Raw genomic sequence first — 114,352 nt, 5'->3', positions numbered from 1 at the left:
CCAATGTCTAGGTATCAAGAAAAGTACTCCAACAGTGTTCATACAAACAAATATCCAAACAGAGATAATACAATTCAGCATTTAGACATTAGCTAGCAGAAGTGAGAGGGTGAGGTAACAGCAGGTTTGTGGCTTCCTTTACTGGTGCTCTCAGCACTCTGCTCCAAGCAGTCATAACTTTATCCAACCTCTCTCAATGACTCTGGGGGCTTTTTTTTTTTTTTGGTCTTCTACGGCAGCTGCTGAACGTGGTCTGGCCAAATCTCACAAGAACTACTGCGTGGTTTCAAAGGAGGTCATTTGTTAGTCTGAAATATATTCATGACTGTGTAAGAACCTCACAGACAAATGCTGTAATGGCTGTAGTGTGTTAATGCCTGAGTTAAATGTTTTAGGAAATTAATCTTAAACAGTAGACACAGTTGTAGCTGGGTGGTCTGATGATGTACTGAGCAAAGTAGAGTTGCCTATTTCATGGCACTCATTACAGGTCCTCCAAGTAGTTGCTAAAATGATTTTTTGTAGGGAAAAAACTTTGCAAAAGCTGGCTTTAGAAAGGAAGGAATTGAGAAGATTTAATTTAAAATTTATATCTGGATCAGCTGAGGCTTAGGGATCAGAGCTGAGATCTTCCAAGCTCATTTCTTTGTATCAGTGCTTTGACATCATAAGCAACTTACACAGTTGCCTTAGGGGTGTGTGTATGTCTGTGCAAATGTTAGGCTTTGTTTGGGTAACAACTGGAAAATGCATGCTTTCCAGCTTGGTCTCCATGGGTTGCTCCACATGGAGCAAACCCAGGCCTCTCTGAAGAGGCAGTTCTGCTGCTGCTGGTGCCAGGGACAGCTACAGCAGGAGAACAGTGGGCTGGTGTGGGGGCAGCCAAGGAAGAAACGCCCTGACTGCAGGCTTAGAAGTCATAGTTATGGCATGCAACAGAAATTTGTTACACAACAGCAAGGGGCAGTTATGGTTGTGCCATTCCTCTTGAAATCCATATTTTCTGTGAAATTGTCCCAGCCTCCAAGAAACTCAAGGCTGCCAACTGCCTGCCTTTGCTGGCTGGCAGATACCCCACAGATGCTCTTCTTCTTTCCCCACTGAGAATTCCGGAGTCAGGGCCACAGCTGCAGCTGTGAGCTGGGTGTGGCCGTCACCCACCCACACATCTTCCACCTTGGGTGGGTTTGGTGTTACCTGTTGGGCCCAGTAAAAGTAAGGTTTTGTACTCATGCTTAACTTACAGATGTGACATACTTTTGATATCAGCATTGCTGCTATTTAAAATTCCTTCCCTTGAGAAGAGACATAGGACTGACATGCATATGTTAGACCACAAGAGTAATGAAATCTATTGATACTGAAGAGATGTCAGTGAATTAAATATAAAGCTGGTGTTACATATTGCCAACCTCCTTCATTCACCCACTGCAGCTGGTTAAGGGGCTGTACAACCTCCTAAATACTTTCTCTTTTATAAACCAAACTTGAAACTGAGAAAAGCAAAGCAGAGAGTCAGTATGAAGGGGCGAGGAAAACACCAACAGCTGAAACAGAAACTGAAGAAAGAATTGAGCTTCCAATCTACTTCTTCTTTTCCACACTCCAGCTCATAGAGCCAACCCTGACATGCATCTGAATTAAAAAAAAACCACCTGGTCTCTATCCCTCCTTTTTTTGGTAATCTGTTATTTCCCTCGCTTCTGTCTCATTTCTTTAGGAAAGCAGACCAAACAAATAAGCCTAACTTGGAAACCGAACCGATCTTAAGCAGCCCTCGAACTGTAGCCACTGGAATGTGTGTTGCTGGTTCTCCAGAACAGTAGTAGCAGTAGTAGTAATAGCAGTAACAGTAGTATTGTTATTCTCACAGTATTGTTACTGTATCATCCAGAAGCACTAAGTTTGGAACAACGCCCAGCTATGCTGGATGTTATTCAAGCATAAAAGAAAATCCCAGCTGCAGTCTCAAAGCCATTCAGTTTGACTGTGGAGAGAAAGCTGAAATGGATGGACACAAGAAGCCCTAGGAGCACAAAGAAGTAATATCAGGCACTCCAAAGCCAGAGGTCCAAGAAAGGAATTTCAGCAGTTGTCTCAAGATGAGGACAGGGGTGAAGTCTGAGGAAGGTCATTGCTGAACATGTTGATGCTGACTGTTGGGAGCAAAACAACTGAGGGGTAGGGACTTTCCTGCTTAGAAACTTTACTCACAGCACTGAGAGTCACACCGAGCTAGGAGTCAGACAGAAGAAAGTTTAAGATGAAAATGGGAGAATCAGCAACATGATAAAATAATTTTTCAGGTGTGGATGGAAGAGAAGGATGTTTGGTAGTTGTATTAGCAAGAAATTGTTTCTATTAGCTTTTTAAAAGATGAGAGCATTCTTGAGTTGGGTGGAGAACAAGACAAGGAGGTCAGAGGTTCCCTTTGTAGCATGTGTGACGTTTACAAAGTATGCAAAGTCCTGGGCAACCTTTCCCATAGACACTTTCCTCAGCAGGAGTAAATACCTGCTTGGCACGTAAGGCATCTCTTTGCCAGCTTGCCAGAATTTTCTCTGCTGATACTGTTCCTTTAGGAGTTACAAAATATAAAAGCTGTCCCCATTAGCTGGCAATGAACAGTATTTTCATCCTTTGGTAGGGGAAGACCCAGTAGCTTGAAAGAAATTAGCAGGCTGTGGACATTTCCTGAATAAGGAGGGAACATCTGTTACTTCTAAAGGGGAAGTGACATCTTAATGGGTTACAGCTTAGTCTTTGCAAATGACTTGAAAGTGACATGAGGACTTTCATAATTATTTTTTTGGGGTTTGGGGCTGGTTTCTGTTGCTTACATAAATGCAAGTGTGTCTGGTACATTTTCCTAGTCGTCAGTTGCCTCTTTCTATCTCCTTCTGACTCAGTCTGAGAAATGCAGATTTTTTATGCAGCGTGAACAGTTGGGGAATGCTGTTTTGTTCTACCCAGCCGCACAAGCTAAGGCTTGTACATGATCTGTCATCATGTCAGCCCTATCCTGGGCTGCACCAGCAGCACCGTGGGCAGTGGGTGAGGGAGGGGATTCAGCCTCTCTGCTCTGCTTTGCTGAGACCTCACCTGCAGGACTGTGGCCAGCACTGGGGGTTCCAGGACACTGACCTTGGAGAGAGCCCAGAGGAGGCCACCAAGATGATCCAGGGGAATGGAGCACCTCTGCCATGAGGAAAGGCTGAGAGAACTGGGATTGTTCAGCCTGGAGAAGAGAAGGCTGTGGGGTGACCTTCCAGTACCTGTAGGAAGCTGACAAGGAAGATGGAGCAAGACTCTTAACAAGAGCCTAGAGTGACAGGACAAGGGGAATGGGTTCAAACTGACAGAGAGTAGGTTTAGATCAGATATAAAGGTGAAACTCTTCACTGTGAGGGTGGTAAGACACTGGGACAAGTTGTCAGAGAAGTTTTGGCTGCCCCATCCCTGGAAGTGTTCAAGGCAAGGCTGGACTGGACTCTGAGCAACCTGGTCCAGTGAAAGTTGTCCCTGACCATGACAGGAGGATTGGAATGAGGTGATCCTCAAGGTCCCCTTCCAACCCAAACCATTCTGTGATAACCTCTCTCAAGATCTCTCCCCAAGTGTAACTGCAAAGATCTCTCTAATCTGTCACTGCTGCTGTACCCTGCTCACTCACTGTTAACCACCCCACCACCATGGGAGCTTTTAGAGCATAAAGCACTTGCAGAGGGCAGCATAAAGGGCTTTAATAGGATATTGTCTTTTTGCAGGCTATAAACAAAGAACAGTGGGAAATGCTGTGGATACACTGATTTGTTGGCTCTGTACTGCAATGCTCAGGCCAACACTCACATCACTCTGGTTACCCAGGAGGAGAGCTTGGGGGGTTCAGGGTGTTTCCCTGGGGTAAAGCTGCTGGAATGGCCCAGGCAGTGGTGTGAGGCTACACACCAAACCCGTAGACCCCAGATGGTCAGTTCATTCGATGTGATGGCTTTTACAGTGGTACCAGCTGATCATCTGGCAGATTAATGCAAATGCAGGCAGTGGGACATTCATTAAATTACCAACAACAATGACTAACTTGATGCAACATTCCCTGGCTAGGTTTGCAACACAGCCTCAGCTGCCACACAGAGGATGTGAAATGGCAGGGAAATGGTTCCCTTCCAGGGGCAGCAGCAACCATGGCAGAGACTATAATCTTCAGAGGTTTCCTGTAAAGTGAATACAAGCTAATGCTGGGACACTGAGCATCAGCTAATCCTCTGTGAGCAGAATTTCACTGCAACTCGTGTTGCTGTCCTTTACACACTGTTTTTATCATCTTTCCTTTGGCTTGTATTGATAGGCTTTACTATCAAGGCCTTAATTTATGCATGTGAGAGGAGCAAGAGTGATGGACAGTGATCCACATATTAACTTAACCATTTGCAGCCCTATTACAGTGAGAGTATTGCATGAATTGCTCACAGTTGCTGAGAGGAACTTTCATAATTTTGAGTCAGAAGATGGCTGTTCACAACCTACAGGGTTCTTTTTCTGTCTCCTCAGGGGAATTTGCTTTAGAAACTGTTTCTCACAGTTGGTTTGCAGTCTTTGCTGATTATTTCCTTTCTGCTGTCTGAGCAACAGTGAAGTTTCAGAGAGCTTGAGTGAATTCACCACCCGAAAAGAGGCTTGAGCTAGCACTGGTTGCCTCAGATGAAAGGGAAGAATGAGAAAAAAGCAGACAGGGTGATAAAACTTCTGTAGCAATTGCCTTCATTATTGGTTTGTGGGAACTAGTACAGCCTTGGGTCCTCCTGCAGGGTATCCACACATTGCCTGGCTCCATGGCATTGCAGGGTAGAAAACTCTTTGGTCTGTAGAGGCAAAGAGTCTGTGATATGAAACTGGACAATTTCTGTGCCAAAATGCCCTGCTATTTACACTGGTACTGACAGCTACATTTTGGCCTGCCAGCTGCAAGGAGGTTACAGCAATTGCCTTGTTCCAGCTCTTCCCTGTGCCATTTCTGCACCCAGGAAAATTCCACCTGAATTTTCTCAGTGCTCTCCATTATTCAAAGAGATCTTACAGAGCTGCAGTGCAGATCCCAGACCTCAGGATGGTTTGGTCTAACTCACAGGAGTATAAAGACACAAATCTAACACAGGAAGCATCCACACTTGACTTCAAAAATGACTTGGCCAAACATGTCTCTGCAATTCCTTTGTTCCAAAGGTCAAAAAAAAAAAATTAAGATGAATGGTATTTACATATTTTCTGGTCTTAGACCCAGTTGACCTGCAAGTATAAAAGAAATTCAACTAAAGAGTTACTTACAGGACACTTTGCTTTGTAGATTGCTTCCACAATAAGAAAACATCACTTCCAAGGGGGACAGATGATCTGATTCTCCTTTCACTGACCTTTCCTCCCTCCATCCCTTCCTCCCTCTATGATGATGGTTTACAATGTGGCTCAGTATTTTGAGGGCAGCGAGGTGGTTTTTTGGCCGTGTCCCTCATTTCTAAACAATCAAAGTGAAACATAGGTCAAATGTAGGGCAGGGCTTTTTTTTTACACGAGAAATGTACAAAAATTGACTCACACGTGCTGAAAATCTAGAACAGAGCAGCTCATAAAATTCTTTCATTTTAGAATTTAACACTAAAATCATTAAGCAGAAGGAGAAAATATTACTGGAGAGGTCCAAGGCAGTCTGGTTTGTCAATCCAGAGGTGGCTGCTGCCCTGGGCTGTTTGTAGTGACAGGGGAGGTTGCAGCAGAACCACGTTTTATGAGATGTTCACTCCAGTGGCTGGAGCTCGGGGTGAAGCCCTGGTGCCTCTCCCTGAACTTGCATTGGGCACAAGCACTTAAAACATTGGCAAAAGCATCGTGGGAGCTGGAGATTTAGAGGAAATTTGCAGGGATTGGGAGAAGGAAGGAAGTGAATGAGCAAGTGAAGCTGAGGCACAGCAGCAATTAGTAGAAGAAATGGACAGAGAGAAATCAGTGGGAGCTCTCCGGGCAGAAAGTCACCAGCTTGCCAGGCAGAGGAGTACCAGAGGAAAGGGAGGGAAAGGGGCAGCAGAGGTGCAGAATGGGACTGGAAAGCATTTGTAATCTTTCAGCAAGTCTTTCAACCATTTTCCACTCCACTGTGATTAATTTTGCTGTTAGTCTGGGCTGGTTTGTGTGTGGTTGTCTTGGGTTTGAAAAGACAGGTGTCTGCTATGGAGAGGCAGGCCTCTCTAGGAAATGAGGAATTTGAATCCTTCCCTCCGTGTTATTATAATTTGGAAGATTAAAAATAAAACTTTTCAGTCAGAGCTATGGGGAAAAGGAATAACAGTCCTTTACTAGTAAATATAACAGGATAGACAAAAAACAACAGCAATTATAACAATAGTAGAACAGAACCAAGAACCCCGAGGGCACACGGTGGAAGCTCCGGCGCTGATGGCTGGAAGCCGGGCGCGGTGGGCTGTCCTCCGCAGGCACGGGGTGTCCTCCGCAGGCAGAGGTGGCAGTGCCGGAGAAGCCGCAGCGGCGGGACCCGGGCTCACCCAAAATCCAGCAGGACAGCGAAGAGACTCCAAATTCCTGGATACTCCAACAGATGGTAGAATTCCCAGGACCAGACTCCTTCGTTAACTGTGGACTCCAACAACCGTGGCCCGATCCGTGCTCCCCCCCGGAAGAAAAGCCGCGAGATCCCCCCACCCTCCGCTCTCTCCGGGAGCTTTTTTCCCTCCCCCAAAACTAAGTTATCAGTTCTTTTGTCCACGTTAAGCACTCAGCACTTAGTCTCCTAGCAACTTGGGAGGGGGGAAAAAATTCTACAGGAGACTTAAACCCCAACAGTGGTGAATGTGAGACCAGTAGATTGTTAAGGTCTGTACCAAATGTAAAACTGAATGTCTGGCTCATGACAAGTAACTGCTCTGGCTTGTGTCTGTGCAGCTGAGGCTGTTTTACAGAGTCAGGCATGGGGGTCTTGATCCTGCCAACGTTTACAACTGTAGCATCTTAATATATGCTCCTAAATTCCTTTGAGCATAGATAACGGTGTTCAGACACTTGGCTCTGAATTCTACCAGGAACACATTGAAACATTAAAAAATATAAGCAGTCAACATTAATTTGCTAAGAGCACTCCAAAATAGAGCAGGATCCTCAGAAAAAGTGCCATAATGAGACCCAAACATTTTGTTGTTGTTGTTCAAAAGGACCTTGTTTCACAGGCAGATCTTTATTAGGGTGTTTTTTGTTTGTTTGTTTGTTTGTTTGTTTTTAAATTTATTTCTAATTTAGTTTAACCCACCGTTTGAGAACTGAAAGGCAGAAAATCCTCACCCATCAGGGAAAGTCTTATAGGACCTCAAAGGGGAAAACATATTTTGCAGCTGGGGTGGTTTCCCACCATGATGGTGAACAGGCACAGTAGCACTTTTTTTGTAGCCTGGAGCTTACGAAAACTTGGATTTCATTTGCTCATATTTACATTTGGTGAGTAGGGAGCAGAGAAGGGATTGGGGCCAGATGAGACCCAGTTATATCAATCTCTTTCTTGAATGCATCATCTGAGTATGGCCCAGCTCCACGTCCTCTCCAAAGCCCCATTCCAGTTTCCAAAGTCAAGGTGAGGCCAGTGGGAGCCAGAGCTGCCCAGTGCCCCAGAGGGTCACAGTGGTTAAATGTAGGGCTAACTACAGTGGATTGGAGAGTGAGGACATTGATTAATTTATTAACTGCTTATTTCAGATAACTACATATGGGAAGACAGAGAAAATGTTATATAAGAAGGGAAGGAACATTTAAGGTTGAGGCCTTAAGTGAACTTTCACTTGAACTCCTAATTGCTTCCATTAGTTGAAACAGTTATTCTAATAACTTTTTATTTTCCTTTTTTGCCATTGCTTGCCCTCAGCAGAACATTTGTCATTTGAGTAGGTAATTTTTTGGCACTGAAGCAGATATCAGACTTCACTACAGTTTGTAATAAACATAAGGAGGAATTTTTCAGTCAAAACCCCAGCTGATAGCAATGGTCGGATTGCAAGAAGTGGTATTTAGCCACAGAAAAGAAGTGTCTTTGAAGCTCACCTGTAGCCCACTGCCCTCAGGACTCAAGCTAGTTTGTTCCTTATATTTGTATTTCAGTGTTATCTATTTCACTCTTGCATCCTAGACTTAAGAAAACATTCATATTCAGACCATGACTGACTGTGCATGATTTGCTATTTTAGCAGGATTTAATATAACTAACTTTTGAAAAAAACCTGAGAAATTCTCACTTATTCTTTCATATGTTTTAAGAAAACAAAGATTTATGAACAAACACAGAATTACTATTTTTTGAGTTCAAGGTGACAAATAAGCCCTGGCACAAGTATGCAGCTGGTCAGCGAACATCACCACAACTGAGTGAGTAAGGAAAGATCCCTGGTGTTTTAAGAATAAACATGGCAATGTATAGAAAATAGTGAATTAAAATACACCCCTCCAAGACTATTCTTATGATAAATATGCTGTCTCCATGTGACCCCTTGCAATTCCTCTTTGCCCACTTTGTAAGATTATAGAAGCCTGATCATATTTTCATTAAAATCAAGGGCAAATATATCAGCCCTCTTTGCACAGGATGAGACCCTTATTGTATATCAGTAGCAATATTCACTCCACAGAAACAGTTTCTTTGGCTATACTGATGTTCTGTTATGATTTAATAGGTTTACTTCAGACAGAATTATTTGGATTTGAATATGGCCCTTCTGAGGGAAGGAACTGTGAAATTCCCCACCAGGAGTTGTTCTTTGCCAGGATTCATTTATAACTGATATTAATAAATAGGAACTGGTAGGCTGTCTCTCTGAAGTAGCATTCAGAGCCTGGATAACATTTTAAAATGCTGCAAAGGGAGAACACATATCCTGTCTGGCAAGCTGAAGAGTAAAATATGCTACATGCACAAAGCTGTCTGAAATTGCAGGAGACCACAGCTTTCTTCTGTGGCTGCAAGAACCTCCCAGGAAGGTCTTGTGCTCTGCAGGAGCTATTGCAGGGCTTGGCTGAGGAGTTCAAAAGTCACTAAACAGGCAACTGGGATGAATGGAAGACATGATATACTAAATTGTGTATTTTTCAAGGGTTTTTGCACTTGCTTTTTTCATTTTCCCCCCCTATGCTGCTGGCTTTAATACCTTTTTTTTTTTTTTTTTTTTTTTTTAAAAAATTTTATTTTATTTTATTTTATTTTTTTCCCCTCTTTTGCCAGTATTAAAAGTTTTGGTTCCCATTTCTCTTTAAGAACCTGCTACCTGTAGTGTCCACACAGAGGCATTGTGCTTTGTATGGTAGTCTTGTGCACATCAGAAACTTTACTCACAGCCATTCCATAACTGTGAATAAAGTGACCATTGCTTTCCCAAAGCCTGTTCCACCATCGAAGAGGAACAGCTGAGCAATAGGGCCGAAGGCACTGTTAGCACCTAAGAGTGCTTCAGAGAGTACCCATTAAATCATTCAGCAACAGCTTTTTTCAGCTTTGAAATCCAGAAATGGCGCTCTTGAAAACACAAAACCTCTTCTTGCATGGATCCCTGCTCCGTGAGGCTGAAGATGTGAAAGTGAGGGTGCCCAAAGCAGCTCACACGCCAGGTGCAGGACTTGGGTTGAGTCCGTCCTTGGCATCCCTCTGCAGCTGGGCTGCTTCTCAGAAGCCCAGCTGGTTCCTTTTCGGTTCTTCACTTTCCTGAGGAGAAGCAGCTTCTTTTCAGCTGCATGTCTACTCTCTTCGAGAGGAGGTTTAAGGCTTATGTTGCAAGCTTGGGAGGTGTTGGTGCGCAAAGGAGTTTTCCTCTCCTAAGGAACTAACTTTCACAGTAACTTTTCCAACTCTCCTTGTTCCAGAGTCTGGCTGCAGCCAGGACAAGCTGCCTCCTAATAACCAGCATTATGCTAGAATGCTTTATGGTTTAATAGCACTAAGCTTTATGAGTGTGAATTGGCTCCCAAAAGCGAATGGCAGCCTTCACTCTTCGGCAGTCATGGCGAATAATAGAAGGATAAAGGCAGTTAATTGAGGGGAAATCCCCTCACACAGACAAAGAAAACAGATTTCTACTAAATAGCCAGCACAGGGAGGGCAGTGAAAACTTCCCTAAGGTAAAACTTGGCTCTTTCACCCTACCAGAGACCCAAAATAATTCCCAAGAAGCAAAGGGACCTGCATGCGTGTAACTGAAATTCAGAAGCTGGGCTGTCATTCCCAGACTCCAAACAGAAAAACAGATTCAGTCTTTAGACTTTGCATTTAATGACTCCCACATGCTTGGGAGTTAGAAATTTTCTTTGTTAAAAATGAAGTGTACTCCTCGTGGATCAGCTTCCGAGTTGCTGATGCTCTGCTTGTTGAGTGTGTCAGCCAGGCCCTCAGGGCCACAGAGGAAAACACCTATTCTGGAGCTGTTAAGAAAATGAAAATATGGTCAGAAACTAGGTATGGAGTAGTTGGATATTCTCCATGTAAATAATTTTTATGTTCTATAGATTTTCCCAATTACAGAGACTGAAGTAGAACTGGACGTCTATCCCCTAAACCTTATAACCCCTTAAAACTTACTGCTGCTTCTAAAACAAATGCTGGGCTAAATCTCAGCTCACCCTTCATCAGTGAAGACAGGTTTATTGACCTCACTGAATCAAAGAAATAGAGGTTCAAAGAACTTACAGCACAAATCCTTGAGAGAACCTATTCTGGTTTTTTCCTGCAAATTTTGGGTGGTTAGCTAAATGTCATCCATATTCACGTTGGGTTTCTAGAGGTAGAGGGTGGTTTTGGAGGTATTTACACACCACCTGATATTCCTATCTATTTCAGCAGGAAGGATAGGATTTGGTTTTTTTCTAGATCTTCTAGTAATTAGACACTCCAAGGAGTATCTTGTGAAAAAGGTATGATATTTTAAAAAATTGTAGGTCAAAATTGATTTGGTCGAGATCATAGATCATGTCCCTGGCTGAATAAAGAAGAGAAGATACCTGGAGATAGATAGGTAGGGAAAAAAAGCCTCTCAAACTTTATCAGCCAAAGGAACAAGATTGTGCTGTATGGTGTGTATGGCCATTAAACAGAGGAAGTCCACAGACACTATAAATTTGCACAGGTTTACCCAGGATGCTTCCCCGCAATCGTTTTGAACTCATTTTCCCAGTTAGGTCTTCCATACAAGGTTTTCTGTTTCAGTCCTGTAATCACATCTTTCTCCTCTTCATGATGCACTGCAAAGTGAGTGGCCTGTGGGAAATGAAAGACAGAGGACAGTTAAATACAGCAGCATCGTGTTCTGGTTAAAAAATAACAACGTCAATACTGACTGCATTATTTCCCTGATGAGATTATGGAATTTTCCGTGCTTTGCAAGGAAAGCTAAGACTGATAAAATCCTGACTATCAGTGTCTACCCCTTCCTTCTCCCCAGAGTTAAAGCTATGAAACATTGAATGCAGCAATCGATTGTAGGTTTTTTTCAAATGAACAGGTTTAGCCTAAGAACTCTAACACAGGACTGCAAATTAAAAAATCCTTTCCCTTCAAATACAGTAACATGACTCTCTTGACCATAATGAAATCTTGCCAGTTTGTTCTCTGGAAGGTTTGATCCATATGAGGAAGCCTTGCCTGTGTAAATTCCAGATAGACAAGATAAGTAAAGCAAGGAAGAGAAGATGTGGTTAAAGGCATAAGTTCAGGCCTTACAGAGTTCTGTAGCCCTTTTACATGAGACAAGAAAAGTTCCAGGTAACTTTATCCCCAAGGAAAAATACGTGGGACTTTTCATCTTTCCTTTCTCATTTTTTGGCATTGCGTATGTGATATCTTCCTTGCTGCTCCCCTCCCTGTCTGTCCAGCGGAGCTAGAGCACTTCAGGCACATGGTGAATTTTGCAATGGTGAGATAAATGTAATATAAAACATAACTAAAAGTGACAGAGTGAGAGCTTTTCCTGACTCAATCCCACATTCTCAAGTGTCTGCTCCTTTGCATCGCCACAAGTCACCTATCAGCACAGGACCTGAGGACTCATGGGTCTGAAATAAATATGCTGCTATTGTTCAAACTTTGTGCATTGGCTTCCCTGGTTCCTAAAGCTCCTAATTTCATGCTTTAGGCAGCATCACCTGTTTTAGAGACTCATACATGGTCAGCTGAGGTTCCTCCTGTGAACAAAGCCTGCTTCCCACAGAGCACAGCCGGAGGAAACCAGAAAGGAAGTGAGTGCACATTAACAGCTGCCCCCATGGAACTTCTGCTGGATAACACCTGCCTGCATTCAAAACCTCCCAGAGCCTGATGAATGCCCAGCGTAAAAGACCATTTGAATAGTGATGAAAACAAATTCTCTAACATCAACCCCTGTTTTATGGCAGTGATATCCTCCACTCTGTGGTTACCTGAGTTTCATCCCAGCCTGTAAGGTAGATGTTATAGCTCAGAAAATCTGCGTTATTCCTCTCCTGCATTTGAGCCTCCAGAGATTGCAAGAGGTCAGCAAACCACTCAAAGGCATGAGTGTCCCTGCAAAGCCAGTAAAAATAAATCTGGAAGAGACAAGAATGAGCTGTCAGGGGACACAGGCACTTATGTTTTCTGGGTTTATTTCTGTTGACAGAGTGAGGATTATAGAGTTCTTGTAAAAAAATGTCCCAAACACTTCAGTAGATGGGTTGGATGGTACTGAAGTATTCAGGAATTTTCATGCTGGGAGGGTTATAAAGCTGAATGACTGACTGCAAGAACAAGGAAATGTCTTCCTATTTCTCTTCCGCATTTTTAGTTTGCAATGTTTCCCCACTTATCTCCTTGTAAAACCATTTGTTAGGACATAAATAAATGATTTAGAGGTGAACTCTCTTTCTGTCTGCTGGCAGGCAAGATAAAGCAGGTAACAAAACCAGTTCTGTTCTCTGAATGTGACCTGCAAAGTGTGACCCCACACCTCTGCACAGGGAGTTTCCAGGCACAGGAGGGGAGAAGAGGATGCTGCCATTGCTCTTGCCCTTATGAAAAGCCTTTCTCTTTGTGCTGAGGGAAGGAATGCAATATCTTCCCAGGCTGTCTTAGTGACTTGAGCTTTGTGTTTCTCAAGTAGATGAACACCATTTCTACTGCAACTGGAAATCTCCAGGGCCACAGTCAGGATTAGCATGTGTGATTAACTTGTAGGCTATTTCTCCTTTCATTATACTTTGCTTTAGATCCTCCTGCTTTCTTCCTGCTAACTTTGAGAGGCAACTGGATGCTTCCTTCTTTAAGGACTCACGAGTGCCTGGAGCCTGATCACCTTTGCGGTGCCTGCTTTGATTTGGGCTCTTGGCCCTTGAACACTTACGGGGGTCTGGGAAAGAGGGCACAATACCTTCTTGAGCTTTAGGTTGGTGGCATCATGGCAGTATTTGTACCAGACAGACTTGAGGACAGATGCAAAGGGAGTGACCCCTATTCCAGCTCCAACCAGCATCACAGTTTCGTAACTGAACACATCCTCACTCGCTGTCCCAAAGGGGCCATCCACAGCTATCCTGGAATTGAAAGTATGCTTATTAAATCAATAATAGATGATTATAAACACCATTTAAAATCTCAGTTAAAAGATATTTGTCTGCTACAGTGCTTATTTGGACTGAATACTAGTCAGCAAAAGGAGAGGTGGAGTTGATAGAAAAAACCTGTAAAGAAGCATCTAAGACCCCACATCTGTGTCACCATTTAAAGTTTTCATCACTGGCGCCATCAAATTGCTCGAGCAAATGTTAAACTGGCATAGGTGTTTGTTGGCTTTACCATGAAGGCTCTTTGTACATACTTGGGCAACTTCCATGCCTCCTGGAATTCCTGTTTATCACACCCACAGGCATTGAACAAGCCCTCTGTCCAGTCTCCTACGATACGGACGTGGATGCTGAAGTAATCCTCTTCTGGAGCAGAAGTCAATGTAAATGGATGCCATTCCAATTTAGAAACTGCTGGACATTTGACAAAAATGTATTGTCCAACCTCCATCTTGAAGCCCTTTTTCATCATCTGGAGCTCAATTGTCTTGAAGGGATGAATGACCACCTACAGTGAGAAGGGGAATGGGAAAAATAAGAAAAAGAAAATGTCTGCCTTCACTGATCACTGACGTATCTCACAGATGTGTTTACAGCCACCATCACTAACATCATCCTCTGCTCTAAGAGCAAGGAAAGCAGGTGAAACTTTCTTCCCAGCAGAACTGAGAGTGAGTAACAGCACCTGACAGGCAGATGAGAGCCTGCAGAGGATGCTGATGTTTTGGTTGAAGTATTTTGCAGTCACTCCAAAAGGGACGGGCTAGGCTGGCACATCTTGTAACACATCACCAGATCTGTGTGTGCACATTGTTAATTCCAGATAGACCTTACCCAGTCGCACAGAGCACAGTGTTAATGGACCCAACTGTAAATGCAAAAACATAGGGCTGTCCTAAAAGTATTGGATAGGTAGTACCACTGGAAATGGATGTTTTCTTGTTTTAGTTGGGAGGGACCTTGGCTATTCTTTAGAAACAATATGCTAGGAACAAAGCCAGTAATTCTGTCACTATAATTTTTAATCATAAAATTGTCTGTCAAAATTGTTTTCATTTTTCAAAAGAGATTTACGAGAGGGAGAATCAAGTCTCTCTGTCTGTTAATTTAGGTATTAACAGTGGTGTTAGGATTGTGAAGGGAATATTCTGCCAACAGGGCACTAAACAGACACCATAGAAATACAGTGTAAAATATCACAGGATATTTTGGTAAAATTACCAAAAGCACATGAATATTTATGAATCTTCTGATGTGTAAGAATCATTATAGAGCATGGTAGAAACACCTAATGTCATCTCCCAAGCCCTGCTACGATTTGGACAGGGTGTGTCCTCAGGATGCAGCACAGTGCCATGTGAGGAAATTACACTGGGAAAGGCCAGGACTGTTTTCATATGTTTGAGCTCAGTGCTGTGCTAATTTGGCTGTCAGGATTTCAGAATCAGTGTTAATATCTCTGCAACCCACCATGGGACTGAAAGCTTGGCATTAGATTTGGATACAGAAAATAAATATGTTCTAACTTCGTTTTCAGGGCTCATTTGGTCTGTGCCTTAAATTAGTCTCAAGTCAGTGGAATTTCTGCACTGTGGAATTTTTCACCCAATGCAAAGAAAAATCTTATTTTTGCCTAAGATTCGGTCCTGTGCCTTAGCTAACCTCCTCCTCTTGCTCACTTGTAGAGGCTACATTTGGGTTTTAGATGTTGGCATCATGACAGCAGTCAGAACATTCCTTCCACTGATAACTTTGGTATGGAGGAGCCTCTGCCTTTGCTGCACCATTTGGAAAAGAAGGTGATGATTTGCCTGGTATTAAATGCAGCGTCAGCACTTACCTTTGTGATGACAACCTTCTGCTGTGACCTCCAAAACCGCACCAGCCGCTCACACAGGTACAGAAACATAGGACCTACCACCCACTTCCATGTCTGTAAGCAGAAGGAAAAAAATGAGATGATGATCACAGAATCATGGAAAGATTTGGGCTGGAATAGATCTTAAAGATCATCTAGTTCCAACCCCCCTGCTTGGACAGGGACACCTTCCACTAGACAAGATGGCAACTTAGATCAAATCAAATCCTGGAAATTCTATAAGCAGAGGTGAAGTTCAAGTAATCTGTGCTCTTTATTAACAAGATTAGGGAATCCTTAAGATATATGTTAGCTTCAAAATTCTGGTTAGAGAGGGAATTTCTTTCTCTGTTGAGTGTTGCAGCTGGCTTTTTAGTTTCTACTAGAATTACAGCAAGGTATTTTCCCATAAGTAATTTTGACTCTGTCTAAAAAAGAATGTAAGGAAGTGAAGTGTGGAGTAAAACTCTTAAAGTATTATTGACTCAGGTCTGTATTACTGCAGGAAAAGATGTGGTTTCTGTTAATAGATCAGTCTGAAATGTGAGAAAAACCCCAGCCTGGTTAGTCAACAAAAGTTGAAGCTTCAAATTCACATTTCCAGGGGTGTTATTTTCTGCTAATGATGAATGTTAATGTTAAACTATTTACTATGAGAATTATAACACTTTCTAAATATCCCCAGGAGCCATTACTCTGCAGTTTACTTTTTGGATAAAAAGTTCTCAGATACCATTTGCTCTTTTGCTTTGTCTGTCAGTTGTGCTTATTTTACAGCACATTGAAAGTGTGTTTTCTGTCTGGAGTCCATTTCTGCTTACAACCCATTGTGTCGAAATCTATCGCTTCATGAAAAGAAAGCTGCCACTGAGGAGTGCTGAGGGTTATATGGCTGGTTTTCTATGCAATTTCAGAAAAAATAGCAAACTGCAAATATTTCCAATTGGATTTGCACACAAGCCAGCTGTTCTTACCATAGGAGGATTCCCTGCAAACTGGGGGATTGGACAAGCCTCACTCTTGCCCCAGTGACTGAAGTTCTTGTGGCAAATCTCTGGGTTATGTTCAGCCAGACTTTCAGCTGTCTGTCCCCGTACAATACGACTGGGAAAAAAGTAAAGAGCATTAAGGCAATGAAATGAAAATTAAAGTATCTGTTCCTTATCGTTGTTCTATTTGTGTACTACTCTATTTATATTGAGTTGTTGACTTCTGCACTGCTACAGCTTTGATACAGCTTTACTGCTCTAATCTATCCACAGTGTTACCATTAAAGAAGTAAAAATGGAGAGGGAATTTTGGGAGATAAAATCCTGATTTCAAGATTAGGTGAGGAACTGGGAGTTATGTTCATTACCACTTCCAGAATGTGGTCACAACTAGAAAGCTTCATTTTTTTCTGAGTTATCCTACTTTTTCCTTCAATTAAAAAAACTACAAAAACCTGATCAAAAGGAAAAAAAAAAAAAAAAAAAAGGCAACCAAAACCCAAGACCTGGAATGGTCTAGTAATCAATTTGCTACTGACTGCTACAGAGATTATTTCTGCTGTTTATTTTAGAAATGTGGAGATCCCTTTCCAACACATGTTCTTCCTTTGGCCCTTCCCCTCCCTTTAATGCTGTGGAGCAGTTGTTCAAGATCTATGAATGAATACAGGTGCTTTTGACACAAGCAGCTATTGCAGCTACAGCAGCTTGCATCAGCCGATTATCTGGCCTCAATTTTCTTGCTTGGTTTGTTTTTTGTTTATTTGTTTGTTGTTGTTGTTTGTTTTAGTATAAAGAATCCTGACTGATCCAGTACTGCTGTATTTCCAGTGGCAGAACTGGTGCAAAGGGGTAATTTCAGTTTTGAGGGGCAAAAGCCTATCCTCTTTCTCTATTTTCTGCGTCTCTCTGGAGTTCTGCCAACCTCAAGATCTTAGTAGAAAAAATTCAGATCAAGATCTGCTGAATTTTCCCTAGAAGCTGTTGGCCTCTGATTAGGCTGTCCGGTTTTATGCCAATGCGATTCTTTGGTATCTTCTCCCCATGACTTATCTTTCTGCTCTTCTAGCTCAGTTTCTGTGGACTAGACTAAATTTCTGATATTTCAAAAAACCCCATGGTGTCTAAGCCATATGCATGCCTAGCTTTATGTACAGGTTTTTCAGAGGATTGTTAGAAAAGCTCTGCACAGTGTTGAGAGATGAGTTAAGTTATTGCTCATAAATATTACTAATGAACCTCTTCTTCATTAAATGTTTGATTAATATCCTGTCTGAAAAAATAAAGGGAAGCAGCGACACTGTCCCAGCAGCATCACGAGTTGCAATTTGCAGGAACATCAGCAGTTACAGTTCACTTCCCCACTAATGACAGTGGGTTCAGCTGAGCCGCCTCTGGGATCAGTTACGGGAAGAGGAGGAGACCATTTCCTCCACTGCCCACCCCATTGCTTAAGGGAAAGAGGGCCTGGGGGTTTTGCCTTGCCCTGTGCTCTGTTCAGGGTTTGACAATGTCAGTACCCTGTAGTACAAGAGGAAGAAAAAGCTTATTTCCTCTTATCAGTCAGTGTAGATGCTCTTTCTAGTATTGTAATTAAGCATTCAGCAGTATAGCCTTATAACTGTTTTTCGGCTGAAGGTTTTCCTTTAACTTCAAAAGAGTGAATTGCACCTCTGTACTCCCTCCTCTTTACATTTACTGTGTTGAGAAATTTGGGATGTTTTTCTGTGACACACAGCTCATGCACAAAAAACCATCAGTGTTTTAGAAGTGCTGTAACAGCTTGCAAGAGACAAGAATTATTGTAGAGTCAAAGCACTAAATCACACAATGGCTTGGGTTGGAAGGGGCCTCAAAGGTCACCCAGTTCCAACCCCTCTGCCATGGGCAGGGACAACTTTCACTGGACCAGGTTGCTCAGAGTCCATTGCGGCCTTGCCTTGAACAATTCCAGGGATGGGACAGCCACAACTTCTCCGGACAACCCGTGCCAGTGCCTCAACACCCTCACAGTAAAGAATTTCTTCCTAATATCTGATCTAAACATACTCTGTCAGTTTGAAGCCATTCCCCCTTGTCTTGTCACTCTGTGCTCTTGTAAACCGTCTCTCTCCATCTTTCTTGAATCCACCCCTTTGACGCAATCAATAACCTTTGGCTGAGCTTTCTGTACCTACAAGGATGTGTGTTTGTGTAGATATACCTGTGACAGCCTTGTCCCCCCTGAGATAAACTGGCATTTATGCCTCTTTCCTAACACGTTGCATTGAGACTGTCAGTTCATACTCGTTCCAGGACATCCATCTTTGCACACTCCAGATGCCTTCCATGAGTGTAACTAGCATGCCTCATATTTCTTAGGGTATTTTCTCTGAACTCAAAATGTCATTATTACCTTGAAGGCCAAATAAGCAAGGTCACTGAGCTCACAGCTGGAAAACATCCTTCCCTCTACAGATGAGAATATTCCTGTGTATATCTGCTTCCAGAGGATAGCTGAACTCCACTGAAAACCACTGCTGCCCAAACTCTTTTGATTCCAGTACAATTAAGATGGTGGGAGTACATTGAATATTGAAGGAAATAAAAATTCAGCTTTTGTAAAATATATGCTCTCCACTGACCTCTAGAAAGGGTAATGCTTGCTTTCTGAGAGCATTGTGTAGTAACTACTGGCAAGTTTGGACATTGTGCCAGTAACTATACAATGTTTGCTGCAGCAAACATGAATCACTTGCTCTTTTCCTTCCACAAGTTTTGCTAAAACGGTTTCCTTGTTATGAAATTTGGAATGGACAAATATGCTGGGGGTGATTCCTACCTGCCTTCTATTTTTGTTCTTCTTGTTTTACTTTCATTTCTGTCTTTTTTTGTGGCACTAATGGACTGTAAGGAAGTGGTTTTGAATAGTCATTTTTGTTGGGCATTTTTAAAGCACACTTTCTATTGCATGTAGGATTTCCTTTAAAATGAACAATGCAGTATAATTAGGTTGATTACCTGAGTATTTTTTTTTATTATTCACCAGTTCTTTTGTTTTATAAAATTGATCTAAAGTTCATTTTTATAAGTGCTAAAATTGTGTTTGTGTAGAGCTAAAACTGTTTCATTAGGCTTTTCAGCTCTTTCAGAAGTAGATATGGAATGAGACAACGGCAGAAAAAAAATGTTTGGCATTTGAAAGTTAGAAAACTTTACAAATGCCTATTTCAAAGTGGAAACAACTAAAAATCTATTCTTAAATGCTGCTGCTATTACAACTTCATCGAAGCCTGAAACATAAATCTATATTACTATCATTTTCATTATCCAAATTAATTCTAGACTCCATGTAATTTTTTATACTGAGATCTCCTTACATGCATGTGTGTGATGCAATTCCTTTCAGGAGAGAAAGGCGAATTAACAACTAGAAACAGAAACCTTGGAAAAGTGCTTTACATTGAAGATATCAGAAGAAGTTGAGTGCCACTGAGCTTAAGTATTCCAAAGTCACTGAAACCTCCTGTGTGTGGATAGCTCGCTGCATATATCAGCGAGAGCCGCTTGACTCTCAGAGCCTCCACTGGCCCATCACTACAATCAAAAACAACTGCTGCTCACTGACAGAAGTCCCCTATAGTCATCTCTGAAGGGGGCTTTAAACAAAGATTCAGTAGTTATCAGATATTCTGTGATAAGTGCAAGTACTCACCCAGCACCGTGGATGACAAGGCCAATAAAGAAGATGACAAAGAGATGGTGGGTGTACCAAAATACTTCGAAATACGACCTCCGGATGGTTTTGGTGGATGAGGTGATGATGAGGATGAGGGCCAGTGTGATGACAACCCCAGTGATGCCAGCCAAGTATGTGAAAGCCACGTAGAGGCCCCCAATGGGATTCTGTGAAGGAATTACACACATTGGTCTAAGGAAGGGGTTGCACCAAGGTAGAGCCAGTCATACCACCACTCACCAAACCCTTGACCTTGTTACAAGTCTTTAAGTCATCTGATGCCAAAATCCCAATTCATTTTTGTTGCACTGCACATTTACCTTTACTAAGGTAATTGGAAGTAGAGAGGAAGGGTTTTCCATGAATTAACACACCAAACATGCTTTCTTACTCTGCCATGGCTCAGCAGGAATGGTTTGGGGAAGGTGAATACATTTACACACTCCTACATCCATATTTCAGGAGATAAATGAAAAACTCTCCTTTCCTCTAGTGTTGCGCAGCCATGGGACTCATAATTCATGCAGAATTTGGATGCTTAATGCTCTTCTGAGGAGGAGAGGAGTCCCTTCTTTTCTTTTTCTCCACTGATGAGAGCTTAAGCCACCCAATTTCAAAACTTTTGCCCTGATTTCTGTGTACCTTTCTGAGTGCCATGTCTAAGTCAGAACACTGTTTTACAGGGTATGTTTTTACATAAAACAGTTTTAAAACTGCTTTGAAATCCTCAGGTGAAAAAGTTTAAAGTACTACTAAAGTTCAGCAACGATATTACTGGCAAATATAGAAGAATGGATTCTACAAGGTTTTTCTGCAAGATGGCCCAAACCCAGACAGTGGAGACCAGAAATAGGCACTCTGCTCAAATGGTCTTACATGATCACCCAAAAAAAGGTGACCATGACCCTTCAGAGCCTGATAGCACTTACCGCAATGGTTTGTCTGAAAAAGTTGACATAGCTTTCACCTGGTTTGTCTCCAAGGCCAGAGAGCGCAGCTGCCAGAGTGCCATTCTCCTCAACACGGGCTTGCACACTCCACTCCACGTTGAATAAGTGTGCAATGGTGTGAATTGCTAGGAGTGACACGAAAGGAATAATCAGCACTGACCACAGTACTCGGTGGTTTTGAGTAACCTTTGAAACTTCCTCACATTTGTCAGCTGCAGCTTAAAAGCTTTGCTGCTCTCGCCCTCTTCATCAAAATTTCAGATCACTGATGTGTTTTACTGTTTAAATTTTACCACCTGAAATTTACATGTTTTGAGTGGGGAGAGGAAAGTAGTAAAGGGGAATTTCCAGTATATTTTTGTTTAACAAGGGTTTTCAACAATTCAAGTAGTAGTACCCAAATATGCGGGAAATGGAAACATGGAATGGTTTAAATTATTTGTCAGGATCATCCTCATCCAGGACTTCTGTAAAACAGCCAAGAGGTGAATCTGGATTTCTTTGAGGTCACATTTGCTGGTGCTGCCTTGTTTTGCAGTTTTGCTAATAATCATTAGTAATATTCTCACTGGTCTGAATGCATCCAAAAGCCTGAACCAGTTGAGGTGTTCACACAAATTCCACTACATGTGAGTAGGGTAAAGTACAAAGGTACAAAGCTTTTCAAAATTTGAAACACCTTCTATAAGCAGATACTTATTTACCTTCAAAACAGGTCCAAGTTTTTTAGATACTTTTAAAAAAATAATTTCTATTATTTGTTCCAGACATGATGAATAAATAAACCTAAACAAGAATTAAATACAACATATCTGGTTCTCAGGGCATTGCTAAACCTCCTTTATTAAACTATCAGAAATGCTGCTGACAGTTCAAAATAAAGGTATTCTTTATTATCTTTTGCTCTCTTGACAGCTGGCACATATCTGGAAACTGATTTAAGTCTTGGGACACACTTGACTCCTTTAATGAAATCAGGTCTCTGGCCATATCCTTAAGAACTTGAATGCCACCTGGATCCCACAAAAAATACACAAGAAAGCAATAACAAAGGAACATTAGAGTACAAACCTGTGTGAAGGGCGATCATCCAGGCCACCATTTTGTGAAAGGTGAGGTTTCTGTCCAGCTGTCGCCTGATACGGGTAGAGCAGCACTTTGGGTTGAAAGAAAAAGGTATTTGAAGACTATTTGTGGTGTCTATCAGTGGCATTGCTAGGAAAAATTTAGAATTCCAAAATATAGACAAAAATATTTCTCCCTGTCTTTCAGAAAAAGGAATTCCAGATTATATTTTAACACATCCCGCTGAAACAAAGTATTTGTTATATAAAGGGATCACAGTCTGCCATGGCAGAGTGGCTGCTTTGGTAGCACCAGGATCCTGTTGTGCTCCACGATCTAGAAACAGGCTGCAAATTTGGGTGTAACTGTCTCAGGGAGCTCCCACCCCACACGTGTTAGTCACCTAACACCTATCATGGCATTCCTTCCCCAAAATACTGCGTTTACTTCCCAGGCATTCATTTACAACTTGGTTTTGGAGTTATCCAAAAAGAAACAGCAAAAATCTCTACAGATACAAACCAAATGAATTATTCTCAAGAAAAACAGAATGATATTTTAATTACTAATGAAAATGGGTTCCTAACAGGCCCATTTGAATGGTGCTACAGTCACTGAGAGTGTTCCTAAAACCTTAAGTCCCTGTAAAGCTGGCATTTGCTGTCTCCACACAGTAGAAGGCATGATTGTCATGTGTTGTATGTTTGCGTTGGGTTTGCTCACTGGAAAAGGGAAGAAAACACTTAGGCGATAAGGGAAGAAAACACTATGTAAACTACCACAAATATTTCCTCACAAGAGGCAAACACTCTGGGGCTGCCACAATGACTTCAGACTATAAAAATGACCTGGAGAAATCGGGACTTTGTGTATCACCTATATTGAGAGACAGTACAAAAAGACCGTAGAGTACAATGCAGCATGGTGAGGCAGTGCTTGACTCCCTTGCAAAAGCCACTTGATCTGTCGGAGAAGTGAAGGCCAAGCAATGGCAGAGGGCTCCAGCTGCCCTCAGTCGTGAGTCTCATTAAGAACAGTGAGTACAGCAATGATGGGAATACAGAACACAACGCAGCTATCATTTCAGTTAAACCAAATAATTTTGTAGCATGTGATTTCTGGGTGGCAGGATGGAGAGGGCAAGATTTTTCAGTACATTCCCATTGAACACTGGGTTTGAACAATCCTTTCCTCTTCTTGACCCCAATGACATCGCTGTTGGGAAGGTCAGTGCTCTTCCAGTAAGTTACTTGACGTTTAAATTATTTTTCTTACAGACCCTCACGGTGGTTACCTGCAGAACATAGCTAATTAGAGACAACAGCACAAGCATAAGCAGCTGTCCCCCTGTGCTAAGGCCACCACAGCACTGCCACTGCCAGAGGCTCACTGGGCCATGTGTTCTGCTCAAGATCTAAAATTACATACTTCCTGAGGCGTAGCTTTACTGCAAAAAAGAAACTGGAGCTAAAAAAGCCACCAGCTGTCTAAGAGCCCTATTCTATGCCCCTCCCTGCCCTCCTTGCTCACCCTCAGAACCCTTTGCTTCCTCATTCCCAGCCATCAGCAGGAGTGTGTGCTGCCAGCAGGCAGCAGGAATGGAACTGTATCTCCCTGCCTGGCACTCACTTCTATGCTGGGTGTAGCCTGAGTGGCTCTGCCACAGTGCCCAAGGCAGAAGGATCAGTCCTTGACTGTGTAGCTTGAATACCAAAGAGGAACCACTTTCCCAAGACCTTGGTTAGAAAAGTTAAGTGATTCATGCTAGGAGAGGAGCAATTCAGGATAAATGGCACACTGTCCCAGCTGGAATATAATTTTCAACACCCAGAATCAGGTTTTGACCTTCCAGTAGTCTCCAGATATATCCCCAGCTCTTTCACAGCTTTGAGCTCAGAAGACCTCTGCCCAGCTCGCTTTCACCTGTGCAATCTCAAAAATGCCTTATATGATCAAGAGCTCGTCATTGTTTTCCAGCTGCATTCATCCATAGCAACATTAATTCTTTCTAAATTTATGTTCATTATTGACTTCTGCAGCCAGAGGATTCAGCTCTGGATTCTGGCTGATATTTGCTGATCTGCCTTAGGGCAGGGCAATAACAACTTTAACCCTACAGCTTTATTTACTATTCTTTTTCCTTTTACAAGAATGGAGGGTGTGGCTGTCTGTTTTGTAGCATCTCAGGATCTGAAGGAATATAGAAAAAGACTGAAAGTCTGACATGTATTTCCAATTTAATATTCCTAAGTGTTATTCCTTAGAAAGGCTAGAGCACTGGCCTTGCTTCTAAATGTAATTTTAGAGTTTAATGTGGCAGGCACATCTCATTTATTCGGCCACACTCATCATGAGAATGTATGTACTAGATGGAAGTACAGCCTGGTTTGACTCTGTTTATTTTCTTATTGCTTCATATCCCACTTTCTTCCCTTGTTAAGGACTCCTGAAACACTGCATCTATTTTATCACTTCCTCTTCTGCTCTGCTTTTTCAGCCCCTGCAAGCTGTCTCATTTGCATTAAAAGATTTGTACTGGGTTTAGAGATGAACAACAGCTTCTGGAAACAGGTTTTGTTGATAGTGTTTATATTAAAAGTGACCAGAAAGCAAGGATCATTATACACTTGGAAGGACAATTCATGAACTTGAGGAGAATATTGCTTTTTCACTGGACCATGGCCTGCATTGTCTGTATTATTTCTGCTGAAATAGCCAGAAATCTAGAGTCAATACTATCATAGGAAGCCTTTCCAGCTGTCACTTAGGATCAGTTGTCCTTTCCTTAGTGTCAGTTCCTCAGTGCTGTGCATAACATTTGCATTTGGGAGCTAGAAAAAAATCAAAAGGCCTATGAATTATTTCTTCTGAGATGGAAATGCAATTCAGACAAGAAAGAATGTAATTTATGAGCCAGCTGAAAAAAACAGTCCCATTCTGAAAGTCTGTAAAAGACTATATATATTTACCTTAAAGACAGAGCATGCAAAGACAGACAGGGGCTAATATTTCCCTCTCCAAGTGGGTGTAGCATCAGGGGCAAACAGTGGACATGTGTCAGCCAACACAAAACCAACAGCTTCTGCCAGCCAAAAGAGGGACTTTGCATCCAGGGCAGGACCATGCCCAGGAGGCAGCTAAAAAGGGAGGGCTCAAAGGAGAGTAATTGAAAGCTCAACTCCCAAGAGATCTCTAGGTACCTCATGGGCATTAGACCTTTTTCTTGCTCACAGCAAAACTCCAAGCTTATTTGCTGCTTATAAGAGGACATCCTCAAAATCTGGTATATTTGGGGAACTTGGATGAAGTTTCTTGGTATATTTGCAAGTCTGTCTAGGTTATTATCTTTCATAAATTTTGAAATTCTTTCTTCATCTTACCGCACTTGATCCTCTGAGGAAGGAGAGCAGGTTTCGACATACTGGAAGCAGAATCAGCATGCAATTGAAATTCAGGCAGGCTGCAGGGGCCCTTGCAAGAGCCAGGGCACGCTGTAATTAGAGAGATTCTGCTATTAAATGCATTACCTAAGACATTATCCAGGGCGTGGATAGGCACAGATTTCATTTCTGTATTGTATCACAACTTGTAAAGAGTGTGAGATCTGGAGTTCACCTTTCCACTGTGAATGTTCAATGGAATCATGTTCTGGTCAAGCCAGAAACACATGTGCAGGCAGAACGCACTCCTACAGACAAACAGACACCTCCTGTTTGCAGTTTTGAATCAATATGGTTGTATAAAAAGCTCCCTGTTACATCTGGCATTTAACAGTCAAAACAGGTGCAAATCTAGGCCATTAGTAGAGTTTTGTGTCCCAAGGTTGCAAAGAATCTGTGGTTTCAGTTGGTGGGGTTATGGTAGGTGAACAGCTTATAAGAGAAGTGGTTTAAGTTCTCTGTCAGTAAAGGAGTCTAAGTAAATTTGTTGCCTCAGCTTTTAGGAATCTGTTTCCTTAACGCTGGTCTTTATCTGAATTATTATGACATTGGTCTGTCACCCTGGTTTTTCTGAGTTTTTTAAAGCCTTTTGATTGTTCATAAGATGGAGTCAGTCTTTTTATCTTCTGTACAATATTAGGAGCATTTTTTGCCTTTTCTCACACATGTAATATAAACAAATCCTTTGTTTTTCATTCCCTGTCCTTTGTTTGCATATTTCTAACCTGAAAACAATTGTAACTGACAGCTGGTCTGGCCATTTGGCTGGGAAACTCCAGAAAAACTCCAGAAGCCAATCCACAGCCAGACCCACAAATGTATAAAAAGTAAGAAATAAACAGGCAGAGGGGCTCTCGGGCTTGGTTCGGCCTCGGGCTCTCTCTGAGAAACATCTCTGCCCTGCAAATCTCTCGTCTCCGTGTGGCTGCTTTGCGATCACAACCGCTCTTATTATATTGGTCTGAGTTATTATTATATGTTGGTCTTTACCTGAATAATTATTATATTATTACCTGTATCTGAATTATTTAAGACTTTTGAACTGTTTGAAGTGAAGGAATAATGACTATATTAATCAAAACGCAATGAAGGGAAGAAAAATAATGTTTTCTCTCCTTGCATGGATTGAGACCTTTTTAGATTTTAGACCACAGCTGTTTGGGGTTACACTGAGCTCTACTTATCCAAACACGAGTCTCTGTGACTTCAAAGGCAACTGCACCATGATTGCAAAGGACAGGATTTGATCCACAAAACAGAAACCGTATGCAGAATGGGTTTTCATGCTTTGTAGAATTAAGCCATGGCTTTGCAAACCTTCAGCAAAATGCTATGCTCTGTAATCTGAAGATTAGTCTGATTTTTATGTCTGTGATCAGGGTTTTAAAGTATGTGAACAAATTAATTTTCCCTGTCAATTGCTCATGACCTGTGGTAGCTTTGGAAGCAAGTTTGTGGTAGGACACATAATGCTGCATTAACCAGTTGGATTAGGTGGAATAGCCCAGGATCCTCATACTCTTGATAAATATATGAATGATGACTGCTTTTCAGAGCCAGCATCTTTATAAATTTTTCATGCTCTCAAAAACTATTGCAAGGAGAAATGACTGCACAACAGTTCAACGGCAATATTTTATTCATCTTTTAAACTAGCCACAATTAATGCCTAATGTAATTACTGGAGCATGATAGTTAACTGAAAAGATCTTTAGAATGGGATCTCTCTACTTTGTGTACCAGCTTTCTGTTCAGAAGCACTGGACATCTGCCTGCATTCAGTTATCTGCTTGCATGTGACTTCTACATGACTCCGCTGCTCCAGCCACTAGATCCAATTTGGATCAACAAAATCTACTCAAAATTGCTGTGTGCTCTGTCTGTGCCAAAGTAAGAATGTCTTGTACTTACGCCAAGGAGCACTCTGGTGTAGAAGAATTTTGGTGGGACATCATACACAAGATAGTACCACCAAAAGAGGAAGACATTTAAGCCCAGCCACACAAGCTGAAAGAGAATTAAACAGGAACTTACAGTTTGTTGTTAGAAATAATCCATCTGGATTTACACAGTGCAGATAACAGTCAGTTATTTCCCTGTGTTCCTGTTTGCACACAGAGCCATACTGCAGAGTATAAAGTTTTCAGTAGGGGTGATAGAAATCTTTCTAGTATAAATAGGCTCTGATGTGTGAACACAGGGTACAGGAGTGGCAATAGACCCAAATACAGCAATGTGCAGCTGAAAGGTTTTCATAGGTGAAGGAGCTTAGGGTTGGCTGTATCAGGACTGTCATATTACAAGTATTTAATTCTGAGTCCAGTTAAATCTCCAAATACCATTGTAGGTTAGGGACTCTTCCAAATGGCAGCTCCACAGACACATTAACCTGTGTGAGAGGAAGACTTGGAAGCTGTGACAAAGAAGCCTGATATTTAAATTTAGATAGCCTATATTACACACAGGGCTGAATTCAAGAAGAGGGTCTGAAATCAGTCTGCAGAGAGTATTCAACACAGGCTCTTTGGTAGCATGTACACTACTCAAAACCAGGCTTCTTTGTAGCTGTACTGCAGAATTTTCTCACTTACACATCCCAAGGTGCAGGTTTTTTAGGGAAAGACATGTTATTAACTCCTAGGCAGCTACAAATCCCTCTGGCAAAAAAGATCATAATGAATCTGGATATTTGCCCTCCGGGAGCTGGTTGGCTGGTTTCCATACCACATCACATATTGAAATAAATCTGTATCACTGCACTCAGTCTAAGTAGTTTTACTATGTGGTGCATGAAAACAAAGAAGAAGTCTGAGAAAGGGGAGAAACCCCAGAAAAAACAACAGTACAGCTCCTCACCACTCCTAACACATACATTTGCTGGTTCTTTGGCTCAAATAACATTGTAAAAACAAACGTGGGATTACTTCAGATCTTGAAAAGATAAATAAATACTGGGAAATGAAGGGATTTCCATCATGATAAGGCAGTAGATAGGAAATCCCCAAGTCCTCATTAAAACACCAAGCACATCTCCAGGTTAAATGCTTAGGATATGTATTAAAAGTGACAGTGGCACACTCTGGCAGCATGTTTCTGTTTTGTTGAGGTAGATCAGTAAGAATTATGTCTGTCCTGTTTCTGCAAAGTACTGGACAACCCTGTGCCTGCTCAGTGTGCAGTAAAGATGCAGAGACCAAAGCAGAACACTTAGGTAAGGTTTCCAGTATTAGTTTCCTTCCCTATTACTCTGACCTTGTTATAACTTTGAGGTTCAAAACCCAATTTCCTTATTTGAGCAAAATAAAGGCCTCTTACTTAATTCTTTTAATATTTCAGTTCTGGTGGGGGATAAAAAAGAAAAGAAAAAGCCAGAATTCACCTCTTGGCAGTTTCAACTTCCTCAAGTCACTGAAGGTGACAGCAAACACAGTCATTCCCTTTCAAAGCACTGAAGTGCCACAGCTATGGGATTATGTTCCTAAATTACAAGGTCATACACAAGTACTGATTGCTCATAAAGAAAAAAGTCTTCTTGGGATAAAGATGCTCACATTTCAGTCAATATGCAAATCCTATGCCTTCTTTTTCTTCCTTTCAATATTTGCATTTTCTAACAACAGGTAGCCCCAATATCTGAACTGCTCTTACATTTTTGTTTTTTATATGGTTTTAATACATGAATGTACATAATATATGTATAGAGTTATACCTTTAGCCCTTGTACCACATGGTGAAATAAAAAAGAAAACAATAGAATATAAACTTAGTTTTCCCCAAGGAGGACTGCCTTGCTTACTCTTCAGCACTTGTAAATGCAACTGGGATTTTCCATACTTTTAAATCTTGCTCAGAATTAATTTAACCTACTTTCGCAGTCCCTCTATGCAAACTGTAAATGATATCAATTCAAATACTAGTTGTCTTAATGAAGGATTCATGAATCTCTGCTCTAAACTCTTGTATCTGACATGAATAAATATTTTATACCATCAAGACGCTGTACTTTCAGTTACATCCACTTCTGCTCATAAAAGTGCAAGAAAGGGCAATTGTTTTAATTGCTTTCTCTGTTGAAGTGCACATAGTTAAGTGAGTTTTAAAGTTATTTGTTTGGCTTAACTAAAGTATTTCAAACAAAGCCAAGTTAATACACGATCATTTATCAGTTGACAATGGAGCCTACAGCAACTGAAATACCAGAGAGCTCCTTAAAAATTATTCCCTTGAAGCATTTCCCTGCATTTGCTGCCCCGGTTTCAGCACAATCAGGTGCATCTTTCACTGGCACAGTGAGAGCTGCTTAGCAGAGCATTCTGTAGAGCTTTTCACTAGACACAAATCACAATAAAAATTGTACTTACAACAACGAAGATGGACAATCCTTCATTCTCCACCCAGTTCCCCATGGCTGCCTGAGATGTGTGTGCACAACAGCCCCTCTCTCTCTGGGACAGCCTCGACGTCTTCTCATGAGGAAGTGAGAGCAAAAGGTTGCAGCACCCTGTTTCCTTTCTCATTCATTTGGGCAATAAGTTAACCATTTAATCATGACCCCAGTTCTGTTTCAAATATGTTTCTACCATCTTTACACACAACGTTTCATAACTCAAATACATATAAACAATTGAAATAGACTTTTACATTGCGATACAAAGGATAAAATAAATTATACAACTGGTCAGGTTTTCTGCTAAAAAATGTATCACCACTTTTATATGACATTTAAAGTTGAGGTGCAACGTAGAAAGCACAGAAGAGTTACCTCTGTCAAGACGTGTCTCTTTTTAATCACCTCAGGACTGAGGTGCAGTTCATGCTGATCTTTGCTGACAAATAATTACTAGTACTATTTCTTTTCCAGTTATTCAATGTCCACGGAAACTTCAAAGTGTAATCTAACATTCTTCTTTGTCTGGTACATTCAAAAACCTGGCTAAATTCCTTCCAAAATTCCTTTCTGTTCTGGCCAAAACTAAGGACATATGTCACTGGATAGTATTTTTTTTTCTTTTTTTTTCATGGTTTTGAATCTTGCAGAATCCCCTTTGATGGCCATCCCAAATGGATCACAGAATTAGAGACTTACAGAATGGTTGGGTTGGAATGAATCAAATTTGGTTCCCAATGAACAGGGAGGCCACCAACTAACTCAGGTGGCTCAGGGCCCTGACTAACCTGACCTTGGATGTTTTCAGGGCTGGGTAACACTTCTAGGGATGCTGGATGTCATCAGAGGGTCTGGTGTCCATATTTTTGTTTATGGAGGTAGCCTCTGGATGTTACACGGCTGGAGTGACTAGGGAAGGAAAGGAGAGGGGCAGTTCTGATTTGTGGGTGTCCATTCTTGCAGAGAAGACAAGGCTTCTCTCCCTGACCAGGAATGGCAGCGTTCTCACTGCCTTTTTCTTCTCCCTAGCTCAGGGTAAGTTACTTGTGCCTTCTCTGGGGTGAGCCAGTGCAGGTATCCAGGATGCCCTGAGCTTCAGCAGCTTTACCTGGCCTGGAAGCTCCTCAGGCACCATAGCCCTGAAACGTGGATTTATTGGCTCAGGAGGTTTCTGGCAGGCTACAAACCCAGAAGGAGTTGATTGTGAATCAGTCACAACAGTTGCAAAGTCTGAGGTCCTTTTGACAGCCTGAACACAGACCATGAAACAGACAATATTTTAGCTGCCTTTAACCTAGAAATTACCAAATGCAGTAGCTGATCTCACTGCCTGAACTCAAGAGAAAGGGCAGAGGTGCTGGGCTTTCCACAGCCGGTGAGTTCTGGTGCTCCCTGATGTTTGTGAGTTTTTTGTGAACTCCAAAAGTGACATGACAAACACAGCAAACTTTGCCTGTTGCTGCAAAAGACGAATTTTAGTGGAAAGGGTACCAAAACCACCCACATATCACCCCTGATTTAATTCTGTTTGTATCATCTTCAAAATGAATGAAACATTTTTGCTGTTTACAAAAATCTGAATGTTTTATACTTTGTACTAATTTTGAAAGTGCATCCTGTACAAGAAAAAACAATGTTGTCAGCTGTGTATTAATTATGTAGGAGTGTAAAACTGAAGTATGGAAAAAATTAAACACTCTCTCACTCTGTTTATAAAATTTGTTTCAAGCCACTTGATTACCCAGAGCATTTTTCACCCTTCTTTGTGCTGAAAAGATCAGTGAACACTGATCCTTTTGCATGACTGTTATTGCAAAAGTATTCATGTCTCAGGGTCCTTCCTTTCCTCCCAGTAATTCTACCTCATTGCTTAGGAATTAATTTAGCTCCTCTCCTGCTCTGCACAATACTGGTCTGTGTATTGCTGCACAAATTTAATGCCAGGTGTTTGCAATAGGCCTAGGGGTTTCACACATCCCTAAAAGGAACAATGAAAAATTCTGCAAGTAAAAACCCCAAAAGAGAGAGTGATGTGAAGAACAGAGTGAGAGATCCAGCTCCTGCTTCTCATGCAGCAGAGGGAAAGCCAAGTAGAGACCTTGATGAACCTGTTTTTTATTTTGTAGCCTGAAGTCTTTATTTTGAATGCTGTGCAACCACTGTTTACCAACCCTCCCTTGATTGGACACCGAAGAGGAAGAAGCAAACAAGGGACTTGTCAAGCTGTCTTCCCTGAAAAGGCTCTTCACACGCAGCCTGAGGCTGTCACGCTGTGTGCTTGCCTTCACTCCAGGGAATGGCATAGTCTGAAACTTCTGCTCTTTCTGTGTCCTCTACAAAATAAATGATTTCAAACTGAGAGAGCAGAAAAGGGGATAGATAGGAGCCAGGGAAAAACATGTTGATGACACTCCAGTAAGGACTGGCAGATCCTTCTAGGTCCTTGCTTTGCAATATAACTCTCAACACAATTCTCTGCTCCAGCATTTCCTCACACTGTCTTTTGCAGTCATCATGAGAGACTCATGTGCTCCATTAAAAAAAAATCCATGTCTGATCCAGATGCTGTTTGCCACACCAGCCTCGGCTTGAAGGCTTGGCTTGAAGTCAAGGCGACAGCACCACCACAAAAGGGGCAACAATGGCTGCACTCTGCTGCTTTATTGGAAGGCAGAGGCACCGTCAGCAACATGTCCTAAGTACAGACAGAAATTTCATTTCATTTCATTTCATTTCATTTCATTTCATTTCATTTCATTTCATTTCATTTCATTAAGCAGTCAGTAGTTTCCAGGAAGAGCTGGACTAAATCTGGGACAGCATAACCTCCCATGTATAAAGGCAGAGGTAAAATTTACCTGCCATTGCACAGGACTGAGGGAGAGGGAGCCCAGATGTCATCCTTTGGGCAGGGCACCAGCTTATGATCTGCTGCCGTGGCTCTGAACACGACCATCATCTCCGCGCGAGACTTCTCTCCCCAGGGCTGCAGATCCGCTTCGTTTACACGCTGCTGGTAGCCCAGGGTAACTTTTCTCTGCCTGGAGAGAGGGACTCCACCTGCGATTTCCCTCTCGAGAAAACATCTGGGCAGATGTGAGCAGAGGGACTGCGGTCTCTCCGGTGCCCGTCCCGCCCGGGTCGGTGGCTCAGCAGCCCCGCGGTGCCACCCGCTGGCAGCTCACGGGGGAAGGAGCTGGAATCCTGCTCAGCCCGTCCCGGACCTTCCCTCCGTGTGCACCTGTCCTCTGCTTTCCTGCTGCATCCCTGTTCAACACCACTCTCCTGCTTTTCCCTCTCTCTTGCAGCGCCGGGCTGTCAAATCGCATTTCTAATAAGCGGCTCCCAGCACAGTCTGGGAAAGGATTTCCAGAGATCATTAGCTCGCTTCCGTTCTTCCTAACAGGATCTGCTGGATCTGTATTACTCCTGACACACTTTTGCATCCCCATTCCACAGCTAGAAATAAAGAAGGTGCCTCCCGGCCTGCTGGAGCTGTGCTGTGGTAGCTCATGCCCATGGTACCAGTGTAACTCCACATCCACAGGAGAATTCCAGCATCCCACTCCATGTTCCAAGGCCAGGAGCAGCCCCCAGGTGTGAACACCTCAGTGCCCAAACCCTGCAACACAGGGTAACATTACAGGTGTTTATAATGCTGCAGTTTGTCCTGTGAAATACAAAGGAGTGCTGTGATAATTCTTTTGCTGATTTTTCTTTCTCAATCCCCAGTGTGGAGGTGTGGGGGTGACCCAGCTCTGTCAGAATGTGACTGTCCACAACCTGATGGACACAGCCTTGGTTTTATGTTCATTTTCAGTAATATCAATAGAGAAAACCCTGAGGACTGATGTCATGTTTAATGGACATGTCTAATCAAGACAACATGATGCAATAAATCATGGCACCAAAGAAGAGGCTTTTGCTTTAGAATTATCCTTCTGCTAGATTACTAAGAGTTCACCCCTGTGTCAAGATTCAGCATGAAGCTTACATGCTGCAAAATCATACCTAAATTGCCTCTTATTATAGAATTACACTGCTCCAGCCACACAATTGCTGGATTTATGTGTTTCCCTTCACTCATTTGTCTTGATAAAGCTTTTTTACTTCTGGATTTTCCCTGATAACTTGGACATGTGCCCGAGACTATCTCACAAACCCCTATCTGGCTTAAGTTACACTCAAGAGAAATTTTGAAGTATCCATCCATCTCTTTGGGAAACTCAGTGAAGACACAAGTGTCACCTAACTTGGTCTTTGAACTGGGATTAATTTCTTCCAGGTTAAATTACCACTGGATGAGTTGTTATTAAAGCCTTTTGTTGCAAGACAATAGTTCATTCTTACACACAAACCCCTCCCTCCTGGCACACATTTTTAGCACTTCCAGAGAAATCACTATGAAAAACAATATTTCAATCAGTGGGTTAGATTAGGGACTACAATTTCCACAACATTATTTATTCATTTGCTTTCTTGTGTTTATGACTTCTTAAGTTTTGATGGCTTAATCATATTCTGCTATTTTCACTGCTCAGGCTTTCATGGGAGCAGCAGTAGTCTGGAGGTATCTCATTTCTTTCTCTGCTGCATTTAGAGATCCTCTCACACAGTTTTCTGCCAAAGCTCGAGAAGCTGTGTCTACCTTGATCAAAATCAGAGCTGTTGACTGCTAATTACAGTGACTTATGACACCTTCTTTCACATTAAGGGACACAATGTCATCTCACTGAGAATTTGCTACCTGGCAGGGAGAGTCTGCCTAATCATACTCCAAACCTGTGTCAGTAATTTTTCACCCCACACAAACACACTCCTACACATGCTAAAATTGCTTTTAGTTTTCTATTACACTAGAACTTCTTTTGAGTGAGTGATGCACTTAAGACTACAAACAGTTTGTTGTTTTCAATTTTAGATCTCTCACTAGTAAATTTTCCCTTTCCCTAGTGATTTTATCCCCCCTTTTCTTGCTTGAAGAGACAACTGCTCACTTGCTGTTGTACCCTGGAAGAACAGTGATGTATGGACTATTAAGACAGCAGCTTAAACATATAAGCCCTTGACTGTAAAAGGACATTACAGGGCAAGAGATTGATAGTAAATGGTTAATGGATTCCTGCTTGGTGCCCTTGGGGGCCTCCATTGCATTTTGGGCCAATGGTAAATTATGGTGAAGAGTCAGCTGTCACTGGCATTTGAGTTGTCTGATGAGTTAATGCTACAGCACTCTGCAGCCTTCCCTGAATTTGCCTTACAATCCATTCTCACGGCACAACACCAACATCCTTGCTGAGGCCCATATTTCATGGCTAGGCAGAAGGAATTTTTCACTTATTACATTCCTTGCCTGTTCCCACCTGTCTCCTGCAAAGTTTTCCCTTTCCCTTTCCTCTGAATCTGAGGAAGCTTGGTTCATTTCTGACCCAGCCAAATCACCATGAACAAGGCCGAGCACAGGCAGTGCCCCAGGTTTCTCCAATCAATTATCTTTTATCTTTCTGTAAAGAACAGACAGTTTTTTTCAGCACATCACATCTTGTCAGCTGATGAAGAAAACGACCAAAGCAGGAACCATCCAGCCACCATGTGGTTCAAAAAAAACCTACCTGGCATTGCATAGTCCATTGTTTTTCTTCCCACATATAAGGAAGGTGGAATTGTGTAAGGAAACTGCACATAAAATGTCGGTGGTAATATTTGTGTTCTGATCATTAGCATTGAAATTGCCTATTTGTGCTCAGATGCAGAATCAGACTAATGTGTATACTACAATACGTATCATACATAAAATATACATAATATTACATATTTCTATATTTCTATGTATTACATATATACAAATACATTTAATATTACATATAATCAAGACTGCTGGTATTAAAGCAGTCAAACAAAAAAGATAGATAATGATGTTTTTTAACATGATGCTACGTCCTGGATCAGGATGACCTTCACAGCTTCTGCCTCACTGTACCTGGATTCCTTTCTGGGGTTTTCACTATGCCTCTCTAAGAGCATCAGTCAAGGCTTACCCTCAATGCAACAGGTTTGTGAGCTGCCAAAAACATTTCCATAGGTTGGCAGTGACTTTTTTTTTTTCTTTTTTTTTTTCCCATAAAATATTTCTCTTTCTCCTCTTAGGTATTTTTTTCTTGTTGTTGCTTCAAAAAATAAGAAGGATGGGAAAGACAACAATAAACACGATGCAGAAAGGTTTAAACACCTAATTATTGTGCTTTTGTAGGGCTCTCTTACTTTCCTTGTAGCTCCAAAGCTGAAGCTACTCCTTTTAGAAAATTCCATTTCCTCTCTAATTTTTTTTTTTTTTTAATGACACCTGGATGCATTTGAGCTGCACTGCCCACCATTATTAAAATATTTTAATATTTAAATACTTTAAATGGCAATGAAATATTGACTCATTCCATGAGTTCAGCTCTTTCCATTGCCAGGAATCTTTGGCTCCAAAAGAGCAGCCTGAGTGAAAAATCTGGCTGAGCATTTCACGGTGCCCTGTTTCTCAATTTCTATTTAAAATGATCCCCATGAAGCAGCAGAGAGGGAGGAGGAGTAGCCAGGACACACATTCTGAAGAATGGAACTGGTGCTGTGAGGGCCAGCTACAGCAGAACTGAAGCAATCACAAGCACCTCTCTTCTGTTTGCAGTCGAGTCCAGCACACAACTCACTCCATTTGCAAGAACTGCAAATCCATGCATAAACACAACAAAATGTAATGCTGGCACCTCATCTGTAAGGTGCTCTGCTATTGTTTTTGACATTTACTTCCCACTCTAGAAGGCAGATGTGAATTAATCTTCACCTTGACTACCTCTGGCATCACTCTCCATTTAAATCTGCTCCTGATCATTTTTCAGAAAGTGCCTGCGGCTGATTAAAGCTCTGTACTGACAGGGCACATTAATCAGATGAAACAAGTAGCTGATGAGAGACATTTCAGAAGTTAAAATATCTAGCATTTGTCTGCTGTCATTTTGTATGCTCTGTCAAAATGGGAATTTCAGCAATTATGAACATGAAGGCACATACCCTATTTAAGACAGGCTGCTCCTAGTTCATTAAATAATCAGGTCTCACCTTCAGGGTCAAAAAGTTACAACTGTGATGTTACTCCAGAAGGATCTCAGTAAGCAGCATCCAACAAATAAGCATCCATCCTCTGCTTAGGTGTGTTTTCTTATTAATGCTAGTCTGTGATTAGAAGTCTAATGTGCATTCACATCTGAATTTCCCACCTGAAAGGCAAAATTTTCATACCTGAATAAAGACATTCATAATTTCCATAAAACTTTATTTCAGTGGCAAGAGCTTGTCCTTGTGAATGCATGTAAAAAAAAAAAAAAAAAAAGGATAAAGCTGTCCTTTTTTTTCCCAGGATATGAAGTTGTTCATTCAGAGCAGAGATTCAGTAAGCATTCATATTGTAATTTTGAAACACTCACCTTTCATTCTTAGTCTAATTTGGGGTGACTCCAAGACTTAACAGTTTTATTATACATTTTTTTTCTTGGTCAGTAGGAAATTCCATAATCCTTAATACATTTTATTTTTCAAGTCTTCTATCTCTGGTAAATCAAACTTACCATGTCTGCCATATGACTTATGTTCATTTTTCTGTGGTGATTACCGAGTGAGTTGAGGCACTCACCACAACTTCATTTTAAAATACAAGATTATAACTACTTTGATGTCTGGCTTGCAAACATCTGAGTTCCAACTCCTGTTTTCCTTGCTACATAAGGCCTTCAAGTAGGTAATAAGTGATAGAAAATTGTTCATTGTTTTAGGCTAGATATTATCAGCTACTATGGAGAAAAAATAAAGGAACTGCTTGTAAATGGAAAGAATTTTTTTAAAAAAATTAAAATTACAGTTTAGCAGTCCCAAGTATTCACCAATTTATGTTGTAAGGAGTGCAGCTCTTAATAGCACACGGTAATATCAATTACCACCAGGACTTCTAAAATCTTTTCTCAATGCTCATGTACGTGATGTACACACATTAGAACTTGTTGCTGTGTATCTATTTACACCCATATTTAAAATATATGTCTATCTTCTCTATTTAAATTCAGAAACACTTACATGTGTTGCTAAGTTTTTGTGCATTCTTATCCCTCCACAAGATTTTGCTGGATACTCCCAGGGTCAAATATAAGTATATGGTAAATCCAGATGAATGTAAAATGAGTGTGCAGAAGTTAGAATATTCTTTATAAGGTAATTATTTCCTCCCAATTCTCAATGTAAACCAGTAAATATTCTCACACTGACAATGAATAACCTATACTAATCTTGTTCCAACATACTGGTGTCTTAAACTGCTCCCCTCTTAGAAAATGTTCTGCTAAACAGCAATGGAAGTGTGGGGGTAAAGAGCTCCTAAATCAAACACAGATTAATTCTTCTTTCAGGTCTTGCTGAATACATTTCTGCCGCTGTGTGGTGACAGATGACAGTGTGCTCTGTTACCTTTAGTTTGGATTTCTTGAAAGCAGCACACTAAGAACTGACACCAACACAACTTGAGGGATAGTTTCAACGTTTTAATTCGTGTTGTTTTACAAGTATAAAAGAAAATCCATGTGTCAGATCTTGCATACTCTTATACACACAGATAACCCTTGCTGAGCCACCCTTTGTGTGACTCAAGATGACTCAAAAGAGTACAATTTTCAGCAGTAGCCCTAAACCCTTCCATGGAACACACAGGCCCCTCTAACATTCATAGAGGAGAGTAAAAGCACAGTGAACTTGCAGCAAGAGATCACTCATTCATACACAGACTTTGTACTCATACTGTCCTCTCCATGCAGCCATTGGGTGTACTGATAACAAAACCCTCCAGACTGTCATTATCTGGAGAAAAACCGCCTCTCCCAGCTTTACAGCACACTTCAGAACAATCAGCTGCTCCCTTAAAAGCCTGGTCTAACATAGTAGCTTTGTGTCTATGACTCCCTCCCGCACCTTTCTCGCAGCAGTGGCAGCACAGCTGGATAAAGCCGGCAGAGCAGCCACGCTGCCGGCTGGGCTCCACCCGGGCCATGGTGACACCAGGCACTGCACAGGCAACAGCCCCTCGTGCTGGTGGAGTGCTTGAACTGTATTTGGTTATTTGCACAACTAAGGCAAAACCACGGGACAGTAATAGAACCCAGATAAAATTACTTTTTCTCCTTCTCGTTACAGTGATTTAAATATTCAGCTCCCTATGCGTGCACTTCAGGAGACTGGTATAAAAATAAGAAGTACTATGGCACACACTCTAAATATGCATATACAGTAGTCTGTGAGGTTTAATGGTACTTACTGTGTATTTATTCTGAGCTCCTGGCTCTATAACTCTCATATATTTGACTTCAACATTTCACTGTAGCATCAGCCTGGATAAGGTTTGTGTTTCACTGTTTCCAAATGGCACAATCAAAACTGCACCACCACTGACAGTGTCCAAAGTCTGCTTCGTGCCCTCTCTTTAGATATGCACTACTTCTACGCATGAAGTTACTTTTTAAATTTTCCCCCAAAGACTAACATTTCAGACCTGGGTACGTGTGTGCATAGGCAGCCACTGTAATTTCCTGATTACTGATATTGATGAGTGTCCAGATATTGAGACATACTCAGTTTTGGCTATGAACATCAGAAAATTTGAGCCTGTGGGCTGAACTCCACAGGTTTGGAAGAAAGAGTCACATTCTCCCTTGCTCCTTTTACTCACTACTGGAAGAGAAAAACCAGTAGTCTTCTCCCTCTAGAAAAGTACAGAAAAATGCTATACTGTACTTTTTCATACAAAAGTACAGAGAAACACAGTCATGTCTTCAAGGAGTCAGCGAAATTAGAATGGAGGTGCTTGGTGTCTTCTCCAGATATGAGGTACATTCCCATGGCAAAATCAGGCCAAAAATCCCATTACCACCCACCAATAATTTAATGACATCTACATATACATACCATACACAGACACATATTATGCAAAATGAAAACATAACTCCATATTAAAACTGAAATATGAAGACATTAATTTACACTTTAGTAAAGAAAAAAAATAAAAGCAGGTTATGTCTGCAGCACTGCAGGTGACATATTTGATTATAAATGACCCCAGACCTGAGTTTGAGACACTTCTATGATGTCATTATGATGATGTCATTCCTATTAAGACTTTTACATCCTGCATGACAACAGAATGGAGGCTAAGCTTTGGACACTGGGAGATACTTTGGGTCATCAATTATTTGTGTCCATGAGCAGCCATATTGTGTAACACTCAAAAGAAATGTTAGGAAGGTGCTAAGCAAACAAAGTGCAAAAAGTTTTCATTTAATTTGTGAAAATACATATGGGTTTGTGTATTTTTGCTAAATTTTTGGGTGTTCATCTGCTAAAGCTTTCTCAGAAACTTGCAAAATACTGAAATACTTTTATTAGTGATGATGTATTGCTGAGAACTAAAAGTCAACTGCTTCAATTTTCTCTTTCAGACTTCAAGGTTGTGATACTTCTGAGGTAAAGAAGTCAGAGGGCTTTGAATTAATGGTATTAAACTAATCATAACAAATCACAGCTCAAAAAGAAGGAATCAGCCTCTTCTATCTCAGTACAAAAAGTCAATGAGCTGTTAATTGATGCACTACCAAACCCCTGAAAATCAGGTTAGTGCTCATCTCTCTAACTTCAGCCATCTAAAAGGAAGAAGGATAGTCAGAACTAATTGTGAAGGCATCTGGTTAACACTGAGTAACAGGTCTCCAGAGAGTGATTCATTTCACCCACATTTTGAGATGGGTTAGTCACTCCCCGGAGATGTGCACTGGAGAGCACCTACAGGACTGGAACACCCTGTCTGCCCAGCCTCCAGATATTTACATAAAGTGAACACCACCCTGACACCAGCACATCACAAAGTATTAAAGAAACGATAATGGAAGAAAAATGAGCTATTCCAGAACGTCACAATTAATGGGTTAAATTTAATTCCCTTACTAACAAGAAGTAATCATAAAGGGTGAAACAGTGCAAAGCCAATAACCCCTCTGTTCATCCTCAGTAACAGTCACATTTCCATGTCAATGCTGGCTAATTGGCTGTTTCATGGCAACCCAGACTACAGTGCATTGTGCAAGTCCAATTCTTCTACCACTGAGAGAAGTATTATCTCATTACACTGATTAGAGTGTAAAACAGTCTACAATTTGATCAAAGCAGACCACAGCTACAGTCCATGCGCAGTCCAGGTCTAAGCTCTGTTTCCGTGCTGGGGTGGCATGCCATTGGACATCCTATCTGAAATAAAATTCATTGCCTTCCATCCTCAGACTTCCTGAGTAGGATGAGCATCAGGACAGTTTCTGAATCATGTCTTCGATAACGACTTAAAATAAGCATGTGACAATAAACTAATGTGCAAAAAAGCTCTGAAATAGAAATAGAAACAACAATTGCTCTCCGTACACAAACACACACAGACACAAATACTCATACACTGTTCTCCACAAAAAACAGGCATGTCAGCCCTCATGCAGTGCTACACCTGCAAGAAAGAAATCCTACCCACGAGACACAATGTCTAAGATACACAATGCTCCCAGCAGGTGATCTTCCACCTTCCAAAGGCACCTTCTTGCTTCCAGTTGTACTAGGCATTGGAAGAAACACTTTGATGAATACTCCTGTTTTGAGAATCTATTGTCTTGCTACTGCCCCGTGCTTCATCAGTATTTTCAGGAGATTTCATTGCCACCTTGCCTTTCAGTAGAGTGGATTTGTGATGTTGGCAAATAAAGTAGAGGATCTTGAAACAGGACAGCAAAGCTTCGGTAATGCTGGAGGAGAAAAGCTTTTTGCACGGGTGACAGAACTGGTAGAACACCAACATGAAGAAGATGCCCATGCAGTAACCTATCAGGAGCTGCAGGAACAACATTGGGGCGCAGACGTACAGGTAGAAGTCTGTTCTATAAATGTACCACAACAGCAGGAGGAAGGCGTTCTCCATCAGCCGCACGATGTAGTACACGGTCATGCGGTACCAGTTCTGGGATTTACTGATCAAGTCAGGGTCGCTGAGCTCCACCTGCGCCGCCGACCAGCAGAACATGTTAATGCCAGCGTACAGGAACGTGAGAAGGCACAGGACGATGGTAGTGCCCACCCTGCTCAATTCCTTCTCTATGTTCTCAGGAAATGGCGACTTGCTAAGCCAGAAGAGGATCCACGGGTAGAAGAAGAAACCTAAGAAATTCAGTAGCACGATGAGGAAAACCCAGATTCGAAGGACTGAACCGAAAAGCACCAACACCGTGACCCGCGTGGCGATCTCAAAGCTCCTCCACATGAATATGCAGAGGTAGGCAGCAGGTTTCACACGGACATCGTAATCGTCGTACTTTATCTTAATAGCCAGGATGTTGCAGCGTAAGGCGCCGTAAACAATCGACAGGAGAGAAAGCACCATAAAAACACCTGCAAAGAGAAAAGACAAATCAGGACCTTCAGCTTCGCAGCAGACGTTGCATCAGGGGAGTGCAGGTGCAGTCATCATCACCGTGCTCCTGGAGATTCCCAGCAGGGTGTACGGCCACAGGACCCATTCCCAGCCTATACCTGTGTGAAGGAAATTAACTCTACCCTTGTCAAAGCCAGCACATTACTCTAATCCTACCTCATAGTTTGGTCCCCCTTTGATACTTACTCAAGTAGCTAGCAAGAAAAAGAAGGCACTCAGCAGTCATACGTGCCTGTCCCTCCTCCCCCTGCCAAGGGCTGTTCATACACTGGCTGTCCTTGGTAATTTCACAGCTCAGTCATAAGAGTATCCACCTTGCTCCCAAACTCCTACAATACTCCACAAGGCACAGGGTGCTAGTCCCTTTCCATACAGATGAGAAACTGCAAAATAAAAAGCCGAAACTTTGGAGTAACTTGGACATGCAGATAATTTGGGGCTTGTGAAGGTCTGTGTTGAAGCAAATCACAAGAAAGGTATGAGATACAGTTCGAAATTGAAAGCTGAAAAAATTTAAACCCAGCACTGTCCACATTGTCTCTGACTGTGTAGAGGGATATATACTGACCTGCCTGCACTGTGTTTTCCTATACATCAATTTTCCTTATACACCCATCTGTATCATGCCCTAAAAAAACCCCACTCCTATTAAAAATCTCTTTAAATTCAGATCAGTTAATTTTCTGTACCTCCCATCTACCCACAGTTCCTGAAAGGAAGGTTTCACATTTCAATTCTGCAGAAAGTGAAAGCAGAGATCTGATGTTACTTGGCACTGCAGGAGGGCATCCTGTCTTGCCATATTAAGGTACAAATGTACCTGAATAGTGGACACAGAGAATAAACAAAGTGCTAACTGTGCTGAATAGCTGATATTGCATCAGATAAAATAATCAGAGTTGGGAATTCTTAATTATATTAATTACATTTGCAATGGTTAGCAACCAGTGTTTTCTGCAGCCTTCAATTAGTTTGTGCGCCTATATCCTACAAATAAACTGGATTCCCTGTTTTGTTATAGCTATATGGCCAAAATTATCAGGATTTGGGCTTTTTTCCTAATTATAAGTCACTAATTTCTAAGCAATCCTTTGGAAAAAACAAGTGTATTTTAAGTTCTCCAGCAACCTTCTAAGACAATTTTCTCTATCATTTCAGCTAATCTCTTTTCCTTTATGATCCACAAACACCTCTGAATTACTTTGGAACATAATTAAGTCATTATATCTAATTTTCCAAGGCACTCAGTAAGGTGAAAAGCATTTATCATTTTATATGGTGATTTTGTACATGCCAGTTTGGTGGTGCATATATCCTCTGAAAATGTTTATGTTGAAATTGATAGTGGGTAGACAGTAGCTTTTAAACAACTTTCTTACAGCACTGAATAATGTCTCCCATAATGACTTAAAATAAGCACGTGGCAATAAACTTCTGTGCAAAAAGGTACATAAGAGCTGGGCATTTTAAATGTTATGTCTTGGAAAAGCATCAGCTGAAAGAAGAAGAGCAGGTGAGTTCAGTCAAGAACATTGCTTGATGCCCCATGGCTTTTTACAAAATCTTTCCTGTAGTTTTGAGCCGTGAAAGAACATAAATTCCAGCAGCTAATGAAGCAAAAGAATATTCTCAGAATTAAAGGAACATAAAGATGTACCCACCAGGGACTGAGTGCTGCTCAGAGTGCTGAGTGCTGAGTGCTGAGTGCTGGAACTCTGCTTGCTTTCTGCTTTGACAAGCTGAAACATTGATCTTATTCCCCAGTTTCACTTCAGGGAACCTATATTAATATCAAACCTATCTTATAAACTCAAGCTTTCAAAAGAAGCATCTCTCTGTTGATAGAAAATAGGTCATGCTGACTCTGGTTTAATTTACTAGTCCAGTTCTACTCCTTTCCTAAAAGCTCATTATTGTCACCAAACCTCCAGTTCAAACACGATTTTTACCTCTGTGAGAAAAATGGTTTGAAGCAACCACAAAGGGAAGTGTGAGAGAGTAACACTGTTGCTTTTACTCATCCTGAGGAGGCAACAAAATGTGAATTTAAAAGGCAAAGTATCTTCCCCTGGAACAGTTCCAAATCTTCTAATAGTCCTTGTAAAGGCGGCATTTCTCTTCTTCCTTCCTCCTCCCAAAAGGCTCTCTTTTTCTTAAAAATCAGAGGTGATCACTCACATAGTCATCCAGGGAGGCACTGATTTACTTTGTTGTGTTTTGTTATTTCATCCAAAGTGCTTTCAAGACCTGGTCCTTTCCACTTCAGAAACTGCTGAGACAGTGAATTCTGCTCTAGATGAGCAACCTCACAATTACCACTGAAATCTATTATAGATACTACAGGTATACATTATAGATACTATAGGTATACATGTACGAAATAGAACTAGGACTCAGGCTAATACATGTGAATTTCCAATGTTGTACTACATCCAACATTTTTACACTTTTCATGATAAACAGTCACCAAAGTTTTATGCCACTCCCCACTAACCTCAAGAGTTGGTCCTGCTTTTGCAGCTCTCTGGTTGACTTGATCTTACATTCTCTGCAGATTGTGAAATGATTGTTTTGAAGAATGTCAGGCACTGGCAATAATCCAGATGAAAACATCCAGAGAAATTAATGAATGCCATGAAATACACAAGAAACATGCAGCACGGCTCTGGCTGACAAAGGGCTAGGCAAGGATGCACACATCTTTTCAGAAGTGTTCAAGCCAGCACTGGAAGCAATAAGGCATTTCAAACAGATTTGAAAGGGACAAGGCATGCCCCCAGCATGACTGCAAATGGCTTCAGGTTCTCAGGTGAGACCAACCCCATTACCCGTGAACAGGCAGAATTTACACAGAATGACAGGGTATATAGGAATTCAGAAAAATAACAGACTGATGAGAAGACAAGACAAAACATGTGGAAATCAAAACACAAGACTGATAATTTTAACAGACGCAAATGAAAGAGAGCCTGAAATTTTGAGGGCTCAAATTTCAAAGAACAGGGAAGTTGAAGACATCTGAAGTGTGCAATAAGAATTGGGCTGGCTGGATAAAAAGATTGCAGAAAGTTTCATTATATTGGGAGCTACAACACACACAACAGGAATATGGGATACGACACTTGTTTTTCTGATGAATGAGCTCTAACAGACATTGACACCATTCCTATCACTTTCTTTTTCTTTGCACTTCTGTATTTTAGAATTACATCTGTATGGAGATGCTTCTGGGAAGCACAAAATAACTGCTGCATTTGCAAGTGAGTTCTTCACCAAACTCTCTGGTGAGCCAGCTTGTCTCTCATGATTTCACCCAAGGAATGTCAGTTATCAGTTTGTGATTATAACTGAACAGTGACTGAAAAAGCTAGAAGCAATAGAGCATTACAAATGATTACTAGATATGCAATTCTCTGATCATCTGGAACACAGGACTTCTCTTTGGAAATCATGACTAGTAAGGTCAAAACCAGCAATAAAAGAAAGACAATAAAAAGGTGACCTTTCTCAAGTAAATGCCATCTACAGCAAAGTGACAGGAGATTTTGCTAGTTGCACCGTTCAGGAAAGGATTCAATCATATTGTTCCAATCCCACATCACAAATGCCATGGTTATTTGAAGGATCTACCTCAGATACGAAGAACTCAGGAACTGAAAGGAGTAATGTCTTCCAAGAAACTACAGCTATCATATGCTGGTTTTGGCTGGGGGAAGAGTTAATTTTTTTCCTAGTAGCTGATACAGCGCTGAGTTTGGATTCAGTATGAGAATAATGTTGATAACACACTGTTTTAGTTGTTGCTCAGCAGTGTTTAAGTCAAGGACTTTTCAGTTTCCCATGCTCTGCCAATGAAGTACGCAGGAAGCCGTGAAGAAGCACAGCCTGAACAGATGATCCAAACTACCCAGAGGGATATTCCATACCATTGGTACCATGCTCAGTGTATGAACTGGAAGGAGTTGTCTGGGAGGAGCCAGTCGGTGCTGGGGGATGGTTTGTGCATCACTTGTCTTTCCTGGGCTTTATTCTTCTCCCTCTCTCTCCCTCTGCCCCTCTCACCCCTCTCTATCCCCTTCACTACTACTACCATTATTATTATATTTTACTTTATTTCAATTAATAACTTGTCACCTTAGCCACAGCCTCCCTAGCTGTGAAGCAGGTAAGGAACCTCTCAGGGTCTTAGAGATACAGTAAGAGCTATTTAGTGTTTCAGTGGAAATGCACCAAGTTCACACAGGTGCCAAAGTCCTTTCTTACATTGAAAAGCTATTTGTCCCATGACCAGCTGGAGATGGTTCTCCATCTAGCAGTGAGCCATAAAATCAGGAGCATATCATGGAAGTAAGAAGCAGAGTCCCACGGTAAGAGAGATATGAACTGGTAAGTCCATGTTGTGCAGCGTTGCTTGGTAAAGCCTTAACAGCGTGGGTGCAGAGATGAGATGACCACAGCGGTATAGCACCTTACTGAGTCCTGCCTTTTCATTCCAGAATCAGTCTGGCACAAGTAAAGACAGTTCATGTCCTCGGTTCACATTTAAAACTGCATTCCTGAAAGTACACCTTCCCTAAAGCAGCATGCAGTACATGCTCTGCAGTGTACCCCAAGGAATCTTCCAGAAAGTTTTGTTCAAGAACCAAAATGGAATGGAGGTAATTTTTTTTTTTCTTCTTCCTGAAGACAGCTCAGTCCCTCCATCTGCCTCCCTCTCATACCATAGTGGCCACTTTATCAAATCTGTTTTTATAGCAACCCAAGTGTGCTACAGAAGGTGTCATAGTCTAAAACACAATATAAACTTGAAAGCCACATCACCATCAAAAACTATCAGGGAGATGAAACCCATTGCTGAATGTTTGGTTCTTGTGCATGGCAGCTATAACTGACTTCCCTCCCACCCAAACACCAAAAAGGTCATAACAACAGCTCTACCTACTTCTGGCAACCGTGACCTCCTGTTGCAGGACACAGATGTAGAGCTGGAGCGTGAGCTGGGGCGCTGAGCCGAGGAACGCCTGGATCACAGAGGCCCTGCTGAACGCAGACCTGTGTGTACACAGCTTGCCTTCAGCCTGTCCCACTTCCTTCTCAATTTCTTCTGAGTACCCATCCTTGGGCATCTGCCTCTTCTTTGTGATGCTGACATAAGGCTCTTCTACTCTTTCAGCACGGAAGTAAATATAAAGGGCTTCCACACACCTACAAGGAAACAAGTAGATAGAGCAACAGGGAAAAATGAAAGAATGAAAAGCCTCCCCAGTTTCTGGTATTTTAAGCAATCATATACTAAGTCCAGAGCCATTTTTTTTCATTGAGCAAAGTCTGTAGGTTTTCTCCTCCTGGTAAACTTGGAATATGACAGATTTCATTCTTAAAAACATGAACTACACGTTTCTAGAGGGCAAGAACCTGGCAGTGCCCTTTGGGCTGCTTGTAGTACTCAGACTTGGGAGAAGGTTTAATTATTCTCTATGAGCTGCCCCTGCTCTCTGGTGTCCCTTTAAAATCCTTAACTGCCCATCCACTAAGAGGATGACAAACCCAGGACCCAAACTGGAAGTGTGTTCCTTCAGATTTTCATGTGTTTTTCTTGTTATCTATACATCTCTGACATGATAATGGGACATGGCAATAAACCCAGTTTTCCTACCTTCACTTTAAAACATCTGAAGAGAGAAGCTCAAGGTACAAGCAGGTGCACACACCTCAAAACTTTACCAAGCAACTGTTCAAAACACCAGTTATGTGCTAGAGCAGTGAAAAGAAGCAGTTTTGAGCCTCACAACCCTTGAAATCAACATTTTTTTAAAAAGGCACAAGAATCAGCTTTTCTTAAGTGTGCTTACATTTATTGTACTGCTAAAGAAATATTAAATATAATCTTGCAAGAAAGATTCTAAGTAAAAAAGATGCAGTGTTTCCTGTTCCTGGAGCTCTTCACACTTTAAACACAGTGGGAGCCAAACCCTCTTGTTTATACAGGTCTAACTTACTGACAACAGACTTTCAAGGAAAAAACTGGTGCCAGCACATATATTTCTCCTCACAAATTACATATTGTTATACTATTTACTGCCTTTTACCCATGCACAGAGACAAATTTTCTACACAAATCCATACATTTGGGAGGGAATAGAAAAGGTTGTCTGCAGAAAATGCTGTAGCAACAAGGACAATCTGGCTCCTGGAGTATTAAAAAAGATAACAGCCCCAGAGAGATATCTTCAAGGAAAGAACAGCTCCTGCAACTTCCTTCCAATGACTGTTTTAAATTGGCCAAAACATTATGAAAACTATTCTAAGAGAATTACTAGGGTGTGAAGGTGTCAAGGGCAGGCTTGGGCATCAAGCAGGACCCAAAACACACAGGGAAATATTTGCCCTTGTCTGGGAAAGTAACAACAAGCAAGGAACAACACAGCAACAGGTGAAATCACAAGATGAGGGGGAGGGGAGAAGAAAGAAAAAAAATTACTTCGCTTTTTTTTAATAAACTTCACTTCATTTTTTCCTCTAACTGGACCACTAGCAAGTTTCAACCACTCTAGATGAAAAGCAGTTTTGGGATTGTGCAGTACTATTCCTGATTCACTAGGCTTCAGCTATCATTATGACTAAAGCTACTCAACCTTCCTGCTGCCCTGGATGCTCCATTCACAGAGGTGACTTTCTGTCTTCCCCTCGTTAATCTTTTCACTCCCTGTCAATCTTGTTCCACATGAAAGAATACACACAGCCAAAAATAAAGTGTGAAAAATTAATAGAGCACTGTGGCTTTATGAAGCCAGCATAGATTCTGGAACCAACAGATTGATTTTACTCCAAAAAGAAAGATCCCAGACCATTTTTGTCTCATTTAGTATTCACAGCCATGCATTCACCCTCAGCTGAGGGCAAGTTTGAGTATATTATGGAAAACTGGATCTCAGCATCAGGCTCTGAACTCTTGTTCAGAGCTGTGTGTGATATTAGAAGCAGATATAGTCTAGGGACCCATCTAAAAAATATGTAGTGATCCCATTAAAGAGATCAGATTTATGAGACTACCGACAATAGCAAACATTATAATCAACCAAACACTGAGTTTTGGAGCAAGCATTTGATTTTTATTTATTAGCTGGGTATTAAGTAGCAGTATGCTGTTTGTGATGGGGATGTTTTGTCCATACAGAAAAGTACACATAACATGAAATGGTCTGATGAGCAAACATTAGAGGCAAATGGGGCTTTTACCACTACAACAGAGTAATAAAAAATGCTATTATGCAAGCATTCAGGTTACACTGATAATGGTCCTGCCAGTCCCATGCAAGAGTGTTTCTGGAAGTCAAGCCTTCTGGGAAAAATAACAAATGCACTCAGTATTTCAGTGGTGCCACTGCCCAAGCAACTGCTTCAAATAGGAGCAGATTGGCAGCTGACACACTGGACAGAACAAGCACCAATCTAAAAGTTTGAGGAGTCGAGTGTGAGAGGGGCACAGGCACTTGAATGACCATCCAGGTGAGAAGGGTCCAGAACTGTGATGAAGAATCAATGCAGATCATGTTGCTGTGTCGGACTTTGCCTAGGAAGTATGTGCTGAGGGGTTGGGCATTTTGTCTTTAAATGAACTACCTGGCATGGGGTTTTTTTTAGTACGAAATATAACTGAGACAATGCAAGAAGGGGATTGCTTCACGGCAGCTTTCCCCCACAGTTACAAGCTCCTGCAGCATGGTGAATTCCGCAGAAGACCTCATTGCTGCTCTGCTCCAGAGGGACAGGTGTGAGACATCCCCAGCTCTGCACAATCCACCCCCTGCAATGATGTTTAGGACCCTTTCAAAAACCCTTCACATGGTATCAAGAGCAGAAGGCAAGCAGCTGGCTGTCTCCTCTGCATGTAAGGCACTGACAACCACAGCACAGGCTCTGAAGGAACTAAAATTGCTCTGAGGAAAAAAATTATCTACTTTCTACAGTGAAACTTAAGAGATGAGGAAAGGATGGTGCTGCTTTCTCCCCTGCTGCCATTTCTTGGCAGAAAGAAGAGCCATACTTTTTCAGGGATCCTGATGGTGCCCACAAAGAGTGATTCAGCCGCAACACATTTGTCTTCTACACAGTAAGTAGGAGGAATAATCCTACCCTTATACACTTGCTGAGAGTGAGCACCTCATTTCCTCTTTTAATCATGGATGCGTGGGATTGGAACACAGGCAAAATAATGGTGGTGTGAAGAGGGAGAAGGCAAGGAAAACAGGGAACTTTCCACACCCAACCAGCACTCCAAGAACAAGCAGATATTTGAGACCTATCCACACCCACCCTCTGCAAATGTACAAGCAGATTTCTCTAATACTTAAATTTTACTAATCCTTCTCTTCAGAGAAGCATGTAAAAGACTTATCAGTCCTGTAGATTTATTTACCCTCATCAGGCAAAGATCTGCTCCTCACTCATTGTTCTACCTTTTATCCACACTGACCTTCTGTTCATCTCACCATGAGCACCTAACAAACACATCTGCTCAAGAATAAAGGAAAGAAAAAAACCTGAAGAGACTCTAGACATATTCTTCCCAACTGGAAAAGAGGGTGGTGCATCAACAGTTGAAAAGTTTAGAGCTAGCAGGATCTCCTACAGTGATGTCTGCCAATGAAGTCCTAGAAGGATGGGAAGTTTTTAGACCTGTTCTATTTTGAACTATTAAGCAGGTCACTAGCAAAGAGAGACTACTCACGAGAGACAGGGCTTCTGCACAATGTCACTGAAGCAGTATCTGCACCATTAGAGCTTATTAGATTTCAAACCGCAGAATTAGATGCCCAAAACACGAATGACTGTAAAAAAAATTGTGGATTTTGTTATTTCTTTTTTTACTTCCTGCAGCTCACAGACTCAAACTTTGGCCATAACAGCAGCTCCTCTGGCAGTTTGATGCAAGCTTCCTCCTGCAGCTGCTGTGCTGCTGTCTACATGGCACATAGAGACATGTAATTGTTCCTCCTTATGCCGTGAAAAACAAAGCCTGATCCCATTAAAAAAAAAACAAAAAAACAACAAAGTCTATTGTTTATATCCTTGTCCTATTATGACCTGAGGAAAACAGTCATTAGTGTTCTATATAGGGGAGCTGTTATATTTACTTGAGATTTTTTTTGCAGGAGTTCATCCTTCTGCTGACCGAGCCCTGAGCCGATTGCATTTCCTCACACAGAACAGGTTGGGCTCACACTGCACTAACAGAGCACCAGGGATCAGAGTTCCAAAGACACCTGTAGTCACTCAAACTTCCTTCTCCATGAAGCTGGTACCAGGAGGAAGCACTGCCAGGTTCACACCAGTTGGTTTTGATGATGCCACTTCAGTAGAGTCTTCAGTAAATCAGGTGGGAGGGCATGCCTGCATCCAGCAGACTCAGGGTCCCAACACCACCAACATCCCCGGTGTGTGACTGTAAGCCCCAGCTGGCCAAGTCAGTCCATTGTAAATCTGCACTTCAGCTCTCCATCTTTTTATTACTTGAAGAATTGAAAAGGGCAAGCATGTTAACAGGGAGTTCTCTGGTGCCTATCATGAAGGATAAGGACAAAAGGAGGCTCAGGGGGAACATTATCGCTCTCTACAACTCCTCAGGAGGTTGTAGTGAGGTGGGCATCAGTTTCTTCTCCCAGGATAACAAGAGACAGGACAAAAAGAAAAGGCCTAAACCTGGTCCAGGGGAGGTTCAGGTGGATATTAGTAAAGATTTTTTCACTGAAAGGGCACTCAGGCATTGGAACAAGCTGCCCAGGGAAGTGGTGTAAGCTCCATGCCTAGAAATATTTAAAAGGCATGTGGAAGTGGTGTTCATGGACTTGGTTTAGTGGTGAACACAGTGGTGCTGGGTTATCAGTTGAACTCAGTGATTTCAGAGGTCTTTTCCAACCTAATCCTGATTCTCTGAGGGTTTATTCACACTTTGAAGAAATCCTTAGGTGTAGAGCAGTACACCAGCAAAGCTACTAAAAAGTAGTTATGTATTGAAATTGTAGCAGCACTTAAAATCTCAAGATGACTTTGGTGCTACAATTGCCATCCAAATGAAGAGAACAAAGAGACAGGCCCTAGCATAGGAGCAGTCTGAGCCAAAAAGCTCTTCATGACTTCCCTAGAGAAAAGACAAAAGTAATAAGCCTGTCATTCACACTGGCTACTACTTTAAGTAATTTTTTCTGTATTAATTTACTTAATGTGGTAAAAGTATCTCCTTTTACAAAAAAACCAAAACCCAAACCAAAGCAAAAAAAAAACCCCACTAAAACAAACAAACAAACAAAAAACCAACCAACCAACCAAACAAAAAAACACCAAAAAACCAAACCTACCCAAATGTATCTTCTAAGCATCCAGACAAATGAGTGCACTCATAAGGAGTGGCACTGACCTGAAATGCTGCAGGAATCCCCCATGATGCCCAGAAACCTGCAGTCGCTTTGTTCCAGCCAAATCTCTGCAGAGCCTCTGGCATGCCTGAGTCCAAAGGATCACAGCCAGGCCACTAAGGAAGATAGGAATTTTGCTCTACAAATACCTCTGAATTTATAGAGAAGCTCCTAGGGAGTGGGAGAAGAAATTAAAAAAGGGTACATTAACAGTACACCAAAAGTCCTCTCCAGGAAGAAGGATGCTACCTAATTTTAGTCCTTCCAGTGGCAGCAGCAGGACAGCGAGTGCCTCCCAAACAGGTGGGGTGTGGGTGTTTGGGGAAGGTGGTGGCATGCAAGAAGGTTCTATGAGAGAAAGTACTTTTTTCACATCTCTCAGATGATTCAAAATGGGCTGAATCATTTGGCTTCCAAGGCTATATACCCTCCTTCCCTGCCAAGACATTTCCAAACCATTCTCCAATTTTTAAATTTAATTTTATTTTTTTTAATTTTTTTTTTTTTAAGGAAAAATGCAAAGGAAAAAAGAATCTAGATTTTAAGATGATGAAGAAATACTACACAACACACATGGGCTGATGATAAAGCAGTGCACTGATATCTGAGTATTTAAATCTGAACAGAGAAGTCCTGACTATTCTGTTTCATACCAAACCAAACAGAGATAGTTAAAAAGCTGGTGTTAAGTTTCTTTTAAAGCCAGCCAAAGGTGCCAGCCCCCTGTTGCAGCACATCATCACACCCAGCCTCAAGGCTCTTAAATGCTTCATTCCCGTGCCACAAGCAGACAGAGCTTGGGGAGGTTCTACTCTCTGTGTCCTATTTGTCCTAATTTGACCAAGCCCTCCCTAAACAGCCCTGGGCTCTGTCCGTGAGGCACAAGAGTCCAGGCAGGGAGGATGGAGCCAGACTTCACACGAGGGAAGCAGATGACTGAGAGCAGCAGGATTCTCTGGAGCCAAGGAGCAGAGGTTTGCCTACAAGGATGGAGTAAAATGCCTCCAAGGACAATGGTCCTTTTCAGCTCACAAAAAGTCAAAGCCACAGCGCAGTGATGATACAACCAAAAGATACTTGGTCTTCTGGCTATCACCTGAGCCTTGTGTGCATGCCAGTCCACACAGGGCAGAAAGCCTCCTATGCAAAGCAGGGAAAGGGACGGTATTTTGTGTGCTGAAAACACAACATTTACAGTGCAGCTATATCTGACAGGAAGCAATCAGTTTTCTCTTCTGACAGATACAGCAATTTTTAGTTGCAGGAAGGCAAGGAAGGAAAAAAACCCCAAAACCTTCTACTGTCTCAGATCACTCTGCCTTCCCAGACTTTTGTGCTGTATCCTACAAACTGACACATTTCCCTACAAGTAATAAGAAGGTGTTTTGTATAAAATTTTAAATTTGTAGAGTCCTTCCAGCCTTTAGCAGAAAATAACTTTTTCAGGTAGCATGAATGTGCTACCTATTTAATTAGTAATTATATTTCCAGTTGTCTTCGGTTTAGAGAGGTCAACATAAATCACTTTGTCATGCCTAAATGATGCCATGGGGACTATGGCACATCCAGAACATCTCCAAACCTCCTGGAAACGCTAAGTTAGTAAATCTTTGAGAAAGTGCAGAGTCAGCAACACACTAGAGGAGAGGAGAAGGCTTCCATACGCTCCCTAGTTTTACAGCAGTGATTGCAGCTGGGAGTTCCCCAGAGAGCAGGAACTGCATTCTGCACAAGATAAGATTTGTGTTGTAAACAGAAAACCTGACGCTGAGAAAGAAACAGAAAGTCAAGTCGTGCTTGGTGCTTGAGATCAAAATATAAATCTATGTTTCTTTCAAATAACTAAAAAGAAAATCCTTCCCTTTCTTCTTGTTGCTCAAATACTTTGTCCGCTTCTTCACATATACTAGCTTGACATTATTCTCTCCTTGTCTGACCTGAAGAAATTGATTTAGAATAACAAAAGTAATGTACTTAATTTTTGATAGTTTCTTTCTCTTTTGTTCCTCTCTTATCTTCCAAAAATGTGGAAGCATTTTGTTCTCAGCTTTTAGAAAATCAGAGCTCTTTAAGAACTGTTAAGCCATAACTTAAATATCTTTAAAATATTAACAAAGCAAGAAAAAAAAAAAAAAAATCCATGAGTAGTTATAGAAGAAGTCAATGTTTTTAAGTGTAAGATATTTTGTAACATCCAAACTGTTCACCTTTCTTAGTGTGAACAAATCTTTTTTTTTATATGCTATCAAGGAATTTCAAAAAGTTGATGGTACTTCTCCTAGCCTCTACTACAAGGCACACTGCATTTAATTCCCTTTCTTTTTCAATAAGAGATTTAACTATAAATTTAAAATTAATGCTCCCAGGAAACATTTTGTCTTGGAGCTGCACACTGCTGTAACTTTTCCTCTAAATATTTTGATTTTTTTTTTTTTTTCCCCCCAAGTGTATTTTCAGTGAGACATTGAACAGAAAAAAAAATCTCCGAAGCAATTTGGGTCAGGAAGCTCGCTTTTGGAAAGAAGAGACAGACTAGAGCGTCACTGATGCTCCAAGACGCACGGATGGGATGGGTACTGTCGTTGTTCTAAACTCGCAACCGAGCGAAGAATCTCCCGTTCTCTCTTGGAAGTGATCTGGGAGCAAAGCGCTGCGGATGAGGCAGCAGCGAACAGACACAACCATCTGCAAGAAGCCACAGGGACGGAAAACCCAGCGCAGAGCGGGACGCGGAGGGGCCGGCGCGGTTCCCCGCGGCCCGGCAGGGCTGAGCCCCTTTCCGCAGGGCTCACCCGCAGGTTCGTGCCCGCGGCATTCCCGCAGGACGCTGTTCCTCCCGCAGCTGCGGCGGGACGCGCCCGCGGCTCCGGGCGGCGCAGAGCGGGAGCGGCCCCGCCCGCGCCGCGCTAAGGCCGGGGGGCTCCGGGCGCCCCCGGCCCCGGCCCGCTGAAGGCGGCTCGGACTCACCGACCTGACGAGCGGCCCCAGCTGCAGCAGGTGCAGCAGCAGCACCAGCGGGCGGTCCCGGCTCACGTCGCGGTGGATGAAGACCAGGCTGAGCTGCACCAGCGCGCAGGGCACGAGGGCGAAGAGCAGCGTCAGCGTCTGCCACATGCGATCCCCCGCGTAGCGGTACCCCGCGCTCAGGCACAGCGCGGCCACAGTCTCGGACATGAAGAGGACGAGGGAGACGAGGACGGAGCCCGGGAATTTCATCGCGGCGGCAGCCTCAGCCCGGCCCGCCCAGCCGCCGCCGCGGCGCACTAGGGCCCAGTCCCCGCCAGAGGGAGCGCGGCGCTCGCCGCCGGCCCGCGGCCTCTGCAGCCTGGGGCTGGATCCGGGCCGGAGGTCGATCCTGACCGGGCTTGGATCCTGCCCGGCGCTGGATCCTGCCCGGGGCTCGACCCTGGCCGGGCTGGAAGCGGAGGAAGGTTCCCCGGCGGTGCGCGGGGAGCTCCCGCTCATGGTGACTCCTTCAGCCGCCAGACACAGAAGTGAACTGAGGGGGTTGGTGGGAAGGGGCGAGCGGGAGCCCCTCAGGGCGCTCCGTCAGGCTGGCGAGATCACACGGCCACGGCATCGCTCCGGCTGCAAAAGAACCACGCCATGGCACTGAGTGCCACGTCCAGGCTTCCCTGAAACACCTCCAGGACAGTGACTCCATCACCTCCCTGGACAGCCCGTTCCAATGTCTAATCATCCTTTCTGTGAAGAAGTTCCTCCTAATGTCCAATCTAAACCTCCCGCTGGTGCAGCTTAAGATCGTGTCCTCTAGTCCTAATCACTGTTTGCCTGTGAGAAGAGACCGACCCCCAGCTGGCTGCACCCTCCTCTCAGGGACTTGTAGTGAGTGATAAAATAGAGATCCGAAAGGAAGAGGCAAGGGCAGAGACTGTACAAGGAAGAAAATAACCCTGTGCAATAATAAAGGCTGAGCGATGATTTGATTTATTTATTTATTTATTTACTAACTAACTAACTAAATAAATAAATAAAGCAGTAAATAAATAATAAATAAACCCCACAACAAAACCAAGCAAACAAAAGGCAGAAAAGGAGTTGTGAGTGCGGGGGAGCCTCCGCTGATGCACCCAGCTCACACTCCCTGGTCAGGGCAGAGTGGCAGTGTCAGAGGTGCCTTTTTAGCACTTGGACAAGGTGGCTCCTCTTGCCTGCCAGACTTTTTCCTTCAAAGGTTCCATGGGCCACAGACCCCTAAGCTGTGACAGCAGCTGTTGACCTGCAGCATTTGCTCGCTGTCCCTGGGCCTTTCCCCCTCACCAGCCAAATTCTGGAGTCCTGGAGGTATGTACGGTCACCCCAGCAGTATCACCAATGCGCGCATGGATGAGCAGCACAAGGTGACAGCCTGAGGCAAAGACAAGCCTTTGTAGTCCCTCCATGAAATCCTGAACCTGAGCACCTGGCAAGAAACAGAACTGAGGTGCCAGGTTGGCAGATGGTGCCTGTCTGGCACAGGAGTCTCCAGTCATGGCTTCTCTCCTCCTCTTGGTGCAGGCGCTCGGCTCATGCTCAGCTGGTTCTGGTGATAGATCTTGTTTCTCCTTGCCCGTTCCCAGGTAATTGCTGATCTGCATGTGGGGCTTAGCTACAGACCTGGGACCTACAGGAGCACAAGAGGAAGGCAAGATAAGGAGTCTGAGATTAATGGGGTAACACTACTGGCTACTTCTGCTTATCTGCTACTGTTCTTTAAGGCAATTGAGGGTGCCACCAGATGTGCACAAAAAATGCCAATAAACACTTGGCCATTTCTTTATTGCACTGGCAAACCTGGAGGCCCATTGCTCAGCTCAAGTTGAGCTCAGCTAATGATGACAAAGATGGAAACCTTGTTGTGGACAGGCCTAGGTGAGTTTAATGCTTGTGTCCTTCACTGGGAATGGAGGGATGTTTCTGGAAAAGGAAGAGGCCATGGTAACTGAGATTTAAGCATATTGACAACAAATACCTGGAGTGGGAAACTTTGATCTACAGGCCAAAAGCAACCTATCTTGTCTTGTGGGAAACTACCGTGAGGGGTTTTACCTAAGCACTGTGTGCAGCCTGGATGATTTATCTCATTCTAAAATGATTCCTTTTACTTTTGATAACCCCTGAAAAGCTTTTGGAGCACTGAGTCATGGCTATTCTGGAAGGAAGAGTTGCCAGCACTATAAAAGATAAGTACAATAAACAATCCAATGCAAAATCATACCGTTCAATGTTGGACTTTTATTTAAGGCAAAATATAATCACAGCTTTAATATTCATAATATGGATATACACAGTTTGTTCTGCCACTATGAAGCTTAGTATTATCACTGCTTTTAAAAAGCTATAAAATCTAGTTTCTGTCATAATCTACAATACAAAACTAATACAATAAACACATTCTGAAAGATCACAGTGTTCAAAATATTAGAAAAGCAGGGGTCCTGCTTTCAAACAATAAGGTGCATCTCTAAAGAATCAAATCAGCCTTGATTCTACAGGCCTGTTACCACATCATGGCTGTGAATAGCTGTAACACCGAGAAACCAATCTAGGCTGTGGCAATACTCAAGGAATGAATATCACACACTGGAATATACTGAATAATCAAGTGGCACCCACACAAACTGTACATGAAATAATGCCATTTAAGTTCCCTGTACTTTTTATTTGTATTGGTATTCACGTATATTGCAGAGATATCGAGATAAAATGTGTATAAATTGCTATCAAATAGGGCCCTGCATATGCAAACACCTGTGCTTTCCTCATCCTACACAAACAAGCCTTACTAATTCCATGGGACTCATGTGTAAAGGAAAGTTTGTAGGCCTGGGGTCTGGAATGATAAAGTTTTTACCCCTGTTTCACACACGTGGAAGGAACTACCTTACATGCCTGGAATAAAGTGGTTTGCCACTGACATCAGCAGGTGGCCTATCAGGCCCTTCAAATGAGTGCAGGAGGCCAATTCAGTGGCAAAGCCAGAGCATTGTTAAAGGAAACCCTTCTCTCTTGCGTGGTCATGGTAATGAAGACAGCAGCAGAGTTAAATTTCTGATCAGACAGCCTTTCTCTTCCAAACAAAGTAAAAATTATGTTGGACCAGAATCTGTTTTCTATTCCTTTTCTATTCCCTATAGGATAGAATTGGCTTAAGGACTTCTACACAGTCAAACAATGCTGTTGCTGAATATTAGTACACTATAAAATATCTTGTATTCAAATATCATTATACCACTGGGCCAAATGAATTTTTAATCAATTTTCTTCCATTCTAGTTGGTACTGCTGTTCTTGACTTAAATTCCTCCATCTTCTCTTTGAGTCATGCAATGAACAAAGTCAAGGGACTCCCTTCTAAGCATTAAAAATAAATATGGCCTTATGTATTTTCAAGCAGACTGCTATTTATAAATTAATTTTTTTTGAGGGCATGATGTAGAACTTCAAATAGATGGGGTATAGGACCAACGGTGGCAGCACAAATTTGTCAAGTTTAGTAACTCAAAGGCAGATTTAAAAGTTGCTGCTATTGGCTTCTTCAATGAATTTTTTTAAACTGCCTCATCATGGATAGTGCACATCACTTCTGTTCCATTAAAAGATGGGAGTAGGCAGTAGGTTCAGCTATAGGCAACTCCTTCACAGGCAAATGTGTTTTAACATTTGATGAATTTGCTATAATGGCAATGGAGTGCTGTCCAAGGCAGCTGAAACCTGCACAGTGCTTGCTGTACCACTACCTGTTCCATGAAACACTGTGCTGTTTCCTTGGAAAATGCCTATTCACATCCCTAAATTGCTGTATTGTTTTGTGGGCCCTGAGCATTTTTGGCTTATGGCTTTGAAGCATGTTGTTCCCCTCACAGTGGGATTTTTGGTCATTTTCTTAATTCTTTTCAATGTAGCTTTCTGCTGCTACTACTTAGTCTAAGACATATTTATATAAAGTGAAATGTCTTCTCAGAGCAGTCCAGGCTGTGCTGCCAGCCAGCAATTGTTAGTGCTTCAGAGCAAGATTACTCTTTGAAAATCTAAAGGGCAATTTTAGTCCTGATATCTAATCTTCCTACAGATTAGAATATGCACTCATGCCAGTGAATATTCAAGGCATGTAGAAGATTACTGCACCTGAGATTTACTTGGCAGACCTCAGAGATCCAAAGAACAAGGATATATTCCCAAAATGCATGCATACACTAAAATAGGTCACTGTTGGCATAAAACATGCAATATGCTGGCAGATGCTGTAACTGTATATGCAGAAAACCATGTGAGTACAAAAACTTGATTGCTTATCAAAGTTTCCATTTGCACATATTGCCCCTCTACATTTCTGAATACAGCAGATACCTACAGTTTGGTTTTTTTCACAGTATTTAAAAAACCAATCAATATTCTTGTCATATTCTTTCCAGGTCCATATATAATCAGTATTAGAACATCAAAGTGGCATTACTTAAAATGACAGAGTAGCAATGAAGGTGATCCCTTTACTCACACTCCCTTATGTTTATTTCCTAGAACTATTTAAAACTGTATTTTGGAAAGCTTAGCCATTTCACTTGGTTTTGATTGTCCTAACAGAACCGGAACACTGGAGAAGTGACCATGCTCCCTAGAAAGTCTCTGTTTTATTTAATGAAGTAAAACACCAGTGAGAGTTGTTATACAGGATAATGATTTTTCCTTAGCAGGTGGGAAATGGCACAGCCAGTGAGAAGAGACCATCCGGAAGCAAAATAATGTAATGCAAATTACAAAATAATGTAATGCAAGTTCGTAGAACACCCTGCTTAAGCAAAATCAATCAATCTTATTTTCAAGAACAAAAGACCTGGGCTGTTTCTTCAGCCTCCTCAAGTTATTCATAGGTTGGGAAACAAAAGCAGGGAAACTGAAGGCAACAATGATGCAAACAAAGCAGATGTTGAAAGCAGTGGCACAAAATGAACATGTTATTATGACAAGAAGTTGTGAGTAGCAGGTAAAAATAAAGATATATTTGCTAGAACTGTACTGTTGATAAAACTTGTTGCATCTGGTTCTATGAACCTTGAAATCAATACATCTGAACACTACAGATCTAGTTTCCCTCAAAATTATTCTGTGACAGTAATCTATGGATGGCAGGCTAAAAGTCATGAACAGTGTATATAGCTCCTTAAACTCGTGTAATCTACAGCTTTACTCACAAACAGCACCACACAAACACAGGTACATCACAAATAAGCACCAATACCCACATAATGCATCCTCTTTGCTTTAACAGCATAATCAGAAATACTATTATATCACTTAAATTCCTATTGCCTACACTTTAGAAACTAAACACAACCAAGAAACTAATGTGCAAACATGACATAGTTACTCCATTTTACACCCTGAAAGAGGCTTCTTGAGTTTCCCACAACACAGTCTTTTGCCACAGCACCAGGGCAGAATCTGTTCAGGAACATATTTTTCAGTCCATAAGGGCCCAATTCGGGAGCAGGAGGAGACAGCATCCCATGGAGAATGTCTAGCAAAGGTTGCAAGATTGATTTCTCAAAGCAGGAAGAAGGGTACACAGAGGACCTTACTTTTTATTACACTGAAAAGTGCTGACAGCTCTACTCAGGTTGCTGCTCTGTCCATACCTTAAAAGCAACAAATAAAGATTGCAACAGCACGTTTGTAACAGCATATGTAGTACAGAGAAAAAAATCAGTAAGACAATAAAGAGGGGAAAGATGAAAAAAAACCTGTTCATTTAATGAGTGGCATTTTCTAAAGAGCTGGGGTGTATTTGCACTGTGTTCAGAATCCATGACTGCAGCACATCTAGAAGCCACCTTAATCCAGCCAGGGCAGGTAAGAAAAGCCACAAATCTCTGAGAGGAAGCTCAAACTGCCATATCTGATGAAAGAGATGAACAAATATGTTCCAAGGTTTTTACCAGATGTATCCCATGAGACTGTGCTGCCCTTGCCGGAGTCAGTGCTGAACTCACATAACCTGCAGAGATGTTTGGGACCTACATTTCATAAACTGGGCCATTCCATGAGTTTTCTCATTGTTGAATGGATTAACTCTTACTCAAATAATTGTTTTCTTTCTCTCTCCAAAACATCTGGCTCCATATACAAAGAATGGTTGTGGGGACCGGAGATCTGTTTTGAGCTTGCTGTTGATCACAACACAGAGAAGATCAGTCTCCTCTGAATGTGAACTGGAAGAAATTTTACGAAGAGAGACAACACAGGAAAAACCACTAGAAAACTGACACTGAGCTCAGTGTTTATTTCCTGGCATTTGTGAAGAATCACATTTAAAAGAAGTGGAGAGGCCAAGTTTTACCTTCCTTAAACTTTTAAGAAGGTTCCAGTTATCAAATATAGGAGCCAAATGCATTACAGGAACCAACTAGATCAAAAATCCTAACGGATTTGGGATCTTCACTACTGACAATTGGCTTTGCTCTGATCTAACCAGGAGCATTTCCACAGGGCTGGGCAGAACACACTCCCATATCCATGGACTTTTTGGTTCAGCCTCATGTGTACACCCTCCCTATGGAATTCATCCCTCTGTGTGCACACATCCCACTGCTCAGAGTAACCAAATAAGTGACATTAGTGGCTTTCTTAAAAGACCATTTAACCTTTCAACTTACGTGTTTTAAGAACTGTGTTATTTCTATGATTAAGTAATTAATTAGAGCCATACAGTGCAAGACAGTAACAGAAATCCTTATCTGAAGCTCATAATAATGCAAGCCATCTCATTAAAAAACCAGTGGCAAGAGCAGGAAGGGATTATTATATTAAAATGTAGAAGGATTGCAAGACCCAGCTCCAACTTATAGCCTGATCAAAGCCCACTGAAATGAAATGGGAACTTTAATCCATTAGGCATTAAAAATAAAGAAATTGTAATCTCCTCCAGCTGAGAATGCAGGAAGAGGGACTGCATTGTTTGGCAGTGCATGTACAGCAGCTTTTTCTCTCTAACCTCAGTTTTTGACATATTGGTTTTCCCAATTTGTCTTTACAGATATTATTTCCATATAAATAAAAATAAATAAATAGTAAATAGGTTTTAAATACAGATATTAATTTTCTATTTTTTAGTACAAATCTATGTTAGTGTTTTCTTCAGCTTTCAAGTACCATGTTAACATATCTATAATATATAGAAAAACAGCATATAATTGCAACTATACATGCTAGTGCAACTAGTATTGAGCAACCCATTTATTTCTATCTAAATGATTTTCTAGCTAAAAATCATTTGGGCATATACATTATTTTGCTAACTAGGAAAAAAAAAAGCAATTTTGAATTTTGTTATCAGTTTTTTTTTCTGAGGATCAGTATGCCATTCCAGGATTGTATTCACTTTGCAGGGTTTGTAGTGAAGAGTTCATCAAGGAAAATAGGTTTTCTATCATCAGAAAAACTTAAGGTACTGCTCAGAAATGTTACTAAAAGTAATTAATTTTTGAAGGAAGCTTTTGTTATCACTGAACAATGCCTATCTAGAAATGCTGTACCATGAAGAAAGCATCTGCCTGCTGTATCTTTGCTACAGAACTTTTCAACCCAAGTCTTCTCCACGGCTCCACCCATCTTCCACGTGACTGGGAAAATTCTGACGTGACACAGGTACAGTAGATCAGAAAGGAGACCAGCTCCTTGCCACTGACTGAGCTCTAAAAGGAAGGGTCCAGTTCAGTGCTCATTTACACACCAGACCCCACTTGCTGAAATGAACTCTGAAACTGCAGCCTGAACACACAGCTATCTACAGAACTGCCATTATACGCATTATATGAGGACCAAAGAACTCAAAGATACAGATTTTCCTAATTCATGTTACTAAAACTAGCAGATGTGATTTAGGTAAAAAAATCCCAGATTTTGCCTTTGTGCAGTGCAGCGACATGTCTACAACAGCCTCCCCAATTAGCACATTGCTCCACAAACGGTTTTTGCAGGACTCTTGAAAACCTGTTGGGTGCATCACTGTTTCCTCTTTGCATGTCCTTGCAATTCTAGCTTGCCTTTTTTTTTTCACCAAATTAAAAGTTTGATAATGCCCCTTTCTCTCTCACTTGAATAACTAGATAAATATCTATGACATCAGATTCAATCAGCTCCCCCATTTTTTTTCCCCACCGACCCATTTATTTTGACCACACACTTTCCCACCCCCCAAGCCTTAGTGTGTGTTGGTTTTGATCTGACTCCCAGCTACATTAAGGCTAGCATTAGTGGTACCCCATCTCGTTTTGGAAATTGCCTGTCTTGACAAGTAAGTGGAACTGCAGGTGCCCTCTCCCACTACCTCCGGGATGTGGCCCTGGAGAACATCAGTCTTTAGACAAAGACACTGAAGAGAGGAAACTCGGCTTGGTTGGGTTGCAGCAAGTCAGTCAGGAAACACACAGTTCCTGAGAAACCTTCATACAGACTATATACACTTTCTAGTGCCCGGGAACCAGACTTAAATTCTTCTGTAAATAAGAACTCCGCAAACCTGAGAGAGGAAAAAAAAAAAAAAGAATTTGTTATTACTTTATGTCCCTCTCTGTCTCCTTGTTGTTTGGAAACATTGTTTTACTAACATTCAGTAATTAAAAAAAAAAATAGAATGATCAGTATTTAACCTTTTCTGCAAATTCTACACTACCCAATTTCCACAAGAAACTGAGTTTCATTAGTTCCGGAGGAGACAAACCTTTGCAATCTGTGCGTGCATTATGCTTGTTTAAGAGCTATAAACTTCTTCTGATTTCTGTAAAATGCATCATAAAACACATTTTGATAACTGTTAGGATGCAAGCAATGTTTCATAAAATGAATGCAATAAATTCTGTAATGCTGAAATAGCTATACAAAGTAAAAAAAAAAATAAGCAAAGGGATGAAAATCAGTCATCTTAATTACTATGCCACTGCCCCTTGTTATTCTGTGCTGTAAGGAAAACAATAACAACCATGGAATACTATGTTTTTAAACACTGTACGGTAAACTGGAGATACACAGTTAAAGACAATTGCAGCACTGTGACAGAATCTTCACTGGACCACATGTGCTTCCACTCAGACAAAATAGAATTAACCCCACTAGCTAAGCTAAAGGTGGGAATGATAAATTAAAAAATATAAAATACCTGCACACCACATCCTATTCTTACTTTCCACTTTTAATAATATGGAATAGTGTTAAATGCTCTGCAAACATCATAACAAGTCATGTTTTTTTCTACTCCTGGACTTGGGTAAACAGCTTGTCTGAGTGCTGCCATCACATCAGGACAAGACCTGGATGCACGTGATTCCTCCACACCCAGCCCAGCTCCCTCTGAAGGAATGCAAGCTCTCGGGCAGGGAGGGGGTCTGGGAGAACCTGGGCAGCTTGGAAAGAGACTGCAGAGCTCCCACAGAGTGCACCCACCCCAGAACTCACGGCTAGAATTGACCCTGCAGCTTAAATACTTGGGTTAAATCCGACGATGGTGATCACAGACTCTGCTTTATAAATGTTCCTGAAACTTTCAGGAATGCAGAAGACAGGGATGCTCACCTTTGTGCCCTGTATATGTACTTGGAGTTCCCAGTGAGCCTGTACAGCAGCAGGAACACATAAGCACTACCAGCAACCCCGTGGCATATTCCAGGGCCCTTCTTCAGCAGCCCTTTCTGCCAGGTGAGCTCTCCACAGCGGATGCAAGTGTCCAGATATTGAGGCTTCTTGGAAACCAGGTAAGCTTTGGCAAACAGGTATGCAATGCCTAGGAAAAGAGCAGTGAGACTGTCTTTTGTAATAAGCACACCAAGGGTTTCACAGAACACATAAGAAAATAAAGATTAATACACTAAAAACTGCGGTCTCGTGCTCTACACATCAGCTTAGCCTCTAAATGCTCCACATGGAGGGGGGAGTATCTGCTACGCTGAAAACACACAGTAAGATGTACTTATCCACCCCTTGTGACAACACCACTTTCATCTTTTCAAGTCATTACTGAATTTCAGAGTTTACTCTAACATTTCAGACTTTCACCATTTTAAAAGAGCAGTCACATTTTTGCCTTTAAACAGTAAACTCTTTGCACTGTCTTCTAAGGGCTCCAAATACACATTCACTTCACCTGCTTATGCTGACAGAAACATGAGGATGGGCGAGATAATTTCTTACACTGCCAACAGACTTTTACTAAATGAGGAAGAGAAACTCACTTATTTTTTTCCAATGAGGAAAAACTGGAAAAACTACACTGAATTGTTCTAGTTATACATAGCTATGCATACTGACTTCTGCCAAAAAAAAAAAAAAAAAAAAGGCAGCTATTTGGCTTATTTTTAGAGGGGATTTAAATAAATTAATCATAATCTCCATCAGAGCACTGCACAGCTCAGTTCATGGTAACCTTATGAGAATGCACATGACACACAACCAACTCAAGTGCCTAAGGAAATGTCCAGCTGACTTGTGGTCTGAATTTAACAAACACTGGAGTAGCTGAAGTGTTCCTTTAAGCTACATCTGTGTTATTACCCAAGAAAAGAACAGTGATGGGATACAGAATTTTTCTGGGGAAGAACAATTGCAATTGATGATTTTCCACATCTCTAAGCGTAACTTCTTTGAGGTTTTTTCACTTTGATCGAATTTAACCCGAGATTATCTTCTACATGGAATCACCTAATGTGGAAAAGCAACGTGATCAGCATCTGGCTATGCATAGCATCAAGGGGAAAAGAACCTGGAGCTCCATGGCACCAGTGCACCAGCTCGTTCTCCCGCTCGATTGTCTCCCCCAGCTCAGGGGGCCAGTTGCTGTTCTGTTCCTGGTCCATCAGGAAATCCACACTCTGCCACACCAGCTCCTGATCTGCTGGCTGCAGGTACTCATAATAGGAGAGCAACATCTGCAGGATTGAGGAAAGCCCATGTGCTGCACCTGCAAAGAAGAGGAACAACTGAATTAGAGGGTGGGTTTAGGTCCTGTCTGCACCTCATTGCAACTTTCCCTTGGGACAGATTTCCTTGTCAAGAGCATGTCTCCATCTTCTTCATGCATGCTGGAAGAGTGCTTGGAATAAAAGACTTCTAGGTGCATAGCACTTTGCAAAAATATGCATAAATTCCTTCTGCTCTCACTCTGATATGACTGAAACTCACTGCAGAAGTTAAACTGAACCTGAACTGAATACTGTTTCAAGGTGTTACTCTCCCTGGCACACTGCTGAATCTGGGCCATGTATTTGCATTTGCTGAATGCAAATTGAAACTGGGCCATAAATGGGTATTTCACAGTTACTGACTGACAGTACCAGTGAGCCAACACCTAAACTTCAGCGCAAGAACTGTCTGTACCCACCAGGGTGTGTGGAACACTCCACTCAGGGACTGCTCTCTCTGCTCCCCTGCCAGGGAGCTGTGAACCAATCTCACATTTTCTGCAGGGATATGGTGCCTTGGGAACCCTGTGAGAGCCCTGCTCACTTTCACCACTGCTTCAGGTGAGCTCCAGCCCATCTCCCCATGAGGAGAGCAGCTGACAACATGTCTGAGTCGCAGTGCTACAGCCAAAACCGCTCTGCCAGTCCCGGCATGGCAACAGCAGCTCCCAGAGAACATCCCTGACAGTGCCCTGAGCAACCTGCTCCACACAGGCATGGACACCACACCCTCATGCCTCTGCTGGCAAGGCAGATTTATCTCCCAGGGCAGAAAGAGGAGGGAATGAAGCTGCTCCCCTGCTGCAGCACAGGCACCTCCTGCACTCCCCAGTGCTCGGCAGCACCAGCCCTTCCCTCCAGCTCCTCAGTGCCACTTGACAGTTTTAGGAGGTTGGATGGTCCCAACGGGTTCAGGAGAAATCCCACACTGTAGATTTTATGTGTTTTATTTCTGAAGTGCCTACTAGCTCAGCATCTCCACACAGCACACTCTCAGAGGTGCTGGTGTGTTCTACTCACCAAGGTACTCTGTTCCATAGTAGGAATACATCAGTGGGACTGGCTTCCTCTTCTTCACTGCATACTGTTTTCCTGATTCCAGTATGGCCAGGCAGATTGATTTAATTTGTGCTGCAGTCAGCACCTAAACAGAAACATCAAACAAACATCAAGTCTATTATAATTATTTCATTTTTAAAGACATTTTTCAGGACTCTGCTTTTTTTTTTTTTTTTTGCCAGTGCACAGGATGCAGTACTGCCTTTAATCTTATAAATATGCTGTAATGCACATCATTATTAGGAGTTCCTTACATAACACAGTTGATTTACATAATGTTTCTCAAAACCAGAGTTTCATCCTGTCTCAGGAAGTGAATGTCAAATCTTTAGCTGCACAGATGAGGTGAAAAGAGGCCCTCTAAGAGTCTTTCCTTCCCAGAGATCCTTCAGTCTGATGGAAGCTGACAACAAGCAGCAGGCAAAATGCAGAAAGCAAGATGCAGACTGGGGGAGGAGGCATTAGGAGAAGACAAAGGAAAAGATGAAACAAGTAAATGTTACAGGCTTTATTGGAACACACTGACCTAGACAGGTTTTTCTACAGAAAAGGTTTTTTTTAAAAAAGGAAGCAAGGAAGCATTACTAAATTACTGAAAATCAGTATTATGTATGAGGGTTCAGAAACCTCTTAGTAAAAGAATCAGCCTTTCTTAATACAAGAAAATGCTAGGAAAAATGAAGTGCAAGACGGGCTTCTATGAAGATAGGCTAGTAATGCCTGTGGGACTTTAGCATCACAAACAGGTTAATGCAGTCTCTAAAAATGACTAATGCCTTACTCTTAGAGGTGTCAGAAGTAAGACTGACAAATCACATATTTCATCAGAACTTTTCCATGCTAATGATCTAAAGCATTCAGCGAGAAATCAGTTTTACAGGTCTTAACTACAACTCTAAATACATGCAATGCACAGCAATCACCAGCAATGTCCTGTGTCAGCCACACCTGCACATTGCTGACCAATACCTAGGCCAATTAAATAATTGATTGTTTTAGCTTTAGGGGAAAGCCCATATGGCAGCAGCACTTTGAAGAAATGTATTTCAGAGAAAGCAAAAAGGAAAAATGACAGAAAAGGAGAAAGCTGTACAAGTAGTCTTGACAAGATAAGCAGCAATCCTAAAATTAACTGGAATATCAGAATAATGTCTTTGAAATGTTTCTGAACACATCTGGGTTTGCCATAATTTTATTATCATAGGATTTACAACAAGTTCTTCAAGTTTAAAAAATACTGATAGCTTTGATATGGAAGCAGCATCTCCTATAAACTTTATTTTCTCATTTGGACTGTAAAAGATGCTACAGATAATTAATGTCACTTCAAACTTGACTGAAAACTAATGGCTGAAAGATCTTGTTTGTGTTCTCACCTTGCTCCATGATAACAAAGGGTTTTATTACAGCTGCTCCAAATGACTCTGGTATTTGTACAACCTGGAGAACAACCTAGTTCTCATCTTGATTAGTGTTCTTTAATATTACTGCAGTAGAATTAAATAAGCCATTAACATCTGGAGACTTCACTCATTTTCAGTCATTTTTAAATTAATTGTTTTAGCTTCACAGAATTTAAAAAGATGGTTTGACTCTTTAACAAATGAGAGCACAGAGAAATGTTTCTCACATGGTGAGAAACACTGAATTCTCTCCATACTTCTCATTTTACTGTCTTGAAATTTGGGACCTTCTCCTCTGAATTCCATACCTTGTAAAAGCATTAATAAGGTCATCCTTTAAAAATAAATGTGAAGGATAAGTTCTACTAATTGTAATTCTGAAAGGCAAAGGCATGTGGGTTAGAAAACTCTTAATCAGTTCATTTTCTATATGTAATGATTCCTTCAGTTAATATTATTAACTAGCTTTCAACACAAACCATGTTTTACTAAGCTTATTTTTAGGTTCAGCACATTTAATTTTTAAATTGAACTAATGACTGTTTTAGAATGCTGATTGTGTATTTTAAATGGGTACAAACTTCTACTCAAATCCAGCCTTCCACAGTGCTGCATAAAGAAGTATCAGCTAAATAAGAATGCACTGTTCACTGTTTTTTAACATAAAGTAAGTGTAAAAAGTCAAAACACTTGAGCACTATGAATACCTAAGTCTATACATAGTATACAGGCTGGCATAATGAAATGTGCTAATTACTGTCACCTCTTTTTTGGAATGCAAAAGCAGCCCATATGCAAAGACGGATGAAAAATGGTATTTGAAAGCATGAATGAATGGTAGAAATCAACCTGCCTGACCCACTCCCACATGACCAAAGAAAGTGGGAAAGAAAATGACCTGTGTACCTTGAAAACAACCTCATTTCTGGCCTCTTGGACTGATCTGTGGGTTTACTCCAGGTAGATGTGTCCTATCTAACAGCTAAATAAATAAATCTTTGTGTTGACTACTAATTCCTCTTATCGAGTCACTCAATCCACAGTCATTGCAGGGTTGCTGCCTGTTTCCCTAAACACTTAAATATGAAGGATTTGCATTTGCTCCTTAATCTGGGAAATGGCTGACTGGAACAGAAACTCTCACTCACCATCACTGCCAAAGGCTGAAAATAATCAGCAATCACATTTAAGATCTCCATTGGTTTGACACATTTTACTTCAACTAATTTTGTGTTAAAACCTCCTTAGTTTTCTGTCACTTTACAACAAAGATAAATAAAAATCTGTGGTATCGTCCCTCACAGTATCTTTAATAAAACAGCTAAATCTTATTACCAAAACAACAATCATAAAATATATTAATCATAACCACAGACAGTGCAACTGTGGTCCTACAAACTTCATTTTCATTTCAGTATAGTCACAAAGCCTCCTTGCTACTGTGAATTACTGAAGTAATGTTTAATTAGAGACAGAAAAGAAACAGACTGATCATCCTCAAGGCTTTGAAACGATAAATTGTATATTGATATCACACCCTCTGGAGCCATCAGATGCTTTGATGCAGAATAAAGCCAATAGAGAATGTGCTACCTAGAAAAAAAATTCATGCTTGAGGTAAGACACATTTTGAGAATATGAGCATAGGTAAAATTGCTCTTTATCATGTCATGTACTTGAATGGAAAACTAATGACACAAAGAGATCTATTGCTAGAGCTTTAAAATTTCACCTTGTTCCTTTTTATATTCTAAAAGACATCACAACCTGTTCTACCACTGAATTACAGAATGCTTTGGGTTGGAAGGAACCATTTAGTTCCAAGTCCCCCTCCATGGGTGGGGACACCTTCTACTACACCAGGCTGCTCAAAGCCCTGCCCAGCCTGGTTCCTTTGAACAGCTTCTCCACAACAACGTGTTCCAGTGTCTCACCACCTTCACAACAAGGAATTTCTTCCTAATATTTAGACCAAACTTGCCTTCTTTCAGTTTAAAGCCATTCCCCCTTGTCCTGTCACTGCATGCCCGTGTAAAAAGCCCCTCTCAAGCTTTCAGCTATTTATCAAACACACACATCATACATGTCCCTTTTCCAGCTTAAGTAGAGGTGACCTGCTCACGTTAGTCAGAAGAGGTGATTTTATCTCAGTCAATGTTAGAAATTATCACTTTAGTCTCTTCACTAGATTGAATTTTGGAATACATGCATTCCACATTCTCCCTGCACTTTTTCAATCAATTGGTCGCTGGAGTTCTTTCACTTTATTTTCTATTCTACATCATTGTCCAGTGATGCTGAGTGCTGCCAAACTGCTCCACTCACACTGGTGACAGCTACATTCCCATGTGTGGGAACTGCTGCATTAAGCACAACACCCAGGCAGCACTGTAATAGCTCCTATGTGTACCACTGCCTGTGTCTAGGAGCCTGACCTGCAGTAAAAAAGCCACTGTGATTGTTCACAAAGTCTCTCCATTTTTCTCTGGTGCCACGCAGACAATATGCCTTTTCCCATAAAGGCACTCCACGATTTTGTGAATTATTTAAGGCGGGTCCTTAATTCAGTAAATCCCGGTTAAAAGCCAGCCAGGAAGTGCTGTGTCTACAGCAATCACAGAGCATCATTCTGGTTTTTGTTAGCAATCTCTCAGCCTGAGAGATTGTTTAGTTGGAAGTCAATAATTCCACAACTCCATTTGATCTACTAAAAGAGATTTTGCAATTATTGGTTGTGCCGGTGCTAAGCCCCATGTATGTATTTTGAAAACTGTAGACAGAAATCTTGACCTTGAGGATTAGGCAGAAAGCAGCAGGATGAGCTCTTCTGATTAGAGTAATGTTTCCAGCACGTTTTCATTCCTCTGAATGCTTGTACAACCCCCTTGGCTCATTTTGAAAACCACTGCTACATCAAACTGCATCCTGTATGGGGTGTATTTGATGGCTGTAAGCTTTTAATTCTTTTAACAGGTCTGTATTTATTTCCTTAGAGCTCTTTCCTGTGACAGAAGGCATAACTGAAGCCAAGTATCATTACCTTTTGATAGATGCATGAGCATTTTCAGGAGGTGACAGCTACAGTTACATTATTGTGGAAAAAACTTTCTATGCACATAAAAAACATTTAATTATGCACCTAGCACATCAAATCTCTCTCTGCTACACTTCTAAAAAGCCATTTACATTATTTTGATCGTACACTTCTTCTGATGCTGTACAAAGTGTCAAAATAAGCTGAGAAGAATGTCCGCAAAAAATGTTAACAGGAGCTTTACCACTGCCCTCCTATGCTGGTAGGCCAGAAGAGGGAGCTTGTGAATTAGTTATAATAAACCCAAATGCTGCAAAAAAAGGTATACATATTTGTGTTCAGCAGGACAGCAGACACTGGAGTCAGCTTGGTAATTTCATGATACTGCAGCACATGGCATTTAAGCTCATTCCTTAAGCTTGATCTTTTCCTGCCAAAGACAGGGACTGGCATGGCTCAGGAACCTTTCCAGGCAATGCCACAGCCAGGTTGTTGCCTATCTGATGATGATAACACCTGAAGCCATGGAAGAGTAGCAGGGAAAATAACAGGGTCTGCTTCCCCTTAGTGTTATTCCAGTTGGATTGATGTACCTCTCCTGTGGCACAGTGGGAAACCCAGCTCCAAGTGCACAGGCATGGAAGCTCACGAGTCTCCTTCCCTTGGGAGCACTGTCAAGTACACCCTTCTTTTAAAGATAAAAAATATATGGTTTTAAATCTCCTGAAAACTTTGGTCAACAAATTAGATTAGTCCCAGAAGTACTGTTACTAATGCAGTCTGTTTGATGCTGCAATAGCACCATGTATTGTCTTAAGAGTGTAATTCCCGGGATTTCTCATACTAACACAACTAGGTGACAGTGTGGTCACACTCAGACCAACTACTGACATGATTCTGCCAGTTCACTGGAAAATGATACTTGACTGCAATCTCGAGTAAGTCAGACTTCCCCATAGATCCCATTGGCATTGCTTGTTTTTAACATGTAAATTTGAGGGGTTCTGAGGCTTGCTCTTTGCCTCAGCACCATGGAAACAGCAAAGCCAGTCCTGTCCTGTTTTGTGGGTCACTAATCGTGACTCCAATCAGAAACTGAAGGCTGCCTTTATTCCTGATGAATCAGATTACTGGTAAATAAGACAATACAGAAGTTCTGTTACATTAACAGAGTACAAAACTTCCACACAGTCCTACCTGCGTGGCACTAAACCCATCAAATTCTGCTGCTAAACCTGTCCTTCAGAAAGGGAACATGAAGTGTTGCAGAAAAGGATGGAGCACAAGTGTCACTGCAGACAGGTGGCTGGCTCAGAGCAGCTGCTGCTGCTACAGATGGTCAAATGCAAAGAGCATCTCAATTCCTTACGTCTCCACTTAAAAATTGAGTTTCAAAGAAAAGACAATTGGCCCTTCGTGGTGGGTGACAACACTCGGGGTCTTCATGTGCACTGTCCACACACACTTCTCTTCCTTGTGATTGTCACTGATGGACATTTTGATTTGTCCTAAGGTAAGAACACCAGGTAGGGATTGGAGGAGTGCCAGTTGGCCCAATATCCAGCAGCATTTTACAGCCTTTTTGCAGGCTGATGTGGACCAAAGTCAGTGGTAATAATCACAGCTTCCCCCATCCCTGGAATGCATTCAGCTCCCTGGCAGGAGGGTGGGCATTGGCCTCTTCTCCCAGGTAACCAGTGACAGGACAAGAGACAAGTGTCAGATGCTGTGCCAGGGGAGATTCAGCTTGGACATCAGGAAGAATTTCTTCACAGAAAGGATGGTTAGACATTGGAATGGACTGCCCAGGGAGTCACTGTCCCTGGAGGTGTTTCAGGAAAGCCTGGATGTAGTGCCATGGTCTGGCTGACATGGTGGTGTTCAGTCACGGGTTGGATTCAATGATCCCAGAGGTCTTTTCCAAACTTGTTTCTGGGATTCTGTGATTATGCAAGCAATCATGCAGCTCCTCCTGCATGGTATTCTTTTCTTAAGACATTTCTCCCTACGTGTTCTTATCTTAGAACAAATCACAATGCCCAGCAGAGACAATGGGAAGGGAGAGGGTGTGTGTGGAGGGGGAGGAAGCACAAGACCTGGGTATCTTTTGTTGCTGCTGTACCTTTCTTCAACCTCCCTCCATTCCTGGGTCAATGAAGAGAGAGGGAAACATGAGTTTCTCCTAGTTACACTCAGGCTCCCAAGACCTCTTACTCTGCTGCACCAGAGTGTGGCTGGATACACCTATCCAGCTGTAATAGAGTGGCTATCCCAGGTCTTGGGAAGGAAAAAACAAGTCTCCATCATTATCATGACTTGAAGAAAGTAGGGAAGCACCACCCCCCTGCTCTCTGCTTCAGGAGAAATGAAGCAGGGAAGATGCCAGGGAACAGATCCCAGGCAAGAGGAATTCAGATAATCACCATGACTGAGGAGGCATCAGTGTGCCCCCTGAGAGCTGAGGTCCTGGTCAGCAGCAAAGCCAGCAGGGCATTTCTCAGGAGGACAAGTCTGATTACAGGACAAGAAATGAGGTATCCCGGGATGCACTCTTGTGTTGAGGCTGTTGAAGAGCAGCTGTCTGCACCCCAGCTGCATGTTCTCTGCTGCCTAGTCGAGGGTTAGAGTTACCAAAGAGCACAGAGAGCCAACAATTTAATTTCAAGCATCTCTCCCTAGAATTGCACCCAAATTCAAGAGCGTGAATTGAAACGCGTGTTTAAAAACATTAAAAAGATTTGCAAATTAAGTGAGAAACAAACCCAGCACTGCTTGGAGAGGCTTTTTCTTACATTACAGAATTCTACCCCAACGTTTTTCAACAGGCATGTAAAATTCTTTTTTTTTCCTGTTTCATTGTTATTATTGACTAGCCACATAACACATGGCTGAGCAATTATGGGGACACAGATCCTGGGAACTGGCAAAAATTGATGTATCAGAGATCACCTTTCTGCAATCCAGATCCTTTTTTGGAGCTCCTGTGTTTCAACCACTCCTTCACCAGACACAGGAGCAGTTTATGAGAGCTGCAAATAAGCAGATTACTGCTGCATGGACACTGCTTTCCTTCCCATTCTCCCCTCACAGGTAGGAAGAAGATTATTCACCTATAAACTTCATCAGTGGGAAATCCTTTGACTCTGTTTAGTCTCAGTCAGAAAGTAAATCAGTGCACGAGCTCTGGAATTAGCTCATGCCAAAAACACAGCACAGAGCTGTCAGTTCCTGATGGGAGATTTATCCTCCTGCACTCCAGATAGGTGTCCCTGACAGTGTCACGTTATGATGACAAACACCTTCCAAGCTGGGCCCCTTGCACTCTTGTTGGGGGAACAGGCAGCCCAGCGTGCTGGAGCTGTGCTGCCCCAGGATCCCATCCCATTTATAACACTACCAAGCAAGGAACATCTGCTCTGCCTGTGTATTTTGGATCAGCTTACTTCCCCGTAACAGCAGGTCTGCTGGCTCTCTGGAAGTGATTCCATGTCTTCAGCTGTTCCACAGACATTTCTTGTGGTAGCAAAGCTGTCCTGGTGCTTGGACTGGTTCATGGATGCAATCTATGCAGAGGCATAAGATGGACTATCCATTCTTCCAGCTCCAGAGCAACAAGATTCATGAAACAGCCCTTGAAAGAAACAAAATCTTCGTAACCAGGAATGAGAGACCTTCCCCAAATGCTGCATTAACCCATGGCTTTAGTCTGAATTTAAAAATTATCCAAGTCCGGTTCATTTGGGCACCACCATTTGCTACTGGAAACTTAGGCAGGTTGCTTCTTGGATAAAGGAATTTATTAGTGTTTGTACACATCTGCAGGTCAGCACGAGATGGGCAGAACTCAATTCTGAGTCAATAAAGTCTAACATTAGTCAAAGGGAAACTGACCTAGGCTTAGAGTCCTACAAATGAAAATGACAACTATCTAGAGACCAAAGAAAGCTGATGAGCCATATCTGAAGATGACCTGAAGGTCTCCATAAAGAACTGGACACTTCTGTTTCTTCATTCTTTTACTTCATTGGTAAGAGATGTGAGATCTCAAAAAAACAAAAAAAAAAAAAACCCAAATAAAACTAAGAGCTTATACTTAAAAGCAACTATGCAATAGAGAAGGCAACTATGTAATACAAAAAATTAAAATTACAAGATGAGGTCAGAGAAAGATTGATTGCTAGTTCCTTGGGAATATCTCTAAGGATGCTCATCATTCAATTCATCTTAAGCAACACCATATCTTAATCACTCACAGTAATGGAAAAGAGCCTTCTCAGCCTCATGCAGCACTTTATTTTTTTGATTTGTCAAAGTCACTCCAACTATTAGATCATTCTTATGGCTTTTAATGTCAAAGTCCTCATTGACCTGAATGGCTCTTGACTGAGGGGACTGTTACTCCTGGCAAGTATCATGTAAGAAATGCTGGAAATTTTCCAAGTTTGTTAGGGTTTCTTTGTCTTGCTACTAACACCATAGGGCTGGCTCATGGTTTGTTGGGACTGATCATTCTGTCCAAGTTAGCCTTTAAAGACTGAGACTTCAGGAACATGAATTACTTGACGGAGTAAAATGCTGACCTCACTTGCAGGAGCGGAGTAGAGACAAGTAACAGATACAGCTGAGCAAACAACCAACTCTTCAAACATTGATCCTGCTCTCATTTCAGTCAGCTTGGAGGGGACTGACCAGCACATACACTGTCATTAATTGCTCTTAACCCACGTGGAGTGCATAACCCAGAGACAATAAAAAATGCTTGTTTTTTTTAATCACTTTTTTCCCTTTTGAAGGCTGTGGATCCTTCAAGCCTATTGAAAAACGCTGTTTATAAGCAGTAGTTCTCCCCCAGACTCCCAAAGAATTGTCAACAAATATTCTCAATAAGACCCTCCTGTGATGAGCCAGGCAGCACAGCATCTTCTGCATCTAAATGAAAGAGACTAAAAATTTCAGTTGAGATAAGAGGCACCACTCCCCTGAAGCCAGAATTCCAAATAATGGTCTGTATTTTCTGTGGAGACAGAGCTTTTGCGCTGGTGCTGTAGATCTTCTTCGCTACATTATTTCAAGAATTAAAATAAAACTAAGAAGTTTGAAAAACTAAAATAAGACTGCAGTTTATATACACACCAGTAAATTGTATTGGACCAAATTATCTCTCATCTTGCTTGATAGTCAGTTTAACAGGAATACACTTGCCTTTCAAACTAATATCCTAGGTCATGGCTCACAGATGCAGCTGAGACTGTCAGACATCAACAGTTTTCCACGGGGAGTTTTTTCTTCTGTCAAGACTACAGGATTTGGACAACACCAGTCAAAAACATTTTACCCCTTTTCAGCTAATCAAGTATTACAATATAATCACAGAATAATGAGGTTGGAAGAGACCTCTAAGATCATCAAGTCCAACCTATGCCTTAACACCTCAACTAGACTATAGCACTAAGTGCCATATCCAGTCTTTTTTTAAACACATCCAGAGATGGTGACTCCACCACCTCCCTGGGAAGACAATTCCAGTGCTTTATTATTCTTTCAGTGAATTTTTTTTTCCTAATATCTAACCTGTACCTTCCCTGACGTAGCTTGAGACTGTGTCCCCTTGTTCTGTCAGTTGCTGCCCGGTGGAAGAGACCGACCCCCACCTGTCTACAACCTCCCTTCAAGAAGTTGTAGAGAGTGATAAGGTCACCTCCAAGCCTCCTCTTCTCCAGACTAAACAACCCCAGCTCCTTCAAACGTTCCTCACAGGGCTTGTGTTCCAAGCCCCTCACCAGCCTCGTTGCCCTCCTCTGGACACGCTCAAGCATCTCAATATCCTTCCTAAACTGAGGGGCCCAGAACTGGACACAGTACTCAAGATGTGGTCTCACTAGTGCCGAGTACAGGGGAAGAATGACCTCCCTACTCCTGCTGGTCACACAATTCCTAATGCAGGCCAGGATGCCATTGGCCTTCTTGGCCACCTGGACACACTGCTGGCTCATATCCAACCAGCTGTCGACCAGCACCCCCAGGTCCCTTTCCACCTGAACACTGTCCAGCCACGCTGTCCCCAGCCTGTAACGCTGTAGGGGATTTTTGTGGCCAAAATGTAGAACTCGACACTTAGACTTATTAAACTTCATACTGTTGGACTCTGCCCATTCATCCAACCGATCTAGGTCTCTCTGCAGAGCCCTCCTCCCTTCCAACAGATCAACACAAGCTCCCAGCTTAGTGTCGTCTGCAAATTTACTAATGAAGGACTCAATGCCCTCATCCATGTCGTCTATAAAAATATTAAATAGAACTGGTCCCAATACAGACCCCTGAGGGACACCACCGGTGACTGGTCGCCAGCTGGATGCTGCACCATTCACCACCACTCTCTGGGCCCGGCCATCCAGCCAGTTCCTAACCCAGCGAAGAGTGCTCCTGTCCAAGCCACGGGCTGCCAGCTTATCTAGGAGTATGCTGTGGGAAAGCAGTAGTACATCCATTTAATTTTACATATGAAGTGTGTTGCTGGGTGTCATAACTTATTTCTTTTTTTTTTTTTTTTTTGGCTTTCTCGGTGTTTTGTTGAGCATTGTTTACACGGCTGCAATTCACAAATATGCCAGGGACATTTGAAACTCAGAAAACAGGCACTTCATTCTATACATTATTAGGCAGCCTTATATTTTTTCCCTCTTTATGTTAAAAATACTGCATTCCTTATCTGTCACCATCATCCAGTCCTCTTATCTTCCTCATGCAAGAATTCCCAGTCTACTTCCAGTGCCTGCAGGCTTGTTTTGTTCAGACCTCCCCCTTCTGTACCAGTGAACGTGCATCATTCACAGGCTTACCAAACTAAAGAAGAAAACAGATATATCTCCTCAAAGCCTCGTGGCAGAAGTGTTGGAACCAAAATAAAACCGATGGAGGAGGAGGAGATGCTACGGAAAGCTGCATTTGGAAAACTATCCATAAAAAACTGTACAGCTTGTCACTGTTAAAACTTGCAGAAATCAACTACTACTCATTCCTTCCTTCGTTTCAAATTAAGGTTCAGAAACAGAGCACAGTTGCTGCCAGCGTCAGAGGCTCCCACTTAAAATGCCTTCAATGCAATGGGTTTTTTTATTTTCCACATTTAAAACGGTTAAAAGTTTGGGCTTCCATCATAACGTGCTACCTAGAGATGCAGGGAATGCCCTGAGAGTGGCTGTATGGTACAGGTACAGCTCAGTATCTCCTGAAATCTGGCACTGGAGAAGGACCTGGACCGGAGGAGAAGGACCTGAACCGTGGGTGACAATTGCTCAGCGCTGTGAGCAGGTCTGCTGTCTCTGCTCGGCGTATTGCAGCACCGTGGAAAGCAAACACAGAGTGCTAGGATGCACGAGAGTAAGGCTGAAATGATTATTTAACAGCTGCTGTAGCAGTGAGTGTTTTGTTCTTTCTTCGGATAAATTCTCTGGGTCTGTTCTCCCATTATCGTAATAAACAAAACAAAACAAGAAGTCAAGCGGAAACAAGTATTTTAGAGGTAATTAAGAAATTCTGTTAAGTGAAGCTAACATCTGGTCTCTGGACAGGAGAGACCTTTTTGTGTTAAAGAACGCAAAAAATTATTTTATCTTGCAGTGTACAAACAAAATGATAGTTTATGAAAAGCTGCAAGTTTAAAGGCAAAATATCTCTCTGCTCCCCCCAGATTCAAGTAAGCTAGGGAAATTATTTCTGCAAAATTTATCTGAGTCCACTCACACTGTGCAATTTTAACAAACAAACTGAACTTTTCTATAATTGAGTTTTTAGAAAGATCTTTGGCTTAGCTGCCAGAAGTTCTCCATCTCTCCAACAGAATTAAATTTGAATTCTTCACAGCCTGTGTTGTGTAAATAAATAACTTACCACCTTCCGACCCATCCAATATTACAATGTAAGAACATTGATTGTGGACAGTGAGAGCCAGCAGTGTAAATGGTTACTGACTCCATTTCCCATTTGTGCTTTGCTGGGGCCGTGCTTGCAGCCCCTGAAGGGCAGGGAGTGAGTTTTTGGGTGTGTGGTGGCGAAGGTGAAGCCTCTGGTCCCTGTAAGACCGAGGGTGTGAGCACCCACCACTGAGGGCTACAGGCCAGGCTTTGAGCCAGGTAAGAGGCAGATGCTGCAAGGTGGGATGGTGCTTTTGATCATGCCACTTGACTTCCCTCAGTTGTAAAACTCCCTCTGCTATCCCAGGGAAAGGTCCTGAGGGTGTTCATCCCCTCTGATGGGGCATAACTGGCTCAACTAGGTTGATGTGAGAGGCAAGAAGGGGTGATAACCCATCAAAGACCCCCAAAGCACACCCAGACTCATTTCTGAGGCTTTCCACCAGAGGACTAAAAGCTCCCCCACCAGGGAAGGTACCTGGGCATTCTCACTAAGCCTGAGCATACATTAACCCACTGAACTTTGCGTTTTGGGGGCTTCCCCCACCCCTGATGCATCAAGACCGTGACCATCACTTTGACCAATGGACATCAAAATTGCAACAATCAAGTCTCATTGCAGGATCCATTGGAGGGATATCTTTCTATTCTTATGCTCTTTTTTCTTTTCCCTCATACATTTACTTGTTGTTTTTATGCTTTTATATTGCTATATTACTATAGATAATAATAACCAAAGTTATTATTTTATGGCCACGTACCGGCTCTCATTGCAACCAAACTTTTCCAAAGTAAACTCTATGTATATATATTTGCAAACACCAATCATTCAGCCTTGTTTCATTCTAATCTGCCCCAAGGGATCTATTAACAAGAACCTGGGTTACTCTGGCCTTCAGGGATGGGTCACAACACTGCCAGATGTTGCAAGGCCAAGTCATAGAATCAACTCCCAGAACTTAGCCCATCAGTTCTGGAAGAAAAATAAACCCTTGTGTTTCAGAGCCTAAAGCCAGTCCTTAATAAAAGCAGGTGAGGCGTGTTACAGCCAACACATTTCAGAATCACTTTCCACAGACATTTGTGTAGCGGAATCATCTAGCACTGGTACAAGACTCTAAACCAGATGGAGCACAGGAAACAAATCTTGAAGGAGAAAGATTTGTTTATACACTGTAGTGCTCCTCACTGCAATCAAGTGGAAGCATCCAACTGTCCATGCTGTGCCGTGTGTGAAACAGTTTGAAAACTGCGACTTGAACCTGTTGTGCAGTTACTGTGCCTCTGCCATGCTGCAACAGTTTCTTCCCATGCTGTCACTTCAGGTGACAGAGTTTGGGGCACTTCCCTCCAGGCTGTGCTCTGAAGAACGTTCGAGTATTAAAGGGGAGTAATTTCAATCAGAGGTGCAATAAGATGCTCCAGCCATCAGCACACTCCGCTGGGAGCATCAGCTTAAATCACTGCACTGTGTCAGAAAAAGAAGGGAGGTGAATTTGAATGACCAGACCTGTGATGAAATCTCAAGGTTATTGCATACAAAAAGGAAGACCCCTACTTGCACTGCAATTTGCTCAGAGACCATTTGCTCTTTAAAACCTGTAAGGGTGACAAGAGGTGAACACACTTTGCTCTTGCTACTGGGAGAAGTCGAAATGCCAAATCTGCTTTTACTCCGCAGCAGATCAGACCCTTGGGGCTCTGTGAGAAGAGAACTTCCAGCAAACTGGGAGGGATGGGCTAGGTGGGATGTGCTCCTCAGCTGCAGCTTTACAGCCTCCCCTGGAGGATGTAGAGATGAATTATGGCACATGAGATGGAGTGCAGACTGCTACTACCTGTGGGAAGACTGAAAAGAGTTGCATAAGCACCACGGAGAAAAGACAGTACTGTAAATCTGTACACAGATGGTGAGGGATGTACCTGTTGGCTTATGAATTTTGGCATGGCTTATGTGACCGTCAACACAGCACTCTCAGGATTTACCTCTTTCCAAAGATGCCCAGAAAGATTTCCAGGGCATAAATCAGGTGCCTTGGACATTTAAGTGTATCAAACCTTATTCACCAGCCTGGGAAAGTTTTGACTACAGAACTTTTGATGTCTTGGCATCCCAGGTGAGTTTTAGGCAATGGAAAGGTCTGAGGAATCACAAAGAGTGAATACATAATATCTCTGTTGGATGGTACAGCTGTGCAGGGAATCCAAAATGGCATTGCCCTTGTGGATGCCATGTTGTGATAATGAGAACTGATTACGGCTTTTTGTGGATATTAGCTGTTCATTCCCATGGAGAATAAATGCAAAGGAATGTAAGGAGGATTTACATTAAAGTAAGCGCTGAACTCTGATGTACTCAGGCCCTGTCATGTCCAGCTTACTTGAATCTCAGTTTCTTCCTAGCATATAGGATAATTATGACATATATGATATGTAAGATATATGTGCTTGCACTAAAAAATAAAAACAAACCTTGTTTTAGTTCATTTTTTAATCTCTTGAACTGTTTTTATATTCTCCCTCTGCCTGTGCATAATGTCTGGCACTTGCTTCAGTTTAAATGCCAAAGCAATTCTTATCCAGATATCTGCCTCTTCTGGATCATTAATGAAGATAATAAATAAGGCTGGTTGCTACATCAGTCCCTTATTAGTACTTAGGATCAGCTTTGCTTCTGGTCTTCCAGCCAATTCCAAATCCACAATGTCCCCATCCAAGCCAGCGTGAATTAAGTTTTCAAAGAAGATTATCTTTGACACTGCACCAAAAGACCTATTCAAATGTAAACAAGGTATTGGCTACTTTCATCAGCCACTAATTTTATGATTCTGTTGTTTACAACAAGTGATCTTGCTTGTCCCAAAAGACTTCTTTATTCTATGTCATGCTGCTTTATATGCACAGTTCTACTACGCAGATACTTATGAGGCACGTGGCACCTGGAAGTATGTCTAAATATTTGCTGCTGAGGAACAATGTGGCTACCTGTGAACTTAGTTAAATGAGGTAAACGACACAATAGCATCATTCACAGGCTAACTAAGGCATAAATCAGCCACTTTAAGGTAGCACCAGCACTGCCTCCAAGCAGGGGGAATTCTAGAGAGCTCCATGCTGGCATCACGCCGCTTTCACTTTGTGTGATGATCTGCAATTTGTGCCACGCCAATAAGCCACGGAATAGAAATATCAACTGAAGCCACAGGAAGAATGCTGACAACATAATGCAGGAAAACCAGATGAAGGTGATCAAGTCCTCTGAGTCATCTGAATTCTGCTCTATCCTTAGACTGTGGTAGCAGCCTGATGTAGTAAAAATCCTGATGTTCTGTACGTGGCTCCCAGATACTCCAGGGCACATCGACAAGACGGCTCTGAAGCAAGAGACAGTAACAAAAGAGTTTCCAGTGGCATACAGCGCCATTAGCGCTGCCTGGAAATGTGCCCACAACTCCAAGTCGTATTTCAAATACAGACACTCACTTATAATTCAACACTGCCACATCTCAAGAGCAGAGTTAAGAGTCATGGGATTTATTTGAGGAAGTGTGGAATACTGTGCTCTTTAAAACGTAGCTTACTCGGTAAGTAATGGGATTACTAGCTGTATTTTACTCTTAGTTGAAAGACTGCCATTTGGTGCTATAAAAGAATTAGGAAGATTTTATCAAGCTTTTCTTTGGGCTTTTTCTCAGTTCTCAGTAAACCAAAAAGACTTTGTGAAAAAGAGGCTGCTGTGTCAGAAGGCACCGTTCAGGTTACTCTAAGAGTTCAAACCTCACACAGCAAGGAGGAAGAATAAGAGCCATGAGACAAATCACACCACTGCCAACGGTAATAAAGAAACATTGACAGCACTTGGCCATTAGCTTGCATGTAATTAACTAACAGGAATTACTATTACCTCACGTTACAGGTGACACACGGTGCCCTGGGAGCACTCAGTGCCAGCTTCTCTTTTGCTGGATTTGTCACTTTACATGATTGTTCTCTGCAGCCCCACAGGAGGAACTGAGCAAAGTGAGACAGGAGGGCCACACAGCTATTTCTGGACCTAGAGATCACAGTGTGTTTTCCAAGGCAAGCTTGTTAAGTCAAAATACATGTATTTTAAACTCTTTACCAGATGCCTTTCATACCCTATTTTGTGTGCTTAATATTCTGTTGCCCTTGGAATAAAACAGCTTCATTTCAAGGGCCCAGAAGGACACTGAAGTCGCCTGGTGTCTGTCACACAGATTCCACAAAAAAGACGACAGAAAAGAACCTCCCTCATCGCCCCTGTGCTTGAGGGGTGTCCTGGCCATCTGCAGACACTGGGAAGAATGTTTTATCATCCCCTGGCCTGTAATTCAGCGTTCAGAAAAAGGTTTTGTCTTTTTCCCCTGACGCATCCTTGGCTGCTCACACATCACACGCGACAGGGAACTCTCCTCCTCCACTGGCTAACAGCAGCCTGAGGAGTTTGATGAACACAGCCAGGAGATAATGGCCCTGCAGTGCAGGGGCACAGGCACTTTTAGGCTATTTCTTGTCTTCTTTCAATGGTGGGGCATGTTCTACCTCCTAAAATCACCCAGGCATTTTCACTAACAGACACTCAGAGCTGCGAGACCCTTGAGAAGCCTTTGAGCTGCAGCACCCACAAAACCAGAGGAAAAAAATAAATCTTTATACCAAAACTTTTCAGGTCCACAACCTTCGCAATTACCTGCCAGAACCAGGAATGATTTTGTCAAACCTTAATATTTAGCTACTTAGAGAAGATTCTGCCCTTCTTTGATACAGCAAAGACTGACAAGAAGACCATGGTGCTGAGTGGGTCCTTTTGACAATTCTGGACTTCCCTTCTTGCAACTGCAAGAGAAAAAAAATTGCAATCCTTCACCCATTCGAGGTACTAGAGGAAGTCAGAGGAGGTGGGATGGCATTGTGAGCCTGCATTTGGGGAAGAGAGGCAAATGCAGCAGGAATTACGGTGTGTTTTCTATGTACTAACTCACATTTCTCAGCCTGGAGAAGAGAAGGCTCTGTGGAGATTTCATCAACGTGTATAAACACCTGACAAGGGAGAGCAGAGGAGACAGAGCCAGGATCTTCCTAGCAGTGCCCACTGACAGCAAATTCTACTTAAATATAAAAATAAAGCCTTTTTACTCTAAGGGTGAGCAAGCACAGGAACAGGTTGCCTAGGAAAGGCACAGAGCAGAGATATTCAAACCCAAGAGGGCACAGCCCTGGGCAATCTGCTCTTGTGGACCCTGCTCTGAGCATGGGGCTGGGCCAGAGCATCTCCAGAGATGCCTTCCAGCTGTGGCCATGCTCTGACTCTACAACTGAGCCAAATCCAAATCTGAGTATGCTCATCCACTCTTCAGATAGATGGCACGGGATTTATTCATTTAGGGACCCTTAGATTCAAGTCCAAGTTTGGCTCAGCTTACCTGTGTGGTGTTTCTTTTAAATATTTGTTTTACCAAAATAAGCTAGCAGTCCCACAGAGCTTAGAGAATAAAATCAAAGTAGGAGGAGTGCATTCACACTACAACTCTGTCTATGTTTTGTCTTCTGGATGTGTAGCAGTTAAAATGAGCATTATTTCCAGGCATTTTTGATGGCATAATAAAAAACATGTATGGATGAAAATAGCAAGCCTGACATAAGAAAGCTCCTAATTGATTCAGCACTGCAAGAACAAAACCAAACAAATCAATATTTATTTAAAGAGCCTGAACAAGTTTCTTTTTCTGTTCTACTGCTAAGAATTTTCCCCGAATTCATATTGAACCAACTTAGCTCTGATCAAATTTAAACAGCTCTATTGTGGAACGTGTATCCTGCAGTCCATTGCTATTATAACTGGAATTCTGACTACTTAATCACTGGCTTAGACTTAGAAAACTAAAGCAAGTATAGCATTAGCCATTTCACTGATACCAAAAAGAGGAGACAACACTGAGCTTTATTTTTACATTAGCAAATGAAGTAAATCACAGGAACAGACTAAATTTAACCTACAGACACTTCAGATTTCACTTACTCCTTGACTTCTAATGCGGACAAAATAATTGACTTATTACAGCCCTCTCAAATATATTGTTCCAAGTGTACTTCCACAAAAGAACTCTGATCACTTCACAGATGTCCCCTGGCTATGTAATGGCACACCTCAAGTTACAACGCAGAATAACATATTCCCAGTTTTATTCAGGGAACAGAGGAAAAGAGATTCTCTAGTTGGCATTAATGACACAAAGCTCCTTCAGCTGAAGGAGCTTCTCATCTTTTGCATATCACAGCACAGTGTTCAATGATTCCCTGTCTCCACATGTCCCCTTCCCAGTTCCCTTGTTCAGAGACTTTTCCTAAAGAATACCTGGCCACGAGCTGCAGCCCATTAAAAGGCTGCTGGATAACAGTAGGTCATGAGCTGGAGGTGAGGCAGTGCCACGCTGGTGTGAGATGCAAACACCTTACTCAGCTGTGTATATGGAAAAAAAAAAAAAAAAGACCTGGAAGAAACAGAGTTATCTCTTTGCTAAACTAGAAAAGCCTTTGCCAGAACCATGTGTCCAACTTCTGGTACCCTCCAGGAAAGGTTGGAGGGGGACTGGCAGAGTGCAATGGGAATGACCAGAGATGTAGGAAACATGACACACATAGGAAGCTTGGAAGGATTAGGATTGTTTAGAGAAGAAAAAAAAAAAAAAAAAGGGTAAAAATTGTAACTGTCTTGAAATTATAACATAAAGAGCTTCTGCAGAGAGGAACAAAGTTTCTTGCTATTTCTTAATGGAGAGGACAAGGAAAATCAGGCTTAAATTACAGCAAGATCCAGTCATTAGGCTGGAGTTTCTAACAGCAGTGTGCCAGACATCCAGGGCAGACTGCAGATCCCTCAGCACTGACTGGGGTATCAAGAGCAAGCCACGGAGGGGCTGCCAGGAATGACAGGCACAGGTACACCTCTCTGTGGGCTAGATGGCAGCCTAAATTACCTCTCAAAGTCCCTGTCAGCTCTCTGATCGTGGCAGGGATATTATTTGGTTGTCAGGACCGAGCAGACAAAGTGCAGAATGCCACCAGTATGGAATAAGCAATAATTACCAGTTTCCAATTCTGCACTGACCCACCAGCACAGAGCTCCTTTGTCCTGTGCTGCTCCTAGACCCATGCCCACACACTTTTAAGAGCAGCCTTCATTTCCTTGATGCTGAAATCTAAATACGACCAGCACATCCCCAATTTATAATCCTCAACCACGTTAACATTGTACCAATGAGGGACTGGAAGCATCCTGTGAAGAAAAAGATTAGCCACACAAAATAGCTAAATGCTGTGGACAGATAGAAGGTGTATTTATCTGCCACATTTTTTTTTTTTCCTCCCAGATAATTCAATGCTATCAGACTCATGATTCACTGTTCTCCAACAAAAGACACCAAGCCATTAAAATGAAGAATTCAGGAATGATGATCTATTGCAAAAATAGATTTATGGTTCTTCTCTAAGACATCAAAATATACTCAACTGAGAAACACCAAATGACTCAGCCACAGCTTGGACTGCTATTAAAATACTTTTTGATCATGTTTGCCTCAAATGAAACAACTATTTTAATTATTTTGCCTTGGTACTCCAGCTCACTAAGTATGAATTGAAAATAAGCCTATAACACTGATAAGAAATAACTGGTTTTGACAGGATATTGTCCCTGAGCTCTGCTGTAATGGAGTGGACAGAAGGTTACACAACATCACTCAGTGCTTGATCTCATGCTTGTCGATGTTCAAAGAACTCCCTGCCATGACAGACACAAAGACATATTCTGACAGATCATCTTATCAAGAACAGTGACCTGATTGAACTCTGTTATTTTTTAAAAAAGAGGTAGAACAGAGAAGCTGGGTGACAGCAGGGCCATGGGATTTGTCCATTTTGATTGGGTCCCTGATCCTCTCAACAGGGCTCCAATACTGCTCGGAAGCAAGGCTGAGAACCTGCTCTGCAACCTTCACAGCCTGCCAGTGGGGCTGTGGGCTGATTTTAACACTGTCCAGCTGAATTAACAGAGAAAAATGGGATCTACTCATTTAATGAAGGTGAGACAAAAGAAGAGGATCTTTTTTACAACTGCACCCTGCCAGTTGTGGTGCATAGCTGTGCTACATCTTTACATAAAAATCTAATATTCTAACAATGTGTATTAAATGGCTACCGAGGAACTTACAGCTTCATTTCAGTGCTGTAAAGTGGTGAGGATGTTATACTTTTACAGAGTAATTGCTGTTAGCCTAGTGCTCTTTTTTCCTCCCTAGAGCAGCTCAGTTCTTTATACTCCTGTTTCTTTAGCCTGGTACAAAAGTAAAGTTTACTAACAGCATTACTGCTTAAGTTACGCACTGATTTATAGTATTATATGCACGTAACAGGAAAATGTCAGTGTCAGAAGTACAGCAATGTTCATGAAAATGCCTGTATTTGCTTCCAGACATCAGTAGCTGTCTCAGTCATTCCTTAAAGAAAATATGGAATGTAACACATGAGGGTGTGATCTGATTTGTAGGCACTGAATGCGATGACAGCTATTTTTGTAAATGTATGGGTGTATGCAAAGAGAGTATGGGGATGGAAGAGTGACAAACAAAAACCAAGCAAACAAAAATAGTAATTTTCCTCAACAAAATGAAGCTTACTCCTCTGCCTGTCCTCTGTGTTTACTGTTCTGTTGAACTTTTACCTTCTTCTAAATTGAGTATATTGGCCATCAGATCTCCACCAGACAGAAATCAGATCTGTCAAAGAACCTGGTTTTAGTTTTAAATCTCCACTGTTCCGGGGTCTACATTATTTCTTGCCTTTTTCTCTTCATCCTTGAGTTCTGCTACTGCCTCCACCTTTCCAGTTTTCTATTTTTGCCAGCTACTGATTCTTTAGTTTTTAAAGTAATTTTTAAATTGTCTCTTTCTTTGCCTCTCTGCTCAGCCTCTGTCAAATGTTTTTTCTCCCCATGCCTGCCTGTCTCTGCCTCCACATAAGCATGTTGGACATGCACCCTCTTCCTTTCTGCTGTGTCATCCAGTGCTACCTGCGAGTTAACACAGTTAACTGGGGCTTTTGGTCCTGTGTAAGAACCAGGGCAAAAAATGATGAGGGGAAAACACCAATGTCAAATACTGCTACCTGCAGAAACACAATATTGTAATAAAGTCCTTTGGTGTACGCGCAAAACACGACACACAAAAATCTGAAAAGCCAAGGCAATAGATTTAAGGAACCAAAGTGACCCCAAGTAACTAATGCTGTGAAAAACAGCAGCTCCCAGCCCAGCCCTGCGCCTCTCTGCCAGAGAGATCCCCTGCTCCTCTTCTTCAAACACTGGGGGCTCCAGATGCCTCTATAAATTCCATCACCAGACACACCCCACAGGTCCAGGTACCTGCCCAGCACCCCTCCACAAGCGTGCCCTCATTTCAGTTCCTGTGCTTTGCTCTGCAGCTCTCCCCTTCCAGCCAGGAGCAGCACTGCAGAGGGCAGGGACACTGCCTTCAACTCCTCTGCTTCCAAGCAGCACCGACAAACTCCAAAGGGTGACCTCAAAACTCTCCACGGGATAACGAGGAAGGTGACTGAACTGACAAAGTTTAAGAGTTAAATCAGTCAGGAGAAGGATAGGGAAGCAGAGATCTATTCTGGATAAAAGAGATGCCTCTGCATAAATGTATTTCCTTTTTTTTGTTGTTAAAATCTTTTATTATAACATCAGTATTAGTGCCTGGGCTGCTTTTTCAGCAGGAAGATGCTGCTGCATAGGCAAATGTTCTTCCAACAGCACAGAGGTACAGAGATACAGCAGTGCTTTTGTACAGAACTGGCTTTTTAATACCACTCTTCAGCCATAAGTGGCTGAAATCTGTATTTCTGCAGCAGAATGCATAACTTATGTCACTAAATTTGTGTCAATCAAAACCTCCAATTCCAGCAGGATCCAGTCTGTATTACAGTGCTTTTTTTGCTGACTGGTAAATAGTGCACTTGAAATTCAACATTTTCAACCTCCAGTTTTCTACTTTGACTCTGCAACTGAATATTCAGGGTCCACTGTGTTGAACTGAATCCTGCCATTATCAAGATGTCCCCATCTCCCAATCTGGAGGTTATTAAAATAAAAAGGATTTGCATTGTCTTGCTGAAGAGAAACAGGAAAATACTGAAATGTACACCCAAATTATTTCAGATTCCTTAAAAAAAAAAAATCCGGATGAAAATAATTCCCTTTGTTTTACTGTTTATTTTAGAAAAACCTGGTTTTCAACCCCTGGCTTAAATTCATCAATTTAAGCAAATTAATGCAAAATTTTCCCCTGTGTGTAATTTTGGAACCCACGGCTAGGAGACTGTACATTTAAAAGAAGCAGACTAGAATCTAAAGATTTTATCTTTACTGTTAACTCATTTTAACCCCCTGGCAAAAAAAAAAAAAAAAAAAAAGGCACCCTGGCTGTGTAGTGGCCTGTGTGAAATGAAATCATGAAATCAGCACAGTCCCAGCTAGCACCACGATATCTGACATTTAAAACACCACGTTTCACATAAACTGGCAAAATCTTCCACAGAGAGAAAGGACTTTAATGGCCACAGTGGAGGAATGAAATTTCACCTCAAAGGCCAACCCTCCCCTTTCAGGCACAGGTGAGATTAAAAGCCTGACACAAGGATTCTGCTCTACGGCACTTGGAGGAGCATGGGTTTGGTGGGCATGTTGCAGATCTCCCTTCAAAGATCTTTAATTTGTATGTCTTTCAGAAACGCTATCTACATACATCTACATTCCACGTTAAAGAGTCGCAAATGAACATGTTCAAGGCAGGACTCAGAAGGATTCTTCCTCTCAGAAGAATTTTTTCCTAAGAAATTGAAAAAAAAGAAAAAAGTGGATGAAAGTAGCATACAATAGTCTTTTAACACTCGCGGACTATCTGGAGGGAAGGCTCCAAGGAACCAATAACATCATCTAGAATTGTCCGAGAAGCTGAAAGAAACAGTTTTCATTCATTTGTATCCTCTCTCCCGGAATATTACAAAATACACACCAGCTGGACAGGTCAGGTTCCACACACTGCACATCCATCCGTTCCACTGCCTTTTAAAATACTGCCTGACACCTCCCCTGCTCTGGCACCCAGATCCCAGCCATCCCACAGCAGAGCTATTCCTGCTTTCCACACACCAGGCGACTCCTTTAGCTCCATTTGCGATCTCGTGAGGTCCAGGACAAAAGAGGTTCTGGTGGTAGACACAGCCAGGATAAGAATGGTTTTCAGTAGGGCTCTACCCTCGGACGAGGTCCTGCCAGAAAGACCATGGTCCCTTGTGGGCAGGCCCTGACAGAATATCAGAATTGTGCACACACCGAGTCACGGCCCAGCACTGGCTGGAGAAGGAAATTGAGATGCGCCTCTGCCACAGAGACAGGAAGCTTAACCACGGTGCTCACAGCCTCCACAGGCTCTCAAGGCTCCCCGGTGCCGCAGTCCCTGAGGAAACAGGTTTTGTTTTCTTTGGCCACTGTGTGCTGGCTCACCTTGTCACCCCTGCAGCTGCAGCAAGGGTCCCTCACAGGGTCCCCAGAGTCTTCTGAAGCCACGGTTTCCGATGGAACCGCAGCACCAGGCTGTGCAAAACGCTGCCCCGTCTCCTGCAGGGCACCACCGCTGCCTGCGCCGCTGCGGCCCTGAGCCAGGGGAAGCCAGCGGAGCCCATCCACACAGTCCGTTATTAAATGATAACCCAAGCTGTGCTAAAAGGCAGCAACATCTTTAGCAGATGGTGATACAAGGAGCCACTTGAACTTCTGTACCTTTTCCTCCGTCATCTGACAGTTACATTGCCAGAAGGGAGTGCAGCGACCGAGGCACACCATGCTCCATCAACCACGAAATGGGACAGAAGCACCACGGAGAAAAATTGAGGAGAGGATAAAATATCGTCTGAACGGAGGGATGGGACCACCATTTTAATGGTGTCTTACTGCTGCCTGCCCAAGCAAACAGAGAGGGAGTGAAGGTGATTAAAAGCAGGACTGACAGATTTCCCCAAGGACGCGCAATGAACCAACACTACAAGCATTAGAAAAATATATACTTAAGAGAGAATGAAACAAATTTTTCCCCCTGAATGGCAAAACCACGGCAGTTAAGGACAGCTAAAGTACATGCACCTTATACAAACGACACGCTATTTCTGCCAAAACAATATTTTACTTATCTCTGTCTGGAAAGCACTGACTGCAATATAATGGAAATTAAAGAAGGGGTGAAAATAAACATCTTTCCTAATGCACAGTGCATCATGAAAGTCAAATCCTGTTAAGCCTTGACTGCTGAAGTAATCCTTACTCATGCAAAAAATCCCAATTAATTAATCAGGGGAAAATGCTGTATTAGCCCAAAAATCTGAAAACCAGCTGAATGCAAATGCCTTCTCCACATGAGGTCAGTGGATCCTTCAGGACAGTCCATTAACTTCATGAAGAACATGTGGAGCTTAAAGACACCAGGACTCTTTAGCAAGAAATTGAAGTATTGGGGCACAGCAGCTGAGCTAAACTTGTGTTTGCTGAAATAAAGCTGTCTCCTTCCACCTCTGTTTGGATTAAACAAAAAACAAACCCAAGACATAAATTATAAACTTCTCCTCAAAAGGCTTTTTTCAAGGACAAGCAATCTCTCATATATAGGTCACCATTTGACTCCTTCAGAGGAAAAAAAACATGCAGGCAGCAGCGGCTGTGTTTCAACGCAAGGAATAGATTTCACTTTGTGCTGGAAATATTTGCACAGTGTCCTCAAAAAAAAAAGAAAAAAAAGGAAAAAAAAATGGGTAACACGGAAACATGCTGCAACGAGCCATGTGAGGCTGTGCACAATCAAATTACAGGAGGTAGCATTTTCCAGCACTTCGAATCACAAGATATTGCTTCTATTCTGGGATGTACCTGGCTTACCGTTTGACCTTGGGTAATAAATGACATGCATTCTCTCTGGGCATCCCTTTCTTCATTTGTAAAAAGATGCAGGGTTTAGTCTGGCAATGTACTTAATTAAAATAATTCTGTGCTAGGCTGGGAATATGTATCAAAGGGCACAAATTTTGCTCAAGCTTGAGTACATATATACTAGAAATCCCAATTCTCCTCACAAAGGAGCAAAATATTTCAGTTGCAAGTTTTTAAAATCTTTGTTAAATTAAAAAAATCATTTTATTAATGATTAATGGTGTGCTTTGTTTCTTGGATTATGCATTTAAAATTATGATTAATTTGACAGAAGAAATAATACTATAGAAGGACATTATCAATGAAAACATCAGCAAGGGGTCGCAGGATATGTTTTATTGGCAAAACAGCAATTAACCCACCTGCTATATAGATTCCACAGTTAAGTGCATACCTGTGCTTATCTGTGGGGGTGTTTAACTCTTCACAGCTGCGTTTAGTGCGATTTCTCACCAAGCAAGCAAATAGAGGAGAGCTCTCCCATTGCTCAGGCTGCCTGCGAGAGGTGACTGCACCCTCTCTCCCAGCTGTTCACCAATTACTCTCAGGGATGTAAGGCAAATGGAAAAAGCATTAAATAAAGCAGCAGAGTGCAGGGGCCACCTCCTTCTGCTGGAATGTGACAACACCATCACAGGTACTGACCTGGGTGCTGGACACATCTCCCCCAGTGCAAACTGCACCAACAGGGATGGCGTATTTCTCCATGAGAAACCATCCCTTCAGGCAGGCACCGCTGCACAACGGATTGTGACATGTCTACAAAACTTTCCTGTCACGGCAAAGGTCATCAAATGAAAAGTTTGGTTTTGTTATGGTTACAAATAACATAACCGTGTTTATGGTTATGACTGTCAGACAATCCTGTACGAAGAAACAGCAGGCTTGGAATGCTACTTGAAATGCTTAGTGTGGTTGCAAATTCTAGTTCAAGGCAATCGCAGTATTTAACTGACTTAACATTCTTCCTGGCTTCTCTGGATACCCTCGAGCCTCCTGAGACCTCCATTAAGTGAATTTCCTCAGACTCCAATTGCAGTGACTGGTATTGGATGGGGCAGAGCCACTAGTTTTTACATCACTTATTTACTCATAAATACATCTTGCTTCCTCTCCTGGGAGGGAAGAAAGCCAGAAGCACATGAACTTGCAAATCAGTGATTAACAGAGGAAACACAGATTGGACCTGACAAGAGGATAGAGGAAAAAAAAAAAAATCTACCAAATGCCCGCTCAGATACCACACTGACCACTTAGTAACAATCACCACAGCAAACACAATCAGTTGCAATAATTATTATGCCATAATCAGTGGCAGCTCTGAATTATCAGCTGAATTGCACTGACAATGACAATGTCCTGGGGACAAAGTCCCGACTACTGAAACCAGTACTATGCTGAACCATAACCACATCTCACGCTTAGAGCAAAAAAAATCCCTGCTCTCATAGATGAAAAGCACCGAAATAGACGGCCAGATTCCGAAAGTCTGTACGCTGGGGTTAGCGCGACCAAATGCCTCTGAAGATCTGGCTCCTTGCTTACAAATTACAGCACAGCACCGCTCAGGAATACAGGGCTCTTCACTCTGTTTTACTCAACGCGATTTCTTTTCTTACCCGCTTCATTTTACGGAAACACTCTTGAAAAGCCCGGGGTGGCTTCTGCCAAGTAATTCGCCACCCGGGCAACCAACAGCTGACGCTCTCGGCGTGCCCCGGGATGCAGCGCTCGGCCGCACAGCCGGGTCCCCATCCCGCTCCCTCCGGCCAAAGCCGCCCCTTTTCACTTCGGGGAGGAGCGCTGAGGGGGAACAGCTACCGGGGAACTCTCTCCCAAGCTGGCCCCCGAAAAGTGCAAGCCGCGGACAGCCGCTGCACCCCCTCTAGCCCCGGGGCACCGGCCCGGCCCGGCAGCAGCGCGGAAGCCGCCCCGAGCGACCGCCCCGGCCCGCCCTTACCTCCACGCCCAGCCGCTGCTTCAGCACCAGCGCGGCGCACAGGTAGCCGGCGCGGCCCACGAACAGCTCGTCGGAGCCGCACTCCAGGAAGGAGAGCGGCGCGCAGACCTCGCTCAGCTCCCTGAACTTGCCCAGCGGCCGCGCGTACTCGGGCAGCCCCAGGGCGCGGTAGACCAGCGCGGCCACGGCGTACACCCCGGCGCCGCCCAGCAGGAAGGCGGCGCGGGTGTCGGCGTCGGCCTCGCCGCATCCCTCCTGGTAGCGCAGGCAGGCGTCCACGACGCGGCGGGCGGCCCGCAGGTACGAGTCCCGCGACGGCGCGAACAGCGGGCACTGCGCGACGTGGTACAGCATGTAGGCCACGCCGGCCACGCCGCCGTACAGCCCGCCCGGGCAGCCGCGGGGGCCGCCCAGGGGCGGCAGCTCCCGCAGGATGCGCTCGATGGTGGCCGTCACCAGCGGCACCGCCGCCTCCCTGTCCGGCGCCGCCGCGGGGCTGCCCGGGTAGTCATCGAAGCGGTTGGCGAAGCAGCGCTGGCTCTCCATCCCCCGCCGGCGCGGCCGCTCTGCGCAGCGGGGAGCGGCGGGCGGGAGCTGCCGGCCGAGGGGGCGGAGGGAGCGCGGGGGAGGCGGGCGGGGAGGCAGCGGAGAGGCGGGAAAGGGGCGCTCCCGCAGCCCGCGGCTGCCCGACGGGACGGGCGGGGTCGAGGCCGGGGCGAGGCCGGTGGGCGATGCCGGCGGGGTGCGATGGGCGATGGGCGATGCCGGCCGGGAGCCCCGGCGGAGCCGGTCCGTGTCCGGCACGGCGCGTTCAGTGCCCGCCCAGCGCCCCTCCTGCGCCCGGCGAGCGCTTCTCGGCCGCCGCCCGGGCTGGCTGTAGCCGACCCGGATCTCCGGACCGCCGGGCTGAGACACGCGAGGAGCCCACCCGGGTCTGGCGTCCGGCTCGTCCTGCCCCTGTGGGGCTCTTCCTTCGCGCACGGAAGCCAGTGCATCGCCTTTGCCCCACCCGTCTGTGTATCCCCGAGGAAAAGGGGTTAATTGGGTTTTCCATCTTCCCCCGCCCCGCTGCTATCAGGGATGCTGCTGTTTGGCTCAGGGGTGAATGCTGGGTCTGCTGGAGAGATCCAGGGGCTGGAAGGGTGGCCGGAGAGCTGCTGAGTTATTCCTGGCTGTGGAACGGCCCCTCGGGGGCTGCCGCAGCCAAAGCTGAAGGATGGAGCCAAATCCAAACGAGGGCAGCCCGAGGCGAATTTACATGGGAAGCTAAGCGAGTCCTCAGCAGACCAGCGGTGGCACAAGGCCATCTTTGGCCCTTTTCCTTCATGCATGAGCCAAGCAGAGCTTATGAGGATCAGAAAATTTAGGTCAGTGAATAGATTCCAGTTAAAAGAAAAAAAGAGAAAAAAGGAAAATCTTCAAGTAGAGATTAAGAGCAACTCTTTCATGATACAAACACTTGTTACTTCTGCCCCGATGATGTGAACTTCTGCACCATAAGTGAATCTCTCATCAAAGATCTGTGATTTATGGGCACCTGATAAATCTCTGGTATTTTCTCTGGACATGCAGCCTCAGTATTTGAGGACGTTCCCAAAGAGAGGTGGAAGGTGCAGCTTGCTGGAGGCTCCAGGCAGTAAGCAGCAGCTGGCACAGCAGTAGCAAGTGCCATTGGATGTTGAAAGACCTTTCTGAAGTCGTGGCTGTCTTCTCTCCGCTCCGTGCTGGCTATTTGTTTCAGCCAAGTACATTCAACCCTGTGCAGCTCCTCACTTGCACTTTCACACCCTCCTTTTGATTCAGCTGATCTGTCCTTTCTCTGTCCTTCTTTTTTATGTGGTTTATGATCTGCTTAGAGATATTTGCATTCACCCTCTGATTTTGAGTTCTTCGCTTTTCTTCAGTGCCTTTTTGCCATGTTTGCATTCCCAATACCCACATACTGCTCTGTGTTTGTACTGTCTTCCTTAAAGCCCCGTTTTCTGGCTTATTCACAGTTGTACCATATGTAGTTTCTGCCACACACACCTTGGCAGTCTAGAGCATTGTAAATGTGAAAATATCCTGCAAATAGCTAGGATAACTCATTCATATGTTATTTTCTGTCATAAACTGGCTTCTGTTGGTGTCCATTGATAGGGTTGAGAGTGTAGCTAAAGATTTCCCATCATAATTTCTGTTAGCTCTAGAAAAGTGTATTTCTAAATGCTTTTTTAAATTAAAATTTGGGAGTTTTATTTTTCATTCTGACATAAATTATTTTACGTCTTGGGGGTGCGTGCTTCATCTGTTCAGTCTTCTTTTCAAATTAAAAAGGCTCTCTCATTTTGAGGACCTCAGCAAAGGGAATTGGATCTCTGCCAGTTTCAGTGGCAAAGGATTTAAGAAAATACACACTTTATAACAAAATGAGTTGAGTTAGCAACATTTTTCTACATGAGAGTCAAAAGTGAGTCAGTAATAACATGCCAAGAAGGAACACCTGCACTCTGGGGAGCCTTCTGTTGAAATAAAGAGAGCTTAGCAAATGCCACACAGCAATCGAGCAGGAAATCGGGATGACTTTCTGCTGTACTTCTTTTGTATGAGCATTAAACTACCGAAGCCAAAGGGAGAGATATATTGAAAGAACACATGCAGCAAACCCCCTGAATCTTAAACTGCTCATGTGTTCATGTACAAAAGTTTCATGCTTTCAGGTTGTGCTCTGTATCTTTTTCTCTCAAACGGTGTAGTTCATGTGTTTCTCACCAGATCATTTGAGATTTGCCCTCCTCTTCAGTCCCAGAGCAAAAGTGGGCCTCCAGTGCGGGTCTTCAACTTGACAAAAAAAAGTGAATTCCCCCCTCTCACTCCTTTGCGCTTCTGCAGCTCCTTGGTTTGTTTGCTTTGGGCACGCTGTGCCTCCTCTTTGCTCTATAAATCTGATGCCACAAGCCAAGGACCAGGAAAAAAGTATGGATTGTACAAGGAAGGGATATGATTCCTGGTGTGATGGGTGGAGGAGGGAGCTGAAGCCTTGAAGCTGTTTGTTCTGTATTAGTAAATCCGCCATTCTAGAACACATATTCTGGAGATTTGCTTGTTGAACATACTGATAAAATGTCTAATCATGGAATAAATAGGCTTGGGAGGAACTTTAGGATCTAGTTCAACCCGTGCTCAAAGTGGTGCCTATGGTATACTTGTTCATGTATGCTAGTTCACTTCTGCTTGTTTATTTACAGATTCCTTCAGGGAATCCAGGTGCCTGATATTTCCAAGAGGACACAATAGTCTGTCTTCAGTTATCGTGTAGGGACTGCAGGCATCTCCGAACAAATGTCTTATGGATTGATCCATCATTTGTCTTTTATATTTTTAAGTGATGCACCAGTTTTGTATGCCTTCAGGATTTTGGGATACCCACGTGGCTGCAGTTTTGTTCTCACCCAGTATTCCACATCTCTCCTGAGCTGAAGATGAACACTGGGCTGAGCTTCAGCAACAGAATTGTATTAAATCCTGTGAGCACCTCATCAGGGTTGTGCTAGAGGGTTTTCAAGGCTGGTTTGAGCAGACCTGCCACTAAATCCAAGCTCAGTTCCCACCCTACCTATCAAAATCAGCCCTTGGCTCTTCACTGTCCAGTGCTGCCCTTCCCTCTGCAGAGTTTTGCCTGTGCAGGTCAGCTTTGCAGTTATCTCCTTTCCTGCCTGGGTGGGCTCTGCCCCTATCCAGGAGGCTCTGGGTTTACCGCCCAGCCCTGCAGTCAGTTCACTTTTGATGGGCAGCTCCCACTGAGGCATTTGGCAGAAAGGAATGAATCAGGCTGAGCTGTTTCATGCCCACATCAGAAAATAAATATTTATATTTCCAGTATTCTCCGTTGAGGGTTCTTTGAGGGGGGGAGGATGGAATTATCACTGCACTGCAGAGATCATGCTTGTACCCAAAATCTGGAATAGTCTGACTGGTAGTCATGCTGTGGAGGCAGCCCCAAAGGTTTCATAGCATTGTTTTTTGGTAGCCAGATTGCCCCAGGAGTTTCTGGTTGCTCAATATATTCTGGTTTCTTAACCATATTTTTTAAAATTGTTTCTCAGATTGACCTACCCTGTTCTCACAATGGAAATTACACGTCAGAAGAAGACAGGGCTGCACTGAATTACCTTTTGCTTCAAGAGCATACTGAATTTTTGTCCACTACTCAGACTGATAAAATTTAACAGGAGTTGAATTTCTTTGGATCTGCATCTTAACCTACCAAATATGGTAGAAATTGGTCAACATGAGAAATTATGGGATAGTGGGAAATGCTGAATAGGTACTTGGACAGTCATTCATGTCTCTTCCTTAAGAGACAAGACTAGATTATTTGGGGGTTTGTTTTGTTGTTGCAGATTTTTGTAACAGGATACTGAAAGCGTGGGTAGATGCACTCATTGCTTACAGAATTGATTTTTATTACAAATTGTCACATTTTCCATTTGGATAGGTAGGATAATTTTGGTAAGGTTTCATCTTAGGTGGAAACATAACATCTGTTACAGAGTCTCTGAACAGAATATTGCAGTTTTCAGTATCTTTGTGTAGAACTACCTGTGATGAGTGAATCACTCTTCAGCTGTTCACAAATGCCAGGGCTTTCTGCAGGGCAGGAGGTCTGAAATTCAGAGTTTTGGCTTAACTGCTAAAACTCTAAAATAGGAGTGCCTTGACCCTATCTGGAACTTTTTTCCATAGGTTTTGTTATTCCCAGTTTTCCTTCCCTTGGCTGGAGCCTGTTCAGATTAACAGGATGGTGGAACTCTTTTCTCAGACATGTCGGTCACAATTAACAGTTTCTTTGTCCAGCAGGTTATCCCATTTTTTTTTAATGTTCAAAGTGATTTCTACCGAACACAAGTACTCTTGTATGCATGAAGAGCAGCTGTTCATCTGCAGTTCTCTGCATGGCTCTGGCAGTGTCTGATAGAATAAGGAAGCAAAGAATCCCACTGGGCACTCTACTGTTGATATTTAAACCAAATACTTCTTTTTGTCTCATTAATTAGTCTGTCAGTACAACATGTATTGTAAATTCTGAATTTCCTTAAGTGCATCTTTTCTACAATAGATACCAGTGTGATATCCAAGATTTTAATTGTAACTTTTTTTGTCAGAGCCGGAATTTGGAAGCATTTCAAAGTACAGGAACAAAAATCAATATCTGAAGTCATCTAGCACATTTTGCTATTGCCTTGGTGTTAGCTGATCTCAATAACTGCTGTGATGGAAATAATAGACTTTTATTAACGAACCATGCTTCTACTTGCCAGGACAGGGACCTCACCAAGAGGGCCACAGCAGGTGATGAAGGGAGCTGGGAACAGTGACTGGGCTTTGGGCACAGCCACGGGCGCTGAGGAATGATGCAGATTGCTGGGATTTCAGGCTGTAACACTGAGTGTGATAAGAAAATGTCATGGAGTCTAACATACAACTAATGATGATAGTGATAATAATGGTTTTATGTCCTTGAGGAAAGCTAGCACCTGCAGAAACAAGTTACCTTTAATGATATGCTAAGGAAGTTAGATACGTGATAATGGAAATGGAAGATTTCCAACTCCTGAATCATCAAAACTAGTGCAGCGTTTGACCGTCTTTAGAATTTCCATCCTGGCCATGCTTTGGCCAGGTCTGGGTCTCTTAGTTTGACATTATTTTCATAGTGCCACGTGTTACAAGATGTGTACGCACACACAGACACACACAGATACAACATTGTCCACAAGCAAAACCTCTCCCAGGTGTTTTTGTGTTTGCTGGATTGTTTGTTTTGGTGGGGTGGGTTTTTTTTGTTTGTTTGATTTGGGGTTTCTTTTGGTTTTTTGGGGTTTGTGTGTATATATATATATATATATATATATATATATATATATTTTTTTTTTTTTTTTTTTTTTTTTTTTTTTTTGTCAAATTACCAAAACTGTACGACAAGGCTGGGTTTACAGAAATGAAAATTTTAATAAGAGATTTTTCCCAAGAACCTTCTAGCCCAGCTGTTTTCAGTTTTCCCTAAGAAGTAGGCAGCCTAGGTTAGGGAACACTGAATCATGAAAATTCACATAGGTCCAGCTTTGTGCACCTGAGAGCAGCCTGGTCTAGATGCTTTTAGAAATCTGCAGAATACTGACAGCTCTCCATGGGATGCTGATACATTATCACTTACAGCTGCAAACCTAGGAAAGCATAAAATAACCTGACTTTGGGTGTATAGATCCTGTCCACTCAAAAAATGAAACAGTTGGCTTAACACTGAAAATGAATGGGGTTGATAGTCAAGATACTGCAGTCTCCTCAAGATATCTATATATATAGATAGATAGATATATTGAGAGATATTTTATTTATTTATTTGTTTGTTTATTTATTTATTTTTAATTAAGAAATTTTAAAGCTCAATTCACTGTGTAGGATGACAGAATGGCTGAGGTTGGAAGTGGTGCAGCCTCACTTTGGTCCAACTCCCCTCCTCTTCTCAAGCAGGTCACCTAGGGCCAGTTACCCAGAACTGTGTCCGGGTGCCTTTGGAATATCTGAGCCCAGAAACTCCATGACATTCCTGGACAACCTGTGCCAGTGCCCACAGTAAAAAGTGTTTCCTGATGTTCAGACAACTGTGTGTCAGTTTGTGCCTCTTGCATCTTGTGCACATCTGGGCACTGCTTAGAAAATCCTGGCTCTGTCCTCTTTACACTTTCCCTCCAGCTGTTGGCGAGGTCCCTCCCGAGTCTTCTCCAGGCCAAGCAGTCCCAGATCTCTCAGCCTTTCCTTGTGGGAGAGGTGTTTCAGGCCCTTTAAAATCATAGTGACCCTTTGCTGGACTCTCTCCAGTAGCTCCCTATCTGTCCTGTCCTGGGGAGCCCAGAAATAGACACAGTGCTCACGTTCAATACTTGTTCTACTTAAGTTTGACAATCCAGAGCAGTTTGCTTGGTCTTTATGTAAATGTTGCAGCTGAACTGAAAATAGGTCTCAGAAGAGAAAATAATTAAGGAGGCCAGAGTTTATTCTTAGTAATCATGAAACAATGCATGGAATGCTTCTCTTTAAATACAGTGATAATATTTTCTTGTGAAATTGCCAAGAACATTTCAAAATCAATTTCTGTTCACGTTCATTTACAGCTCTTGCACTTATTGCACCGTCTGTCTTCATTTCACTGCTCTGTACTACTCTGATGGGATGCATAGAGCTCTGCTAAACTGTGCTAAAGATCCATCTGTAGCAGTTTATTTTGCTTGTTAAGCATCCAAGAGGGAGATAACAGAAATATTAAAGGTACTCTACTCTGATTTGGGGTTTTTTAGTAGGAGCAAGTTTTATGGGTATTTTTAAGTTATAAATTAAAATAATGTGAAGTATTATCACTGGACTTTGAACAAAAATATTTTGCTTTTTTTTTTGCACCCTCAAATGTGTAAACTATGATCAAGGAAATATTTCCATCTAGGATTTATCTTGCATGTGGGAATAGTCCCTCACAGCTCTCAGTAGTGTTCACAACATCATGGTCTAAGTTTGTTTCAGAACTCTGTTAAACATTTTTGTTTTTCTAGTGTTGCGTTTTCAAACAGCTTTCTAAAAAAAAAAAAAAAAATAAAAAAAAATAAATTTTAAAAAAAAAAAAAAAAAAAAAAAAAAAAAAAAAAAAACCAAAAACCAAACACCAGAGGCAGAGGATATATAAAAATAATTCACAGCTTCATGAATTATGCAGGGCAACATTCTAGTTGATAAGGAAAATTGTTCAGGTACTAAGATATAAATTTGGATGGGATATTACAAAATTAGGCTCTGATTCAGTAAACCCTATGGGTCAGAATTATTGCTTACAGACTTGATATAAAAAGCTCATGCTTGAGTGGATCAGACCAATACTGCTCTGGAACAAGATTACCTCCTTCCAGCTTTCTGTAAGTTGAGATTTCTCTCAAGTAAGCAGAATTAAGACTGCTTAAAGGGCATTTTAAGCCACTTAAGGCTTCACAAAGTGATACTAGTGAGTGGCTGAAAAAACCCACTGTATTTCCTGTACAGACATGGTTATTAAAAGTTCTCTGTGTGAGGCAGATGATTCAAATTCTTTAATAATGAAAAAGGCAATGTAGATAAAGGAAATTATATGTATTTAATATTTATATACAAACTTATATTTTATACATATATGTATGTATGTATGTATAACCTCAAGTTTGAAAATAAAACTTGTGGTGAGTCTGAAAATCATTTTAAAATGGAGCTCTTCCTTTCTCTGATTATTTTATCATTGCACATTAAAAACAAATGAATCCAGTTATGTGTACTTATTTAGTGCTTGGGTTACTTGCAGGTTTCCACCATGCTGTTTGTAGAGCCAGCCTTTTTCATGCCACAGCATTTTCATCATCTGTGTGAAGAACCTCAGCAATACTTTTTAGAATCACAACTAGTTTCGAAGGGTTTGCCTGCATTTTGTGCCTTCTCTTGCCTGCTCTGTTCCCGTGTCAGAGCCAAATGATGAAGCAAAGCCATCAGCTCTCCGAGTCAGGCACTAATACCCAGTTCAGTGAGAAGGCTCTCTCCTAAAGGGGTGCTGGGCTCGGTCAATAGTGGCTGCAATAAAAGCTTTGTGCTTGGAGTGCAGCTGCTGATGCTGGCGTGGCTCACTGGCCGCCTCTCTGGATGCCCCACATTTGGGCGTTTGTTATTCACTGCACAGTGACTTCCACAGATGTCGGTGCTTGTTACCCACTGGGGAGAAATGAAACCTCTGCGTGTTGGCCGGTGTACAGGCTGTTCCCTCTCTGTGATGGCACTGTGCCTTCCAGCCCACGCTGGCTCTGAGGCTCCCCGGCCCAGCTGGGGTGCTCAGTCACGTGTTCCCATATCCACCTTTGGATTTAGGCGTTGCTGTGCCCAGGAGATGGAGTTAGCTTTCAAATGTTTCTTCTGGTTAGAACGACCCCATCTCAGTAGCCAGTCAGCCTGGTATTTTCAGTGACTCCCATTTGCATTAAGGTCCTGAACTCCTGTTTATATCAAGGTCCTGTTCTTGCATAATGTTTCCTGGAGCTGGGTCTGGATCAGCCTTGACTGTCACTTCAGTTGCTTTTCACTTCTTGGGTAGTTAAAAAATGGAAAAACTAGTATATCTGACCTCATTATGCACAGGAATTTTCCACTGGCATTCTCCCTGCCTTTCCCATGGAAGAAGGGTGAGGTGACATTTTTCAACTGCTTTATGGCCCAATGATGACCTCTTACTAAAACAGCATCTAAGTAACTTCTGGAACAAGGTAATGAACCTCCTGCTCTTCCAGCCCTTTATCTCTGGCACACACGTCCTGGAGAGCATGGACACTCCTTGGTGGCAGGCTGGAATGGAAGTGGGCTGGGAAAGGAGGTCCGTGCAACTCAAGCAACATTTTGCTGCTGACATTGTATTGTCCTTCGATCCCTGTTCTTCATCCTGTGGCCCGTAGATGTGACTGTTAAACATGTGAGGTTAGGGCAGATGATTACATGTGTTTCTAACATTATAAATTTCTTTGTAGGTCCCACTTTAATCCTTGGCTGAAAATGAAGGTTTCTGAAAATCCGTCTCTGTCTCCAGCATGCTGCAGAGGGCAGACAAGTTCTGTTAAAGGCGACTTGCCAGGTGCAATTTCTTCCATCACCAAAACCTCTCCCTGCCTTGTTTTTTTTAAAAGTTTATCCTCTTTGGTCCTTGCCTTGCAGGCCCAGGAAGCTCAGGTTTTTCTTTTCTGAAAGAGTTCCAAGCAGAGGACGAGCAGGCGCTCTGATCCCGGGGCAGAGGGGGTGGTAAAGGAGCCAGGAAATTGTGCTGTTAAGTGCCACTGCCTCAGTTTATTTTCTCCTCCCTTGTCCTGTAGGCTGGAAGAATAAGGGATGGCAGATGGAGCAGCTGGCAGTTTCTGGGGGTAGGCTGCATCTAGAAAGAAGGAAGAGATGATAAATCATGGCAGAGAAAGGAGATGTGAGCACCGTCAGGGGCAATGTGACGTGAGCCAAATGTATCCGTGTCACACTCAGTGTGTGACATTGGACAGGGCTTTCACATCAGAGGCACAAAGGATCGTGTGTGGGTTTGTAGCCTGTCCCTTAGGGCAGCAATAAGCAGGATTAAAGACTTAAAATTGAGCCCTTTTTGTTTAAATAAATTCAAAAGATGCTTCCTTCTTCCAGCACTTTCTCTTCCGTGTAAGTTGGGCTTTTATGATTTTAGGAATTAGTAATATCGCTTCCAGCACGTGACATAACCGAGATAGGAATTCCTAAATGCATTCGGAACAAACAACTCCGTGTTACCGAAAATAAGATCAGTTACGTGATTAAAACGAACGCAATCAAATTGGAAGCTCGAGGCACCGCAGCTAAACAAACATCTCTCTAATCAGCAAATTATGTCCTTCCAAGGAGCAGCATAATTTCAAAATGGAAGAACTACATCCAAACCGTCTTCTTTAGCGAAGGGATGCTTAGGCAGCAATATTTACCCAGTGGTAGAAAGCGTCTTTCCAAGGGAATTCGCGGGGATTTTCCCGGCGCGTTCCCCACGCGGCGCGGCTCGGGCGCTGGGACAAGGGCGACCCCTGGCGGGCAGGCCCCGCCATGGCCGGCCCTGGGCGCCGTTCAGGTGCGCCGGGAAAAGCCGCGAGTCCCGGGAAAAGCCGCGTGTCCCGGGAAAAGCCGCGTGTCCCGGGAAAAGCCGCGTGTCCCGGGAAAAGCCGCGTGTCCCGGGGAAGCCGCGTGTCCCGGAAAAGCCGCGTGTCCCGGGAAAAGCCGCGTGTCCCGGGAAAAGCCGCGTGTCCCGGGAAAAGCCGCGTGTCCCGGAAAAGCCGCGTGTCCCGGGGAAGCCGCGTGTCCGGGAAAAGCCGCGTGTCTCGGGAAAAGCCGCGAGTCCCGGGAAAGCCGCGTGTCCCGGGAAAAGCCGCGTGTCCCGGGAATAGCCGCGTGTCCCGGGAATAGCCGCGAGTCCTGGGAAAAGCCGCGTGTCCCGGAAAAGCCGCGTGTCCCGGGAAATGCCGCGAGTCCCGGGAAAAGCCGCGTGTCCCGGGAAATGCCGCGAGTCCCGGAAAAGCCGCGTGTCCCGGGAAATGCCGCGAGTCCCGGGAAAAGCCGCGTGTCCCGGGAAAAGCCGCGTGTCCCGGGAAAAGCCGCGAGTCCCGGGGAAATCCGCGAGTCCCGGAAAAGCCGCGAGTCCCGGGAAAAGCCGCGTGTCCCGGGAAAAGCCGCGAGTCCCGGGAAAAGCCGCGAGTCCCGGGAAAAGCCGCGAGTCCCGGGAAAAGCCGCGAGTCCCGGGAAAAGCCGCGTGTCCCGGGAAAAGCCGCGAGTCCCGGGGAAAGCCGCGAGTCCCGGAAAAGCCGCGAGTCCCGGGAAAAGCCGCGAGTCCCGGGAAAAGCCGCGTGTCCCGGGAAAAGCCGCGTGTCCCGCGAAAAGCCGCGAGTCCCGGGAAAAGCCGCGTGTCCCGGAAAAGCCGCGAGTCCCGGGAAAAGCCGCGTGTCCCGGGAAAAGCCGCGTGTCCCGGGAAAAGCCGCGTGTCCCGGGAAAAGCCGCGTGTCCCGGGAAAGCCGCGTGTCCCGGGAAAGCCGCGAGTCCCGGGGAAGCCGCGAGTCCCGGGAAAAGCCGCGTGTCCCGGGAAAAGCCGCGTGTCCCGGGAAAGCCGCGTGTCCCGGGAAAGCCGCGAGTCCCGGGAAAGCCGCGAGTCCCGGGGAAAGCCGCGAGTCCCGGGAATAGCCGCGAGTCCCGGGAAAAGCCCGGTGCTCCCCTGGGAACGGCAGTACTGGGGTGTCTCTAATACTGGCTTCGGGGAAGGGAAGAGGAAGGGAAAGAGGGAACAGGGAAAGAAAAAGTAACAAAGAGGGGGTAAAAAGACGATTTGCACGTTGTTTTATGCTGCTCTTTGACATTTGTACGCACAGTTTCTTATAAATTTTGCAAGTTCACAGAATGAAAGAATCGTTAGGGTTAGAAGGGACCTCTGGAATTCACCCAGTCCAACCCTCCTGCCCCAAGCTGTGTCACCTGGAGCAGGTGACACAGGAACGCATCCAGGTGGGTTTTGAATGTCTCCAGAGAGGGAGACCCATAACTGTCCCAGGCAGGCTGTTTCAGTGCCCTGCCAGCTTTGACGTAAACCTCTTCCTCATGTTGAGGTACAACTATTTGTGTTTTATTTTAAGGCCATTGCTCCTCGTCCTGTCACTGGGCCACAGTGGAGAATCTGGCACATCCTCTTGGCACCGTCTTTGTGATATTTATATTAATTGATGAGATCCCCTCTCAGTCTTCCCCTCCCCAGACTGAAAATGCCCAGCTCCCGCAGTCTCTCCTCACAAGAGGATGCTCCAAACCCCTCCTCATCATTGTGGCCTCTGCTGGACCCTCTCCAACAGCTCCCTGTCTCTCCTGTACCGAGGATCACAGACCTGGACACAGCACTCCAGGTGTGGCCTCCCATGGGCTGAGCAGAGGGGAAGGATCCCCTCCCTGACCTGCTGCCCACACTCCTCCCAGTGCACCCCACGATCCCGTTGGCTCTCCTGGCTGCAAGGACACGCTGGTAGTTCATGGTCAATTCATCACCCACCAAGACTTGCTGGTCCTTCTCTGCAGAGCTGCTCTCCAACAGAGCAGCCCCCAGCCCAACCTGTGCTGGTACTTGGGGCTTTTTCCTCCCCAGCTGCAGGACACTACACTTGCCCTTGTTGAACCTCATTGAGTTTCTCTCTGCTCCACTCTCCAGCCTATGAAGGTCTCACAGAATGGCAGTACAGCCATCAGGTGGATCAACCACTCCTTCTAGTTCTGAATTGTCAGTAAACTTGCTTAAGGTGCATTTGATCCCTCCATCCAGGGTTCTCTGTTATTATTTCCTTTGAGGGATCTTAATTAAAATACCAATGATGTTATAGGGTAGTGACACTCCCAGAATTAAAAATGCATACTGTATTTTGTTTACAGGGTGACATGCTCTCAATTATACATACAAACTCTAAAATGCTCTCAATGACATATACAAACTCTGGATGTCTTTTGAAATTTGCTGTGTTTAATGGGGACAGGAATGAAAAGTATTTTCATTTCATTGTGCAGATTACCTGTACAATAGTGCACGAAGAACTGGTATGCCTGCTTTCAGGAATGACATCCATGAAGATGATCACAAGACCATACTCAGGACCCTTGACACATGAAACTATAAAGGTGTAAAATTTTAGTAAATACATGAAAAGCTGATAATATTTGATTGCCATGTCAGTTTAGTCCTAAAAGCATTTATTTGGAAATGACATTTTTACTACTGATTCCTCCTCTTCTCCCTCCTCACTGTCCCTCAGTTTTCCTCCCTTCTCACTCCCCCTTGCAGCATTTTCTGTCTTCTCACAGACCTCCCCTGCAGCTCCATGGATGTCAGGCCTGAACGCCTGGGCCAAGGACACAGCCACTGCCAAGAGTGACTTCTCAGTGGCCTGGGAGACACAGGCAATGCTCCCACTTTGGGAAGGGAGTGCAGGGAGAAAAGCACGAGGTCTGTGTGCGCAGGGCTGTCTCCCAGCACCCATCAAACAGAGGTGTTTGAGCCTCCAGCTGTGGGTCAAGATCTGATGGTCAGAAATAGGTGACACAATGGCCTCTGCAGGCCTTTGGGTGTTTCAACTTACGGAACCACCTTCCTATAAAGAAGAGCTTGAGGAAAAGACCCTATGATGGAACTGCTGGTTTCAGCAGAGTCTTTTGAAGTGAATTCAGAGGTATTCTAAGGCATAGGAAAGGATGCTGGGAGGAGATGTCAAGAACACCAGGAGGAGAGAAGACAGGGAGGTGCCAAGTGTCTAAGCACAAGTGTATCCACTGCAAACATCAATGGGAGCACAAACTTCATCTCTTTGTTACAGAGAGGAGATGGAGCCATCCCCCAAAACAGCGTTGCCCAGACCCCCACAGACACAAAATTTCTCAAAGCAAATCAACAATTTTATTAACAGATGGACAAGTGGGAAATCTCTTCTGCATCTCCTGGCAGGGGCAGCATCACAACTGGGACCATTTGCAGAGGCTGTGCAGGAAGCAGGGATTTGGACTCTGTTCGCCTCCTCAGGTGGGAGAGGAGGAAGCACGGCACATTCTGTGGCTGCTGCTCCCCATGGCTGCAGTGGTATCAGCACGCCTTCCCCAGTGCCCAGCTCTGGTGGAAAAAGTGCAGTGGTTGGTCTCAGGGGCACGAGCAGCATGCAGGTGATGATGTCCTTGCAGGCGCTCAGGACTTGGTAGGCGCTGCCAGCTCCCATGGCTGGATGCAGCTCTCAGAATGCTGTTTGTGGGAAGGACAAGGCAAAAGCAGTGAGGGTCCCTACCTTATCCAAGGGCTTGTCTTCCTCCATCTGCTCCTGGGCACTGCAGGGAGTTTTTTTCTGGCTGCCACTGCCAGAACCATCTCTCTTCTGACTGGGCAGCCAGTAGATCCCAAAGAGTGTGAGGATGATTTTGACACAGCTCCAGAACCACCACTCCTGGCAGACTGAGCAGAGCATGGCTTCCTGGGTGGGTCTGCTCTGCTCCTGCATCCTCTGCTCCATCTTCTGCAGCTTGGTCATCTCCTGGCTGTGCTGCTCCTCATGCTGCCTCAGGAGCTCTTCCGTGACCTTCACTGCTGGGAGATCCACACTCAGTGTGTATTGGAAGATGCCTGCCGCCATCAGGACTTTGGTGATGCTTCCAGCCATGGCCTGGAGGAGGAGGGAGAGAAGGGGCTCAACTGGGCTGGGTGATGGAGAGAGAGTGGCTGGGGCAGAGGGGGCAGGAGATGGAGGACCCAGGGATGGGTGGGACAGGGGGTGCAGGAGCCTGGGGGCAGCCAGGAGAAGGTTGGGGAACTCTTTGGGGATGGGGGCACACCCCCACAGGCACTGACTGTAGCTGGCAGCCCTGGGCACCTCTGCACCTGCCCTTCTCAAAACTATCTCCACAGCCCCCCAACCTTTCCCCAGCCTTAGAAGTTCCTCTGGATGCTGGTGCTTCTTGTCTGTCCCTCAACCCAGCCTTCCCCCAGCCTGTCCCACTCACTGCTGCCTCAAGCAGTGACACTGCCATATGGGGTATCTGGGTGTGTGTCCCCCTTCCCTCATGTCAGAGACTCTGGAGCCCCACAGCGACATCCTGCCCACCCAGCTGGGGCTTTGGATGGAACCCACATGGAGCCAGGGAGTTTATGACCTTTGGAAGGAGGGGCAGCTGCTCAGGAGCACTGCACAGCTGTCGTGGGGTTGTGCAGGGAGAAAAGCAGAAGGGCCAAAGCCCAAACAGAACTTAATCTGGTTAAATATTAACTGCCATATGAGAGAATAAAAAATGTTCCTATGAATTCATTAGCAACAAAAGGAGGGCTCAGAAGAGTCTCCATCCTTTACTGGATTCGGGTGAAATACAGTGAGAAAGAATGAGGAAGAGACTGCGATGTTTAATGCCTTCTTTGCCTCAGTCTTTAGAGTAAGGCCAGTTCTCTGTGTACCCAGGACCCCGAACTGGAAAACAGAGATGAGGAAACAACAGCAGGGCAGAGGGACCCAAGCGAGATGCAGCACTGTTAAACTCAGCCCGTGCTGGAGGATGACTGCCCTGCTGTTCACAGACTAAGCAGGAGTTATTCCCAGCTGCCCAGTCACTTCAGCCATTTACAATCTTTCTCACCAGCCAAGTTGTCTGGCTGCGTTGTCCCTCATGCTGGGTCAGAACCTCTGCCGTGGTCTTCACTGCCTGGGCGTCTGCCCTCAGAGCGTACTGGAGGATGGCCAGCACCAGCAGGAATTTGGTGATCTTTCCAGCCATGGCCTGGAGGAGGAGGAGGGAGAGAAGGGGCTCAGTGGGGTCGGGTGGCTGGGGCAGCGGGGGCAGGAAGCGTAGGGCCCAGCACAGGGCACTGGCCCCAGCGGTGGCACCTGCCCTGCCCGGGGTGTCTCCGCAGCCCCCGCTCCCTCTCCCAGCCTCGGCAGCTCCCCAGGGGCCGGTGCTCCCGGCCCGGCCCTGCCCTGGCCCAGGCCGGCCCTGCCCCGCCAGGCTCACGCACCGCTCCCGGGGCCGCTCTGCAGCGCTGGCACCGCGGCGGGCGCTGGCAGGGACGGGTCCCTCCGATGTCACAGACACCGGGGCTCCACGGCCGCACCCCGCCCCGCCAGCTCGGGCCCTGCATGGAGCTCAGGTGGAGCCGGGGAGTTTGTGACCTCTGGAGAAAGGGCAGCCCCTCAGGAGCACTGCACAGCCTTCACGGGGTTGTGCAGGGAGAAAATCAGAAGGGTCAAAGCCTGACCGGAAGTTAATTGGGGCCTAAAAATGCCGTAAAAGACAGTAAAACCTATTTCCATAAGTACATTGGTGACAAAAGGAGGGCTCTGGAGAATCTCCAGCCTTTAATGGATGGGGAGAAACACAGTGACAAAGCAGGAGGAAGAAGATCTGAAGTATTTAATGTAAGGCCTGCTACCCTACCCTGATCTCCTCCCAAGCCAGGATGACCCACTCAGGAAATGAGGGAGAGTTTGTGGGTCCTTGGAGATTCCCTGGAGTTTAGTAAAGCCTTTGATACCATTTCCCACAACATTCTCCTGGAGGTGGCTCATGGCTGGGATGGGTGTGCTCTTTGCTGGTCAAACACTGGCTGTGGGGCCAGGCCCAGAGAGGGATGTTCCCCAGGGAAGTTCCCCAGGGCTCAGTCCTGTTTTCTGCGGAGTGCCTGAGGGAGATGGAGGTGTCTAGCCTGGAGAAATAGGGGGAGAGACCTTGTCACTCTACAATTACCTAGAAGGAGGTTTTAGGTACCTTCTCCAAAGTAACAGGCGACTGGACAAAATGAAATGGCCTCAAGTTGTGACAGGGGAAGCTTAGATAGGATATCAGGAAAATTTTCTTCACCAAAAGTGTTGTCAAGCATTACAACAGGAAAAGCCTAAGGAAGGGGCTGGGTTGCCATCCCTGAAGGTAAATAAAATAGACGTAGATATTTCACTTAGGGACATGGTGTAGTGCTGGACTTGGGAGTCATGGGTTAACAGCTGATCTTAGGGGTTTTTCCAACCTAAATGATTCTTTGAGTCTGTGATTTTATTGTAGCAGTCTAATGTGATAACTAGGCTGAATGCAAATCCTCACCTGATTTTCATTTGACAATTCCAGTGGTTTTCCATATATCTTCCTATGTATACATCTAAGTCAAAAAGCTCCCAAGCCATTGTGTGTCTTCTGTGTAGGTGCTGATTACTTTCAGAGTTGTTATTTCATCAACCAAAGTTTGTCCAAGCAAACTTTAAGTCTGTCAAATTCATCTTAAGGCTGTAGTATTGTCAGGATATGTGGAAAACCAAGGAGAAATGCCCTCAGAAATAAATACGCTGCTGTGCACTGCTCTTCCATCTTCCATTTCCCCCTGCTATACTGTATTTTTGACTTGTGTTGTCAGAATGCTTAAAACAATAAGTTTCAGCCCTCTGCTTGTAGCTTCCTAGATTGTACTGCAGTGCACATAATAAAGATTGGATATTTGCTCCTGGAATAAAAGTTACTTAGTCAGGCGGTTGGGATACAGATTCACAAATCGGAGATTCTCTTCTCAGTTCTTGCCTTAGCCAATGGTCTGCTGTGTGCCTTCAGTGTCTGTGGCAATTTCTCAGTTACGGGGTAGGGAGAGTAGGATGTGGTTTTCATCCTAAAGAGGAGAGCTGCTGTGAGAGGCTGAAATCCTGAAAGAGTTAATGTAAACCTGAAAGTGCTCATGTCTCAAACACTGGACAGAGGAGAAAAGGAATGTTACCATGCCAACGAGTTAAGGTGATGTTAGGAAAGAGGGTCTTGGAGGCAGGATAGTACTTTTTTGAGACCACTCTCCTTATCTTGGGTAACTATCTCTAAAACCAGATTTGGAGAGCATTGCAGTTGTGTTTCTGACAGGGCAATTGAAACTATGAGAGAACCCAACCCGCTTTTGAAAAGCTTTAGAATAACAAAATGTGTCTGCACAAGGCCTGTTCTGTAAATAGCACTGCTGAGGGGGCTGTGTGTGCACCCAGCATCCACAGGAACTGCACCAGAGGTGGTGCTGGAACCCTGGGTGGTGACACAGATCCTTTACCTCTAATTTCCATATCTTTTCTTCTTCATTTGTTCCTCTCCTTAAAAGTTTAATGTGCTGCTACTACAGGCTGTTCAATGGAGTTTAACTCGAGGAGCTGTTCAGAAATTTTAAGTTGTTGCTGACGTGGACTGTTCAACCTATCGTAAGGTTTAAAAGTTCAAATTGCTGCTTCCATAGCTAAAACTTTCTAATAGGTCGTTTGGCATTGTTTTGCTTTTATTTAGTCCAAGGGTATCCTCAACATCAGAGGAAGCAGTCCAGGCCTGCCCTCTCCAGATTCAACATTTTGCTGTCCCAGAGCAGGAGGCCCAGGACCTCCTGACAGGACATGACAGCTGAAAAATATTCTGAAATCAGGTGAAAAATATTCTGAAATCTTGCTGTGATTTTATTATATTTGAATTTCCCATGATAAAGAGCAATAATATCTCTATATTAAATGTGAAATATTATTGAGACATCTGAAAGTGACATTTTATTTTTTGCAAGGCATATTAGGGCTCATTTGAATTCCTCTGACTTGGTATTGAGCTTTTTCAAATGAGATATAAATCTACCACTTTCAGTTGCATATTTGACTTTTTTAGCATCACTGAGTAATGGCTGAAGCAATCAAAGGATGAGATGTCACACATATTTCATGTACTTATTGCAAGGAATGCCAAGATTGAGAATTAGAACTATAAACAAACTTTAAATAAAATATTGTTTATAAATTTATGATATAAATTTTATATTTTATATAAATTTTATTTATCATGTTTGTCAAGCTCATACACCCATATGCACCCTGGCTGCTTAAAATTTAAAATGTACTGAATAAATGCAGCAAGCCATTTGGAAAATGAGACAAAGGTAA

General features: G+C 43.2%; 3 protein-coding genes across 5 annotated transcripts; all 3 read right to left on the bottom strand.

The window, feature by feature from the left end:
- Positions 1-10,282: 10,282 nt before the first annotated feature.
- Positions 10,283-30,054, bottom strand: LOC120748694 (cytochrome b-245 heavy chain). The gene is made up of 13 exons (XM_040055335.2): positions 29,984-30,054; positions 27,534-27,629; positions 25,563-25,673; positions 22,189-22,273; positions 21,097-21,242; positions 20,144-20,334; positions 16,435-16,564; positions 15,443-15,535; positions 13,857-14,110; positions 13,410-13,572; positions 12,445-12,591; positions 11,163-11,287; positions 10,283-10,455 (listed from the first exon to the last, which is right to left on the bottom strand). Exons 1-13 carry the CDS (start codon positions 30,026-30,028, stop codon positions 10,329-10,331), a joined length of 1,713 nt encoding a protein of 570 aa, XP_039911269.1. The 5' UTR covers positions 30,029-30,054; the 3' UTR covers positions 10,283-10,328.
- Positions 30,055-38,569: 8,515 nt separating this feature from the next.
- On the bottom strand, positions 38,570-56,231 carry XK (X-linked Kx blood group antigen, Kell and VPS13A binding protein). The gene is made up of 3 exons (XM_040057327.2): positions 55,937-56,231; positions 47,493-47,755; positions 38,570-42,507 (listed from the first exon to the last, which is right to left on the bottom strand). The coding sequence occupies exons 1-3, from the start codon at positions 56,179-56,181 to the stop codon at positions 41,681-41,683; spliced, it is 1,335 nt and encodes a 444-aa protein (XP_039913261.1). The 5' UTR covers positions 56,182-56,231; the 3' UTR covers positions 38,570-41,680.
- A 1,013-nt stretch (positions 56,232-57,244) lies between these two features.
- Positions 57,245-95,885, bottom strand: LANCL3 (LanC like family member 3). Of its 3 annotated transcripts, none has more exons than XM_040056804.2 (6): positions 95,340-95,885; positions 67,934-68,057; positions 66,715-66,912; positions 65,532-65,739; positions 64,291-64,482; positions 57,245-57,589 (listed from the first exon to the last, which is right to left on the bottom strand). In XM_040056804.2, the coding sequence occupies exons 1-5, from the start codon at positions 95,883-95,885 to the stop codon at positions 64,323-64,325; spliced, it is 1,236 nt and encodes a 411-aa protein (XP_039912738.1). In that variant the 3' UTR covers positions 57,245-57,589; positions 64,291-64,322. The 3 variants fall into 3 exon arrangements, with proteins under 3 accessions (XP_039912738.1, XP_039912737.1, XP_039912736.1); XM_040056803.1 differs by lacking the exon at positions 57,245-57,589 and adding an exon at positions 58,181-61,600; XM_040056802.1 differs by lacking the exon at positions 57,245-57,589 and having other exon boundaries at positions 58,181-64,482.
- Positions 95,886-114,352: the final 18,467 nt, after the last annotated feature.

Source organism: Hirundo rustica, chromosome 2 (genome assembly GCF_015227805.2).
Source record: "Hirundo rustica isolate bHirRus1 chromosome 2, bHirRus1.pri.v3, whole genome shotgun sequence".
Taxonomy (NCBI): Eukaryota; Metazoa; Chordata; class Aves; order Passeriformes; family Hirundinidae; genus Hirundo; species Hirundo rustica.
This window is presented reverse-complemented; position numbering and strand designations above follow the sequence as displayed.

Coding starts and splice junctions, on each gene's coding strand:
- LOC120748694 (XM_040055335.2), bottom strand. CDS start 30,028: ATGGGGAACTGGGTGGAGAATGAAGGATTGTCCATCTTCGTTGTT. Junction 22,274..25,562: donor TCCTCAGAGGATCAAGTGCG/GTAAGATGAAGA, acceptor TTCAACCCAAAG/TGCTGCTCTACCCGTATCAG. Junction 16,565..20,143: donor CTTGTCATCCACGGTGCTGG/GTGAGTACTTGC, acceptor CTTTTTTCCCAG/TCGTATTGTACGGGGACAGA.
- XK (XM_040057327.2), bottom strand. CDS start 56,181: ATGAAATTCCCGGGCTCCGTCCTCGTCTCCCTCGTCCTCTTCATGTCC. Junction 47,756..55,936: donor CAGCTGGGGCCGCTCGTCAG/GTCGGTGAGTCC, acceptor GTTTCCTTGTAG/GTGTGTGGAAGCCCTTTATA. Junction 42,508..47,492: donor GGAGGTCACGGTTGCCAGAA/GTAGGTAGAGCT, acceptor TTCTCTTTGCAG/GTGTTTTTATGGTGCTTTCT.
- LANCL3 (XM_040056804.2), bottom strand. CDS start 95,885: ATGGAGAGCCAGCGCTGCTTCGCCAACCGCTTCGATGACTACCCGGGC. Junction 68,058..95,339: donor AGCAGCGGCTGGGCGTGGAG/GTAAGGGCGGGC, acceptor GTTTCTGTTTAG/GTGCTGACTGCAGCACAAAT. Junction 64,483..65,531: donor TACATATACAGGGCACAAAG/GTGAGCATCCCT, acceptor TTCCTCTCTCAG/GTTTGCGGAGTTCTTATTTA.